The sequence below is a fragment of the Somniosus microcephalus genome, chromosome 4 (genome assembly GCF_052327205.1).
Source record: "Somniosus microcephalus isolate GS21.2 chromosome 4, FLI_Smic_1.0, whole genome shotgun sequence".
Classification (NCBI taxonomy): Eukaryota; Metazoa; Chordata; class Chondrichthyes; order Squaliformes; family Somniosidae; genus Somniosus; species Somniosus microcephalus.
Genome location: NC_140990.1, coordinates 144,382,821 through 144,526,999, shown reverse-complemented (window position 1 = coordinate 144,526,999; position 144,179 = coordinate 144,382,821). Strand labels below are relative to the sequence as shown.

The window sequence follows — 144,179 nt, the reverse complement described above, 5'->3', positions numbered from 1 at the left end:
TAATATAAACAGAGACAGGGCCTAGTTTAATATAAACAGAGAAAGGGTCTAGTGTAATATAAACAGAGACAGGGTCTAGTGTAATATAAACAGAGACAGGGCCTAGTGAAATATAAACAGAGTCAGGGTCTAGTGTAATATAAACAGAGGCAGGGTCAAGTATAATATAAACAGAGACAAGGTCGAGTGTAATATAAACTGAGAGAGGGTGTAGAGTAATATAAACAGAGAGAGGGCCTAGTTTAATATAAACAGAGAAAGGGTCTAGTGTAATATAAACAGAGACAGGGTCTAGTGTAATATAAACAGAGACAGGGCCTAGTGAAATATAAACAGAGTCAGGGTCTAGTGTAATATATACAGAGACAGGGTCGAGTGTAATATAAACAGAGACAGGGTCGAGTGTAATATAAACTGAGACAGGGTCTAATGTAATATAAACAGGGACAGGGTCTAGTGCAATATAAACAGAGAGAAGGTCTAGTGTAATATAAACAGAGACAGGGCCTAGTTTAACATAATCAGAGACAGGGCCTATTTTAATATAAACAGAGACAGGGCCTAGTTTAATATATACAGAGACAGAGCCTAGTTTAATATCAATAGAGACAGGGCCTAGTTTATAATAAACAGAGTGATGCGCTATCAATTACTCAAAAGACTGAGGTTAAGCGAGTAACTAACAGGCTTTTATTAACAAGAGAATGAAGGTGTGCCTCGAGTGGTCGACCAGTCCAGAATACAGATGGACTGTGGAGCAGTCACCTTTATACCTGGACTCGTGGGAGGAGTCAGCCGAGGCATGTACAGACATGTACACAGTGGAATACAAACACACACACAGGCAGGTATAACAGTGGTTTACCACATTCACCCCTTGTTTAAAAATGAGTCCGGCGGGGTGAAGTGTATTAAAAGTTTATGTATTGGAGTCTCTCCGGAGGTCTTGTCTGCCGCTGTGATCGATGTGGCGACGGCAGGAGTCGTGCAGCTTCCGGCGTCGAGTCCCACGTAGGCTGGGGCACTGGTGTGTAGTCCTCTTGGGTGTCGAGCGGGTCGCGGGGCCCAGGCGTACTGTCTGCTGGGGTTGGATATTGGATCGTGGGGGGGGTGGTAGTGGGTAGTGGGTTACTGGGGCCCCCGAGGGTGTGAGGTCTCGTATGGAGACTGTGTCCTCCCGCCCGTCCGGGTACGCAATGTAAGCATACTGGGGGTTGGCGTGGAGGAGGCCGACTCTCTCGACCAGGGGGTCCATTTTATGGGTCCTCACGTGTCTTCTCAGTAGGACCGGCCCTGGGGGCGTCAGCCATGGCGGTAGCGATGTCCCCGATGTGGACTTCCTTGGGAAGACAAACATTTTCTCATGAGGGGTGGCGTTAGTGGCAGTGCAGAGCAGTGACCAAATAGAGTGGAGCGCATCGGGGAGCACATCCTGCCAGTGGGAGGACAGAAGGCCCCTGGACTTTAAGGCTAGCAGGGCGGCCTTCCAAACTGTTGCATTCTCTCTTTCCACCTGTCCGTTCCCCCGGGGGTTGTAACTGGTGGTCCTGCTTGTGGCAATACCCGTAACGAGCAGGTACTGATGGAGTTCATCGCACATAAACGATGAGCCCCGGTCGCTACGGATATAGCTGGGGAAACCGAACAGGGTGAAGAGGTCGTTCAGACATTTAATGACCGTGGCACTGCTCATGTCCTGGCAGGGGATGGCGAACGGGAAACGGGAGTACTCATCAATAATGTTGAGGAAGTACACATTGCGGTCGGAGGAGGGGAGAGGCCCTTTAAAATCAACGCTCAGGCGATCGAAAGGGCGAGTGGTTTTTATCAGGTGAGCCCTGTCTGGTCTATAAAAGTGTGGTTTGCACTCAGCACAGACTTGGCAGTTCCTGGTCATGGTCCTGACCTCCTCAATGGAGTAAGGCAGGTTGCAGGCCTTGATGAAGTGGAAGAACCTGGTGACCCCCAGGTGGCAGAGGTCATTGTGGAGGGCCCGCAGTGTATCGATCTGCGCGCTGGCGCAGGTGCCACGTGATAGACCATCCGGGGGTTCATTGAGCTTCCCGGGCCGGTACAAGATCTCGTAGTTGTAGGTGGAAAGTTCGATTCTCCACCTCAAGATCTTGTCGTTTTTGATTTTGCCCCTCTGCTTGTTGTTAAACATAAAAGCAACTGAATGCTGGTCAGTGAGCAGGGTAAATCATTTTCCGGCCAGGTGGTGCCTCCAATGACGCACAGCCTCCACAATAGCCTGGGCCTCCTTCTCAACAGCGGAGTGTCTGGTCTCCGGGCCCTGGAGGGTTCGTGAAAAGAAGGCCACGGGTCTCCCCGCCTGATTAAAGGTAGCGGCCAGGGCAAAGTGGGACGCGTCGCTTTCCACCTGGAAGGGGATGGATTTGTCCACTGCGTGCATGGTGGCTTTGGCAATGTCTTCCTTGATACGGTGGAAGGCTCAGCGGGCCTCTGCCGTCAAGGGAAAAGAGGTGGACTTGATCGGCGGACGGGCCTTGTCCGCATAGTAGGGGACCCACTGGGCGTAATAGGAGAAAAACCCTAGGCACCTCTTCAGGGCCTTGAGGCAGTGGGGCAGTGGGAGTTCCATAAGGGGACGCATCCGGTCGGGGTCGGGACCGATGACTCCGTGTTCCACAACACAGCCAAGGATGGCGAGGTGGGTTGTGCGGAATATGCACTTCTCCTTGTCATACGTCAGGTTCAGGAGTTGGGCGGTGCAGAGGAATTTTTCGAGGTTTGCGTCATGGTCCTGCAAGTCATGGCCGCAGATGGTCACATTGTCCAGATATGGGAAAGTGGCCTGCAACGCATTTTGATCGACCATCCGGTCCATCTCCCTTTGGAAGACGGAGACCCCGTTGGTGACGCCAAAGGGAACCCTAAGGAAGTGGTAGAGGCGGCCGTTTGCCTCAAAGGCAGTATACTGGCGGTCCTCAGGGTGGATAGGGAGCTGGTGGTACGCTGATTTCAGGTCAGTGGTCGAGAAGACGCGGTACTGCGCGATCTGGTTGACCATATCAGCTATGCGGGGGAGTGGGTAAGCGTCCAGCAGGGTGTAGCGATTTATTGTCTGGCTGTAGTCGATGACCAGGCGCTGCTTCTCGCGGGTCTTAACGACCACAACCTGGGCTCGCCAGGGGCTGGTGCTGCCCTCAATAATCCCCTCCTTCAGGAGCCGCTCCACTTCGGTTTTAATGAAAACCCTGTCCCCGGCACTGTATCGCCTGCTCTTTGTGGCGATGGGCTAACATTCGGGGGTGAGGTTAGCAAACAGTGGGGGGGGGTGACTCTGAGTGTGGAGAGGTTGCACCTGGTGCGCGGCGGGCAATTTGGAAGCTGCTGGCTGCGGACTGTGAGTGGGGGGAGGGGTCCACCGTACGCCATCGTAACACTTTTAAGGTGGCACTGAAAATCTAACCCCAGTAGAACGGCAGCGCAGAGATGGGGCAGGACCAGAAGTTTAAAATTATCATACACAGTCCCGTCTACTAAGAGTGTCACCACGCAGTAGCCGCCAATGTCCACCGACTGGGACTCGGAGGCCATAGTAATCCGCTGGTGCGCAGGCAGGACTGGGAGAGAGCAACGCCGCACCATGTCGGGGTGGATGAAGCTCTCCGTGCTCCCAGAGTCAAAAAGGCAGTTTGTTTCGTGACCATTTACCTTAATGTCCATTGTGGACCGGGCCAGTTGGTGCGGTCTCGCTTGGTCCAGCGAAACGGAGGCCAGCGTAGGGGTCGGTGTGTCGCTGTGTGTATCAGATGAGGTGGTGTTGGGGGCCTGCTGCGTCCCGGCTGGTGTCCAAGATGGCGGCGTCCATGATCCCCATGTTGCTGGAGGCATCCAAAATGGCTGCTGTTCCGGTGGTTCGCACATGGCTGGGGAGGCCCAAGATGGTGGCCCGCACGGCCCACATGCGGCGCTGCTGGGGTTCAGGGTGGCTTTGGCCCTGCAGACGCTGGTGTAGTGTCCCTTCTTCCCGCAGCCCGAGCAGATCGCATTTTTCGCCGGGCAACGCGCTCTGGGGTGTTTGGCCTGGCCACAGAAGTAGCATTTCTGGCCTTGAGACACTGCTGCGGCTGTTGCTGGGATGTGGCTGGGGTGGCACGGCGCTATGAGACAGTCCTACCGTGTCCCAGGCTGTCGTTCCTCGCGGCATCCATGGTGCAAAGGAGTAGGCATCCATGCCCCGGTATGCTGCGTCCAATGATAGTGCAAGTTCAGAGGCCTTGTTGAGGTCGAGGTCACTCTGCTCCAACAGTCGCTGTCGGGTGTAATTGGACCTGTGGCCTGCAACAAAAGCGTCCCACATAAGTTCCTCTGTGTACACGGCGGCCTTTACATCCTTACAACCACAGGCCCAGCAAGCACAGACAGTGCTTGAAGGTATTCCTCGGTCGATTCCCCAGGTTGTTGTTTACGACTCCCCAGGAGGTGCCTGGCGTACACCTCGGTCACTGGGCGTGTGTACTGGTCATTGAGGAGCTTGAGAGCAGCCGTGTATGAGGTCGCGTCCTGGATGACCGAGTATGCTCGGTGGTTCACTTTGGAGGTCAGGACATCCAGTTTGTCCTCATCCGATTTGACCGTTGCAGCGGAGGCGATCAGGAATCTTTCAAAGCACTTAAGCCAGTGAGCAAACTTGGTGGATGTGTCCGCCTCCCGATGGTCTAAGTTCAGGCATGCTGGTGTGAGGATCTTCTCCATTACAAAAAATCTTGTTAATAAAATTGATGCGCTATCAATTACTCAAAAGACTGAGGTTAAACGAGTAACTAACAGGCTTTTATTAACAAGAGAATGAAGGTGTGCCTCGAGTGGTCGACCAGTCCAGAATACAGAGGGACTGTGGAGCAGTCACCTTTATACCTGGACTCGTGGGAGGAGTCAGCCGAGGCATGTACAGACATGTACACAGTGGAATACAAACGCACACACAGGCAGGTATAACAGTGGTTTACCACACAGAGACAGGGCCTAGTTTAATAAAAACAGAGACAGGGTCCAGTGTAATATAAACAGAGACAGGGCCTAGTTTAATATAAACAGAGACTGGGTCCAGTGTAATATAAACAGAGATGGAGACTAGTGTAACATAAACAGAGACGGATTCTAGTGTAATATAAACAGAGACGGGGTCTTGTGTAATATAAACAGAGACAGGGTCTACTGCAACAGAAACAGAGATGGAGTCCAGTGTAATATAAAAAGAGGCGGGATCTAGTGTAACATAAACAGAGACAGAGTCTAGTGTGATATAAAGAGAGACAGGGTCTCGTGTAATGTAAACAGAGACAGGGTCCAGTGTAATATAAAATGAGACAGGGTCTAATGTAACATAAACAGAGACAGGTTCAAGTGTAAATAAACAGAGACAAGGTCTATTGTAATATAAACAGAGACAGAGTCTAGTGCAATATAAACAGAGATAGCGTCCAGTGTAATATAAACTGAGACATGGTCCAGTGTAATATAAACTGAGACAAGGTCTCGAGTAATACAAACAGATACAGGATCAAGTGCAATATAAACAGAGACATGGTCTAGTGTAATAGAAACTGAGACAGTGTCAAGCGTAATACAAACAGAGACAGGGTCTAGTGCAGTATAAACAGAGACAGGGTCCAGTGTAATATAAAGTGAGACAGTGTCAAGTGTAATATAAACAGTGACAGGGTCCAATTTAATATAAACTGAGACAGGGTACAGTGTAATATAAACTGAAACAGGGTCTAGTGTAATATAGACAGAGACAGGGTCTAGTGTAATATAAACAGAGACAGGGACTGTATTGATTTATATATGGGTTCAATGACAACTCATTCATGAAAGAGAATGTCTTTTTATCTAAAGTTTGTTCAACTCAGTTAACAGCATTTACAGGAGACACCATGTTAGAGATTCATCTAAAGCGAAACCGAAACTAAACTAAAACTGCCTCTCTCACATGCCCTCTGCTGGTCAGGCATAAATAATCAATACATGCAATTGTGCTGGTAAGGCATCATAATCAATATCAGGCAAATACCATCACTATTTGCTGATATCATTACATCCCCCTTTCTTAAAACAAAAGTATTTTACTTTTATCTAACAACATGTTTTCTTTGTATTACTCTGCATTTTAACTGTAACACTTAATGCACTTACATTATAACATTACTTCCTTCTATAACAAGAGTCCTTAAATTTGCTCAATGAGTCTCTCAGGAGGCTTCATGTGTCTTGAGGATTTTCTGATTGATTGTCCTTGAATCTGAGTTGTTGCCTCCGATGATGGTTTCTCAGCTGTGTGATCAGGTTGTTCAACAGTATCAGTCTTTTGACCTGCTCTTTGATCAGGTTGTTCAAAAGTATCAGTCTTTTGACATGCTGTGGCTGGCCCCATGAGAAGATCTCGACGATTTCTTCACAGAACAGCACCCTCATCTGTCTGAATGGTGTATGATCTTGGTTGAACTTCACTCAGGACAGTTCCCTTCTGAGTCCATACGTTTGTTTTGTCTTTGAACCTTACTTGGTCACCAGTGTGGAGTTCAGGTAGGTTTTGTCATAGTAGTACTTTTGCTTTTCTTTCTGTTGTTCTTTGAACTTCCTCACTTTCTCCCCCTCTTTTGTTTTCAGGAGGTTCTCCGGGATGGGTCGGTTTGACCTTAGCCGACGTCCCATAAGGAGTTGGGCTGGTGACATACCACACTCGAGCGGTGTTGTGCGGTATACAAGCATGCTCTGGTAGAAGTCAGTTCCACTGTCTTTTGCCTTGTACATCAGTCTTTTCACTGTCTGGACCGATTTTTCCACTGGACCATTGGACTGTGGAAAGTGAGGACCTGACGTTGTGTGGACAAAGTCCCACTCTTTGGCAAAGTGTCGGGAACTTGCATTGTAAAACTTGGGTCCGTTGTCTGTGAAGACCTCGCTTGCCACGCCATGTCTGGAGAATATGGCTTTCATACATGTTATCACAGCATCTGCAGTGGTGGTGTACAGTCTACAAACCTCTGGATATAGGGAGTAATAGTCTGTGACTACAAGATAGTACTTCCCTTGACATACGAATAGGTCAGCGCCTACCTTCTGGTAAGGTCTGTCTGGCGCTGGGTGTGGCTTTAGTGGTTCTACCGGATTGCTTGCTCGATATTTCAGGCATATTGTGCAGTTTGACACCTCATTTGTCACATCTTGGTTGATTCGTGGCCAGTACATCACCTCTCACAGAATCACAGAAATCACAGAAACCCCACAGTGCAGATAGAGGCCATTTCGGCCCATCGAGCCTGCACTGACACATATCCCACCCGATCCCCGTAACCCCTACACCAACACATATCCCACCCTATCTCTGTAACCCCACACATTTTAATCCCCCTAACACTAAGGGTCAATTTATCATAGCCAATCAACCTAACCTGCACATCTTTGGACTGTGGGAGGAAACCGGAGCACCCGGAGGAAACCCACGCATACACGGGGAGAATGTGCAAACTCCACACAGACAGTCACCCGAGGCCGGATTCGAACCCGGGTCCCTGGCGCTGTGAGGCAACAGTGCTAACCACTATGCCACCGTGCTCTTTTCTTACACTTTTCGATTCCCAGATGTCCTCCATGGATCCTTTTTAGCATCTCTTTTCTCAGACTCTTTGGGATAACTATTTTACTTCCTTTTTAGATGATGTCTTCGACCACTGATAGTTCCGCCCTGCAGTTCCAGTACTCTGCCATGTCAGGTGAGCAGTCATGCTTCATGTTGGGCCATCCATCCAAGATGCTTTTCCTCAGTCGTCTCATTGTTTCATCTTTGTTTGTCTCAGTCTTTATGAGCTCCATTTTTGCATCTGCTGTGGGCAGTGCACTTGTGATCATGTCCACGTAGGCGTTCACTTTTTCATCCATTTTGTTGTTTGCGGGCTCACTTGGGTCAACAGCTCTGGACAACGTGTCTGCTGTATACATCAGCTTACCCGGTGTGTACGCAACATTCAGTGTATAGCGTTGCAACCTGATCATCATTCTTTGTATTCTAAGCAGACAGCTATTTAGTGGCTTTTGGAACAATGCAATCAAGGGCTTATGGTCAGTCTCTACACTGATTGCTTGTCCTGCCACAAACTGGTGAAATCTTTCACAGGCGTATGTGATGCTGAGCAGGTCCTTTTCTATTTGAGCATATCGCGTCTCCGCGTCTGTCATTGAGTGCGATGCATTTGCAATAGTTTGCCAGTAGTCATATTTTTGCAGAAGAACGGCACCGAGCCGACTCTGTGATGCATCTGATGATATCTTAATGGGTCTCGCTGGGTGATAAAACCTCAGAACTGGTTCCTCTGTGAGCAGTTTCTTTAGATCGCTCCATGACTTCTCATGCTCATGATTCCATTCCCATTCTATGTTCTTTTCAGTTAGTCATCTCAGTGGCGCCATCTTTTCTGAGAGGTTGGATATGAATTTACCTATGTAGTTGATCATTCCATTAAACCTCTGCACCTCCTTTTTGCATTGTGGCTTTGGCATATTCTCAATGGCGGACACCTTTCTGGGATCTGGCCTGATGCCCTCACTGCTAAGGATATCTCCCACGAATGTCAGTTCTGTCACCCTGAGCTGGCATTTCTCTCTATTCAGCTTCAGGTTTGTTTTCCTTGTTGCTTCCAGCACTTTTTTCAGTCTCTCGTCATGCTCAGTTCTCGTGGTTCCACATACTATGATGTCATCTATTGATGTATCAACTCCCTCCAGGTGCTCATAGATCTTATGGATAGTTTTGTGATACACTTCAGGAGCTGAGGCAATGCCAAATGGTAACCTTAGGAATCGCTATCTGCCAAATGGACTGTTGAACGTGCACAGTCTTGAACTTGCTTCGTCCAGTTTCATCTGCCAAAATCCTGATGATTCACCTAACTTGCTGAAATACTTTGCATTTGCAAACTGTGACATGATTTCCTCACATGTAGGAAGCTTGAAGTGCTCTCTCTTTATTGCTCTGTTTAGATCTCTTGGATCCAGGCAAATTCTGAGCTTTCCATTCTTTTTGTCCACAATGACGAGGGAACTCACCCACTCAGTTGGCTCATCTATCTTCTGAATCACGTTCAGGCTTTCCATCCTGTCCAACTCTGCCTTCAGTTGCTTTTGAAGAGCAAACGGAACTTTTCTGCATGGATGTATGACCGGTGTCATACTTTTATCTACTATGATCGTGTGTTCTCCTGGCAGGCCGCCTAGACCCTTAAATAGGTCGTTGTACTCTTTCATGAGCTCATCATAGACTGTCTCTCCTTCGCTTTCCACAACGAGGACTCTCTCTAACAGGTTCAGTCTCTCACAGGCTTTTAAACCTAGTATGGCTTGCACATCCTTTGGCACCACGATTAATGCTAGCGTGTGCTCTCTGTCCTTGTGTGTTACTTTGACAATGCATCTTCCTTTCACTGGTATATCAGTACCTGAGTATCCTGTCACTTTCACTTTTATTCCATGTATCTTTGGTCTGGGTCTAATTTTCTTAAAATCAGTCTCTGATATCACATTAACTTGTGCTCCAGTATCCAATTTAAATGGAATGTGTATGTCATTCACTTTTAGTGTCAACATCCAGTCTCTTTCTTCTTTTTTGTTTTCAGACACAACATCCACATTGAACTCCTCTATCCCGCTTTCATCTACTGCATGGACCTTGCTTTGTTGCGCTTGGTTCTTACAGCAACGGGCATAATGGTTGTTTTTGTTGCAACTATTGTGTTTTACCATATGCTGGACACTTTTTTGGTGGATGCTGTGTACCGCATCGACTACATGACTTTCGATTGTCTCTTTCATTTTTGTTCGCTGGGCACGCCTCTTTTTTCACATTGGCGCCCATTTTGTTAAACGGTTTGTGTCCGTTCATTCTCACTGCATCCACGTTGCAGCTACTGTCACTGAACAGCTCCTTTGCCTGCGACTTCACAGTCTCTGTAGCCCTAAACAGTGCTATGGCTTTTCCCAAGTGTAGATCTTGCTCTCTTAGCAGTCTTTCCCTTAGACCATTATCTGGAATACTACACACCAGTCTGTCTTTTATCAGCGAGTCTGTCAGTCCCCCAAATTCACATGTTTTGCTTCGGTTTCTCAGTTCAGTCACATACTGATCAATAGTCTCACCCGTTTTCTGTACACATGTGAAAAATCTGTGCCTCTCAAACGTCACGTTACGTTTAGGTATGCAGTAGGCCTCAAACTGTTCCATTATTTTATCTAGCTTCATTTTGTCTCCATCAGCAGCAAATGTGAAGTTATTATACACCTCCAGCGCTTCATCACCCACGACATGTAAGAACAGTGACGCTTTCATTTTATCACCTTTCTCGTCAGCTCCGATTGCTGATAAATACAACCCCAAACGTTGTTTGAACCTCCTCCAATTTTCAGCCACATTACCTGTCAACTGAAGCGTCGCCGGTGGGTGTAAACCTTCCATTTTTTCACTTTGTTAGCTATTCTCCAATGGTAAGCAACGATGTTCTCTTTTGGCTTGCTAATTTGTGGAGAGCTGATTTAACTTCAGATTTTTTCTCTTCATCTCTTTCAATCACTTCAGACAACATGTTTTGATTTCTTTGTGGGTTCAATGACGAGACATTTATGAAAGAGAATTTCTTTTAATCTAAAGTCTGTTCAACTCTTTATACAGCATTTACAGGAGACATCATGCTAGTGATGCATCTAGAACGAAACTGAAACCAAACTAAACTGCCTTGTTTGTCTCTGTCACATGCCCTCTGCTGGTCAGGCACAAGCAATCAATACATGCAAACATGCTGCTAAGGCATCATAATCAAACAGGCAAATACCATCTCTATTTGCTGATATCATTACAAGTGTCAACTGTTATATAAACAGACAGGGACCAGTGTAATATAAACTGAGACAGGGTCTAGCGAAATATAAACAGAGACATGGTCCAGTGTAATATAAACTGAGACAGGGTCTAGTGTAATATAAACAGAGACAGGATCAAGTGCAATATAAACAGAGACAGGGTCCAGTGTAATATAAACAGAGATGGAGACTAGTGTAACATAAACAGAGAAAGGGTCTTGTGTAATATAAACAGAGACAGGGTCTACTGTAACGGAAACAGAGATGGAGTCTAGTGTAATATAAAAAGAGACGGCGTCTAGTGTAACATAAACAGTGGCAGAGTATAGTGTGATATAAACAGAGACAGGGTCTAGTGTAATATCAACAGAGAGAGGGTCTAGTGCAATATAAATAGAGACAGGGTCCAGTGTAATATAAACTGAGGCAGGGTCTAGTGTAATATTAAAAGAGACAGGGTCTAGTGTAATATAAACAGAGACAGCTTCAAGTGTAAATACACAGAGACAAGATCTAGTGTAATATAGACAGAGACAGAACCTAGTGTAATATAAACTGAGACAGGGTCGAGTGTAATATAAAGAGAGACAGGGTCTAGTGTAATATAAACAGAAACAGGGTCAACTGTAATATAAACAGGGACAGGGTCTAGTGTAATATAAACAGAGACACGGTCTACTGTAATATAAACAGAGACAGGGTCCAGTGTAATATAAACTGTGACAGGGTCTAGCGAAATATTAACAGAGACATGGTCCAGTATAATGGAAATTGAGACAGGGTTTAGTTTAATATAAACAGAGACAGGGTCCAGTGTAATATAAACAGAGATGGAGCCTAGTGTAACATAAACAGAGACGGAGTCTCGTGTAATATAAACAGAGACAGGGTCTAGTGTAACAGAAACAGAGACGGAGTCTAGTGTTAAATAACAGAGATAGGGTCGAGTGTAACAGAAACAGAGACGTGGTCCAGTGTAATATAAACAGAGACAGGGTCTAGTGTAATATAAACAGAGACAGGATCAAGTGCAATATAAACAGAGACATTGTCTGGCGTAATATAAAAAGGGACAGGATCTAGTGTAATATAAAGAGAGACAGGGTCTAGTGTAATATAAACAGAGACAAGGTCCAGTGTAATGTAAAATGAGACAGGATCTAGTGTAATATTAACAGAGACAGGTTCAAGTGTAAATAAACAGAGACAAGGTCTTGTGTAATATAAACAGAGACAGAGTTGAGTGCCCTATAAACAGAGACAGGGTCCAGTATAAATTAAACTGAGACAGGGTCTAGTGTAATATAAACAGAGACAGTGTCTAGGGTAATATAAACAGAAACAGGGTCTCGTGTAATATAAACAGGGACAGGGTCTAGTGTAATATAAACCGAGACAGTGTCTACTGTAATATAAACAGAGACAGTGTCCAGTGTAATATAAACTGAGACAAGGTCTAGCAAAATATTGACAGAGACATGGTCCAGTGTAATATAAATTGAGACAGGGTTTAGTGTAATATAAACAGAGACGGAGTCTAGTGTAATATAAACAGAGACAGGGTTTCGTGTAATAAAAACAGAGATGGAGTCTAGTGTAACAGAAACAGAGACGGGGTCGAGTGTAATATTAACAGAGACAGGGTCTAGTGTAATATAAACAGAGACAGGGCCTAGTTTAATATAAACAGAGAGAGGGCCTAGTTTAATATAAACAGAGACAGGATCTAGTGCAATATATACAGAGGCAGGGTCTAGTGTAATATAAACAGAGGCAGGGTCTAGGGTAATATAAACAGAATCAGGGACTAGTGTAATATAAACTGAGACAGTGTCTAGTTTAATACAAAGAACGACAGTGTCTAGAGTAATATAAACAGAAACAGCGTTGAATGTAATATAAACAGGGACAGGGTCTAGATTAATATAAACAGAGACAGTGTTTACTGTAATATAAACAGAGACAGGGTCCACTGCAGTATAAACTGAGACAGGGTCTAGCGAAATATAAACAGAGACATGGTCCAGTGTAATATAAACTGAGAAAGGGTCTAGTGTAATATAAACAGAGACAGGATCAAGTGCAATATAAACAGAGACAGGGTCTAGTGTAACATAAACAGAGACAGGTTCTAGTTTAATATAAACAGAGAGAAGGCCGAGTTTAATATAAACAGAGACAGGATCTAGTGCAATATAAACAGAGAGAGGATCTAGTGCAATATAAAAAGAGGCAGGGTCTCATGTAATATAAACAGAGACAGGGTCTAGTGTAATATAAACAGAGACAGGGGCGAGAGTAATATAATCAGAAACAGGGACTAGTGAAATATAAACGGAGACAGGGTCTAGTGCAATACAAACAGAGGCATGGTCTAGTGTAATATAAAGAGTGACAGGGTCTAGTGTAATATAAACAGAGACAGGGTCCAGTGTAATATAAACTGAGGCAGGCTCTAGTGTAATATAAACAGTGACAGGGTCTAGTGTAATATAAACTTAGATACGGTCTAGTCTAATATAAAGAGAGACAGGGTCTAGTGTAATATAAACAGAGACAGGGTCTAGTGTAATATAAACTTAGATACGGTCTAGTCTAATATAAAGAGAGACAGGGTCTAGTGTAATATAAACAGAGACAGGGTCTAGTGTAATATAAACTTAGATACGGTCTAGTCTAATATAAAGAGAGACAGGGTCTAGTGTAATATAAACAGAGACAGGGTCCAGTGTAATATAAACTTAGATACGGTCTAGTCTAATATAAAGAGAGACAGGGTCTAGTGTAATATAAACAGAGACAAGGTCCAGTGTAATATAAACTGAGACAGGGTCTAGTGTAATATAAACAGAGACAGGGTCAAGTGTAAATAAACAGAGACAGGGTCTAGTGTAATATAAACAGAGACAGGGTCCAGTGTAATATAAACAGAGACAGGGTCTAGTGTAATATAAACAGAGACAGGGCCTAGTTTAATAAAAACAGAGAAAGGGTCTAGTGTAATATAAACAGAGAAAGGGTCTAGTGTAATATAAACAGGGACAGGGTCCATTGTAATATAAACAGAGACAGGGCCTAGTGTAATATAAACTGAGACAGGGTCTAGTGTAATATAAACTGAGACAGTGTCTGATGTCATATAAACAGAGACAGGGTCCATTGTAATATAAACTGAGACAGGGTATAGTGTAATATAAACAGATGCAGGGCCTAGTTTAATATAAACAGAGACAGAGTCTAGTGCAATATAAACAGAGACAGTGCCTAGTGTAATATAAACAGTGACAGGGTCCAGTGTAATATAAACGGAGACTGCGGCTAGTGTAATATAAACACAGACAGGGTCGAATGTAATATAAACATAGACAGGGCCCAGTTTAATATAAACAGAGAGAGGGCCTAGTTTAATATAAACAGAGACAGGGTCCAGTGTAATATAAACTGAGACAGGGTCTAGTGTAATATAAACAGAGACAGGGTCTAGTGTAATATAAACAGAGACAGGGTCAAGTGTAAATAAACAGAGACAGCGTCCAGTGTAATATAAACTGAGACAGGGTCTAGTGTAATATAAACAGGGACAGGGTCTAGTGTAATATAAACAGAGACAGTGCCTACTATAATACAAACAGAGACAGGGTCCAGTGTAATATAAACTGAGACAGGGTTTAGGGTATTATAAACAGAGACAGGATGTAGTGCAATATAAACAGAGACAGTGTCTAGTATAATATAAACTGAGACAGGGTCTAGTGTAATATAAACAGAGACAGGATCAAGTGCAATATAAACAGAGACATTGTCTGGCGTAATATAAAAAGGGACAGGATCTAGTGTAATATAAAGAGAGACAGGGTCTAGTGTAATATAAACAGAGACAAGGTCCAGTGTAATGTAAAATGAGACAGGATCTAGTGTAATATTAACAGAGACAGGTTCAAGTGTAAATAAACAGAGACAAGGTCTTGTGTAATATAAACAGAGACAGAGTTGAGTGCCCTATAAACAGAGACAGGGTCCAGTATAAATTAAACTGAGACAGGGTCTAGTGTAATATAAACAGAGACAGTGTCTAGGGTAATATAAACAGAAACAGGGTCTCGTGTAATATAAACAGGGACAGGGTCTAGTGTAATATAAACCGAGACAGTGTCTACTGTAATATAAACAGAGACAGTGTCCAGTGTAATATAAACTGAGACAAGGTCTAGCAAAATATTGACAGAGACATGGTCCAGTGTAATATAAATTGAGACAGGGTTTAGTGTAATATAAACAGAGACGGAGTCTAGTGTAATATAAACAGAGACAGGGTTTCGTGTAATAAAAACAGAGATGGAGTCTAGTGTAACAGAAACAGAGACGGGGTCGAGTGTAATATTAACAGAGACAGGGTCTAGTGTAATATAAACAGAGACAGGGCCTAGTTTAATATAAACAGAGAGAGGGCCTAGTTTAATATAAACAGAGACAGGATCTAGTGCAATATATACAGAGGCAGGGTCTAGTGTAATATAAACAGAGGCAGGGTCTAGGGTAATATAAACAGAATCAGGGACTAGTGTAATATAAACTGAGACAGTGTCTAGTTTAATACAAAGAACGACAGTGTCTAGAGTAATATAAACAGAAACAGCGTTGAATGTAATATAAACAGGGACAGGGTCTAGATTAATATAAACAGAGACAGTGTTTACTGTAATATAAACAGAGACAGGGTCCACTGCAGTATAAACTGAGACAGGGTCTAGCGAAATATAAACAGAGACATGGTCCAGTGTAATATAAACTGAGAAAGGGTCTAGTGTAATATAAACAGAGACAGGATCAAGTGCAATATAAACAGAGACAGGGTCTAGTGTAACATAAACAGAGACAGGTTCTAGTTTAATATAAACAGAGAGAAGGCCGAGTTTAATATAAACAGAGACAGGATCTAGTGCAATATAAACAGAGAGAGGATCTAGTGCAATATAAAAAGAGGCAGGGTCTCATGTAATATAAACAGAGACAGGGTCTAGTGTAATATAAACAGAGACAGGGGCGAGAGTAATATAATCAGAAACAGGGACTAGTGAAATATAAACGGAGACAGGGTCTAGTGCAATACAAACAGAGGCATGGTCTAGTGTAATATAAAGAGTGACAGGGTCTAGTGTAATATAAACAGAGACAGGGTCCAGTGTAATATAAACTGAGGCAGGCTCTAGTGTAATATAAACAGTGACAGGGTCTAGTGTAATATAAACTTAGATACGGTCTAGTCTAATATAAAGAGAGACAGGGTCTAGTGTAATATAAACAGAGACAGGGTCTAGTGTAATATAAACTTAGATACGGTCTAGTCTAATATAAAGAGAGACAGGGTCTAGTGTAATATAAACAGAGACAGGGTCTAGTGTAATATAAACTTAGATACGGTCTAGTCTAATATAAAGAGAGACAGGGTCTAGTGTAATATAAACAGAGACAGGGTCCAGTGTAATATAAACTTAGATACGGTCTAGTCTAATATAAAGAGAGACAGGGTCTAGTGTAATATAAACAGAGACAAGGTCCAGTGTAATATAAACTGAGACAGGGTCTAGTGTAATATAAACAGAGACAGGGTCAAGTGTAAATAAACAGAGACAGGGTCTAGTGTAATATAAACAGAGACAGGGTCCAGTGTAATATAAACAGAGACAGGGTCTAGTGTAATATAAACAGAGACAGGGCCTAGTTTAATAAAAACAGAGAAAGGGTCTAGTGTAATATAAACAGAGAAAGGGTCTAGTGTAATATAAACAGGGACAGGGTCCATTGTAATATAAACAGAGACAGGGCCTAGTGTAATATAAACTGAGACAGGGTCTAGTGTAATATAAACTGAGACAGTGTCTGATGTCATATAAACAGAGACAGGGTCCATTGTAATATAAACTGAGACAGGGTATAGTGTAATATAAACAGATGCAGGGCCTAGTTTAATATAAACAGAGACAGAGTCTAGTGCAATATAAACAGAGACAGTGCCTAGTGTAATATAAACAGTGACAGGGTCCAGTGTAATATAAACGGAGACTGCGGCTAGTGTAATATAAACACAGACAGGGTCGAATGTAATATAAACAGAGACAGGGCCCAGTTTAATATAAACAGAGAGAGGGCCTAGTTTAATATAAACAGAGACAGGGTCCAGTGTAATATAAACTGAGACAGGGTCTAGTGTAATATAAACAGAGACAGGGTCTAGTGTAATATAAACAGAGACAGGGTCAAGTGTAAATAAACAGAGACAGCGTCCAGTGTAATATAAACTGAGACAGGGTCTAGTGTAATATAAACAGGGACAGGGTCTAGTGTAATATAAACAGAGACAGTGCCTACTATAATACAAACAGAGACAGGGTCCAGTGTAATATAAACTGAGACAGGGTTTAGGGTATTATAAACAGAGACAGGATGTAGTGCAATATAAACAGAGACAGTGTCTAGTATAATATAAACTGAGACAGGGTCTAGTGTAATATAAACAGAGACAGGATCAAGTGCAATATAAACAGAGACATTGTCTGGCGTAATATAAAAAGGGACAGGATCTAGTGTAATATAAAGAGAGACAGGGTCTAGTGTAATATAAACAGAGACAAGGTCCAGTGTAATGTAAAATGAGACAGGATCTAGTGTAATATTAACAGAGACAGGTTCAAGTGTAAATAAACAGAGACAAGGTCTTGTGTAATATAAACAGAGACAGAGTTGAGTGCCCTATAAACAGAGACAGGGTCCAGTATAAATTAAACTGAGACAGGGTCTAGTGTAATATAAACAGAGACAGTGTCTAGGGTAATATAAACAGAAACAGGGTCTCGTGTAATATAAACAGGGACAGGGTCTAGTGTAATATAAACCGAGACAGTGTCTACTGTAATATAAACAGAGACAGTGTCCAGTGTAATATAAACTGAGACAAGGTCTAGCAAAATATTGACAGAGACATGGTCCAGTGTAATATAAATTGAGACAGGGTTTAGTGTAATATAAACAGAGACGGAGTCTAGTGTAATATAAACAGAGACAGGGTTTCGTGTAATAAAAACAGAGATGGAGTCTAGTGTAACAGAAACAGAGACGGGGTCGAGTGTAATATTAACAGAGACAGGGTCTAGTGTAATATAAACAGAGACAGGGCCTAGTTTAATATAAACAGAGAGAGGGCCTAGTTTAATATAAACAGAGACAGGATCTAGTGCAATATATACAGAGGCAGGGTCTAGTGTAATATAAACAGAGGCAGGGTCTAGGGTAATATAAACAGAATCAGGGACTAGTGTAATATAAACTGAGACAGTGTCTAGTTTAATACAAAGAACGGCAGTGTCTAGAGTAATATAAACAGAAACAGCGTTGAATGTAATATAAACAGGGACAGGGTCTAGATTAATATAAACAGAGACAGTGTTTACTGTAATATAAACAGAGACAGGGTCCACTGCAGTATAAACTGAGACAGGGTCTAGCGAAATATAAACAGAGACATGGTCCAGTGTAATATAAACTGAGAAAGGGTCTAGTGTAATATAAACAGAGACAGGATCAAGTGCAATATAAACAGAGACAGGGTCTAGTGTAACATAAACAGAGACAGGTTCTAGTTTAATATAAACAGAGAGAAGGCCGAGTTTAATATAAACAGAGACAGGATCTAGTGCAATATAAACAGAGAGAGGATCTAGTGCAATATAAAAAGAGGCAGGGTCTCATGTAATATAAACAGAGACAGGGTCTAGTGTAATATAAACAGAGACAGGGGCGAGAGTAATATAATCAGAAACAGGGACTAGTGAAATATAAACGGAGACAGGGTCTAGTGCAATACAAACAGAGGCATGGTCTAGTGTAATATAAAGAGTGACAGGGTCTAGTGTAATATAAACAGAGACAGGGTCCAGTGTAATATAAACTGAGGCAGGCTCTAGTGTAATATAAACAGTGACAGGGTCTAGTGTAATATAAACTTAGATACGGTCTAGTCTAATATAAAGAGAGACAGGGTCTAGTGTAATATAAACAGAGACAGGGTCTAGTGTAATATAAACTTAGATACGGTCTAGTCTAATATAAAGAGAGACAGGGTCTAGTGTAATATAAACAGAGACAGGGTCTAGTGTAATATAAACTTAGATACGGTCTAGTCTAATATAAAGAGAGACAGGGTCTAGTGTAATATAAACAGAGACAGGGTCCAGTGTAATATAAACTTAGATACGGTCTAGTCTAATATAAAGAGAGACAGGGTCTAGTGTAATATAAACAGAGACAAGGTCCAGTGTAATATAAACTGAGACAGGGTCTAGTGTAATATAAACAGAGACAGGGTCAAGTGTAAATAAACAGAGACAGGGTCTAGTGTAATATAAACAGAGACAGGGTCCAGTGTAATATAAACAGAGACAGGGTCTAGTGTAATATAAACAGAGACAGGGCCTAGTTTAATAAAAACAGAGAAAGGGTCTAGTGTAATATAAACAGAGAAAGGGTCTAGTGTAATATAAACAGGGACAGGGTCCATTGTAATATAAACAGAGACAGGGCCTAGTGTAATATAAACTGAGACAGGGTCTAGTGTAATATAAACTGAGACAGTGTCTGATGTCATATAAACAGAGACAGGGTCCATTGTAATATAAACTGAGACAGGGTATAGTGTAATATAAACAGATGCAGGGCCTAGTTTAATATAAACAGAGACAGAGTCTAGTGCAATATAAACAGAGACAGTGCCTAGTGTAATATAAACAGTGACAGGGTCCAGTGTAATATAAACGGAGACTGCGGCTAGTGTAATATAAACACAGACAGGGTCGAATGTAATATAAACAGAGACAGGGCCCAGTTTAATATAAACAGAGAGAGGGCCTAGTTTAATATAAACAGAGACAGGGTCCAGTGTAATATAAACTGAGACAGGGTCTAGTGTAATATAAACAGAGACAGGGTCTAGTGTAATATAAACAGAGACAGGGTCAAGTGTAAATAAACAGAGACAGCGTCCAGTGTAATATAAACTGAGACAGGGTCTAGTGTAATATAAACAGGGACAGGGTCTAGTGTAATATAAACAGAGACAGTGCCTACTATAATACAAACAGAGACAGGGTCCAGTGTAATATAAACTGAGACAGGGTTTAGGGTATTATAAACAGAGACAGGATGTAGTGCAATATAAACAGAGACAGTGTCTAGTATAATATAAACTGAGACAGTGGCTAGTGTAATATAAACAGAGACAGGGTCTTGTGTAATATAAACAGAGACAGTGCCTAGTGTAATATAAACAGTGAGAGGGTCTAGTATAATATAAAGAGACAGCGGCTAGTGTAATATAAACACAGACAGGGTCGAGTGTAATATTAACAGAGACAGGGCCTAGTTTAATATAAACAGAGAAAGGGCTTAGTTTAATATAAACAAAGACAGGGTCCAGTGTAATATAAACTGAGACAGGGTCTATTGGAATATCAACAGAGACAGGATCTAGTGTAATTTCAACAGCGACAGGGTCTAGTGCAGTATAAACAGAGAGAAGGTCTAGTGTAATATAAACAGAGACAGGGCCTAGTTTAATATGAACAGAGACAGGGCCTAGTTTAATATAAACAGTGACAGGGTCCAGTGTTATATATACAGAGACAGGGTCTAGTGTAATATAAAAAGAGACAGGGCCGAGTTTAATATAAACAGAGAGAGGGCCTTGTTTAATATAAACAGAGACAGGGTCCAGTGTTGCAATGTATATGTACCTTAAGGGAGAGAACTACTTTTCACAGCTCCTGTATACTGTAGTACCGGCAGTGACCACACCTGTATATGAACCCTGAGTCGTGATCTGTACAGTTATTTCTAGAGTAACCCTCATTCAGTAAACACCTGTTGAATCGTTCCCTGCAGTCTTTTGTCTGATTATTGAAGGACACAACATTAAGATACACGGATCTAACATTGGCGACGAGGCAGATTCGAACCTACCTGCAACTCTGCCTCACCTCCCAGGGATTCGCTACTGGAGAACAGTGGAAGAAGGTCGAGTCCAGAAGCACGGGCGTCGACAACGGGCAACCGCCCAGTCATCCAGCGGAGATTTGAGCATCGCAGGGGAGGCTGTTGAGAGCCAGGCTTGGCTTTTCAGTCACGGTGGTCCAGCGAAACGGGCTGGCAACAGGTACTGCACAGACCCTTCCCGGACAGCGGCGGGCTAGAGCCTTACCGAGCGGCACAGAAAAAGGCCGAGCAGCGTCGATGGGGGAGAGAGAGAGGGCAGAGCGCACAGGGTGCAGCTGGTGTTCAGGACCGAGCCGCGTCAACGGGGGAGAGTGGCGAGAGAGAGCAGAGCGCAGCTGGTGTTCAAGGGCCGAGCAGCGTCAACGGGGGAGAGAGGCGCGGGCAGAGCGCACAGGGCACAGCCGGTGTTCAAGGGCCGAGCAGCATGAATGGGGGAGAGATGCGCGCAGGGAAACGCGAGGCGCTGCCATTGCCATGAGGACTGCAGAGAGCGGCATTGGCAGCAGTGCAGGAGCAGCGCATGAAACCCACAGGGCATCGCCATTTGCCAGGAGGACCGCCGAGAGCGGTGTTGGCAGCACCGGGGGAGACGCCATTTTAAGCCGCAGCGGGGAAGAAAGGAAAGCGTGGGAGACGCCATTTTAAGCCAGTCTAACCACTCCCAAAAATGCCGAAGAGTGGCAGTATCACAGCGTTCGACAATGAAGTCGAAGATTGGACGACATATGTCGAACGCATAGAAGTATACTGCAAGGCGAATTAAGTGCCAGATGACAAGAAAGCGCTGGTATTGTTGAATTCAATGGGTGCAAAAACGTATGGCTTACTACAAAACCTGGTAACCCCAGAGAAGCCAGTAGAAAATGATTTTGAAAACATAGTGTCAATCCTGCAGGGCCACTTAAACCCCAGACCGCTGCTGATAGCAGAAAGATTTAAGTTTCACAAAAGGAACCAGCATAAAGATGAAAGTAATGCTGAGTATTTAACAGAACTGCGCAAGCTATCGAAACACTGCCAGTTTGTAACGGGACTAGCAGATCCTTTAAGGGACAAGTTTGTGTGTGGGCTTCAAAGTGAAGGAACCCAGAAACGGCTTCTATCAGAAAAGGATCTTACGTTGGATAAGGCTATCAGCATTGCAGTATCACATGAAACAGCAGCACAGGGCGCTGCAGAGATACAACAGAGACCGCAAGAATATGGCACAAATGAAATGTCATACGGAACAGTGAGGTGCTATCGCTGTGGCAGAACAACACATGACCCTAATGATTGCTGGTTCAAGGACAAAGTGTGCAGACAGTGTGGAAAAGTAGGACACATAGCAAGAGTCTGCAGTTCGGGAAAGAAAACCAGCAGCAAGAAATCTCTACAGGAGAAGTACACGAAGGTACATAAGGTGACGGAGAGTAGTTCAGACGAACAGAAGAGTGATACAGACTCCGGAAGCAAGGAGCTGGGTTGTCTGAAACTACATAATGTGATCAAAATGGAGGATCACCAAACTATCTGGGTCACGCTCAAGTTAGCAGGAGTCCAAGTGAAAATGGAATTGGACACAGGATCAGCCCTAACAGTCATAAACCGAAGGGACTACAAGTGGCTATTCTCACATATACCCTTGAGAGATACAAAGATTGTCTTGAAGACGTACATGGGGCAAAAAGTCTACCCCAAAGGAAAAATAAGGGTGAACGTTATATATAATGGCAAGGAAACACCAAAAATGGACCTATATGTATTGCCAGGTGGAGGACCACCACTACTAGGACGTGAATGGATCCGGAAGATACAGCTAGATTGGCATTCCATAGAAGCATTGACTGTAGATGCCAAAAAGGATGACAACGTCACACCTGGACGACTGTCAAAAATGCTAACTGACGCACAAGGAGTGTTCCAGCAGGGACTCAGAACACTAAAAGGCATAACAGCGATGATCAAAACAGAGGAAAATGCAAGCCCAAAGTTTTTTAAGGCCAGACCGGTACTTTATGCGATCCGCCCAGCCATCGAAGCAGAGCTGGAAGGTTTGGAACGTTCAGGAGTACTGTCCAAAGTGGACTGGAGCGAGTCGGCTACACCCATTGTTCCTGTAATGAAGAGGTCGTTGAGTAATATGCCTGGGGAACCAAAGAAGGTTCGCATCTGTGGGGACTTTAAGATGACAGTGAACCCAATCCTTCACACTGTGCATGTTGTATCCGTGTGTTAATGGAGACACGGAATGCAGGAGTTGGTTTAACAGGTGTTTACTGGACAAAGTCTGGAGGAGAACTAAAAGATACAAGACGCTATACAGGCTTATATACCTGAGTGGTCACTACCGGTATTACAGTACACAGGGGCTCTTAAAGGTACATACACCACAATTCCTCCCCTCTTAGATAATCAGTACATAACATTTTAAGCAATCAGTAATTAACATGTTTACAAGAACAATAATTTACACATTTGCTGCAGTTAATCAATTATAAGTCAGTCTGTCTGGAGGCTTCCTGACTCGGTCCGGATAACGCCTCGGTGGTGTAGTAGTTTTTGGTGGTGTAGTAGGTTCTTTTGGCAAGGTCGATTCGGCTTGAATGCCAGTGTCGGGTTCATCTGGTTCCAGTATCACCGGATCGGAGGTAAATACTATGGGTATCTCTACTTCATCATTAGGCGTATAGAGTTGTGGTGTAGGTTGTCCCTTTTCGGAGGACTCTATGATCTGGTCAGCATGGCGCCTTATTATGCTTTCTCCAATGTCCACGGTATACATCAGCGGTACTAGTCGTGTGCAAATAGTTCCAGGCTGCCATTTCTCGGTATGGTAGTCCCGGGCCAAATCTTGTTGACCTATCTGGAAGGTTCAAGTTGGCCTTTCATTCATGCCTTGAAATTAGCGGTTCTCTATGTCCCTTCTGATGTTTGGCTTGGTCAAATCCAGCTGGCATCTTAGTCTTCTATTGAAAAACATCATGGCGGGAGTTTGGTTTGTAACCACATGTGTTGCATTCCTGTACGCAAACAAGAAGTTATCTACCTTATGTTGTAGATTTATGTCTTCATTACCCATGGCCTTTATGGCCTTCTTGAATGTCTGGACAAACCTTTCAGCCAATCCATTGGTGGCGGGATGGTATGGGGCGAACGTGTAGTGCTTAACCCCATTGTTTTTTAAGAACTTCCTGAATTCTTCGGACACAAATTGCGGTCCATTATCAGAACAGATCTGTTCAGGCAGCCCATTCCTGGCAAATATGGACCTTAATACTGTGATGGTTTTTTCCGTGGTGGTGGAGGACATCTTTATTACCTCCGGCCACTTGGAGTGTGCATCCACCACGATTAAGAACATTGAGTCCATAAATGGACCAGCAAAGTCGATATGTACCCTTTGCGATGGAGATGAGGGCCACTCCCATGGATGTAGAGGGGCCTGTGGTGGGGCGTTTTGGACCTTCTGGCATCCTAGACAGCTCTTGGTCATTTCTTTGATGTCTCCATCGATACCTGGCCACCACACAAACGCTCTGGCGAGGTTCTTCATTTTCACTCCACCCAGATGCCCCTCGTGAAGCTCCTTTAGCACTTTATCCTGGAGTTTGGGTGGAATCACCACTCTGGATCCACACATCAAGGTTCCTCGGCACACTGACAGCTGTTCTCTTCTTTGCGAGAATGCTGGCAACAGTGGTACGCCATGTGCTGGCCATCCCTTCACTGTTAAATCGTAGACCCGTGAGAGAGTAGGGTCATTTCTTGTCTCCCTTTCAATGGCAGAATTTGTCACCGGTAGACATTCCACTATGGTAGAGTGGAATATCTCTACTGGGTCTACTGTAGGTGCCTCTTCTATCGTTGGCAACGGTAGGCATGATAAACCGTCAGCATTCCCATGCTGTTTTGACCCTTTGTATTCAATGTTGTATTGGTGTGCTCCTAGAAAAAGGGACCACCTCTGTAGTCTTTGTGCCGTCATAATGGGGACACCTTTTTTAGGGTTGAATATGGAGATGAAGGGTTGATGGTCAGTCAGCAAGGTAAATTTTTGTCCGTGTAGGTAATGGTTGAATTTCTTCACTCCCCATACCAGGCTGAGTGCTTCCCTGTCTATCTGGGCATAGTTACGCTCAGCTGAGTTCAATGAGCGTGACGCAAAAGCTATCGGCCGTTCCGAGCCATCAGGGAATCTATGGGACAATACCGCTCCTATGCCGTAAGGGGATGCATCGCACGCCAGTCTGATTGGTAGTGATGGGTTGTAATGAGCCAAAATTATCTCGGATGTGATTAAGTCTTTACATTTATGGAAGGCACGTTTACAGTCTTCGTTCCATTTCCAAATCACTCCTGTCTGTAGAAGATCTTTAAGAGGGTGTAGAATAGTTGATAAGTTCGGTAAAAATTTATGATAGTAATTTATTAATCCCAGGAATGACCTTAATTGTGAAACATTTTCAGGTGCTGGGGCTTTTATAACTGCTTCAATTTTTTCAGGTGACTTATGCAACCCTTCCTTATTAATTATGTGGCCACAATATGATATCTGATTTTGGAAAAATTCGCACTTGGGGCGATTTGCTCATAGGCCCCGTTCTTTCAGCCTAGTGAGCACCTGCTCCAAATTGGCAAGGTGCTCGTTGTCGTTTTCTCCTGTTATAAGGATGTCGTCTAGGTAGCATTGAGTCCCCGGAATCCCTTGCAGGACTTGCTCCATAGCTCTTTGCCAGATAGCTGGAGCTGATGCTATTCCAAAAACCAGTCGATTGTACTGGTACAGGCCTTTGTGTGTGTTTATTGTGAGATACTTTTTAGAGGTCTCCTCAACCTCCATCTGTAGATATGCCTGTGCGAAGTCAATTTTTGTGAAACGTTTCCCTCCGGATAGTGAGGCGAAAATATCTTCAATCCTCGGAAGAGGATACTGTACCGTGTGAAGGATCGGGTTTACAGTCACCTTAAAGTCCCCACAGATGCGAATTTTTTTCTGTTCCTCAGAGTTATTTTTCAATGTTTTTTTCATGACTGGAACGATGGGTGTTGCCCATTCGCTCCAATCTATTTTGGATAATACGCCTGCCTTTTCCAAATTCTTCAGCTCTGCCTCAACTGCCGGACGTATTGCGTATGACACCGGTCTTGCCTTAAAAATTTTTGGAATTGCTGTATCTTCCACTTTTATTGAGGCGGTGATGCCTTTCAAGGTTCCTAGTTTCTCTTGAAACACTTCTTTGGCGTTGGCCAAGATGTCTTTTAATCGTTCAGGTATGATGTCATCATTGTTTTTTTCCTTACTGGTCACCGTCAGTGCCTGAATGGAGTGCCAGTCTAAACGTATCTTCCTTATCCATTCACGTCCCAACAACGGTGGACCACCATCTTGTAGAATGTATAAATACAACTTTTGTATTTCATTGCCGTTGTATACCACAGGCACCCTTATTTTTCCTTTGGGGTAGACTTTCTGCCCCGTATATGTTTTTAAGATAATGGATGTGTCTTTTAGAGGTATATGCGAAAATAGCCTCTCGTAATCTCGTCGATTTATTACGGTTAGAGCTGATCCTGTATCTAGCTCCATTTTAACTGGGGACCCTGCTATTGTGAGGGTAACCCAAATGGTTTGGTAATGCTCTTTGGCAAGTACATTATGTAATTTGAGACAGCTTAGTCTCTTGTTTCCGGAGTCGCTATCGCTATTCTGGTCTTCGGAGCTACTGTCCGCCATCATTTGTACCTTCCTGTACTTTCCTTTATTGATTTTTTGTTTTCTGTCAGTGGATTTATTTTGTCCAGATTGGCATACCCGTGCAATGTGTCCAATCTTACCACATTGCCTGCATGCTTTCCCTTGAACCAGCAGTCCTTCTGGTTATGGGTGGATCTTCCGCAGCGATAACATCTTCCGAACTCCTGTGTCATTTTATGGGTGCCGAAGTACTGTGTCTCTTGTTGTATCTCTGCAGCTCCTTTTGCTGCTGCTTCGTATGATACAGCCATACTGAAAGCTTTGTCCAATGTTAAACCTTTTTCAGAAAGCAGTCTTTTTTGTGTTCCTTCACTTAAGAGACCGCAAACAAATTTGTCTCGAAGATAATCCGATAGTCCTGCTCCGAATTGGCAGTACTTTGATAGCTTTCTTAATTCTGTTAGGTAATCAGCGTTACTTTCATTCTTGTGTTGATTTCTCTTGAAGAACTTGAATCGTTCCGCTACCAGCAGCGGTGTTGGGTTTAAATGCTCCTGCAGGGTATCAACAATTTCTTTAAAAGTCTTGTCCTTTGGTTTGGCTGGAGTGATTAAATTTCGTAACAGCCCGTATGTCTTCGCGCCCATTAAGTTCAGCAGTACTGAAGCTTTTTTTTCATCTGTTATTCCATTTGCAGTGCAATAAACCTCTACTCTTTCCACGTATGTGGTCCAATCTTCTATTTCGCCATCAAAAGCCTCAATATTACCAGATTTAGGCATTTCAGAAAAGATATGGTGCTTCCCGCGCTTTTTTTTTTCTGTAGCAACGATATGGCGCTTCCCGCACTTTCCCGCCGCTGCTACCGATAACAACGCTGTTTTACTGTGGTTTCCGTTTATTCACTGTTGGAGACTCGTTCCCGACGGAGGTCTAAATGCTGACCTGCTTGCTGCGCCGGCTGTCTGTCGAGTGCACCCTCCCAGTCCGTTATTGCTTGCCTCCGATTTCGCTGCCTGTCTCAGCTGTAGAGCCCGCCGCTGGAGCTTCAGCCTGATGCCCAGGAAGGATTAGCGCAGTACCTGTCACCAGCTTGGCCAGCTGGTGAAACCACAGTTTCTCTTACTTCCTTGAGTCTTCTGGACGCTGGAGGAATCGATGTCCTTGAGGTGCTGCCGAATTGCAGGTAAGTCCGTTTCCACTTCGTCGCCACTGTAGTGTCCGTGTGTAGATAAATACACTGAAGACAGGAGTTGGTTCATAGGTATTTACTAAGCAAGTCTGGGGGGTGGGGGGGTTTCTAAAGGATATACACAATACACAGGCTTATATAGCCCAAGTGGCAATTACCGGCATTACGCACACCTGGGGCTCTTAAAGGCACATACACCATAATTGCTCTTAAAGGCACATACACCACACTCGGCATACTGACAGCTGTTCTCTTCTTTGCGAGAATGCTGGCAACAGTGGTTCGCCATGTGCTGGCCATCCCTTCACCGTTAAATCGTGGACTCGTGAGAGAGTTGGGTCATTTCTCGTTTCCTTTTCAATGGTCGAATTTGTTACTGGTAGACATTCCACTATGGTTGAGTGGAACATCTCCACTGGGTCCACTGTAGGTGCCTCTTCAACCGTTGGCAACGGTAGGCACGATAAACCGTCAGCATTCCCATGCTGTTTTGATCCTTTGAATTCTATGTCATATTGGTGTGCCCCTAGGAAAAGGGACCACTTCTGTAGCCTTTGCGCTGTCATAATGAGAACGCCCTTTTTAGGGTTGAATATGGAGATGAGGGGTTGATGGTCAGTCAACAAGGTAAATTTTTGTCTGTGCAGGTAATGGTTGAATTTCTTCACTCCCCACACCAGGCTGAGTGCTTCCCTGTCGATCTGGGCAAAGTTACGCTCAGCTGAGTTCAATGAGCGTGACGCAAAAGCTATCGGCCGCTCCGAGCCATCAGGGAATCTATGCGATAATACCGCTCCTACGCCATAAGGGGATGCATCGCACGCCAGTCTGATTGGCAGTGATGGTTTGTAATGAGCCAACACTTCCTTGGACATGATCAAGCCTTTGCATTTATGGAAGGCATGTTTACAGTCTTCGCTCCACTTCCAAATTACTCCCGTTTGTAGCAGTTCGTTAAGAGGGTGCAGAACAGTTGACAAGCTCGGTAAAAATTTATGATAGTAATTTATCAATCCCAGGAACGACCTTAATTGTGAGACATTTTCAGGTGCTGGGGCTTTTATGACCACTTCAATTTTTTCAGGTGACTTATGCAACCCTTCTTTGTTAATTATATGGCCACAATATGATATTTGTTTCTGGAAAAATTCACACTTGGGGCGATTTGCTCGTAGGCCCCGTTCTCTCAGCCTAGTGAGCACCTGCTCCAAATTGGCAAGGTGCTCATTGTCGTTTTCTCCTGTTACAAGGATGTCGCCTAGGTAGCGTTGAGTCTCCGGAATTCCTTGCAGGACTTGTTCCATAGCTCTTTGCCAGATAGCTGGAGCTGATGCTACTCCGAAAACCAGTCGATTGTACTGGTGCATGCCTTTGTGTGTGTTTATCGTGAGATACTTTTTAGAGGCCTCCTCAACCTCCATCTGTAGATATGCCTGTGCCAATCAATTTTGTTGAAACGTTTCCCTCTGGACAGTGAGGCAAAAATATCTTCTATCCTCGGAATAGGATACTGTACCATGTGAAGGATCGGGTTGACAGTCACCTTGAAGTCTCCACAGATGCGAATTTATCTCTGTTCTTCAGATTTATCATTATTCAACATTTTCTTCTTGACCGGGATGATGGGTGTTGCCCACTCGCTCCAATCTACCTTGGATAACACGCCTGCCTTTTCCAAATTCTCCAGCTCTGCCTCGACTGCTGGACGAATTGCGTATGGCACCGGCCTTGCCTTAAAAAACTTGGGAATTGCCGCATCTTCCACTTTTATTGAGGCGGTGACGCCTTTCAAGGTTCCTAGTTCCTGTTGAAACACTTCTTCGGCGTTGGCCAAGATGTCTTTTAATCGTTCAGGTATGACGTCATCATCATTTTTTTTCTTACTGGTCACCGTCAGTGCCTTAATGGAGTGCCAGTCTAAACGTATCTTCCTGATCCATTCACGTCCCAACAGCGGTGGACCACCATCTTGCAGAACATATAAATACAACTGTATTTCCTTGCCGTTGAATACAACAGGCACCCTTATTTTCCCTCTGGGGTATACTTTCTGCCCCGTATATGTCTTCAAGATAATGGATGTTTCTTTCAAAGGTATATGCGGAAATAGCCGTTCGTAATCCCGTCGACTTATGACGGTCAGAGCTGATCCTGTATCTAGCTCCATTTTAACTGGGGACCCCGCTATCATGAGGGTAACCCAAATGGTCTGGTAATCTTCTTTGGCAATTACATTATGTAATTTGAGACAGCTTAGTCTCTTGTTTCCGGAGTCGCTATCGCTCTTCTGGTTTTCAGAGCTACTGTCCATCATCATTTGTACCTTTCTGTACTTTTCCTTATTGATTTTTTTTTCTGTCAGTGGATTTTTTGTTTCCAGATCGGCATACACGTGCAATGGGTCCCTTCTTTCCACATTGCCTGCATGCTTTGTCCTTGAACCAGCAGTCCCTCTGGTCATGGGTGGATCTGCCGCAGTGATAACATCTCTCCAAACCCCGTGTCATTTCATGGGTGCCGAAGTCCTGTGGCTTTTGCTGTATCTCTGCAGCTCCTCTTGCTGCTGCTTCGTATGATACAGCCACACTGAAAGCCTTGTCCAGTGTCAAATCTTTCTCAGAAAGTAGCCTTTTCTGTGTTCCTTCACTTAGCAGACCGCAGACGAATTTGTCTCGTAGAGAATCTGCCAGTCCTGCCCCGAATTGGCAGTGCTTTGACAGTTTTCTTAATTCGGTGAGGTAATCAGCGTTACTTTCATTCATGTGCTGATTCCTCCTGAAGAATTTGAATCGTTCCACTATCAGCAGCGGTGTTGGGTTTAAGTGCTCCTGTAGGGTATCAACAATCTCCTTAAAATTCTTGTCCATCGGTTTGGCTGGAGTGATTAAGTTTTGTAACAGCCCGTATGTCCTTGCGCCCACCAGATTTAGAAGTACCGATGCCTTTTTATCATCCTCTACTTCATTCGCTGTGCAATATACCTCCACTCTTTCCACATATCACAGAAATCACAGAAACCCCACAGTGCAGATAGAGGCCATTTCGGCCCATCGAGCCTGCACCGACACATATCCCACCCGATCCCCGTAACCCCTACACCAACACATATCCCACCCTATCCCCGTAACCCCACGTATTTAATCCCCCTAACACTAAGGGTCAATTTATCATAGCCAATCAACCTAACCCGCACATCTTTGGACTGTGGGAGGAAACCGGAGCACCCGGAGGAAACCCACGCAAACACGGGGAGAATGTGCAAACTCCACACAGACAGTCACCCGAGGCCGGATTCGAAACCCGGGTCCCTGGCGCTGTGAGGCAACAGTGCTAACCACTATGCCACCGTGCTGTCCATATGTGGTCCAATCCTCTATATCACTATCGAAAGCAGTAATATTGCCAGTCTTAGGCATCCTGAAAATCAAAAATGGCGCCTCCCGCGCTTTCCTTTCTTCCCTGCCGAGAAAAAATGGCGCCTCCCTCGCTTTCCCACCGCTGCCGCTGCTGACAACGCTGTTCTCCGTGGTTTTTATTTACACAGATATTTTTAATAGTTGGAGACTCGTTCCTGCCGGACTCTCTGGGACTTTTCCCTCCCTCTTCTTGGTCCGAACGCCGACCTGCTTTGCAGCGCCGGCCATCTCCCGAGTTCTCCACCCTCCGTCTCTGTTTGCCTCCGCCTTCTGACTCACTGCTCGGCCCCGCTGCAGAGCTACCCGATCGAGCCCCAGCCCACCGCCCAGGAAGGATTAGTGCAGTACCTGCCACCAGCCCGGCTAGCTGGTGAAATCACAGGTTTTTTTTTTTCTCTTCGACCTTCGTCTGAGGAATCGATCTCCTTGAGGTGCTGCTGAATTGCAGGTAAGTCCGTTTCCAATTCATCGCCACTGTTGTATCCGTGTGTTAATGGAGACACGGAATGCAGGAGTTGGTTTAACAGGTGTTTACTGGACAAAGTCTGGAGGTGAACTAAAAGATACAAGATGCTATACAGGCTTATATACCTGAGTGGTCACTACCGGTATTACAGTACACAGGGGCTCTTAAAGGTACATACACCACAGTACAATATCCGCTTCCGCGGATTGAAGATATTTTCGCCTCGCTATCTGGAGGGAAACTCTTCACTAAGATTGATCTGGCCCAGGCGTACCTGCAAATGGAGGTGGAAGAAGCCTCGAAACAGTACGTCACGATCAACACTCATAAAGGTCTCTACCAATACAACCAGCTGGTGTTTGGGGTAGTGTCATCTCCGGCTATTTGGCAAAGGGCAATGGAACAAGTCCTGCAAGGGATTCCAGGGACCCAGTGTTATTTGGATAACGTCCTGGTCACGGGCGAAAATGACAGTGATCACCTCGCCAACCTGGAGCAGGTGCTCACTAGATTGAAGGAATATGGGCTCCGAGCAAATCGCCACAAATGCGTTTTTCCTGAAGCAGATCTTGTATTGTGGCCACGTTATTGATAAAGAGGGGTTACATAAGTCCCCTGAAAAGATTGAGGCAGTAGTCAAGGCTCCAGCACCAGAAAATGTGTCACAACTGAGGTCGTTCCTCGGGCTGGTGAACTACTACCATAAGTTCTTGCCGAATTTGTCTACCGTACTACACCCACTGAACACCCTACTGCAAACGGGGGTACCATGGAAGTGGAGTGACGAATGTAAACGAGCTTTCCAGAAGAGCAAAGCATTGATCACATCAAAAGAGGTGTTGGCTCATTTCAACCCAGCACTACCAATGCGGTTGGCGTGTGATGCATCACCCTATGGCATTGGAGCGGTGCTGTCGCACAAATTCCCAGATGGCTCGGAGAGGCCAGTAGACTTTGCGTCTCCGTCACTAACCTCAGCCGAGCGTAACTTCGCCCAGAGTGACAGGGAGGCCCTCAGCCTAGTGTGGGGAGTGAAAAAGTTCAATCACTATCTGCACGGGCAGAAGTTCACCTTGCTAACTGACCACCAACCACTTGTCTCCATCTTTAATCCAAAGAAGGGCGTTCCGGTGATGACTGCGCAACGGCTAGAAAGATGGTCCCTTTTTCTAGGAGCACACCAATATGAAATCGAGTATAAGGGCACGAAACAGCATGGAAACGCTGATGGGCTGTCATGCCTGCCACTGCCTACTGCGGAGGAAGCACCAGCAGTGGATCCTGTCGAAATATTTCATTCGACTATAATTGAATGCTTGCCAGTAACTAACGCTGGTATAGAGAAGGAGACCCGAAATGACCCGACACTGTCTCGGGTATATGATTTGACGGTGAAGGGATGGTCAGCACATGGCGACTCACTGTTGCCAGCATTCTCATCCAGAAGAGAACAGCTGTCAGTATACCAGGGGACCTTGATGTGTGGATCCCGAGTGGTAATTCCACCCAAGTTAAGGGAGAGAGTGCTCAATGAGCTTCACGAAGGTCATCTGGGAGGGGTGAAAATGAAAAGCCTTGCTAGGGCTTATGTGTGGTGGCCGGGGATCGATCAGCAAATCGAGGACCTGACAAAGAGCTGCTCAGGATGCCAGAAGGTCCAAAATGCTCCACCACATGCCCCTCTACACCCATGGGAGTGGTCCTCATCTCCATGGCAACAGTGCATATTAATTTTGCTGGTCCATTCATGGACTCAATGGCCTAGAAATTCAGTTGGTAGCACCAGCGATTAGCGCCTAAAGAGCCCGAGAATTGGGGCATTACCCAATCTTCGGGCGTGTGCTGTGAATATAGCGCCACCTCCCATATTTATAATGATTTTAGCACCGGCGCTAACTCTTTGCGCGCGCCCGCAGGCGCAGGCAGATCATGACATCATTTCAGTGTGCAACGCCATTTTTGCACCCCGGACCGGATCTTCGGTGGTGCCCGCAACCTTTCCTCCTGGCGCTATTAGTGACAGTTGGATGGAGCGTTCCCAGGCCCTTCTCGGACTCGGGGGGTGCTATTTAAAGGGGACAGCACTAGTATAAATGCTGCAGCCATTTGGGCTGGCCATCCTGATTGTTGCTGGAGAGAGTTGCTGACCTTCTGTTGGACAGTAATTTTCTCATTGAGCCTTCGGAGGCACTGGCACTGGCAGCTTGAGGGCCCGGCTCCCGTGCTGGTGATGCAGCATCTGAAAGCAGGGAGGTGGAAGAGTGGCTTTAGCAAAAGGACAGGTTTGCAGCAAGGGATGCCAGAGTGTGGCAAGGCTATGACATGGGTCCACAGTGAGAAAGCATGCTGGCGGGGGGAACAAGTAGAAGGAGACAGTTGTAAGAGGGGAGAACTTTACCATCGCTGTCGACAATGGGGTCGGTAGCTGCAGTGGTTACAGGACCACTCAGACATCCTCCAAGAATCTGGCGGACTCTCTCCTCGAGATCCGTGAGAGTGACCACTTGTGGAGGTCTTCCACCGGTGCGAAGCTGGTCTTTGCCAATCCTCGCCATCATGGACTGCAGGGGAAAGGAGGGGAAGTTATGTTACCTGATGCCCTGAGTGATCATCTCATGCCCCCCATGGTGCAAGAGTCCTTACATGACGCCCTGAGTCAAATGTGCATGTGTGTGCCCAGAAAGGGCCATGGGTGCTTGCTGGCAGATGGCCAATGGGGCACAGGCCACCCTGTAGCCATAAAGTCAGGTGCAAATGAAGGGATGCAGAAGGTTGCAGGAACAACACCCACCCTGCTCACGACCCGAGTGAGTTCATTGAATTTCTTTCTGCATTCGACAGGGCTTCTGGTCACCATGCTGCTGGAGTTGACCCTCTGGCATACATCCCTCCAAGCTCGTCAGTAGTCCTTATGATTCGGCCTCCTGCCATTGTCTGGGTAGAGAACATCTCGCCGGGGCTCCACTGCGGCCACCAATTGCTCCAGAGCCTCATTGATGAAGCGCTCTGCTCTCTGTCTCACCTTCTCCATCTGGTCCAAGTTTTTATCGCCAGAGAAGGGCCTGCGCCGATTTTGAGGCCTGCAAGGCTGAAGCTGACTGATCCACCCCTTTAAGAGCTAGCCAGTGCCTGGATGTCTCGTGGTCATCGGTAATTGAGAGCACCTGCGCTGAGCCCGTCCGCTCCGACATTGGATTGCCCCGGAAGTTTAGCACCTTAGGAGTCCCGTGTAGAGCCTGAATTCGCGCCTCAATCACCTTTAGGGGCAATGCAACCCAATATCGTGCCAGGCAGCGATAAGTTTTGTCTGGCTATAAACTTTGCGCAGCGCCAGTTCTAACACCTCAAGCCGGGCTATAACCAATTTCTAGGCCAATGTTTTTAATAGCCGTGGAAGCATACTCGAAATGGCCTGAGGTGATCAAAGTATCCTCCACCACCACGGAGAAAACTGTTGCAGTCCTACGGACCATTTTTGACAGGAACGGCTTGCCAGAGCAGATTTGCTCTGATAACGGACCACAGTTTGTGTTCGAAGAGTTTCGAAGATTTATGAAAAGGAATGGGGTAAGGCATTACACATCCGCCCCGTATCATCCAGCCACAAAAGGATTGGCTGATAGGTTCGTACAAACCTTTAAAAAAGCAGTAAAGGATATATGCGATGACGACATTCCACTGCAGCATAAGGTGGACAATTTCCTGTTAGCCTACAGAAATGCGACACATGCAGTCACCAACCAGGCCCCGGCCATGATGTTCTTTAACCAAAGGTTGAGATCTCATCTGGATTTGCTCAGACCAAATGTACGAAGAGATGTTGAGAGTAAGCAATTCCAGCAGATCAATGAGAAGCCGACAAGGAGCTTCAATGGAGGGCAACCAGTCTTGGTCCGCGACTACCGAACAGAGAAATGGCAACCAGGAACGATATGCACACGGCAGGGGCCACTAATGTACACAGTGGATGTTGGGGAGAACATTGTGAGACGCCATGCTGACCAGATCCTAGAGTCACAGGAACGAGTCAACCCCATGTCTCGGCCATACGTACCTGGTGAGGAACCCGACGTACAGGTCGCATCTACCTCAGAAACAATAGCATTGGAAGCTGATGAATCAACTGACGACAGGGTGCTAGAATCGCCTCCGCACCAAGAGCGAGACACTCGGGAAAGGTGTTATCCAAAAAGAATCAGGAAGCCTCCCCAGAGACTGAATATATGAATGGACTATTTTCATATAACATTGTATATTAAAAATTTTAATTGTTAAATGAGTATTATGGTACTGTTAATCTAAAAGGGGAGGAATTGTAATGTATGTACCTTAAGGGAGAGAACTACTTTTTACAGCTCCTGTATACTGTAGTACCAGCAGTGGCCACACCTGTATATAAACCCTGAGTAGTGATCTGTACAGTTAGTTCTAGAGTAACCCTCATTCAGTAAACAAATGTTGAATCGTTCCCTGCAGTCTGTTGTCTGATTATTGAAGGACACAACATTAAGATACACGGAAATAACACTCTCCACTTGCCTGGATGAGTGCAGCTCCAACAACACTCAAGAAGCTCGACACTATTCAGGATAAAGCAGCCCGCTTGATTGGCACTCCATCCACCACCTTCAACTTTCACTCCCTCCACCACCGGTGCACTGTGGCTGCAGTGTGTACCATCTACAAGATGCACTGCAGCAACTCGCCAAAGCTCCTTCAACAGCACCTTCCAAACCCGCGACCTCTACCACTTAGAAGGACAAGGGCAGCAGACGCATGGGAACATCACCACCTACAAGTTCCCCTCCAAGCCACACACCATCCTGACTTGGACCTGTATCACCGTTCCTTCACTGTCATTGGGCCAAAATCCTGGAACTCCCTTCCTAACGGTATTGTGGGTGTACCTACACCATATGGACTGCAGCGGTTCAAGAAGGTGGCTCACCACCATCTTCTCAAGGGCAATCAGGGATGGGCACTGAATGCAGGTCTAGCCAGCCAGCGATGCCCACATCCTATCAATGAATAAAAATATATATATATAAACAGAGACAGGGTCTAGTGTAATATAAACAGAGACAGGGTTTAGTGTAATATAAACAGAGACAGGGTCTAGTGTAATATAAACAGAGACAGGGACTAGTGTAATAAAAACAGAGACTGGGTCTAGAGTAATATAAACAGAGACAGGGTCTAGTGTAATATAAACAGAGACAGGGTCTAGTGTAATATAAACAGAGACAGGGTCCAGTGTAATATAAACAGAGACAGGGACTAGTGTAATATAAACAGAGACAGGGTCTAGTGTAATATAAACAGAGACAGGGTCTAGTGCAATATAAACAGAGACAGGGTCTCGTGTAATATAAACAGAGACAGGGTCTCGTGTAATATAAACAGAGACAGGGCCTAGTGTAATATAAACAGAGACAGGGTCTAGTGTAATATAAACTGAGACAGGGTCTTGTGTAATATAAACAGAGACAGGGTCTAGTGTAATATAAGAAATCACACAACACCGGGTTATAGTCCAACAGCTTTATTTGAAATCACAAGCTTTCGGAGCGCTGCTCCTTCTTCAGGTGAAGTGGAGAAATGCATAAAGACACAGCTTATATAGTCAGACAATCATGTCAGATGTTTGCAGGTAACCTTTCCAACTGCCATTTATCGCACCTCGGCAGAGAGATAATCACAGCAGTCAAAGGTGTGAATGGTGTCCAAACAGGTCAGTGTAATATAAACAGAGACAGGGTCTAGTGTAATATAAACAGAGACAGGGTCTAGTGTAGTATAAACAGAGACAGGGTCTAGTGTAGTATAAACAGAGACAGGGTTTAGTGTAATATAAACAGAGAGAGGGCCTTGTTTAATATAAATAGAGACAGGGTCTAATGTAATATAAAGTGAGACAGGGTCTAGTGTAATATAAAGAGAGACAGGGTCGAGTGTAATATAAACAGAGACAGGGTCTAGTGTAATATAAAGAGAGACAGGGTCTAGTGTAATATAAACAGAGACAGGGTCTAGTGTAATAAAAACAGAAACTGGGTCTGGAGTAATATAAACAGAGACTGGGTCTCGAGTAATATAAAAAGAGACCGGGTCTAGTGTAATATAAACAGAGACAGGGTCTAGTGTAATATAAACAGAGACAGGGTCTAGTGTAATATAAACAGAGACAGGGTCTCGAGTAATATAAACAGAGACATGGTCGAGTGTAATATAAACAGAGACAGTGTCTAGTGTAATATAAACATAGACAGGGTCTAGTGTAATGTAAACAGAGACAGGGTCTAGTGTAATATAAACAGAGACGGTTGAGTGTAATATAAACAGAGACAGGGTCGAGTGTAATATAAACAGAGACAGGGTCTACTGCAACTTAAATAGAGACAGGGGCTAGTGTAATATAAAGAGAGACAGGGGCTAGTGTAATATAAACAGAGACAGGGTCACGTGTAATATAATCAGAGACAGGGTCTAGTGCAATATAAACAGAGACAGAGGCCGAGAAATTCAGTCTAGCCACTTTTGGGGCGGTAAAGTCGGGCGGGCGGTAAGGTTAGCGCCCGCCGGAAAGTGGAGGCCACTTCGCCGAAATTCAGTAGCTTTGGCCAAGGAGTTTGGGCGAGCGCTGAAACTGGCGTTGCACTCCTATCTTTAGGCGCTAAGCCGGTGGTGAGGACTGATAACGCCGAGGCCGGGCGCAGCGCAGGTGCGGTCATGTTTTGATTGACAGCAGACACCCTGACGCCGGCCTGCTCTTAAAGGGGGAAGGGTCGACTTTGTCTGCTGCCACGCCCTGGATAGTGGAGCCCTGCAGCTAGACCTGAACACTGCTGGTGGACCCAAATAGCGCCTGAAGCCATGCAGAAGGCCCGTGAACGAGCGCAGCGCTTCTCAGAGCATGCTTTGAGGGTGCTGCTTAGGGGTTTGGAAAAGAACAGAGAGATCTTGCGCCCGGACAGTGGCAAGAAGGCTCCCAGGAGGCAGTACAGGAGAGCCTGGAGGGAAATCGGCCTGAGGGTGTCAGCCAACAGCGATGTCCCCAGGACTGGTGACCAATGCCGCAAGAAGTACAACGACCTCACTCGGTTGGTCAGGGTGAGTACCCTTTCCAGTGTCCTCCTCATCCTTGCATGTGCACCTCACATTATGGGCAAAGGGACCTCAAAGGCCTAATGGGCAGCCCTCCTCCCGCAGCTATGGCACTGGCATGATCATCAATAGCACTTTCTGCACTTCACACACTGGCCAAGCTATTCGACCATGGGAGGCAGTGCACACAACAACAGGGCACCACACTGGCCAAGCTATTCGACCACGAGAGGCAGTGCACACACCAACAGGGCACCACGCTCCACTTAGAGGCCATCCTTTCTCTTGCAGGCCAAGCTGGCGCAGAATCTGAGGAGCCGGACTGTCACAGGGGGAGGCCGTGCCCAGTTCCAGGAGCTCAGTGACCAGGAGTAGCGCGTGGCTCGACTCATGCGTGCCCGGGTGGTTGGCCCCGTTGCTATTGGAGATGCCGACCCTGTGCTGGGCCCCAATGGTAAGGACATGACCGTTTGCACCTCTTTCGTTCCCCTTGCGCTTCAGATCTACATCCTTTGCCACTGTCCCACCAATGCGCATAATGCCACCAATCATGCCTCCCTCGCTGACGCCCTGTCCTCACTCTAAAGCTACTCTTGTGCCTTCCTGCTTTCAGCTGGTGAGGAGGAGGTCCCTGAAGCTGAGAGTGCCAGTCCCTCGGAAGAGGAGGACGATGAGGACCAAGGGGAAGGCGGCACATCGGGGGAACCCTCATCCACGCCAGGGGATGGCAATGGAGGGGACACGTCTTGCCTGGAGGAGAGCCAGGGGGAAGTGTTGCAGGGGGGTGTAGCTCCTGGGCCCAGTGGCGTCCAGGCACGCGGGAAGGGTCGGGCAGCACGGCTGCCTTCTCCCCAGAGGGGGGAAGTGTTGCAGGGGGGTGTAGTTGCTGGGCCCAGTGGCGTCTAGGCACGCGGGAAGGGTCGGGCAGCACGGCTGCCTTCTCAGCAGAGGGGGGAAGTGTTGCAGGGGGGTGTAGTTGCTGGGCCCAGTGGCGTCCAGGCACGTGGGAAGGGTCGGGCAGCACGGCGGCCTTCTCCCCAGAGGGGGGAAGTGTTGCAGGGGAGGGCAGTTGCTGGGCCCAGTGGCGTCCAGGCACGCGGGAAGGGTCGGGCAGCTCGGCGGCCTTCTCCCCAGAGGGAGAGTCCGGCCTCCAGTCTGGAGACGGTCCTCACCCAGGAGGTGCGCCTCCTTGATGAAATGTCCACGGTCTCGGAGCGGCGCCACAACGAGTTCATGGGGGTTGTGGGACAGTTGCCTCAGGCCATTGAGTCCCTGGCTCATAGTGTGGCCGATTTCGGGGACTCACAGGCCAGGGGTGTCTACCAACTCGCGGCAGCACAGGACGCGAGTCGAGAATTCATGAGTGGTGCCGTGCAGACACTGGCTGATCTGATGCGGGCACAGACCAGGGCAGTTCGGGCACTCACTTCTGCCGCACTCGCTGTGTCACGGAAGCATCGCCAGGGCACCCGCCGCCCTGCTGCAGCACAGCGGTCTGGCCTTCACCAGATTGCTGCGCTTGCTGCAGTGCCAGCCCGGCCGAGTGCCAGAGTCTCTGGTGACCAGCGAGCGCCTGGCATCAGCCAGCTTGCCCCCATTGATGCAGCCGTCACTGCCACTCCCCCAGCCAAGCTGCGACGAGCTGCTGGAGAGACTGATGCTGCCCAGCCACAGCTGCAGCAGTCAGCAGCCGGCCCCTCCAGGGCCGGACCTCGTCTAGGCCGACCCCCAAGGGCATCTGCCGTCACGCATTGTGCCCCTCAGGAGCCTTCCCCCAGCCTTGCAACACCCACAGGGCCCAGGTTGAGGCGGAGCAACAGGTCGGGCAGGGGCCGGAGAAGCCTGCACAAGGACTCGCCCTGTCGGCACACCAAGTAGAGTGTGTTGCCAACTGTTTTTTTATATGGGGGTGTTTGTGTTCTGTATGGGGGGGGGCTTATTTTGCTAACGCCGAAGTTGAGGGCAACTGTTTTTTTATATGGGGGTGTTTGTGTTCTGTATGGGGGGGTTTGTCTTGGTTAGGCCGAGGATGAAGGCCAATTGGATGGACAAGTTTTGTTATTCCTCCCCAGGTTGTGGGAGTGAAATATGTTTTTGACTGTTTTTTGGGGGTGTTGTCTGTTTTTCTGTTTCATGTGGGAAGGGCCCTGAGTTTGTTAAATAAAGCTTTTTATTTATTCAGCTTGTCCAGGTGTCATGTTTCAAGTGGTTGTTGCGTTAACCGGCTGAGGGCTTGCGGAGCGGCTGCATTCAGGTGCGTTCATTGCCACAAGCCATTCCCTGACAGGGGGCCTAGAAGTGTCGTTCAATAAGCCGCCGGCGGACGGCCCTTGGACCTTGTGGCTCCCTCCTGGGCTGGTACTCCTCCTCCTCCTCCTCCTCCTCATGGTCCTCCTGCTCGTCCTCCTGAGGTGGTGGTCCAACGTGAGGTGGCAGTGCCTGAGTCCTGCGGATAGCCAGGTTGTGCAGCATGCAGCAAACGACGACGAACTGGGAGACTCTATCCGGCGAATACTGTAGAGATCCGCCGGATCGATCCAGGCAGCGGAACCGTTGCTTGAGGACGCCAATTGTTTGCTCTATGATGTTCCTTGTGGCTTGATGGCTTTCGTTGTATGCCTCCTCCGCAGGGGTCCTGGGCGCGCGGAGCGGGGTCATGAGCCATGTACACAAAGGGTAGCCTTTGTCCCCAATAAGCCATCCCCTTGGTGGAGGCTGTGCCTCGAACATGTCAGCCACAGTAGTCTGGCGCAGGATAAATGCATCGTGGCTGCTTCCTGGAAAGCGGGCATTGACAGCTAGGATGCGCTGCCTGTGGTCACACACCAGCTGTACATTGAGGGAATGGTAGCCCTTCCGGTTGCGGTAATCCTCGGCATTGTCGATAGGTGCCCGCATAGCCGCATGCGTGCAATCAATGGTGCCCTGCACCATGGGGAAGTCGGCGATCCTGGCAAATCCGACTGCACGCTGCTCCTGCCTCTCTAGGGTCATGGGGAAGGAGATGAATTGGTGTCTCCTTGCGAAAAGGGCATCGGTGACCTGCCGGATGCAGCGATGCACGGCAAACTGGGAAATGTTCGCTGTGTCGCCAGCAGCGGCTTGGAATGAGCCGCTTGCATAAAAGTTCAGAGCCACCGTGACCTTCACTTCCACCGACAGAGACGTCCTGCACATCAGCTGTGGACGCAGATCTCTGTGAAGCAGCTGGCAGATCTCTGCAACCACCTCCCTTCTGAAGCGCAGCCTCTTAACACAATGTGCGGCAGTCATGGTGAGATAGGACACCTGCTGCCGGTATTCCCTGAGTGGGTAATGCCTACGTTGCCGACGCCTGATGGCCCCTCTGCGTCTAGGCATGGCTGGCCCTCTCACACAGCGTCTGCGAGCCCTTCGCGCATAATGCTGGAACTGAGGGTTGGAACCACATGCAGCCCCCATAATAAACTTGCAAACAGTAAAATCACAATGAGTGAAATTTCCAAGCTCTGGCCAGAAGCCAAAAATACCTCTCCTATGTTGTCCCAAATCAGGAAGGTCTGTTCCTTGGTCTCTGTCCAGAAATCCAAAGCACTAAAGTCATTGCAGCAAAATGGCTGGCCTTTATAGTTCAGTCTAAGTGCCCTTTAATTAGTGCTCCCCGAGGCCCGCAGGGCCTCTGCTGCGTTCCACTTCACAGTTCTTAACAGCGCCATGCCCACATTGGGCGGGCACCACTGAATTTCCGGTTTGGGGCGCACAAACAGCGTTGCACGACGAAATGACGTCATAAGCTGCGCGCGCAGCTGAGCGGGCGCAAATTCCTTGCGCTGGCGCTAAATGTCAACTGAAGTTGGGCGTAGGCACAGATCGGCATGCGCCCGGGCACTAAGGCGTAGAAATTCACTAGCCTTAGCGCCGCTTTTGAGGCGCTAGAGGGACTAGCGCCAGAGTTATGGCCAGTTCAAAAAATCCCTGGGGTCCTAAAGCGGCGTTGCACCGGTAGCGCTGCGCCGGCACCGATGACGTCATCGGTGTGCACAGCGTATCGGTTGCCATGCCGACGGGCCCCAGCGCCGAAATTCAGTTGCGGCCGCCTCGCCCGTGGCAGCCGCAACTAAGACTCTGGCAACAGAGTCCAACATGTGTTTGCGCCGGCGCATTAAAGGCTCCGCGGCGGCCGGCCGCTTTCCCGCCGGCCGCCTGCCCGCAGCTCCCTCCCCGGACTTCCACCCCCCCCCCACCCCGGAACAGATGCAAGCCCGGCACTTGTCCGAGGTGCCGGGCTCATTTTTGAAGAGATTTGCGCGGGCCGCGGCCGGGTGCAGGCAGCTCCTCCTTAACGGAAGGAGGAGGCCTGCACTTCCCGAGCCTGCCGCACGGCAGCGGCCGCCGCAGCGCCGGAATAGCGCCGCAATGCGGCGCGTTGCGCCAGTTTTCAGGCGCTAAAACCCTTCAGTAGCGCCGGCAGCCGTTTGGGCTCGGCGCTACTGAATTTTTGGCGCACGCAAAGGGACTTAGCGCCGGCGCTAACTTCCGGCGCTAAAGCCCTGGCGCAGCGCAAACTCAATTTCTAGGCCTAAGTGCCTAGCGCTGGAAAACTACCCCTCTTATGGCGCTAACGGCTGGCAGACGCAACTGAATTTCTAGGCCAGGGTCTTGTGCAATATAAATAGAGACAGGGTCTAGTGTAATGTAAACAGAGACAGGGACTAGTGTAATATAAACAGAGGCCGGGACTAGTGTAATTTAAACTGAGACAGGCTCTCGTGTAATGTAAACAGAGACAGGGTCCAGTGTAATATAAACTGAGACAAGGTCTAGTGTAATATAAACAGAGACAGGGTGTGGTGTAGTATAAACAGAGACAGAGTCTAGAGTAATATAAACAGAGACCGGGTCTAGTGTAATATAAACAGAGAGTGGGCCTTGTTTAATATAAACAGAGACAGGGTCTCGTGTAATATAAAGGGAGACAGGGTCTTGTGTAATCTTAAGAGAGACAGGGTCCAGTGTCATCTAAAAAGAGACAGGGCCTTGAGAAATACAAAAACAGACAGGGTCTTGTGTAATATAAACACAGACAGGGTCTTTCGTAATATAAACAGTGACAGGGTCTAGTGTAATATAAACAGAGACAGGGTCTAGTGACGTGAAGGCAGCATTTGATCGAGTGTGGCATCAAGGAGCCCTAGCAAAACTGATGTCAATGGGAATCAAGGGAAAACTCTCCATTGGTTGGAATCATACCGAGCACAAAGGAAGTTGGCTGTGGTTGTTGGAGGTCATTCATCTCAATCACATGACATCACTGCAGGAGTTCCTCAGGGCAGTGTCCTAGGCCCAACCATCTTCAGCTGTTTCATCAATGACCTTCCCTCCAACATAAGGTCAGAAGTGGGGATGTTCGCTGATGATTGCACACTGTTCAGCACCATTCGAGACTCGTCAGATACTGATGCAGTCCGTGTCCATATGCAGCAAGACCTGGACAACATTCAGACTTGGGCTGACAAATGGCAATTAACATTCGCACCACACAAGTGTCAGGCAATGACCATCTCCGACAAGCGAGACTCTAACCATCTCCCCTTGACATTCAATGGCATTAGCTTCGCTGAATCCCCAACTATCAACATCCTGGGGGTTACCATTGATCAGAAACTGAACTGGACCAGCCATATAAATACTGTGGCTACAAGAGCAGGCCAGGGGCTGGGAATTCTGTGGCGAGTGTCTCACCTCCTAACTCCCGAAAGCCTTTCCACCATCTACAAGGCACAAGTCAGGAGTGTGATGGAATACTCTCCACTTGTCTGGATGAGTGTAGCTCCAACAACACTCAAGAAGCTCGACACCATTCAGGATAAAGCAGCCCGCTTGATTGGCACTCCATCCACCACCTTCAACATTCACTCCCTCCACCACCGGTGCACTGTGGCTGCAGTGTGTACCATCTACAAGATGCACTGCAGCAAGTCGCCAAAGCTCCTTCAACAGCACCTTCCAAACCCGCGACCTCTACCACTTAGAAGGACAAGGGCAGCAGACGCATGGGAACATCACCACTTACAAGTTCCCCTACAAGCCACACACCATCCTGACTTGGACCTGTATCACCGTTCCTTCACTGTCGCTGGGCCAAAATCCTGGAACTCCCTTCCTAACAGCATTGTGGGTATACCTACACCATATGGACTGCAGCGGTTCAAGAAGGTGGCTCACCACCATCTTCTCAAGGGCAATTAGGGATCCATCATCCTAACCTACACCAAGTCACTTTCACCCATCATCCTAACTCATACCAAGACCCATTCACGCATAATTCTAAATCTCTCCAATCCCCATTCACCCATCTTCCTAACTCGCACCAACCCTCATTCAATCATCATCCTAACTCACACCAAGGTCCATTCAACTATCAGCCTAATTACAACATGCCACACTCACGCATCATCCTAGCTCGCACTAAAAGCAATTCATTCAGCATCCTCGCTCGTAGCAATCCACATTCACACATCATCATAAATCGATGCAAGCCCCAGTCACCCATCATCCTATCTCACACCAACATCCATTCACACATTTTCCTAACTAAAACCAAGAATCATTCACTAATCATCCTAACTCACACCAAGACCCATTCACCCATCATCCTAACTCACACCAAGCCCCATTCACCCATCATATTAACTCACACCAAGGTCCATTCACCCAACAACCTAACCCACACCAAGCCAAATTCACTCTTCATCCTAAATCAAGCCAAGCATCATTCACCCATCATCCCAGCTTACACCAAGACCCATACGCATTTCATCCTACCCCACACCAAGCCTCATTCAAGCATCGTACTAACTTACACCAAGCACCATTCATACATCATCCTAACACACATCAAGACACATTCACCCATCATCCAAACTCACACCAAGCCCCTTTTACACATCATCTTAACTCACACAAAGGCGCATTCACACATCATCCTAACTCACACAAAGAACCATTCACCCAACATCACAACTCACACCGAGACCAATTCACGCATCATTCTAAATCACTCCAAGCCCCATTCACCCTTCCTCCTAACTCACACCAAGCCCCTTTCACCCATCACCCTAACTCACGCCAAGCCCCATTCAAAGAGATTCCAATCTCACACCAAGCCCCATTTACCCATCATCCTAACTAGCACCAAGCCCCATTCACCCATCATCCAAAATCACAGCAAATCAATTCAATCATCATCCTAACTCAATCGAAGCCCCATTCACCGATCATCCTAACTCACACCAAGATCCATTCACCCATCATCCTAAGTTACACCGGGCCCCATTCACCCATCATCCTAACTCACACAAAGACCCATTCACCCATCATCCAAACTAACACCAAGACACATTCAAACATCATCCTAACTCACACCAATCCCCATTCACACATCATTCTAACCCGCCCCAAGACATATTCAACCATCGTCCTAACTCACACCAAGCCCCATTCACCCACCATCCTAATCAGACCAAGCCCCATTGACACATCATCCTAACATATACGAAGACAGATTCACCCATCATCCAAACTCACATCAAGACTCGCACCCAGCCCCATTCAACCATCATCCTAACTCCACCAAGACCCAAACACCCATCATCTTAATTCAAACCTAGACCCATTCACCCATCATCCTAACTCACACACAGACCCATTCACCCAGCACCCTAACTCACACCAAGCTCCATTCACACATCATTCTAACTCAAACCAAGACACATTCACCAATCATCCTAACTCAAACCAAGACCCATTCACCCGTCATTCTAACTCACACCAAGCCACATTCACCCATCATCCTAAGTCACAGACAATTCACCCATCGTCCTAACTCAAACCAGGACTGTAGTGAATGTGCCTTTAAGAGCCCCCTGTGTACTGTAATGCCAGTAATGGCCACTCGGGCTATATAAGCCTGTATATTGTGTTGTATCAGTTAGTTGACCTCCAGACTTTGTTCAGTAAACACCTGTGAAACGAACTCCTGCCTTCAGTGTCTCTATTAACACATGGATACAACAGTGGTGACGAATTAGAAACGGCCTTACCTGCAATTCGGCAGCACCTCAAGGACATCGATTTCTCAGACGTCCAAAGTCGAAGAAAAGCAAGAAAAAAAAGCTGTGGTTTCACCAGCTAGCCGAACTGGTGGCAGGTACTGCCATAATCCTTCCTGGGTGGCGGGCTGGGGCTCCATCGGCTGGCTCTGCAGCGAGGCCAAGCAGCGAAGGCGGAGGCAAACAGAAACTGAGGGGGGGAGCACTCGGGAGACGACCAGCGCTGCAAATCAGGTCAGCGTTCGGACCAAGCAGAGGTGTGGAAAAGTCCCAGAGAGTCCGGCAGGAATGAGTCTCCACCTGTAAATAAAAAATCCACGGAAAACAGCGTTTTCAGCAGCAGCAGCGGCCGGAAAGCGCAGGAAGCGTCATTTTTTTTTCTGCAGGGAAGAAAGGAAAACACGGGAAGCGCCATTTTTTTTTCCAGGATGCCTAAGTCTGGCAATTTTGATGCTTTCGATAACGATATAGAGGATTGGACCACATATGTGGAAAGAGTGGAGGTAAATTGCACAGCAAATGGAATAGAAAATGATAAAATGCGTCAGTACATCTAAATCTAATGGGCGCAAAGACATACGGGCTGTTATGAAACATAATCACTGCAGCTAAACCAAAGGACAAGAATTTTAAGGAAATTGTTGATACCCTACAGGAGCACTTAAACCCAACACCACTGCTGATAGCGGAACGATTCAAATTCTTCAAGAGGAATCAGCACAAGAATGAATGTAACGCTGATTACCTCACCGAATTAAGAAAGCTATCAAAGCACTGCCAATTCGGGGCAGGACGGGCAGATTCTTTTCGAGACAAATTCGTCTGCGGTCTCCTAAGTGAAGGAACACAGAAAAGGCTGCTATCTGAGAAAGATTTGACACTGGACAAGGCTTTCAGTATTGCTGTATCATACGAAGCAGCCGCAAGAGGAGCTGCAGAGATACAGCAAAAGCCAAAGCAATACGGCACCCATGAAATGACACGGGAATTTGAAAGATGTTATCGCTGCGGCAGAACAACCCATGACCAGAAGGACTGCTGGTTCAAGGACAAAGCATGCAGGCAATGCGGAAAGATTGGACACATTGCACGTGTATGCCGATCTGGACAAAAAAAATCCATGGACAGGAAAAAAATCAATAAGGAAAAGTACAGGAAAGTACAAATGACGACGGACAGTAGCTCTGAAGACCAGAAGGGTGATAGCGACTCTGGAAACAAGAGACTAAGCTGTCTCGAATTACATAATGTAATTGCCAAAGAAGATTACCAGACCATTTGGGTTACCTTCACGATAGCGGGGTCCCCAGTTCAAATGGAGCTAGATACAGGATCAGCTCTGACCATCATAAATCGACGGGATTACGAGCGGCTATTTCCGCATATATCTTTAAAAGACACATCCATTATCTTGAAAACATATACGGGACAGAAAGTATACCCCAAAGGAAAAATAAGAGTGCCTGTTGTATACAACGGCAAGGAAATACAGAAGTTGTATTTATACGTTCTACAAGATGGTGGTCCACCGCTGTTGGGACGTGAATGGATCAGGAAGATTCGTTTAGACTGGCACTCCATTCAGGCACAGACGGTGACCAGTAAGAAAAAAATGATGATGACGTCATACCTGAACGATTAAAAGACATCTTGGCCAACGCCAAATAAGTGTTTCAAGAGAAACTAGGAACCTTGAAAGGCATCACCGCCTCAATAAAAGTGGAAGATGCAGCAATTCCCAAGTTTTTTAAGGCAAGGCCGGTGCCATACGCAATTCGTCCAGCAGTCGAGGCAGAGCTGGAGTATTATCCAAGATAGATTGGAGTGAGTGGGCAACACCCATCATCCCGGTCATGAAGAAAACATTGAATAATGATATATCTGAAGAACAGAGAAAAATTCGCATCTGTGGAGACTTCAAGGTGACTGTAAACCCGGTCCTTCACACGGTACAGTATCCTCTTCCGAGGATAGAAGATATTTTCGCCTCACTATCCGGAGGGAGACGTTTCACCAAAATTGACTTGGCACAGGCATATCTACAGATGGAGGTTGAAGAGGCCTCTAAAAAGTATCTCACGATAAATACACACAAAGGCCTGTACCAGTACAATCGACTGGTTTTCGGAGTAGCATCAGCTCCAGCTATCTGGCAAAGAGCTATGGAGCAAGTCCTCCAAGGGATTCTGGGGACTCAATGCTACCTAGACGACATCCTTGTAACAGGAGAAAATGACAACAAGCACTTTGCCAATTTGGAGCAGGTGCTCACTAGGATGAGAGAACGGGGCCTACGAGGAAATCGCCCCAAGTGCGAATTTTTCCAGAAACAAATATCATATTGTGGGCACATAATTAACAAGGAAGGGTTGCATAAATCACCTGAAAAAATTGAAGCGGTCATAGAAGCCCCAGCACCTAAAAATGTCTCACAATTAAGGTCGTTCCTGGGATTGATAAATCACTATCATAAATTTTTACCGAACTTATCAACTCTTCTGCTCCCTCTTAATGAACTGCTACAAACAGGAGTAATTTGGAAATGGAGCGAAGACTGTAAACGTGCCTTCCATAAATGCAAAGACTTAATCACGTCCAAGGAAATTTTGGCTCATTACAACCCATCACTGCCAATCAGACTGGCGTGCGATGCATCCCCTTACGACGTAGGAGCGGTATTATCGCATAGATCCCCTGATGGCTCTGAGCGGCCGATAGCTTTTGCGTCACGCTCATTGAACTCAGCTGAGCGTAACTATGCCCAGATCGACAGGGAAGCACTCAACCTGGTATGGGGAGTGAAGAAATTCAACCATTACCTACACGGACAAAAATTTACCTTGTTGACTGACCATCAACCCCTCGTCTCCATATTCAACCCTAAAAAGTGTGTTCCCATTATGACAGTGCAAAGGCTACAGAGGTGTTCCCTTTTTCTAGGGGCACACCAATATGACATAGAATACAAAGGATCAAAATAGCATGGGAATACTGATGGTTTATCATGCCTACCGTTGCCAATGGTAGAAGAGGCACCTACAGTAGACCCAGTGGAGATGTTCCACTCTACCATAGTGGAATGTCTACCAGTAACAAATTATGCCATTGAAACGGAAGCGAGAAATGACCTGACTCTCTCACGAGTCTACGATTTAACAGTGAAGGGATGGCCAGCACATGGCGAACCACTGTTGCCAGCATTCTCGCAAAGAAGAGAACAGATGTCAGTGTGCCAAGGAACCTTGATGTGTGGATCCAGAGTGGTGATTCCACACAAACTCCAGGATAAAGTGCTAAAGGAGCTTCACGAGGGGCATCTGGGTGAAGTGAAAATGAAGAACCTAGCCAGGGCATTTGTATGGTGGCCAGGTATCGATGGAGACATCGAAGAAATGACCAAGAGTGGCCTAGGATGCCAGAAGGTCCAAAACGCTCCACCACAAGCCCCTCTACATCCATGGGAGTGGCCCTCATCTCCATGGCAAAGGGTACACATCGACTTTGCTGGTCCATTTATGGACTCAATGTTCTTAATCGCGGATGATGCACACTTCAAGTGGCTGGAGGTAATAAAGATGTCCTTCACCACCACGGAAAAAACCATCACAGTATTAAGGACCATATTTGCCAGGAATGGGCTGCCTGAACAGATCTGTTCTGATAATGGACCGCAATTTGTGTCCGAAGAATTCAGGAAGTTCTTAAATAACAATGGGGTTAAGCACTACACGTCCGCCCCATACCATCCCGCCACCAATGAATTGGCTGAAAGGTTTGTCCAGACCTTCAAGAAGGCCACAAAGGCCATGGGTAATGAAGACAGAAAACTTCAGCATAAGGAAGATAACTTCTTGTTTGCATACAGGAATGCAACACATATGGTTACAAACCAAACTCCTGCCATGATGTTCTTCAATAGAAGCCTAAGATTCCGGCTGGATTTGATCAAGCCAAACATCAGAAGGGACGTGGAGAACCGGCAATTTCAAGGCATGAATGAAAGGCCAACTAGAACCTTCCAGATAGGTCAACAAGTTTTGGCCCGGGACTACCGTACCGAGAAATGGCAGCCTGGAACTATTTGCACACGACTAGGACCGCTGATGTATAACGTGGACATTGGAGAAAGCATAATAAGGCGCCATGCTGACCAGATCATAGACTCATCCGAAAAGGGACAACCTACACCACAACTCTATATGCCTAATGATGAAGTAGAGATACCCATAGTATCTACCTCCGATCCGTTGATACTGGAACCAGATGAAACCGACACTGGCATTCAAGCCGAATCAGCCTTGCCAAAAGAACCTACTACACCACCAGAAACTACTACACCACTGAGTCGTTATCCGGACCGAGTCAGGAAGCCTCCAGAGAGACTGACTTATAATTGATTAACTGCAGCAATGTGTAGGTTATTGTTCTTGTAACATGTAATTAATGGTTACTTAAAATATTATGTACTGATGGCTAAAAGGGGAGGAATTGTAGTGTATGTGCCTTTCAGAGCCCCCTGCGTACTGTAATGCCGGTAATGGCCACTCGGGTTATATAAGCCTGTATATTGTGTTGTATCAGTTAGTTGACCTCCAGACTTTGTTCAGTAAACACCTGTGAAACCAACTCCTGCCTTCTGTGTCTCTATTAACACATGGTTACATAAAAGACACATTAACCCATCATCCTAAGTCTCATCAAGCCCGATCCACTCATCATCCTAACTCAAACCAAGACACATTCACCAATCATCCTAACTCACACCAAGACATATTCAATCATCGTCCTAACTCACACCAAGCCCCATTCACCCATCATCCTAACTCACACAAAGACCCATTCACTCATCACCCTAACACACACCAAGACACATTCACACATCATTCTAATTCACACTAAGCCCCATTCACCCATCATCCTAACTCACACCAAGAAACATTCACCCACAATCCTAACTAAAACCAAGGCACATTCACGCATCATCCTAAATCACTCCAAACGACATTCACCCATCATCCTAACTCGCACCTACACCCATTCAATTATCATCCTAACTCACACCAACCCCATTCACCAATCATCTTAATTCACACCAAGGCCCATTCAACTATCAGCCTAACTAACACCATGCTACATTCACGCATGATCCTAACTCACACTAAGAGCCAATCATTCATCATCCTAGCTCGTAGCAAGCCACATTCACCCATCATCATAAATCGCCGCTATCCCCATTAACCCATCATCCTATCTCACACCAAGATCAGTTCACCCATCATTCTTACTCAACCCAAGACACATTCACCCATCATCCTAACTCAAACCAAGACACATTGACACATCATCCTAACTCACACCAAGCCCCATTCACTCATCATCCTAACTCAGACCAAGGCCCATTCACCCATCATCTTAACTCACACAATGACCAATTCACACATCATCCTAACTCACACGAAGCCCCATTCACACATCATCATAACTCGCACGAAGACCCATTCAGCCCTCCTGCTAACTCAAACCAAGATACATTCACACATCATCCTAAGTCACACCGAGCCCCATTCACCCATCATCCAACTCAAACCAAGACACATTTACCAATCATCCTAAATCACACCAAGACCCATTCACCCATCATCCTAATCAGACCAAGCCCCATTCACACATCATCCTAACATATACGAAGACACATGCACCCATCATCCAAACTCACATCAAGACACATTCACCCATCATCCTAACACGCAACCAGCCCCATTCAACCATCATCCTAACTCACACCAAGACCCAACCACCCATCATCCTAATTCAAACCAAGACCCATTCACCCATCATCCTAACTCACACACAGACCCATTCACCCATCACCCTAACTCACACCAAGCCACATTCACCCATCATCCTAAGTCACAGACAATTCACCCATCGTCCTAATTCAAACCAAGACACATTCACCCATCATCCTAAGTCACACCAAGCCCCATACACCCATCATCTTAACTCAAACCAAAACACTTTCACCCATCATCCTAAGTCACACAAAGCCACATTCGCGCATCATCCTAATCACAGACAATTCACCCATCGTCCTAACTCAAACCAAGACACATTCACCCATCATCCTAAGTCACACCAAGCCCCAATGACCCATCATCCTAATTCAAACCAAGACCCATTCACCCATCATCCTAACTCACACACAGACCCATTCACCCATCACCCTAACTCACACCAAGCCACATTCACCCATCATCCTAAGTCACAGACAATTCACCCATCGTCCTAACTCAAACCAATACACTTTCACCCATAATCCTAAGTCACACAAAGCCCCATTCACCCATCATCCTAATCACAGACAATTCACCCATCATCCTAACTCAAACCAAGACATATTCACCCATCATCCTAACTCACACCAGGACCCATTCACCCATCATCCTAACTCGCACGAAGATATATTCATCCATCGTCCTAACTCACACCACGCCCCATTCACCCATCATCCTAACTCCCACAAAGACCCATTCAGTCATCATCCTAACACACACCAAAACACATTCACACATCATTCTAACTCACACCAAGCCCCATTCACCCATCATCCTAACACACACCAAGAAACATTCACCCACAATCCTAACTAAAACCAAGGCACATTCACGCATCATCCTAAATCACTCCAAGCCCCATTCACTCTTCATCCTAACTCAGACCATGCCCCATTCACCAATCATCCTAACTTCCACCAAGCCCCATTCACCCATCATCCAAAATCACAGCAAACCAATTCAATCATCATCCTAACTCTCTACCAGCCCCATTCACCCATCATCCTAACTCACACCAACATCCATTCACACATCAACCTAACCCACACAAAACCCCATTAACCCATCATCCTAACTTACACCAAGCCCCTTTCGCACATCATTCTAACTCACACCAAGCCACATTCTTCCATCATTCTAAATCACACCAAGCCCCATTTACACATCTTCTTAATTTACACCCAGCGAAATTCTCTCATCTTCCTAAATCAATCCAAGCACCATTCACCCATCATCCTAGCTTACACCAAGCCCCATTCATATCTCATCCTACCCCACACCAAGACTCATTCAAACAACATACTAACTAACACCAAGCCCCTTTCACCCATCTTTCCAACTCACACTGAGGCCCATTCACCCATCATCCTAACCCACACCAAGCTTCATTCAAGCATCATACTAACTTACACCAAGACCCATTCACACATCATCCTAACTCACAACAAGGCACATTCACCCATCACACAAACTCACACCAAGCCCCATTCACCCATCATCCAAACTTAAACCAAGCCCCATTCACTCACCATCCTAGGTCACAGCAAGGCCAATTCAAACATCATCCTAACTCACACAAATACACATTCACCCATCATCCTCACGCACATAATTACCCATTCACCCATCATCCTAACTTACAACAAGCCCCATTCACACATCATCCAAACTCACACCGAGACCCATTCACCCTTCATCCTAACTCACACCAAGCCCCATTCACCCATCATCCTAACTCACACAAAGACCCATTCACCCATCATCCTAACTCATGTCAATACCCATTCACCCATCATCCAAACTCACACCAAGACCCATTCACCCTTCATCCTAACTCAAGCCAAGCCCCATTCACCCATCATCCTAACTTAAAGGATTAATTAGCAATCTTGTTGGGTCGGAGCAATCATAAATGATCGAATTCTTCATTAAGATGGAGAATGAAGTAGTTGACTCAGAGACTAGTGTACTAAATTTAAAAAAAGGACACTACGATGGTCTGAGGAGCGAGTTGGGTAGGATTGACTGGGGAATGTCACTGAAAGGGTTGATGGTGGATAGGCAATGGCAAACATTCAATGACTGAATGGCTGAACTACCGAAATTGTTCATCCCAGTTTGGCATAAAAATAAAACAAAAAATGTGACTCAACCTTGGTTAACAAGTGAAATTAGGGATAGCATAAGATCCAAGGAGAGGACATATAAATTGGCCAGAAAAAGCAATTATCCTAAGGATTGGGAGCAGTTTAGGATTCAACAAAGGAGGACAAAGGGATGAATTAAGAAGGGGAAAATAGAAAATGAGAGTAAGCTTGCAGGGAACATAAAAACTGACCGTAAAAGCTTTTATAGATATGTGAAGAGAAAAAGATTGGTGAAGTCAGGCATAGGTCCCTTGCAGTCAGAATCAGGGGAATTTATAATGGGGAACAAAGAAATGGCGGACCAACTAAATACAAATTTTGGTTCTGTCTTCACAAAGGAGGACACAAATAAACTCCCAGAGATGCAGGGGAACATAGGATCTGATGAAAGGGTGGAACTGAAAGAAATCAGTATTTGTAGGGAAATGGTGTAAGGAAAATTGATGGGACGGAAGGCCGATAAATCCCCAGGGCCTGATAATCTACATCCTAGGGTACTTAAGGAAGTGGCCCTAGAAATAGTAGATGCATTGCTGGTCATCTTCCAGAACTCAATAGACTCTGGAACAATACCCATGGATTGGAGGGTAGCTAATGTTACCCCACAATTCATAAAAGGTGGTAGAGAAAAAGTGGGGAATTATAGACCGGTAAGCCTGACATTGGTAGTGGGGAAAATGCTAGAGTCCATTATAAAAGATGTAAAAGCAGAGCACTTGGAAAGCAGTGACGGGATTGAACAAAGTCAACATGGATTTACAAAAGGTAAATCGTGCTTGACTAAACTACACCAGGTTATAGTCCAACAGTTTTATTTGAAATCACAAGCTTTCGGAGCGCTGCTACTTCGTCAGGTGAAGTGGAGAGATGCATAAAGACACAACTTATATAGTTAGAGAATAATGCCAGATGTTTAAAGGTAATCTTTCTAACTGCCATTTATCACACCTCGGCAGAGAGATAATCACAGCAATCAAAGTTGTGAATGGTGTCCAAACAGGTCAGTCAGGAAAACATTACATCAAAGAACAATGAGGTGGGGTCACAAGGGGTCAAATGTTGCAGATGCTGGGGTCTGTATGAAAAAAAAAAATTTTTTTTGCTGGAAATCACAGCAGGTCCGGCTGCATCTGTGTAGAGAGAACAAATCAACATGGATTTACAAAAGGTAAATCATGCTTGACTAAACTACACCAGGTTATAGTCCAACAGTTTTATTTGAAATCACAAGCTTTCAGAGCGCTGCTACTTCGTCAGGTGAAGTGGAGAGATGCATAAAGACACAACTTATATAGTTAGGTGGGGTTACATGTAGCGTGACATGAACCCAAGATCCCTGTTGAGGCCATCCTCATGAGTGCGGAAACTTGGCTATCAGTTTCTGCTCTACGATTTTGCATTGTCGTGTGTCTTGAAGGCCGCCTTGGAGAATGCTTACCCGAAGATCGGAGGCTGAATGTCCTTGACTGCTGAAGTGTTCCCCGACTGTGAGGGAACACTCCTGCCTGGCGATTGTTGCACCGTGTCTGTTCATCCATTGTCGCAGTGTCTGCATGGCCTCGCCGATGTACCATGCTCTGGGGCATCTTTTCCTGCAACGTATGAGGTAGACAACGTTGGCTGAGTCACATGAGTATGTGCCATGTACCTGGTGGGTGGTGTCGTCACGTGTGATGATGTTATCTGTGTTGATGATCTGGCATGTTTTGCAGAAGTTGCCGTGGCAGTGTTATATGGTGTCGTGGTCGCTGTTCTCCTGAAAGCTGGGTAATTTGCTGTGAACAATGGTCTGTTTGAGGTTAGGCGGCTGTTTGAAGGCGAGTAGTGGAGGTGTGGGGATGGCCTTAGCGAGGTGTTCATCATCATTGATGACATGTTGAAGGCTGCAAAGAACATGGCGTAGTTTCTCCGCTCTGGGGAAGTAGTGGACGATGAAGTCTGTTGGTTGTGTCCCGTGTTTGTCTTTTGAGGCGGTCTATGCGATTTTTTGCTGTGGCCCGGCGGAACTGTCGATCGACGAGTCGAGCGTCATATCCCGTTCTTACGAGGGCGTCTTTCAGCGTCTGTAGGTGTCCATCGCGTTCCTCCTCGTCTGAGCAGATCCTATGTATTTGCAGGGCTTGTCCACAGGAGATGGCTTCTTTAACGTGGTTAGGATGGAAGCTGGAGAAGTCGAGCATCCTGAGGTTGTCCGTGGGCTTGCGGTAGAGTTAAGTGCTGAGGTGTCCGTCTTTGATGGAGATTCATGTGTTCAAGAATGCAACCGATTTTGAGGAGTAGTCCATGGTGAGTTTGATGGTGGGATGGAACTTGTTGATGTTATTGTGTAGTCTTTTCAGTGATTCTTCGCCGTGGATGCATAGGAAGAAAATGTCGTCGATGTATCTGGTGTATAGCATTGGTTGGAGGTCCTGTGCAGCGAAGAAGTCTGGCTCGAACTTGTGCATGAAGATGTTGGCGTATTGGGGTGCGAATTTGATCCCCATGGCTGTTCCGTGTGTTTGGGTAAAGAACTGGTTGTCGAAGGTGAAGACATTGTGGTCAAGGATAAAGCAGATGAGTTGTAGGATGGCGTCTGAAGATTGGCTGTTGTTGGTGTTGAGTACTGAGGCTGCTGCAGCGATGCCGTCATCGTGGGGGATACTGGTGTAGAGTGCTGAGACATCCATCGTGGCGAGGAGCTTTCCTGGTTCAACTTGTCTGTGGATGCTGAGTTCCTGTAAGAAGTCTGTTGTGTCACGACAGAAGCTGGAGGTTCCCTGTACGATGGGTTTCAGGATGCCCTCGACGTATCCAGAGAGGTTCTCACACAGGGTTCCATTGCCTGATACGATAGGACATCCGGGTGTGTTGGCTTTGTGTATCTTTGGGAGGCAGTAGACGTCTCCCACGTGGGGAGAACGTGGGATGAGAGCGCGTCGGATGCTTTGAAGGGTTGGATCAAAGGTCTTGATCAGTTTGTTGAGTTGGTGGGTGTGTTATTTGGTCGGATCTGCGGGTAACTGTATGTAGTGTTCCTGGTTGTCCCGTTCTCGTTATGCTTCTTTGCAATAGTCCGTTCTGTTCTGTATGATGATGGCTCCTCCTTTGTCTCCTGGTTTGATGACGATGTTGCGGTTGGTCTTGAGAGTGTGGATGGCATTGTGTTGTGCTCGGGTGACATTCTGGACTGTATTGTAAGTGCGGCTGATGAATCTGCCGTTGATACTTCTCCTGACAGCTTGAGCATACATGTCAAGCTTAGGGCACTGACCCTCCGGAGGGGCCCAATTTGATTCTTTCTTCTTCAGTTGCTGCACTGCGGATCCCTCTGTCTCCTGTTCCGGATCATTGGTTATCTCATTGGGTTCGCTGCTGACATCTTGGGATTTGTGGAAGAATTCGCGGAGCCTCATTCTCCTGATAAATTCCTCTGTGTCTGCCGCGAGACCGATGGGGACCATTTTGGTGGTGGGGCAGAAATTGAGCCCTCGGCTGAGAACTTCAATTTCATCTGGTTGAAGGGTGTGGTCGGAGAAGTTGGCGATGGACTTCCCTGTGGTTTCAACCGTGGTACTGTGACAGGCTTGCTTGCTGCTGGTGGTGTAGAAGTGCATCAGCATATAGATATATATATCCACACATATTAGTATAAAATAAGCACACATACTCTCTTATATTAAAATGGAGTCTGGAACTGTTTCAACAGGCCAAAATGGCTTCACACAGTATAACATAAGGGGAAGCGGGCAGGCCCATATTAGGAAACGGTTTAAGGAAGAGGATGTGACTCCTTTGTAGCTTGCAGGCTAGACAGTTCCATAAACAAGATAAGCTTAACAGAACAAAAGCATGATAAACCAAAGGACATGTACTGTAAACATTCGTATGAATGTCCAGAACCAAAGTGAGAGACAAACCGTCTCCATTGTATAAAATTAATTAACTTTATCTAAAGGTATTCCTGCATCATGACTTTTGATTATCTATGGGCTAATCTTATCTTAAGACACCGAGGCTCTGCTGACCCTTTAGTCATCTTCTTGTTGACCTTAAACATTTCTTACTCATCTCTTCCTTAATGTTATTTAGTTGTGTCTCAATACCATACCATGTGATAAAAGGTTTTGCTCTTTGTGTATAAAAAGAGGTGTTTTTGTCCATGCATTCGGAGAAGTCACGATAGCCATTGCCTACGTGAAGCTCCCCTTGCTAGCAAGTAGTTAAATAAAGTTTGCCTTTGACGATCACTTTGTTTCACAGAGTCTTATTGAACAGTCGAAACTTCGACAGTTTCTTGGAGGTCCCACCGAGATCGCTTGCTGCCTTTCGGTAAGTCACGGATGAGGACACCATACTTTGCTAACGACAAATCCTGAATGGCCATAAGTGAGGTTTTCTCACAGAAAAGGATTTCTCTTCAGATACATAGTTGGTGTAGTCTGTCACTTCCGACGGGAGCAATGCGATCTGTTAAGACTCATGTGTGTTTGGAACTTGAGTTAACTTATGTAACCTTTTGCTTCTTTTATCTTGACATTAAAAGGAGGAGGAGATTGCCGGTTCAGGTTTCAAAACTGTCGGACAAAGGGAGACAGCAGAAAGGTCGCGACCAGGTTGAGTTCTGGAATATATGTGAGTGTGCTGTGAAGGGATTAGCCTGAAGGATAGACACAGAAAGAAAGAAATAAGGGTACCAGAGGGCCTGTGAAGAGACTAGCTCGAAGGATAGGCAGAGAGTGCACAGTGATGTAATCTGTGAAGGGACTACCTAGTAATCCCGAAGGATAGATAGGCAGTTAGAGTAAGGATAAGTATGGAATAAGGATTCAGAAATAAAACACAACTGTTTTGTAAAGTAACGCTTATATGCATATGTAAAGTTTGTAAAGATTTAAAAGAAAACTGTTGGTGACTGAGTTGATCGACTAGGACAAGGAAGTGCCTGTCTCAAACGCGCAGCCTTAGACCGGTTGTTAAGAGGGGAAATCCCCCACGCGAAGGTCAGGACCCTGAAGTGGGTGGAGAGGCATAAAGGCACTTAGGATCGTGATACTCAGTCATTAGTTGTCAAAAGCTTGTAAAATAAGGCCTCGATCTGTAGAGCGTACCACGCAGATCGAGAAAACTGTCGGATTGTAATTTAGCTTTTGTAGAAAGCCTGCATAACTGTACCTACGTTATTTCATGTCTGAGTTCTTTTGTGTATCTGTTTGGACCTTCAAGTTATTCCTTAGTATTTTCTTGATTGTTATTATTGTATGTTATTGTTCATCGCTGTTAGCACTTTGGTCATCCTGCAGGGGTCGTAAGAGGGTTGAGGGTAAAACTTGTGACCCAGAACAAGTGCAGCTAGTGGAAATTGAGAACTAACTAGGATGGGAGCTGCACAAAGCAAGGTCCCCGAAAGGGGAACCCCAGCTTTCCATATTTTTCAAAATTGTGGCCGATCATCCACAAATGATTTACCTAAATGGTCTAATTGGACCAAGAATGACAAATACCCATTCCCTATAGACGGAACCTTTAATTTAGACAGAATAACATGTCTAGAGAATTGCCTCGTAACTAGAGACCCGCAGAGAAAAGGAAAAAAAAAGTAAATTGGTCAGCCTTCTCAGATTGGAAAAAGGAAGCAGAGAGGCGACGCGAACGAAGTATAGAAGTTAGTAAACATAATAAAAAGAGGGATGAGATTAATCAGGAACAGAATAAACAACAAAAAGTTAAACAAATCAAGGTTGGCAGGGTCCACAAAATTTATCCGGAAACAGAAATACCCAAGCCCAGGTTTACACTCGTCCACAGACTAATTGGACAACTAGCAATCCCTGGGGAAATCAAAGTGGCCCAAACGAAGAGTTTGGACAAAATCCAAATTGTTTAGCATGACGTTACTTAGAGCCCACCCCAGACATTGCCCAGGAACAACAGGCTGTGGTACAATTGCCTGCAGTATCATTAAATTCTAAAGAAGAGCCATTTATAAATTTAAATATGAATGGAACACAAGTTCCATTTTTTGGTAGACACTGGAGCAACTAATTCGGTCTTGACTAAACAATATGCAGTAGGAGCACCTTGTATCAGAGTGTCAAGTGTGTAGGCCTTTCAGGAACAACCCAGACTATGGTATGGCCCACTCCATTGGATGTACAGATGAAAGACTTTCATGAACAGCATGCATTCTTATTATCTGAAGACGTTCCCATCAACTTATTAGGAAGAGTTTTGTTGTGTAAAATGAAAGCAGTGATATCATGTATGAAAAAAGGACTGAAGGTATATGTTCCAACTGACAGATGTGGGATGTGCCCATTGCAGGTCCACAATTCTCCTATTTTGTATTGTTGGACTAATCATGATGACAACCTCAGTAAACAATTACTGATGGCTGTGGGAGCATTGCAGTATGCCACAAGATCAGTATCAGAATACCAGAAGCAGTTTAATTTGGGACATTGGCATGATAAATTGCACTGTATAGCCTATTATGACAAAACGGGAGAAGATCTAGAAGTGGCAATTAATTACAAGCCCTTTCTGCATCAGAAATATTCACTTAAAATCCGAAGAATTTTAATTGGGCAAGAAGGAATAGCGTCACCAATCTTGTTGACCCAAACAGCATGGGAATTATTCAGGGTAAAAGACTCTAAGCCACACTGTACACTAGCAGTGGCGTATGAATTCAAATCTTCTGATCTAGGACAGATGGTCCTACGCCTATCAAAAGCTGCAGTTCAACAGGAGTGGAGAATAAGTCAGGGTTGGTTCAAGACCTAAGAGCAGTTAACGAGTCTGTTCTCCCTGCCTACCCGGTGGTCCCAAACCCAGCCACCATTCTGACCAGTATACCTCCTAATTCAAGGTATTATACGGTCATTGATCTCTGCTCAGCCTTCTTCAGCATTCCTATTCACCAAGATTCCCAGTTCCTGTTTGCCTTCACGTTCAAAGGAACTCAATACACATGGACCAGGCTGCCACAAGGCTATACAGAAAGCTCAACTCTCTTTTCGCAGTGCCTCAAACATGATTTACAGAACATTGTCTTAACCGATGGGTTAACCCTCATACAGTAAGTAGACGACCTGCTAATTGCATCACCTACCCAAGAGGCATTGTGAATCAGTGACTCAGCTTATCACTAAGCCTCGTATAGACATTGTAGAAACTCCTCTGGACAATAGCGATTTTATATTTTATGTGGATGGATCAGCCCTCAGAGATGAAAAGGGCTCGCAAAAAAAGTGCATATGCCATTTCCGATGATCATTCAATTATCCAAGTATGCTGACCACCATCTTTCTTTTCAGCACAACAAGCAGAACTGTTTGCCGTTACAAGAGTATGTATTTTAGCTACAGGAAAATCAGTGAATATTTATATTGACTCTTGGTATGCATTTGGAGTCACTCATAATTATGGTCCAATTTGGAAACTTAGAGGATTCCTGACTTCATCGGGATCTACAGTTAAAAATGCTGAACAAATTGATAACCTTTTAAAGGCTCTCCAGTGTCCTAAAATAAAATTGCTGTTATTAAATGCAAAGCAGATACAAGCAATCAAGACCAGGCTTCTTTGGGCAATGATAAGGTGGATCGAGCAGCTAAGGCTGCTGCTCTTTCTGATACAGGGTCACAAGTGTCTGCATATGTTCTTAGAAATCAAGATCCAGACAATCCCCCACCCACAACTGATGACGTTTTGGCCTATCAATTACAGGCCAGTCCGGACGAAGTGTTAGCTTGGGTGAATGATTCTTGTTTTAAAACACCTGAAGGAGTATGGGTCTACCATGACGGCTGCATTGTGGCTACCAAGTCAATACTCCCATGGATTGCCTGATGTGTCCAAATGTTCACATGCAGGCAAAGGGGGGATGGCAGACTATATCACACAAACTTGGTATTCACCAGGCAGTGACAATTACAAAACAAATTAGTGAACAATGCATTACCTGCCAAACAATGAACCCAGGTAAAACGGAAAAGGTACAGGCTGCCTCCCACCCAAATCCAACAGGACCCTTTGTACATTTACAGATGGATTTTATTGAATTACCGGTATGTTTAGGATTTAAGAATGTATTAGTTATTGTACATGTGTTTTCACGATGGACTGAAGCCTTTCCATGTAAAAAAAATGATGCAGTTACTGTTGCAAAATGTTTGTTAAAAGAAATTGTACCACGATTTGGTATACCTGCACAACTTTCAAGTGACAATGGACTTCTACTGCAGCTATCATCCACAGTCAGCGGGACTGGTAGAAAAATATAATGGTATGCTGAAGAATAAACTTTCTAAACTTTGCAATGAAACTGGACTTAAATGGGTCGAACTATTACCCCTAGTATTGATGATAATGCGAGCAGCAACTAACAGGACAACCGGACTATCGCCACAAGAGATTGTTATGGGATGACCCCTAAGACTGCCATTTTCAGCGCCACTTACGGTTAAGCAAATGGACATCCATAAAATGGATGAGAACATGTTAAACTATTGTATTGCATTAACTAGATGTATTTCCAGCTTTCACCAGCAGGTAAAAGAGGCGCAAACGGAACCAGCGGAAGGAAGGTGCCATAACTTGGAACCAGGAGATAACGTATATGTAAAGGTCTTCAAAAGAAAGAACGGACTACAGCCACGCTTTGAAGGTCCATACCAAGTACTCCTGACAACAAACACAGCTGTTAAAATCAAGGAAACACCGACTTGGATACACGCATCCCATTGTAAGAAGGCACCAGACGGGGACATTTAAAAAAAAAAGGGACTTGAAACGATGAAATTATTGTTTACGCTGTATGTAATCATCGAGATGGTATGCGTAAGCTGTCAGAGAGATAACGAAGAACACCGAAAGAAACGAGGACCGACAAAAGGGACTGAAATAATTAATGTGGGCTATATTGTCCTAGGAAGGACAAAATGGGGGAATGTAGAAGTGCATCAGCATATAGATATATATATCCACACATATTAGTATAAAATAAGCACACATACTCTCTTATATTAAAATGGAGTCTGGAACTGTTTCAACAGGCCAAAATGGCTTCACACAGTATAACATAAGGGGAAACGGGCAGGCCCATATTAGGAAACGGTTTAAGGAAGAGGATGTGACTCCTTTGTAGCTTGCAGGCTAGACAGTTCCATAAACAAGATAAGCTTAACAGAACAAAAGCATGATAAACCAAAGGACATGTACTGTAAACATTCGTATGAATGTCCAGAACCAAAGTGAGAGACAAACCGTCTCCATTGTATAAAATTAATTAACTTTATCTAAAGGTATTCCTGCATCATGACTTTTGATTATCTATGGGCTAACCTTATCTTAAGACACCGAGGCTCTGCTGACCCTTTAGTCATTTTCTTGTTGACCTTAAACATTTCTTACTCATCTCTTCCTTAATGTTATTTAGTTGTGTCTCAATACCATACCATGTGATAAAAGGTTTTGCTCTTTGTGTATAAAAAGAGGTGTTTTTGTCCATGTATTCGGAGAAGTCACGATAGCCATTGCCTACGTGAAGCTCCCCTTGCTAGCAAGTAGTTAAATAAAGTCTGCCTTTGACGATCACTTTGTTTCACAGAGTCTTATTGAACAGTCGAAACTTCGACAGTGGTGATGCCGAGTTTCTCAAGCTTCCTGTTCTTGGTGTGCATGTAGGCAGTTTAGTTCCGTTGCCTCATCTGTTTGGCGGTGTCTCGTAGCTGGTCTGTTATGTCTTGAGCACAGGCTGAGAACATGGACTCTCTCTCCATTTCGAGGTAGCGGCGTCTGCTGTAGAGCTGGTGTACGAGATGGTTGAGGAGTGTGCGAGAGGTACGACAGCAGAGTCTCTTAGCGTAGTCTGTGTTGTAGGTCGACTTGAGTGGGTTCATGATCTATGGTCCACCCCAGTCCAACACCGGCATCTCCATACGATAGAAAGCGAAGAGTTGGAATAAACGGGTCATTTTCCAAGTGGCAGGCAATGACTAGTGGGGTACCGCAAGGATTGGTCCTTGGACCCCAGCTGTTCACAATATATATTAATGAACTGGACGAGGGAATTGGATGTAATATCACGAAATTTGCACACGACACAAAGCTGGGTGGGAGGGTATGCTGTGAGGAGGATGTCGTGAAATTCCAGTATGATTTGGACAGGTTGGGTGATTGGGCAGAAACATGGCAAATGCACAATAATGTGGATAAATGTGAGTTTATCCACTTTGGTGGCAAAAACAGGAAGGCAGACTTTTACTTGAATGGCAATAGATTGGGAGAAGGGGAAGTGCAAAGAGACCTGGGTGTTCTTGTGCACCAGTCGCTGAAGGTAAGCATGCAGGTGCAGCAGCCAGGTAAGAAGGCAAATGGTATGTTGGCCTTCGTAGCAAGAGGGTTCGAGTACAGGAACAAGGATGTCTTGCTGCAGTTGTACAGGGCCCAGGTGAGACCGCATCTTGAGTATTGTGTGCAGTTTTGGTCGCCTTATCTGAGGAAGGACTTTATTGCCATGGAGGGAGGGCAGCGAAGATTCACCAGGCTGATACCTGGGATGGCAGGAATGACGTATGAGGAGAGATTGTGTCGATATACTTACTGGAGTTTAGAAGATTGAGAGGGGTTCTCGTCGAAACCTATAAAATTCTGTCAGGCCTGGATAGACTAGATGCAGGAAGGATGTTTCCGATGGTCGGGGAGTCCAGAACCAGGGGTCATAGTCTAAGGCTAAGGGGTAAACCATTTAGGATTGAAATGAGGAGGAATTTCTTCATCAAGAGATTGGTGAACCTGTGGAATTCTCTGCCACAGAGGGCGGTGGAGGCCAGTTCATTAAATATATTCAACAAGTTGTTGAATATATTTCTTAAGGCTAAAGGGATCAAGGGATATGGGGAGAAGGCAGGGACAGGGTACTGAATTTGGATGATCAGCCATGATCTCATTGAATGCCGGAGCAGGCTCGAGGGGCCGAATGGCCTACTCCTGCTCCTATCTTCTATGTTTCTATGTTTAAATCAAGCCCCATTCACCAACCATCCTAAATCACAGCAAGACCAATTCAAACATCACCCTATCTCACGTAAAGCCCCATTCACACATCATCCTAACTCACACCAAGACCCATTGACCCATCATCCGAACTCACACCAATCCCCATTCACCCATCATCCTAATCAGACCAAGCCCCATTCACCCATCATCCTAACTCACACAAAGACCCATTAACCCATCAACCTAACTCACAGCAAGACACATTCTAACTCACACAAATAAACATTCACCCATCATCATAACACACATGAAGACACATTCACCCATCATCCTAACATATACGAAGACGCATTCACCCATCAACCAAACTCACACCAAGCCACACTCACCCATCATCCTAACTCACACCAAGACTTAATCACCCATGATCCAAACTCACATAAAGAAACTTTCACGCCTCACCCTAACTCACACCAAGCCCATTCACATATCATCCTATCTCACACCAAGCCCCATTCACCAATCATCTTAACTCACAGAAAGATCCATTCACCCATCATCCTAACTCACATGATGCCCCATTCACAATCATCATAACTCACACGAAGACTCTTTCACGCATCGTCCTAACTCACATGAAGACACATTCACCCATCATCCTAACTCACACCAAGACACATTCACCCATCTTGCTAATTCACACCAAGCCCCATTCACCAACTCACCCTAACTCACCAAGACCCATTCACCCATCATCCTAACTCACAGGAAGACACAATCATCCATCATCCTTTCCTACACTAAGATCCTTTCAGCCATTATACTAACTCAAACCAAGACCCATTCACGCATCATCCTAATTCACTCCAAGCCCCATTCACCCATATTCCTAACTCGCACCAACCTCCATTCAATCATCATCCTAACTCACACCAAGCCCCATTCACCAATCACCTTAACTCACACCAAGGCCCATTCAACTATCAGCGTAACTTACACCATGCCACATCCATGCATCATCCTAACTTGCACTAAAACCCATTCATTCATCATCCTAGCTTGTAGCAAGCAACATTCACCCAACATCATAACTCGCAGCTAGCCCCATTCACCCATCATCCTATCTCACACCAAGGCCATTCCTGCATCATCATAACTCACACCAAGCCCAATTCACCCATCATCCTAACTTTCACCATGCCGCATTCACACATCATTCTAATTCAAACCAAAACACATTCACTCATCACCCTAACTCACACCAAGACACATTCATCCCTCTTCCAAACTCACAACAACACCCATTCACCATAAATCCTAGATCAAACGAAAAACCAATCAACCATCATCCTAGCTTACACCAAGCCCCATTCACAGCTCATCCTACCACACACCAAGCCACATTCAAGCATCATACTAACTAACACCGAGCTCCATTCAACCACCTTTCTAACTCACACTAAGACCCATTCACCCATCTTCCTAATCCAGACCAAGCCTCATTCAAGCATCATACTTACTTACACCAAGCCCCATTCACACATCATCCTAACTCACACCAAGACCCATTCAACCATCATCCTGATTCACACCAAGCCCCATCTACACATCATTCTAACTCACACAAAGCCCCATTTACCCATCATCCTAATCGCACAAAGACACATTCACCTATCATCCAAACTCACACCAAGGCCCATTCACACATGATCCTAACTCACACGAAGAACCATTCACCCCCCATCGCAACTCACACCGAGACACTTTCACGCATCATCCGAAATCACTCCATGCCCAATGCACCCTTCACCCTTACTCACACCAAGCCCCATTCACCCATCATCCTAACTCACATCAAGCCCCATTCAAACATCACCCAAACTCAGACCAAGCCCCATTCACCCATCATCCTAACTTACACCAAGCCCCATTCACACATCATCCTAAATCGCAGCAAGGCCAATTCAATCATCATTCAAACTCATGCCAAGCCCCATTCACCCATCATTCTAACTCACGCCAAGACCCATTCACCAATCAACCTAACCCACACAAATCCCCATTCACCCATCATCCTAACTTACCCCAAGCCCCATTCACACATCATCCTAATCAGACCAAGCCCCATTCACCCGTCATCCTAACTCACACATAGGCCCATTCACCCATCATCCTAACTCACACCAAGACACATTCACCCAACATCCTAACTCACACCAATCCCCATTCACACATCATCCTAACTCACACAAAGTCGCATTCACCCATCATCATAACTCAAACGAAGACACATTCATGCATCATCCTAACTCACACCCAGCCCAATTCACACATCATCCAGCTCACACAAAGACGCATTCACCCATCATCCTAACTCACACGAAGACACATTCACACATCATCATAACACATCCTAACACCTACGAAGATGCATTCACCCATCATCCTAACTCACAACAAGAGACACTCACCCATCCTCCTAGCTCACACCAAGACACAATCATCCATCATCCTAACCTACACCAAGACCCTTTCACCCATCATCCTAACATACACCAAAACCCTTTCCCCCTTCATCCTAACTCACACCAAGACACAATCATCCATCATCATAGCCTACATTCAACCATCATCCTAACATATACGAAGACCAATTCACGAATCATCCTAAACCACTCCAAGCCCCATTCACCCATCTTCCTAACTTGCACCAACCCCCATTCAATCATCATCCTAAACCACACCAAGCCCCATTCACCAATCTTCTTTACTAACAACAAGGCCCATTCAACTCTCAGCCTAACTAACACCATGCCATATTCACACATCATCCTGACTCGCACGAAAACACATTCATTCATCATCCTAGCTCGTAGCAAGCCACATTCAACCATCATCATAACTCGCAGCTAACCCCATTTACACATCATCCTATCTCACACCAAGCCCCATTCACTCATTTTCGCAACTCACACCAAGGCCATTCCCGCATCATCACAACTCCCAACAAGCCCAATTCACCCATCATCCTAACTCAAACCAAGACACATTCGCCCATCATCCTAACTCACACCAAGACATATTCCCCCATCATCCTAACTCACACCAGGAAAATTCACACATCATCATACCACATACACTAAGACCCATTCATCCATCATCCTATCTCACAACTAGGTCCATTCAACAATCATACTAACTCACACCAAACCCATTCACCCATCACCCTAACTCACACCAAGCCCCATTCACACAAAATCCTAAATCACTCCAAGCCCCATTCACCCATTATCCTAACGTATACCAAGCCCAATTCACCCATCATCCTAATTCACACAAAGCCCCATTCCCCCATCATCCTAACGTACACCAAGCCCCGTTCACACATTATCCTAATTCACACCAAGCCCCATTCACACATCATGCTAACTCACACCAATCCCCATTCACCCCTCATCCTAGCTTACACCAAGCCCCATTCACACATCATCCTAACTCACACAAGGAAAATTCACCCATCATCCTAAATCACACCCAACCCCATTCACATACCATTTTAACTCACACCAAAACCCAATCACCCATCAACATAACTCAAACCAAGTCCCATACTCCCATCATCCTAACTCACAACAAGACACATTGGCCTAGAAATTCAGTCGCGTTTGCGCCCACTTATTGGCTATAGAGTGGTTGATGCCAGAAGTTTTTTAGCGCCCGAAATTCAGTTGGTCCCTAACATCGGCGTTAGCCGGTAGCGCTGCACCGGCACCAATGACGTCATTGGTGTGCACAGCGCCCCGGTTCCAATGCGATTCCGTGCCGACCGCCAAATTCAGTTGCGGCCGCCTCGCCCGTGGCAGCCGCAAACAGCATTTGAAAAACGGGGCCTTGCAGCTCCGAAAGGCCGGCGCATAAAGGTGGAGGGGCGGCCGGCCGCTTTCCCGGCGGTCGCCTGGCCGCACCTCTCTCCCCGGACTCCTGCACCACCCCCCCGCGGCATTGGTGTCTGACTCCCGCGAGCCCGGCACTTCTCCGTGGTGCCGGGCTCATTTGCCGGGAGTATCCAGCGGCGATCTCACGGCTGCAGGCAGCTCCTCCTTAAGAGAAGGAGGAGGCCTGCAGTACCCCAGCCTGCAGCAGCGCATCGGGTGCTGCAGCGGCAGCTGGACGCCTGAAACTGACTGTCATCACCCCAAGCGAGGCGGCCAAACCCTGCAATAGCGCCTGCCTCCGTCTTGGGCCGTCGCAACTGAATTTCAGGCGGGCACTACGGGAATCCGGGCGAGCGCAAAATTTCGGGCGCTAAAGACCTGGCGCGGCGATACTGAATTTCTAGGCCATTAAACCATCATCCTAAGTCACACCAAGAACTAATCGCCCATCATCATAACTCACAACGTGACCCAAATACCCATCATCCTAACACACACAAAGACATATTCACCCATCATCCTGACTCACACCAAGTCCCATTCACCAATTATCAGAACTCACACTAAGACCCAATCACCCATCATCCTAACTCCCACCAAGACACTTTCATCCTTCATCCTAACGCACACTAAAAGCCATTCATCCATCATCCTAACTCACAGCAAGCCCCATTCACCAATCATCCTAACGAACAGCAATCCCGATTCACCCATCATCCTAACACTCCAAGCCCCATTCACCCATCAGCCTACCACACACCAAGACCCATTCACAATTCACCCTAACTCACACCAAGACCCATTCACCCACCATCCTAAATCACACCAAGCCCCTTTCAGGCATCATCCTAAGTTACACCAAGGCACATTCACACATCATCCAAAATCACACCAAGACACATTCACACATCATCCTAACTCACACCAAGTCCAATTCACCCATCATCCTAACTCACACACTGCAGGAGTTCATCAGGGCAGTGTCCTTGGCCCAATCATCTTCAGCTGTTTCATCAATGACCTTCCGTCCATCATAAGTTCAGAAGTGGGGATGTTCGCTGATGATTGCACTGTTCAGCACCATTCGAGACTCGTCAGATACTGACGCAGTCTGTGTCCATATGCAACAAGACCTGGACATCATTCAGACTTGGGCTGACAAGTAGCAAGTAACATTCGCACCACACAAGTGCCAGGCAATGACCATCTCCAACAAGCGAGACTCTAACCACCTCCACTTGACAATCAATGGCATTACCATCGCTGAATCCCCAACTATCAACATCCTGGGTGGTTACCATTGATCAGAAACTGAAGTGGACCAGCCATATAAATACTGTCGCTACAAGAGCAGGCCAGAGGCTGGGAATTCTGCGGTGGGTTTCTCACCTCCTGACTCCCCTAAACCTTTCCACCATCTACAAGGGACAAGTCAGGAGTGTGATGGAATACTCTCCAATTGCCTGGATGAGTGCAGCTCCAACAACACTCAAGAAGCTCGACACCATTCAGGATAAAGCAGCCTGCTTGATTGGCACTCCATCCACCACCTTCTACATTCACTCCCTCCACCACCGGCGCACTGTGGCTGCAGTGTGTACCATCGACAAGATGCACTGCAGCAACTCGCCAAAGCTCCTTCAACAGCATCTTCCAAACCCGCGACCTCTACCACTTAGAAGGACAAGGGCAGCAGACGCATGGGAACATCACCACCTACAATTTCCCCTCCAAGCCACACACCATCCTGACTTGGACCTGTATCGCCGTTCCTTCACTGTCGCTGGGTCAAAATCCTGGAACTCCCTTCCTAACAGCCTTTTGGGTGTACCTACATCATATGAACTGCAGCGGTTCATGAAGGGAGCTCACCACCATCTTCTCAAGATGGGCACTAAATGCAGGCCTAGCCAGCGACGCCCACAACCCATCACTTAATTTGAAAAAACACCAAGAAACATTCACACATCTTCCTAACTCACACCAAGACCCTTTCACTCATCATCCTAAATCACATCAAGACACATTCATGCATCATCCTAACTCCGACCAAGGCCCATTCACCCATCATCTTAACACACACCGAGCCCCATTCACCCATCTTCGTAACTCACAACAACACCCATTCACCCATCATCCTAAGTCACACAAAGACCCATTCACTCATCATCCCAACTCACACCAAGCCACAAACACCCATCATCCTAACTCATAGCAAGGCCATTCACGCATCATCCTAAACCAGTCCAAGCCCCAATCACCCATCTTCCAAACATGCACCAACACCCATTCAATCATCATCCTAACTCACACCTAGCCCCATTCACTAATCATCTTAACTCACAACAAGGCCCATTCAACTCGCAGCCTAACTTACACCTTGCAATATTCACACATCATCCTGACTCGCACTAAAACACGTTAATTCATCATCCTAGCTCGTAGCAAGCCACATTCACCCATCATCATAACTCGCAGCTAGCCCCATTTACATATGATCCTAGCTCACACCAAGCCCCATTCACCCATCTTCGTAGCTCACACCAAGGCCATTCCCGCATCTTCATAACTCCCACCAATTCCAATTCTCCCATCATCCTAACACACACGAATCCCCATTCACCCATCCTTGTAACTCACACCAGGCACAATTCACCCATCATCCTAACTCACATTTTGTCCCATTCACCCATCATCCTAACTCACATCATGTCCCATTCATCCATCATCCTAACTCAAACCAAGACACATTCACCCATCATGCTAGCTCACACCAAGACACATTCCCCCATCAACCTTAATCACACAAGACAAATTCACACATCATCTTATCACACACACCAAGACACATTCATCCATCATCCTAACACACAACAAACCCATTCAACCATCATACTAACTCACACCAAACCCATTCACTCAAAATCCTAGCCCAAACAAAGAACCATTCAAAAATCATCCTAAAACACTCCAAGCCCCATTCACCCATCATCCTAACGTACACCAAGCCCCATTCACCAATCATCCTAACTCACACAAAGCCCCATTCCCCCATCATTCTAACGTACACCAAGCCCCATTCACACATCAGCCCAATTCACACCAAGCCCCATTCACACATCATCCAAACTCACAAAAAGACCCATTCTTCCATCATCCTAACTCACACCTAGCCCCATTCACATATCATTCTAACTCACATCAAGCCCCATTCACCCATCATCCTAACTCACTCCAAGCACCATTCACCCATCTTCCTAACTCGCACCAAGCCCCATTCAATCATCATCCTAACTCACACCAAGCCCCATTCACCAATCATCTTAACTCACAACAAGGCGCATTCAACTCTCATCCTAACTTACACGATGCCACATTCACGCGTCATCGTAACTCGCAATAAAACACATTCATTCATCATCCTAGCTCGTAGCAAGCCACATTCACCCATCATCATAGCTCGCAGTTATCCCCATTCACCCATCATCCTATCTCACACCAAGCCCCATTCACCCATCCTCGTAGCTCACACCAATGCCATTCCCGCATCATCATAACTCCCACCAAGCCCAATTCTCCCATCATCCTAACACACACGAAGCCCCATTCACCCATCCTCGTAACTCACACCAGGCCCAGTTCACCCATCATCCTAACTCACATTTTGTCCCATTCAGCCATCAGCCTAACTCTCACCATGCCCCATTCACCCAACATCCTAACTCACAAGCCCCTTTCACCCATCATCCTAACTCATATCATGTCCCATTCACCGATCATCCTAACTCAAACCAAGACACAATCACCCATCATGCTAACTCATACCAAGACACATTCCCCCATCAACCTAACTCACACAAGACAAATTCACACTTCATCTTACCACACACACCAAGACCCATTCATCCATCACCCTAACTCACAACAAGACCCATTCAACCATCATACTAACTTACACCAAACCTATTCACCCGTCATCCTAACTCACACCAAGCTCCATTCACCCGAAATCCTAACCCAAACCAAGAACTGTTCACCCATCATCCTAAAACACACCAAGCCCCATTCACCCATCACCCTAACGTACACCAAGCCCCATTCACCCATCATACTAAATCACACAAAGACCCATTCCCCCATCATCCTAACGTACACCAACCCCATTCACACATCCTCCTAATTCACACCAAGCCCCATTCACATATCATCCTAACTCACACCAAATCACATTCACTCTTCATCCTAACTTACACCAAGCCCCAATTCACCCATTATCCTAACTCACACAATGACCAATTCCCCCATCGTCCTAACTCACGCCAAGCCCCATTCACATATCATTCTAACTCACATCAAGCCCCATTCACCCATCATCCTAACTCACTCCAAGCCTCATTCACCCATCTTCCTAACTCGCACCAAGCCCCATTCAATCATCATCCGAACTCACACCAAGCCCCATTCACCAATCATAATAACTCACACCAAGCCCCATTCACGCATCACCCTAAATCACACCAAGCCCCATTCACCAATCATCTTAACTCACAACAAGGCGCATTCAACTCTCATCCTAACTTACACAATGCCACATTCACGCGTCATCCTAACTCGCAATAAAACACATTCATTCATCATCCTAGCTCGTAGCAAGCCACATTCACCCAACATCATAACTCGCAGCTAGCCCCATTTACATATGATCCTAGTTCACACCAAGCCCCATTCACTCATCTTCGTAGCTCACACCAAGGCCATTCCCGCATCTTCATAACTCCCACCAAGTCCAATTCTCCCATTATCCTAACACACACGAATCCCCATTCACCCATCCTTGTAACTCACACCAGGCACAATTCACCCATCATCCTAACTCACATTTTGTCCCATTCACCCATCATCCAAACTCACATCATGTCCCATTCATCCATCATCCTAACTCAAACCAAGACACATTCACCCATCATGCTAGCTCACACCAAGACACATTCCCCCATCAACCTTAATCACACAAGACAAATTCACACATCATCTTATCACACACACCAAGACACATTCATCCATCATCCTAACACACAACAAACCCATTCAACCATCATACTAACTCACACCAAACCCATTCACCCAAAATCCTAGCCCAAACAAAGAACCATTCAAAAATCATCCTAAAACACTCAAAGCCCCATTCACCCATCATCCTAACGTACACCAAGCCCCATTCACCAATCATCCTAACTCACACAAAGCCCCATTCCCCCATCATTCTAACGTACACCAAGCCCCATTCACACATCAGCCCAATTCACACCAAGCCCCATTCACACATCATCCAAACTCACAAAAAGACCCATTCTCCCATCATCCTAACTCACACCTAGCCCCATTCACATATCATTCTAACTCACATCAAGCCCCATTCACCCATCATCCTAACTCACTCCAAGCACCATTCACCCATCTTCCTAACTCGCACCAAGCCCCATTCAATCATCATCCTAACTCACACCAAGCCCCATTCATCAATCATCTTAACTCACAACAAGGCGCATTCAACTCTCATCCTAACTTACACGATGCCACATTCATGCGTCATCCTAACTCGCAATAAAACACATTCATTCATCATCCTAGCTCGTAGCAAGCCACATTCACCCATCATCATAGCTCGCAGTTATCCCCATTCACCCATCATCCAATCTCACACCAAGCCCCATTCATCCATCTTCGTAGCTCACACCAATGCCATTCCCGCATCATCATAACTCCCACCAAGCCCAATTCTCCCATCATCCTAACACACACGAAGCCCCATTCACCCATCCTCGTAACTCACACCAGGCCCAGTTCACCCATCATCCTAACTCACATTTTGTCCCATTCAGCCATCAGCCTAACTCTCACCATGCCCATTCACCCAACATCCTAACTCACAAGCCCCTTTCACCCATCATCCTAACTCATATCATGTCCCATTCACCGATCATCCTAACTCAAACCAAGACACACTCACCCATCATGCTAACTCACACCAAGACACATTCCCCCATCAACCTAACTCACACAAGACAAATTCACACTTCATCTTACCACACACACCAAGACCCATTCATCCATCACTCTAACTCACAGCAAGACCCATTCAACCATCATACTAACTTACACCAAACCTATTCACCCGTCATCCTAACTCACACCAAGCTCCATTCACCCGAAATCCTAACCCAAACCAAGAACTGTTCACCCATCATCCTAAAACACACCAAGCCCCATTCACCCATTACCCTAACGTACACCAAGCCCCATTCACCCATCATACTAAATCACACAAAGACCCATTCCCCCATCATCCTAACGTACACCAACCCCATTCACACATCCTCCTAATTCACACCAAGCCCCTTTCACATATCATCCTAACTCACACCAAATCACATTCACTCTTCATCCTAACTTACACCAAGCCCCAATTCACCCATTATCCTAACTCACACAATGACCAATTCCCCCATCATCCTAACTCACGCCAAGCCCCATTCACATATCATTCTAACTCACATCAAGCCCCATTCACCCATCATCCTAATTCACTCCAAGCCTCATTCACCCATCTTCCTAACTCGCACCAAGCCCCATTCAATCATCATCCGAACTCACACCAAGCCCCATTCACCAATCATAATAACTCACACCAAGCCCCATTCACACATCATTCTAATTACACCATGCCCCATTCACCCATCAGCGTAACGCACACTAAAAGCATTCATCCATGATCCTAGCTCACAGCAAGCCCCATTCACCAATCATCCTAACTCATAGCAAACCCCATTCACCCATCTCCGTATCTCCCAAAAGGCCATTCCCCCATCAACCTAACTCACACCAAGAGACAATCACCCATCATTATAACGCACACAAAGCCAATTTCTCCCATCATCCTATGTCACACAAAGCCCCATTCACCCATCATCCTAATTTACACCAAGCCCCATTCACACATCATCCTAACTCACACCAATACCCATTCACCCGTCATCCTAACTCACATCAAGACCCATTCACCCACCTTCCAAATCACACCAAGCCCCTTTCAGCCATCATCCTAAGTTACACCTAGCCCCATTCACACATCATCGTAACTCACATCAAGCCCCATTCACCCATCATCTAATTCACACCAAGACCCATTCACCCATCATCCTATCTCACACAAAGACCCATTCACCCTTCATCCTAACTCACACGAAGACTCATTCACCCATCCTCCTAACTCACACCAAGAAACATTCACACATTGTCCTAACTCACATCAAGGCCCATTCACCAATTATCCTAACTCATACCAAAACCCAATCACCCATCATCCTAACGCACACAAAGAGCCATTCTTCCATCATCCTAACTCACAGCAAGCCCCATTCACACATCATCCGAAATAACAGCAAGCCCCATTCACCACTCATCCGAACTAACAGCAAGCCCCATTGACCAATCATTCGAACTAACAGCAAGCCCCATTTACACATCATCCAAACTCACACCAAGCCAAATTCACTCATCACCCGAACTCAAACCAAAACCCATTCATGCATTCTCCTAAATCACTCCAAGCCTCATTCACCCATCTTCCTAACTCGCACCAACTGCCATTCAATCATCATCCTAACTCACACCAAGCCCCATTCACCAATCATCCGAAATAACAGCAAGCCCCATTCACCCATCATCCAAACTCACACCAAGCCCAATTCATCCATCATCCTAACTCACACCAAGCCCCACCCACCAACCAACTTAACTCACAACAAGGCGCATTCAACTTTCAGCCTAACTTACACCATGCCTTTCACCCATCATCCTAACTCAAACCAAGACCCATTTACGCATCATTCTAACTCACACCAAGACCCTTTCACCCACCTTCCTAAATCACACCAAGACCAATTCACCCATCATCCTACACACACGAAGCCCCATTCACACATGCTCATAATTCACACCAGGCCCCATTCACCCAACATCCTAACTCACACCAAGCCCCTTTCACCCATCCTCCTAATTCACATCATGTCACATTCACCCATCATCCTAACTCAAACCAAGACACATTCACCCATCATCCTAACTCACACAAAGATACATTCCCCCATCATCATAACTCACACAAAGACACATTCCCCCATCATCATAAGTCACACAAAGACACATTCCCCCATCATCTCAACTCACACAAGATAAATTCATACATCATCTTACCACACACACCAAAACCCATTCATCCATCATCCTAACTCACAACAAGACCCATTCAAGCATCATACTAACTCACACCAAACCCCATTCACTCAAAATCCTAGCACAAACCAAGATTCATTCACCCATCATCCTAAATCACTCAAAGCCCCGTTCACCTATCATCCTAACGTACACCAAGCCCCATTCACCCATCATCTTAACTCACACAAAGCCCCATTCCCCCATCATCCTAACGTACACCAAGCCGCATTCACCCAGCATCCTAACTCACACAACGACCCATTCCCCCATCATCCTTAGTCACAGCAAGACCCATTCTCACATCATTCTAATTCACACCAAGCCCCATTCACCCATAATCCTAACTCACACCAAGAAACATTCACCCATCATCCTAACTCACACCAAGCCCCATTCACACATCATTCTAACTCACACCAAGCCCCATTCACCCATCCTCCTAACTCACACCAAGCCCCATTCACACATCATCCTAACTCAGACCAAGGCCCATTCACCCACCATCCTAACACACACCGAGCTCAGTTCACACATCATCGTAACTCACAACAACACCCATTCACTCATCATGCTAAATCACATCAAGACCCATTCAATCATCATTCTAAATCACACCAAGGCTCATTCACCCATCATCCTAACACACACCGACCCCCATTCACCCATCATCCAAACTCAAATGAACACCCATTCCTCCACCATCCTGAGTCAGAGCAAGACCCATTCACCCACCACCCGAACTTACAATAAGCACCATTCACCCATCATCCTCACTCACACCAAGCCCGATTCACACATTATCTTAACACACACAACAAGACCCATTCATCCATCATCCTAACTCACACCAAGACCCATTCATCCATCATCCTAAAGCACGCCAAACCCCATTCTCCCATAATCCTAACTCACACCAAACCCCATCAACCTAAATTACACCAAGCTCCATTGAAACATCATCCTAACTCACACCAAGACCTATTGACCCATCATCGTAACTCACACCAAGACACATTGACACATCATCCTAAATCACTCCAAGCCCTATTCACCCATCATCCTAACTCACTCCATGCCCCATTCACCAATCAGCATAACTCACACCAAGACCCATTCACGATAATCCTAACTCAATCCAGGAACATTCACCCATTATCCTAACTCAGACCAAGCCCCATTGACACAGCATCGTAACTCACAGCAAGCCCCTTTCACCCATCATCCTAACTCGCACCAAGCCCCAATCACTCATCTTCCTAAACCACACCAAGACCTGTTCGACCATCATCCTAACTCACACAAAGCCCCATTCACATATCATCGTTACTCACAACAAAATTAATTCGCCCATCATCCTAAATCACACCAAGACCCATTCATCCATCACATTAACTCACACCAAGCTCCATTCCCTCATCATCCTAACTCACACCTAGACCTGTTCAACCATCATCATAACTCACACCAAGCCCCATTCAAACATCATCCTAACTCAGAACAAATCCAGTTCGCCCATCATCCTAAATCACACCAAGCCCCATTCACCAACCATCCTAACTCACACCAAGATCCATGCACCCACCATCCTAACTCACACCATGCTCTATTCAGCCATCATCCTAACGCACACAAAGAGCCATTCCTCCGTCATCCTAACTCACAGCAAGCCCCATACACCCATCATCCAACTCACACCAAGCCCCCTTCATCCATCTTCGTAAATCACACCAAGGCCATTCCCCCATCATCTTTACTCACACCAAGCCCCATTCCCCCATCTTACTTACTCCCACCAAGCCCCATTCACCCATCATCCAAACTCACACCAAGCCCCATTCACCCATCATCTTAACTCACACCAAGGCACATGCACCCATCATCCTTACTCCCACCACGCCCCATTCACCCATCATCCTAACTCACACCAAGACACATTCATCCATCATCCTGACTCACATCAAGACACATTCACCCATCACCCTAACTCAGACTAAGACCCATTCACGCATCTTCCTAACTCGCACCAAGCCCCATTCAATCATCATCCTAACTCACACCAACCACTTTCACCAATCATCATAAGTCACACCAATCCCCATTCACCCATCATTCCAAATCACACCAAGCCCCATTCACCTATCATCCTAACTTACATCATGCCCCATTCACACATCATCGTAACGCACACTAAGAGCCATTCACCCATCATTCTAAATCACACGAAGCCCCATTCACGAATCATCCAACTCACACCAAGAATCATTCACCCATCAACCTAACTCACACCAAGAAAAAATTAACACATCTTCCTAACTCACGCCAAGGCCCATTCACCAATTATCATAACTCATACCAAGCCCCATTCACCCATCAGCCTAACTCACACCAAGACCCATTAAAACATTAGCTTAACACACACCAAGTCCCATTCACCCACCATTCTAAATCACACCAAGCCCCTTTCAGTCATCATCCTAAGTTACACCAAACTCCATTCACGCATCTTCCTAACTCAGCTCAAGAAACATTCACACATCTTCCAAACACACACAGTGCCCAATTCACACATCATCATAACTCACAACTACAACCATTGAACAATCGTCCTTACTCACACCAGAGCCCATTCACCCATCATCCTAACTCACACCAAGACCCATTGTTCCAACATCCTAAATCACTCCAATCCCCATTCACCCATAATCCTAACTCACACAAAGCCCCATTATCCTAAATTACACCAAGCTCCATTGACCCATCACCCTAACTCACACCAAGCCCCATTCACACATCATCCTAACTCACACCAAGGTGATTCACGCATCATCCTGACTCACAGAAAGACACATTCACCCATCATCCTAACTCAGACTAAGACCCATTCACGCATCATCCTAAATCACTCCAAGCGCCATTCACCTATCTTCCTAACTCGCACCAAGCCCCATTCAATCATCATCCTAACTCACACCAAGCCCCATTCGCCAATCATCATAACTCACACCAAGCCCCATTCACCCATCATCCTAAATCATTCCAAGTCCCACTCACCCATCATCCTAACTCACAACAAGCACCATTAACACACCATCCTAACTCACACCATGGCCATTCCCCCATCATCCTTATTCACACCGTGCCCCATTCACCCATCATCCTAACACATCCGAAGATGCATTCACCCATAATCATAACACACACCAATCCGCATTCACACATCATCCTAACTCATACCAAGACCATTTGTCCCATCATCCTAACTCAAACCAAGACCAATTCACCCATCATCCTAAATCACTCAAAGCCCCATTCACCCTCCATCCTAACTTAAACCAAGCCGTAATCACACATCATCCTAACTCACACCAAAATCATTTCGCCCATCATCCTAAATCTTATCAAGCCCAATTCACCAATCATCCTAACTCACACCAAGATCGATTCACCCACCATCCTAACTCACACCAATCATCATTCACCCATCATCCTAACTCAAAACAAGACCCATTCAACCATCATCCTAACTCACAGCAAGCCCCATTCACACACCATCCTAATACACACCAAGAACCATTCACCCATCATGCTATCTCGCACTAATACTCATTCACACATCATCCTAACTCACAGCAAGCCCCATTCATACATCATTCTAACTCACACCAAGCCCTATTCATCCATCATCCTAACTAACAACAAGACCCATTCAACCATCATCCTAACTCACACCATGACCCATTCACCCATCATCCTAACTCAGAGCAAGCCCCACTCACACTTCATCCTAACGTAAATCAAGCGCCATTCACACATCATCCTAACTCACGCCAAAATACATTCTCGCCTCATCCTAACTCACACCAAGACCCATTAACCAATCATCCTATCTCACAACAAGCCCATTCAAACATCATCCTAACACATACCAGGAACTATGCACCCATCATCCTAACTCAGACCAAGCCCCATTCACACATCATGCAAACTTACACCAAGCCCCATTCACCCATCATCCTAACTCACACCGAGCCCCATTCACCCATCATCATAACTCACACCAAGCCCCATTCATTCATCATCCTAACTCACACCAAGACCCATTCACCCATAATTCTAAATGTCACCAAGACCCATTTACCCTTCATCCTATCTCACACCAAGCCACATTCACCCATCACCCTAACTCACACCAAGACCTCTCACCCATGTTCCTAACTCACACCAAAACCAATTCACCCATCATCTTAAACCACTCCAAGTCCCATTCACCCATAAGCCTAACTCACACCAAACCCCATCAACCTAAATTACACCAAGCTCCATTGAAACATCATCCTAACTCACACCAAGACCCTTTCACTCATCATCCTAACTCACAGCAATACACATTCACCCAACATCCTAAATCACACCAAGCCCCTTTCATCAATCATCCTAAATTACACCAAGCCCCATTCGCACATCATCCTATCTCACACAAAAATCCATGCACCCATCATCCTACGTCAGACCAAGCCCATTTACACATTATCCGAAATCAGTCCAAGCCCCATTCACGCATTATCCCACCATACACCAAGCCCCATCATCCTAACTCACACTAAGACACATTCACCCATCATCCTAACTCAAACCTATCCCCATTCACCCATCATTCTAATTTATAACAAGCCACATTCACACATCATCCTAATGCACACCAAGACTCATTCACCCATCATCCTAGCTCGCACTAAAACCCATTCACACATCATCCTAACTCACAGAAAGCCCCATTCACTCATCATCCTAACTAATACCAAGCCCCTTTCACCCATCATACTAACTCACAACAAGACCCAATCACCCATCATCATAACTCACATGAAGACCCATTCAACCATCATCCTAACTCGCATCAAACTCATTCACCCGGGTTCCTAACACACACCAAGACCAATACACCCATCATCTTAAATCACTCCACGCCCCATTCACCCAAATGCCTAACTAACACGAAGCCCCAACTTCCTAAATTACACCAAGCTCCATTGACCCATAATGTTAACTCACACCAATACCCATTCACCCACTATCCTAAATCACACCAAGCCCCTTTCAACAATCATCCTAACTTACAGGAAGCCCCATTCACACATCATCCTATCTCACACGAAGACCCAAGCACACATCATCCTAACTCACACCAAGCTCCACTCACCCATCATCGTAAATTAGTCCAAGCCCAATTCACACATCATCCTTCCTTACACCAAGCCCCATCATCGTAACTAACACCAAGACACATTCACCAATCATCCTAACTCAGACCTAGCCCCATTCACCCATCCTCCTAATTTATTCCAAGCCCCATTCACACATCATCCTATTACACACCAAGACCCATTCACCCATCATCCTATCTCGCACAAAGACCCATTCACCCATCATCCTATCTCGCACTAAGACCCATTCAAACATCATCCTAACTCACCCAAAATCCATTCGCCCATCATCCTACCTCACACACAGCCCCATTCACCCATCATCCTAACTCACACCAAGACCCATTGAACCATCATCCTAACTCATGCCAAGCCCCATTCACCTATTATCCTAGATAACAGCAAGCCCAATTCACCCTTCATCCTTACGTACACCAATCCCAATTCACACATCAGACATTCATTCACACATCATCCTTACGCCCACGAAGACCCATGCACCGATCATCCTAACTCACACCAAGCCACGTTCACCCATCATCCTAAATCAGTCCAAGCCATATTCACCCATCATCTTAACTTACAACAAGGCCCATCATCCTAACTCACACCAAAACCCATTCAGCCATCATCCTAACTCACAGCAAGCCCCATTCACTCATCATCCTAACTCACACAAAGCTACTTTCACCAATTATCCTAACTTACAGCAAGCCCATGTCACACATCATCCTAACTCACACCAAGCCCCATTCACACATCCTCCTAACATAAACCAACCACATTCACCCATCATCCTAAGTCTAACCAAGCCCCATTCACCCATCACTCTAAATCACTCCAAGCCGCATTAACCCTCATCATAACTCCCAGCAAGCCCCATTCACACATCATCCTAACTCACACCTAGCACCATTCACCCATCATGCTAATATACACCAAGCGCCATTGACCAATCATCCTAACTCACACCATGCCCAATTCACACATCATCCTAACTCAAACAAAGACACATTCAACCATCATCCTAAATCACACCAAGTTTCATTCACCCATCATCCTAACGCACACCAAGTCCCATTCACCCATCATCCTAACCCACACCAAGCCGCATTCACATATTTTCCTAACACACACCAAGCCACATTCACCCATCATCCTAACTCACACCAAGTCCATTCACACATTATCCTAACTCACACAAAGATGAATTCACCCATCAACCTAACTCAAACCACGTTCCATTCACTCATCATCCTGTCTCACACCAAGACACATTCACTCAATCCTAACTCACGCCAAGCCCAAATAATCCATCATCATAAGTCACAGCAAGTCCCATTCACACAGCATCCACCTAACACGAAGACCAATTCACACATTATGCTAACGCATCCGAAGACGCATCACCCATCATCCTAACTCACACCAAGACACATTCACACAACATCTTAACTCACACCAAGCCCCATTCATCCATCATCCTAACTCACACCTGTAGTGTATGCACCCATCTACCTTTAAGGAAACTATTGTATGTAACCGTTCACCTTTAAGAGAACTACTTTAGGTGTGGCACTATTTGTTTGGCTTCTGTATACTGTAATACCGATAGTGACCACACCAGTATATAAGTGTTGTGGCAGGATTGCTGGGGCAGATTTGCCCTGACCGTCGAATAGTAAAGACCTGTTTGTTTGTTACTTCTGAAGTCTGTGTATTTATTAACTGCACAACCCAGAGACTTTACAGTGGCGACGAGTCCGATCGTACCCTGCGGCAAGACTACCAAAGCAACGAAGAGCGTCGAAGAGAGTCAACCGCCCTCGGCGTGCTGCTGAAAGAAAACACGAGGCTGCAGCAGGAGGAAGGAGGAAGACTTTAGCAACAAAAGCTTCCATCTGCAACAGGCACTGACTACCCATCTACCACGGTGCGGTGTGAGCCGATCAGCTGGAAACAAGGCGGCCGCAGAGACTGTGAGTAGGGGAAGGTGTAGAGAATATCCGGAGGATAAGGGCTGTGCACTCGACCACGGTTGAGGGGGGAACGGAGCCAGTCAGAAAGTCGGGTCCGACGGCGTCGTGAGACAGTCGGACCTCGATCGGCGGGGGAAAGCCGGGCAGCGACTGCAGCCACGAAGCGCTGAGACTGGGAGTAGGCACGGGAAGAGAAACCCAGCCGCAGCCGGGGAGGGAAACACCGGTCTGCGAGAGGGCTGGGAGGCGAACAGGAACGTGCGGGAGAGAGAGCAACAGAGCCGGGTACGGAGAGAGAGACTGCGCGAGAGCCAGTCCAGTGGCTGAACTGCCCTCCGTTAACGGGGTGTACCCAGCGCCGGTAGAGCCATGCGGGCGGGAGGAAAAGACAGAGCCGAGTAAGGGGAGCTGTGCGGAAGGCAGCCAGCGGCTGAACCTGTCCGCTGTGGGGGAAGCGTACCCCTTCCACCGGGAAGAAACGCGGGAGGCCGCCATTAGGCGGAGAAGACGACAGAAGGGGGGAACCGCCATTGAAGTGGGAGGGGCGAGAAGGAAAGAGCGGGAAACCGCCATTTTCGCGGGAAAACCGCCATCTTAGAAATAAACAAATAAATAAGAATATTTAAAGAAATACTTGTGTTGTACCCAAGGAAAGGAAGATGCCTAAGTGGGCGGACATCAACGAGTTCAATCCGGAGATAGAAGACTGGGCCACGTACGTAGAACGTATTGAGATACATTGTAAGGCTAATAAAATAGCTAAGGATGAAAAAGCTTTAACCTTACTTAACATGATGGGTGCGAAAACATTCGGGTTGTTGAAGCATCTTCTCTCACCAGCTAAACCAGCAGATCAGACTTTCGATGATGTGGTAGCAGTGCTGAAGGATCACTTGAACCCCACACCGTTGATGCTGGCTGAACGATTCAAATTCTACGCAAGAACGCAGAGGAAAGATGAAAGCAATGCAGAATACTTGGTCGAACTGCGTAGGCTAGCGAAATATTACCAGTTCGGAGGGAATCTGACAGAGGCACTGCGTGACAAGTTCGTATGCGGATTGTCCAAAGAAGGAATGCAGAAGCGACTACTGGAAGAAAATGACCTCACACTGGACAGGGCTGTCCTCATAGCTGCATCGCACGAAGCCGCAGTGAAAGGAACGGCGGAAATGCAGCTAAAGGCGGCAGCACTAGGGGTGGACCAAATTACTTTGAGCACAAGAAAATGCTACCATTGTGGGAAGGCAACACACGACCAGAATCAATGCTGGTTTAAAAACCAAGAATGCAGGAAATGTGGCAAGATCGGGCACATAGCTAAGGTATGCCGGTCAGGAGCAACGTACAACAATAAGGAGTCATCACAAAAATGGCACGGAAAGGTGCAAGAGGTGACCAAGAAGAGTCTGAGGGAACAGAAGTCGGTCTCACACTCCAAATGCAAAGGACTGGACAGTCTGAGAATTCACAACGTGAGCAATGAAGCTGACCGACAAACTATCTGGATAACGCTACAGATTGCAAAGGTTCAAGTAAAAATGGAAGTGGACACCGGATCGGCGTTGACGGTCAAGAATAAGCATGACTACAAGAAATTTTTCAAGCATCTTCCACTACGGGATACGGAACTAGTATTACAGACATACACGGGGCACAAAGTAGTCCCCATCGGAAAGATAGAAGTCAAGGTGAGATACAAGGATAAAGATCATCACCGGTTGGACCTGTATGTATTGCCTGAGGGAGGACCACCACTTCTGGGGCGGGAGTGGATCCGAAAAATAAAGTTGGACTGGCAGTCACTAAACACCATGACGGTGGATTCCGAAAAAGAGGATGTCAAACCTGAACGGTTGTCCAGAATATTGGACGAAGCTAAGGAGGTATTCCAGCAAGGACTGGGAACACTGCGAGGAATTAAAGCAAAGGTTAAGATTGCAGAGAATGCAAGCCCAAAGTTTTTTAAGGCCAGATCGGTACCTTACGCAATACGACCAGCTGTGGAGGCAGAACTGGAAGAACTTGAACGATCAGGGGTTCTGTCAAAAGTGGACTGGAGTGAGTGGGCCACGCCCATTGTTCCCGTCATGAAGTCCTCACCAAGTAATAAGCCAGGGGGACCGGGGAAGGTCCGTATCTGCGGAGATTTCAAGATTACTGTGAATCCGGTGCTTCACATGGTACAATACCCGCTCCCGCGGATTGAAGATATCTTTGCTTCGTTGGCTGGAGGGAAGCATTTCACGAAAATAGATCTGGCTCAAGCATATCTACAGATGGGGGTCGAGGAAGATTCACGCCAGTACCTTACCATCAACACTCACAGAGGCTTGTATCGCTACAATAGACTGGTCTTTGGGGTAGCTTTGGCACCAGCAATTTGGCAGAGGGCCATGGAGCAGGTGTTACAAGGAATTCCAAGCACGCAGTGCTACTTAGATGACATTTTAATCACGGGAAAAGATGAGGAAGATCACCTCACGAATTTGAAACTGGTACTCACCAGGTTGAAGGAGTATGGCCTTCGGGTTAATCGCAAGAAGTGTGAGTTCTTCCAAAAACGGATCACATACTGCGGTCATGTCATTGACTGAGAGGGACTGCATAAGTCACCTGAATGTGAAGGCTCCCGCTCCAGGAAACGTATCACAGTTAAGATCATTCTTGGGGTTGATTAATTACTATCACAAGTTTCTGCCAAATTTATCCACGGTGCTGCATCCGCTGAATGACCTGTTGCGGAAAGAAACACCATGGAAGTGGAGTGAAGAATGCAAAAAGGCTTTTCGCAGAAGCAAGGAGTTGATTACCTCTGAAGAAGTGCTGGCTCATTTCAACCCAGCATTACCCCTTCGTCTAGCTTGCGATGCTTCCCCGTACGGAATTGGGGCAGTACTCTCGCACAGGCTACCAAATGGCCCGGAAAGGCCAGTGGCTTTCGCGTCCCGATCATTGACACCCGCGGAGCGAAATTACGCCCAAATAGATAGGGAGGCCCTCAGTCTTGTGTGGGGCGTGAAGAAATTCAACCATTACCTACAATGTAAGAAGTTCACATTACTGACAGACCACCAGCCGTTGGTGTCCATATTCAACCCAAATAAGGCCGTTTCCACCATGACAGCACAAAGGTTACAAAGGTGGTCCGTGTTACTTGGGGCACACCAATACGAAATTGAGTACAAAGGGTCTAAACAGCATGGAAATGCTGATGGGTTGTCACGCTTGCCATTGCCGATGGTAGAAGAAGCGAGTATAGTGGACCCAGTAGAGTTGTTCCACTCATCCATAGTGGAGTGTCTACCGATAACAAACTCAATGATTGAGAATGAGACAAGGAATGACCCGACTCTTTCACGAGTCTATGATGTAACGGTGGAGGGATGGCCAGCACAGAGCGAACCAACACTGCAAGCATTTGCACAGAGGAAAGAACAACTGTCAGTGTGTCGAGGAACCCTGATGTGTGGATCTAGAGTGGTGATTCCACCCAAACTCCAAATGAAAGTGCTAGAGGAGCTGCACGAAGGACATCTGGGTGGAGTAAAGATGAAGAATCTAGCAAGAGCGTTTGTGTGGTGGCCAGGCATTGATGGAGACATAGAGGAGATCACGAAGAACTGCCTAGGATGTCAGAGGGTTCAGAACGCGCCACCCCAGGCTCCTCTGCATCCATGGGAGTGGCCCTCATCGCCTTGGCAAAGAGTACACATCGACTTTGCTGGTCCATTTATGGACTCGATGTTTCTGATAGCGGTGGATGCCCACTCCAAGTGGCTGGAAGTAATTAAGATGACCACCACCACGACGGAAAAAACCATTACCGTATTAAGGACTATGTTTGCTCGGAATGGCCTGCCAGAACAGATCTGTTCTGATAATGGACCACAATTTGTGTCCGAAGAATTCAAGAAATTCTTAAAGAGCAATGGGGTTAAACATTACACGTCAGCCCCATACCATCCCGCCTCCGATGGATTGGCTGAAAGGTTTGTCCAGACCATCAAGAAGGCCGTAAAGGCCATGAGTAATGAAAACATAAGTCTACAACATAAGGTGGATAGCTTTTTGTTGGCATACCGAAATGCAACACATGCGGTCACAAATCAAACTCCCGCAATGATGTTTTGTAATAGATGCCTAACATGCCGGCTGGATTTACTAAAACCGAACGTCAGAAGAGACGTAGAGAACCGACAATTCCAGGGCATGAACGACAGGGTCACTAGATCTTTCCAGATCGGTCAACGAGTTTTGGCCCAGGACTACCGTACTGAGAAATGGCAGCCTGGAACTATTGGGAAACGGCTGGGGCCGTTGATGTACACCGTGGACATTGGAGACAATATAATAAGGCGCCATGTTGACCAAATCATAGGGTCCGCCACAAATGGGCAACCGACTTCACCACCTTATCCGGGTAAGGTCGAGACTGAGATACACAGAACACCTACTTCTGATCTAATAATAATGGAGTCAGCTGAACCTGACACGGCTTTTCAAGCCGAATCGACCTTGCCAGAAGCACCTCCTAGCCCGCCTGAAATGACGACACCACTGCGGCGTTATCCGGACAGAATCCGGAAACCCCCAGAAAGACTGAATCTATGAACTGTCCTACATAAACCTGTATATATGTTAGAATGTATGTTCACTATGGACTTAGTATGTTGAAAGCTAAAAAGGGAGGATTGTAGTGTAAGTACCCGTCTACCTTTAAGGAAACTATTGTATGTAACCGTTCACCTTTAAGAGAACTACTTTAGGTGTGGCACTATTTGTTTGGCTTCTGTATACTGTAATACCGATAGTGACCACACCAGTATATAAGTGTTGTGGCAGGATTGCTGGGGCAGATTCGCCCTGACCTTCGAATAGTAAAGACCTGTTTGTTTGTTACTTCTGAAGTCTGTGTATTTATTAACTGCACAAACCACAGGCTTTACAACACCAAGACCCATTCACACAGCATCCATCTCACAGAATGACACATTCACACAACACCCATCTCTCAGGAAGACCCATTCACACACCAGGCTAACACATCCGAAGAAGCATTCACCCATCATGCTAATTCACACGAAGACCCATTCACTCATCATAATAACTCAAACCAAGAAACATTCACGCATCATCCTAAATGACTCAAAGCCCCATTCACCCATCTTCAAAAATCGCACCAAGCCCCATTCAAACATCATCCTAACTCACACCAAGCCCCATTCAGCAAACATCCTAATTACACCAACCCCCATTCATCCATCATCCTATGTCACCACAAGCCCCATAAACCCATCATCCTAAATCACTCCAAGAAACATTCTCCCTTCATCATAACTCCCACCAAGCCCCATTAACCCACAATCCTAACTCACACAAAGACTCATTCACACATCATCCTAACTCAGACCAATCCCCATTCACCCATCATCCTAACTAACACCAATCCCCATTCACACATCTTCACAACCCACGACAAGGACAGTCCTCCATCATCCTAACTCACACAAAGCACCATTCAACAATCATCCATAAACACACAAAGCGCCATCACACACCATCGTAACTCAAACCAAGCCCCATTCACCCATTATCCTAACTGGCACCAAGAGCCATTTCCCCATAATCCTAACTCCGACCAAGACCAATTCACCCGTCATCTTAACTCACATGAAGACCCATCCACACATCATCCTAACTCATTCGAAGACGCATTCACCCATCATCCTTACTCACACCAAGACACATTCAACCATCATCCTAATTCACATCAAGCCCCATTCAGCCATCATACTAACTCACTCGAAGACCCAATCACTCATCATCCTAATTCACACCAAGAAAAATTCATCCATCATTCTAAATTGGACCAAGCTCAATTGACCCATCATCCTATCTCACGCCAAGTTCCATTGACCCATCACTCGAGCGCACAACAAGCCCCATTCACCCATCATCCTAAATCACTCCAATCCCTATTCACCCATCATCCTGACTCACACCAGGAACCATTCACCCTTCACCCTCAGTGACACTAAGATCCAATCACCCATCATCCTAACACACATCAGGACCCATTCACCCTTCATCCTATGTCACACCAAGACTCATTCACACATCATCCTAACACATCCGAGGAGGCATTCACCCATCATCCTAAGTCACATCAAGACACATTCACCCATCATCCTAACTCACACCAAGACACATTCACTCATCATCCAAACTCACTCGAAGTCCCATTCACCCATCATCCTAGCTCAAACCAAGACCATTTCACGCATCTTCCTAAATCACTCCAAGACCCATTCACCCACGTTCCTTACTTGCACCAAGCCCCATTCACACATCAACCTACCTCACACAAACCCCCATTCACCCAACATCCTAACTCAACTAAGAAACATTCCCCCATCTTCTTAACGCACACCAACACCTATGCACCCATCATCCTAACTCAGGCAAGCCCCATTCACCCATCATCCTAACACACACTAAGAGGAATTCATCCATCATCCTAAATCACAGCAATCCCCATTCACCCATCATCCTAACTCCCACTAAACCTCATTCACCCATTATCCTAACTGACATCAGCCCCATTCACCCATCATCCTAACACATCCAAAGACAGATTCACACATCATCCTAACTCACACCAAGACATATTAACCCATCATCCTAATTCACACCACGCCTCATTCACCCATCATCCTAAATCATTCCTAGCCCCATTCACTCATTAATCTAATGCACACCAAGCTCCGTCATCATGAATTACACCAAGCCCCATTCACCCATCATCCTAACTCACTCCATGACCCATCCACTCATCATCCTAACTCACACCAATATCCTTTCACCAATCATCCTAACTCACACCAAGACGCATTCACCCATCATTCTAAATTATATCAAGCTCCATTGAGCCATCATCCTTTCTCACACCAAAACCCATTCGCCCATTGTAATAATAATAAATAACTTCCGGATGAAGTTATGTGCACATCACTTCCTGTGAACTGTGAACTGTGAACGCTGTGCAAACATCACTTCCTGTGCATGCGTCACTTCCTGTGTTTGGACTAGTATAAATACTGAACTGCTCAGTATCGTAAAAGGGCTTCTCCTAGAGGCATGGTGAAGACCGCTCTTGTATATAGTATAATTATAAGTTGCTTAAAGCTTACTTTAAAGTTCCGTGATGTGTGAGACTCCTTTTTACATCAATTTAAGCAACTTAGTATTTACACTCACAAATACTAGACCTTCGGACAAACTCGGAGTTAAGGATCCAGGGAACCACCCACGATGGTAAACATCCTTAAACCTACTCGTCTGGACTTGGACCCAAACGCACCAGCAGCTGGCAGGGTATGGAAGAATTGGTACCGTACTTTTGAGAATTTTCTTGATGAATGTAAAGCAAATGCTTCTACTAAACTGAGGATACTTATCAACTATGTGACCCCCAACAGTGTTTGAATATGTTGATGAATGGGATAATTACGATGAGGTGATCCGGGCACTTAAAAAACTATATGCCAAGACCGCAAATGAGGTCTATGCTAGACATCTACTGGCCACAGCCCGACAAGGGCCAGGGGAATCGATTAACGAATTCCTTCAAGAACTTCGCAGGCTCAGCATAGATTGTAACTTTCAGGCAGCCTCGGCTGAGCTGTACTGCGAAGAAATGATTCGTGATGCTTTCATCTGCGGGATTGCCTCTCCATTTATACGCCAGCGTCTACTAGAAAGTAAAACACTTGAGCTACAAAAGGCTTTTGACCTGGCTTGTTCTCTGGATTTGGCAAAGAAAAATGCAGACCTCTATCAGCTGCCCAGATCTCGATCTGCTGCTGTAACTGCAACCAGATGATTCAAGTGGCCTCAGGTGAACCCTATCATGGAGGAATCTAATCCTGATGATAATTCTGATGAAGAAGAGGAGGATGACCCCACTTTAGCAGCCTCTTGGCAATCTAGGAAGGAATGATTCTTTTGTGGAGATTCTTTTCACCCTAGGAAATTCTGCCCTGCTCCCAATGCGATCTGCAGTCATTGCGATAAAAAGGGACACTTTGCAAAAGTTTGCCAATCAAGAGCCTCTACGAGGGCCTATCCAGCTAATGCCTACCGAACTGCCCCAATTAGGGCCTATCAAGATGCTCCGTCTAGGACCTATCAAGCTTCCTCTCGAGCTCTCTCCCGAAGAAGCACACCTAGAGTTTCAGCCACTCTCTGTGCAACCACACCAATTACAGCTGCTTGCCCACAGAACCTGTTTCATGCAGCTACAAAAGTTTCAATTAATGGGCATACCTTAGATGCCTTAATTGACTCAGGAAGTACTGATAGCTTCATTAGAGAACAGATTGTTGCGAAATTGAAACTACATATCTTCCCATCGGACCAGGCAATTGCGATGGCTCAGTCATCACTTAATACCAGAATCTCGGGCTTTTGTATTATTGATATGACACTTAATGGTCGCATGTATCCCTCCACCTGACTTTCGGTGCTCAAGGACTTATGTAGTGATCTCATTTTAGGGCTGGATTTTCAAAAACAGCATAAGAACTCACCATTGAGTTCGGCGGATCCAAGCCTGGGCTTACTATTTCTAATATTCTAAATTACCGTTTTGTGCATTATCAGCAGCTTCACTTGATGAACCCTCATTATTTCCAGTACTCCTCCTCGATGCAAACCAATAATAACGAAATCGTGGCACTTTAGTCAGGAAGACCAATCTTTTATTGAGGCTGAAATCTCTCGACTTTTAGCAGAGGATATCATCAAACCATGTTCGTCGCCCTGGCGGGCTCAAGTCATCATCGTCAAGAACCCTCTAAAACCTCACAAACAACGACTATGCATTGATTATTCGCAAACCATCAATCAATATACTGACTTGGACGCCTACCCATTGCCACGCATTGATGATATGGTTAATAAACTGGCCGAATACAAAGTGTTCTCAACTTACGATTTAAAAAGTGCCTATCATCAGGTACCCTTGAAGGTCTCAGATAAGCAGTACACGGCCTTTGAGGCTAATGGACGGCTGTAACAATTTCGTCGCCTCCCATTCGGGGTTACTAATGGAGTGGCTGTCTTCCAACGGGCAATGGATGGCCTGGTTAAGCAGGAAAACTTAAGGGACACTTTTCCCTATCTTGATAACATTACTATTGCAGGTCACGATCAACAGGAACATGACGCCAACCTCCAAAAACTTTGGGATGCCCTCCATCACCGTAACTTAACTTTGAATGAATCTAAATCTGTTGAGTTGCAACCGACCATCAACACCCTTGGCTACTGCGTAGGCAATGGTATCATTAAGCCAGACCCAGAAAGACTTCGCCCGCTCCAAGAGCTACCGCCACCTAAGAATCCGGCTTCTTTATGTCGGGCTCTCGGTCTGTTTGCATACTACGCTAAATGGATTCCTCATTTTTCAGACAAAATCCAACCCTTGCTGCATGCTAGATCATTTCCATTGGAAACAGTGGCTGTTGCGGCCTTTAACCTTCTCAAAAAACAGTTGCAGAAAGCGGCTCTTCACTCCATCGATGAGAATCTCCATTTCATTGTCGAATGTGATGCCTCGGAGGTGGCGATCTCGGCTACTCTAAATCAGGAAGGTCGTCCTGTAGCATTTATGTCCAGGACCTTACAAGGTGCCGAGCTACATTATCCTCCGGTTGAGAAGGAAGCCACAGCCATCATAGAGGCGGTACGGAAGTGGAACCATTTCCTAGCTCGCCAGCACTTTACATTAATCACGGACCAGCGCTCAGTCGCCTTCATGCTCGATAATCGAAAACGAACCAAAATTAAGAATAATAAAATACAGCTTTGGAGGATGGAACTGGCCTCTTTTGGTTACACCATTCACTATCGACCTGGCAAGGAGAATGTGGCCCCGGATACACTCGCACGAGCATTCTGCTCCACTATGTCATCCTCTACTCTCATAGATGTCCATAATGGATTGTGTCATCCTGGCGTTACGCACATGCTACATTTCGTACGATCACGGAATCTCCCTTTTTCTACTGGAGATGTAAAGAAAATGTGCTCAGAATGCCGGCTTTGTGCAGAATTAAAACCTCAATTCTTCCGCCCCTCAGATGGTATGCTCCTACACGCAACCCAACCGATGCAACGACTTAGCATCGATTTTAAGGGCCCAGTGCCCTCTTCAACTCGGAACACATATTTGCTCACCATGATTGATGAAAATTCACGTTTTCCATTTGCCTTCCCCTACTCCAATATGCTGGCGTCCACAGTAATCTGCTGCCTTGAGCAGGTATTTTCTCTCTGTGGCATGGTGGCTTACATTCACTCGGATCGGGGTCCATCCTTTATGTCAAGGGAACTCAAGGACTACCTCTCAGAACGGGGAACTGCTACAAGCAAAACGACGCCATATCATCCCATCGGAAATGGGCAGGTAGAGAGGTATAATGGTATCATCTGGAATTCCGTACATCTTGCTTTAAGATCTCGGGGCCTACCAAACCAGCAATGGGAAGCAGTGCTTCCGGATGCATTGCACTCTATACGGTCCCTTCTTTCTACAGCCACAAATACTACACCTCATGAGCGGTTCTTTGGATTCCAGCGTCGCTCATGTTATGGGACATCCCTCCCGTCATGGCTAATTACTCCTGGACCTGTACTACTCTGAAGATACGTTCGGACGTCTAAAAATGACCCTCTCGTAGACGAGGTCGAACTAACCGATGCCAACCCCACCTATGCATACATACGATATCCCGACAGCCGAGAACCTACCGCATCATTACGGGATCTGGCTCCCTGCCCACCAGGACCTAGTGGGACATCGAGTGATGGTATTTTACCAGGAGCCTCTTGGAACCTACCGGGTACCCCTCTCCAGGATCCTGATCTGACACCAACTAGCTTGGTGCCGGTAGAACCCCGTACTCAAAGTTGCGACCCTCCCAGTGCCGCGCACCAAAGTACTGATCCGCCACAGACCAGCTCTGCACCTCCCTCTGAACAGAGACAGACCAACTCTGCACCTATTGGAGGTCGTACACGAAGCTATGATCTCCCCGACCCTTCACAGGGTAAACCAGGCCACACAGACTCTGGCCAATGGCCAACAGCATGTAAGCGGACCAGAGACCCTCTATGACGGGAACCCAAATGGGTGCGACTCTTCCTCTTTCGGCGGCTGCGGAATAAAAGGAAGACCACAGCCTTCTAATCTCGCAGGAGGGAAGAATGTGAAGTTATGTGCACATCACTTCTTGTGAACTGTGAACTGTGAACTCTGTGTATACATCACTTCCTGTGCATACGTCACTTCCTGTGTTTGAACTAGTATAAATACTGAACTGCTCAGTATGGTAAAAGGGCTTCTCCTAGAGGCATGGTGAAGACCGCTCTTGTATATAGTATATAATTATAAGTTGCTTAAAGCTTACTTTAAAGTTCCTTGATGTGTGAGACTCCTTTTTACATCACCCATCATCCTAAATCACTCCAAGCCCCATTCACTCATTATCCTAACTCACACCAAGCCCCATCATCATAAATTAAACGAAGACCCAATCACAGATCATCCTTACTCACACCAAGACCCATTCACCCATCATTCTAATTTAAACCAAGTAACAATCACCCATCAGCATAACGCACACCAAGACACATTCACCCACCATCCTAAATCAAACCAAGCCCCAATCACACACCATCCTAACTCACACCTAGAGATATTCACACATCATTCTAACTCACACCAAGCCAAATTCACCCATCATCATTACTCACACCAAGTCCCATTCAATCATCATCCTAACTCACACAAAGCCCCATTCACCAATCATCCTAACACACACCAAGACATGTTCACACATCATCCTAACTCACATCAAGCCCATTCACACATCATCCTAACTCACACCAAGCCCCATTCGCACATCGTCCTATCTTACACCAAACCCCATTCACCCATCATCCGAAGTCACACCAAGACCCATTCACCCATCATCCTAAATCACTCCAAGCCTCATTCACCCTTCATTATAACTCCCAACAAGCGCCATTCACCCACCATCCTAAATCACACCAAGACTCATACACATCATGCTTACACACACCAAGACCTGTGCACCCATCATCCCAACTCAGGCCAATTCCCATTCACCCATCATCCTAACTTACACCATGCCCCATTCACCCATCATCCTAACGCACACTAAGAGCCATTCATCCATCATCCTTACTCACTGCATGCCGCATTCACCCATCAACCTAACTCACAGCAAGACCCATTCACCCATCATCCTAACTTACACCATGCCCCATTCACCCATCATCATAACTCACACCAAGCCCCATTCACATATCTTCATAACCCACACCAAGGACAGTCCTCCAGCATCCTAACTCACAGAAAGCACCATTCAACCATCATCCATACACACAAAACCCCATTCACACATCATCGTAACTCAAACCAAGCCCCATTCAACCATCATCCTAACTGACACTAAAAGCCATTTCCCCATCATCCTAACTCCGATCAAGCCCCATTCACCCGTCATCCTAACTCAAACAAAGACACATCCACTCCTCATCCTAACACATTCGAAGACGCATTCACCCATCATCCTAGCTAACACAAAGACATATTCAACCATCATCCTAATTCACATCAAGCCTCATTCAGCCATCATACTAACTCACTCCAAGACTCAATCACTCATCATCGTAACTCACACCAAGACACATTCATCCATCATTCTAAATTGGACCAAGCTCAATTGACCCATCATCCTATCTCGCACCAAGACCCATTGACCCATCACTCCAACGCACAACAAGCCCCATTCACCCATCATCCTAAATCACTCCAAGCCCTATTTACCCATCATCCTGACTCACACCAGGACCCATTCACCCTTCATCCTAAGTGATACTAAGACACAATCACCCATCATCCTAACTCACACTAGGACCCATTCACCCTTCATCCTATGTCACTCCAAGACCAATTCACACATCAGCCTAACACATCCGAAGAGGCATTCACCCATCATCCTAACTCATACGAAGACCCATTCACCCATCAGCCTAACTCAAACCAAGACCATTTCACGCATCATCCTAAATCACTCCAAGACCCTTTCACCCACCTTCCTTACTCGCCCCAAGCCCCATTCAATCATCATCCTAACTTACACCAAGCCCCATTCACACATCAACCTACCTCACACCAACCCACATTCACCAATCATCCTAACTCATCTAACAACCATTCCCCCATCTTCCTAACGCACACCAACACCAATGCACCCAACATCCTATTTCAGACCAAGCCCCATTCACCCATCGTTCTAACGCACGCTAAGTGCAATTCATCCATCATCCTAAATCACAGCAAGCCCCTTTCACCCATCAACCTAACTGCCACTAAATTCCATGCACTCATTATCCTAACTGTCATCAGACACATTCACTCCTCATCCTAACTCACACCAAGACCCCTTCACCCACCATCCTAAATCAAACCAAGCCCCATTCACCTATCATCCTAACTCACATCAAGCCCCATTCACCCATCATCTTAACTCAATGTAAGCACCATTCACCCATCATCCTGACTCACACCAAGCCCCATTCACCAATCATCTTAACACAAACCAAGCCCCATTCGCCCATCAACGTAACACTCACCAGCCCCATTCACCCATCATCATAAGTCACACCAAGCAACATTCACCCATCATCCTAACTCACAATAAGTTCCATTCGCCCATCATCCTAACTCACTCCAAGCCCCATTCAATCATCATCGAAATTCACACGAAGACCCATTCACCAACCATCCTAAATCAAACCATGCCCCTTTCACCATCATCCTCAGTTAAACCAAGCCCCATTCACCCAAAATCCTAACTCAGACCAAGACCCATTCAACCATCATCCTAACTCAGACCAAGACCCATTCACCCATCATCCTAACTCAGACCAAGTCCAATTCACCCATCATCTTAACTCACACCAAGACCCATTCACTCATCATCCTCACTTAGATCAAGACCCATTCACACAGCATCCTAACTCACGCCAAGAAACATTCACTCATCATCCTAACTCACACGAAGACCGATTCACCCATCATATTGACTCACACCAGGACCCATTCACACCATCCTAAATTACAGCAAGCCCCATTCACACATCATCCTAACACACACGAAGACCTATTCATCCATCTTCCTAAATCACACCAAACGCATTCATTTGTCATCCTAACTCACACCAAGGCACATTCACCCATCATCCTAAAGCACTCCAAGCCACATTCCTCCATAATCCTAACGCACACCAAGCCCTATCATCCTAAGTTACACCAAGCTGAATTGACCCATCATCCTATCTCACACCAAGACAAATTGATCCATCATGGTGAATCTGTCCAAGCCCCATTCACCCATCTTCCTCACTTACACCAAGCCCCATCATTCTAACTCACACCAAGACCCATTCATAAATCATTCTAACTCAAACCAAGCCCCATTCACCCATCATCCTAAATCAGTCCAAGCCCCATTCACCAATCTTCCTAACTTACAAAATGCCCAATCATCCTAACTCACTCCAAGACCCATTCAAACATCATCCTAACTCACAGCTAGCCCCATTCACCCATCTTTCTAACTTAAAACAAGCCCAATCATCCTATCTCACACCAAGACCCATTCACCCATCATCCTCTAAAACTAGCCCAATCATCCTATCTCACACCAAGACCCATTCACCCATCATCCTCACTTAGACCAAGACCCATTCACACAGCATCCTAACTCACGCCAAGAAACATTCGCTCATCATCCTAACTCACACGAAGACCGATTCACCCACCATATTGACTCGCACCAGGACCCATTCACACACCATCCTAAATTACAGCAAGCCCCATTCACACATTATCCTAACACACACGAAGACCTATTCATCCATCTTCCTAAATCACACCAAACACATTCATCCGTCATCCTAACTCACACCAAGGCACATTCACCCATCATCCTAAATCACTCCAAGCCACATTCCTCCATAATCCCTACGCACACCAAGCCCTATCATCCTAAATTACACCAAGCTCGATTGACCCAGCATCCTATCTCACACCAAGACACATTGACTCATCATGCTAAATCAGTCCAAGCCCCATTCACCAATCTTCCTAACTTACAACATGCCCAATCATCCTATCACACACCAAGACCCATTCACCCATCATCCTAACTCACATCTAGCCCCATTCACCCATCTTCCTAACTTAAAACAAGCCCAATCATCCTATCTCACACCAAGACCCATTCACCCATCATCCTAACTCACAAAAGCACCGTTCAGCATTCTTTGTAACACACACCAAGGCCATTCCCCCATCATCCTAAATCCCACCAAGCCCCATTCACACATGATCAAAACTCACACCAAGCACAATTCACCGATCATCATAACTCACACAGAGCCACATTCACGCAACATACTAACACATCTGAAGATGCATCATCCTAACTCGCACCAAGACCAATTAACCAATCATTCTAAGTCACACCAAGACCCATTCACTCATCAACCTAACTCAAACCAAGCCCCATTCACCAATCATTCTAACTTGCACCAAGCCCCATTCACGCATCATTCTTACTCACACCAAGCCTCATTCACACAGCATCCTAACTCACACCAAGGCCATTCCCCGATCATCCTAACTCCCACCAAGCCCCATTCACCCATCATTGAAACTCACACCAAGCCACATTAAGCCATCTTCTTAACTCACACCAATGCCATTCCCCCATCATCCTAACTCCCAGCAAGCCTCATTCACACATCATCCTAACTCACACCAAGACTCATTCAACCATCATCCTAAGTCACACCAAGATGCAATCGCCCATCATCCTAACTCGCACAAATACCCATTCATGCATCATCCTTACTCACACCAAGCCCCATACACACATAATCCTAACACACACGAAGACCTAATCACATCTCATCCTAACTCACAACAACAGCCATTCACCCACCATCCGAACTCACACCAATTCATTCACCCGTCATCCGAACTCACAACAAGTCCCATTCACCCATCACCTTAACTCACACCAAGCCACATCATCGTAAATTACACCAAGCTCCATTGATGCAACACCCTAACTCACAACAAGCCCCATTCACCCATCATCCCAACTCATACCAAGCCCTTTCAAACTAAATTACACCAAGCCCCATTCATCCATCATCCTGACACACACCAAGACTCATTCACCGATCATCCTAACTCACACCAAGCCGCATTCACCAATCATATTAAATCCGTCCAATCCCCATTCACCCATCATCATAACTTTCACCAAGCCCCATCATCCTAAATCACACCAAGACCCATTCAATCATCATCCTAACTCACACCAGCCCCATTCACCCATCATCCTAATTTACACAAATCCCCATTCACACATCATCTTAACTCACACCAAACCCAATTCACCCATCATCCTAACACACACCCAGACCTATGCACACATCATCCTAACTCAGAACAAACCCCATTCACCCATCATCCTAACTCACACTAATCCCCATTCACCCATTATCCTAAATTACATCAATCCCCATTCACCCATCATCCTAACTTACACCAAGACCAAATTATCCATCATCCTAAATTACACCAAGGCCCATTCACCCATCATCCTAACTCACACGAAGAACCATCCACCCATCATCCTAACTCAGAACAAGACACAATCAAACCTCATCATGATGCACACCAAGCCTCATTCACCCATCGTCCTAACTGACACCAAGCTCCATTTACACCAATCCCCATTCACACATCATCGCAACGCACACCAAGACCCATTCACCCATCATCCTATCTCACACCAAGAAACATCCACACATCATTCTAACTCGCACCAAGCCCCTTTCAACCATCATCCTAACTCACACCAGGTGCTTTTAACATCATCCTAACACACACCAAGACCTATGCACCCATCATCCTAACTCAGACCAAACCCCATTTACCCATCATCCTTTCTCACACTAATCCCCATTCAACCTTCATCGTAATTTACACCAAACACCATTCACCCATCATCCTAACTCACACTAATCCCCATTCACCCATCATCCTAAATTACACCAAGGCAAATACACCCATCATCCTAACTCACACCAAGAACCATCCACCCATCATCCTAACTCAGAGCAAGCACCATTCCCCTAATATCCTAAATCACACTAAGACCCATCCACCCATCATGATATCTCAGACGAAGATACAATCACACCTCACCCTAAATCACACCAAGCCCCATTCATCAAACACCCTAACTCACACCAAGCCCCATTCACCCATCATCATAACTCACACCAAGCCCCATTCTCCCATCTTCCTAACTCACACCAAGCCCCATTCATCCATCACCCTAACTCACAGCAAGTACCATTCACCCAACATCCTAACACACACCAAGAACCATTCACCCATCACCCTAACTCAGACCAAGCCCCATTCACCCATCATCTTAACTGACACCAAGACCCATCCACACAGCTTCCTAACTCACACCATTCCAATTCACACATCATCCTATCCTACACCAAGCACCATTCACCCATCATCCTACCTTACACCAAACCGCATTCACACATCAACATAACACACACGAAGACCCATTCACACTTCATCCTAATTCACAACAACAGCCATTCACTCATCGTCCTAACTCACACCAAGACCCATTCACCCACCATCCTGACTCACTCCAAGACACCATCACCCCTCATTATAACGCACACCAAGTCCCAGTCACCCTTCATCCGAAATAACTCCATGGCCCATTCACGCATAATACTAACTCACACCAAGCCACATCACCCTAAATTACTCCAAGCTCCATTGACACATCATCCTAACTAACACCAAGACACATTCAGCCATCATCCTATCTCACACCAAGAAGCATTCAGCCATCATCCTAAATTACACAAAGCCCCATTCACCCATCATCCTAACTCACACCAAGCCCTATTCACACATCATGCTAACTCACACCAAGCCTCATTCACATATCATCCTAACCCACTCGAAGCCTCATTCACCCATCATCCGAACCCACATCAATCCCCATTCGCCCATCACCCTAACTCACAGCAAGCACCATTCACCCAACATTCTAACTCACACCAAGACGCATTCACCCATTTTCCTAGCACACACCAAGACCCATTGACACATCATCCTATCTCACACCAAGCCTCATTCACCCATCATCTTAACTGACACCAAGAAACATCCACACAGCTTCCTAACTCACATCAAGCCCCATTCACACATCATCCTAACCCACACCAAGCCCCATTCACCCATCATCCTTACTCGCACCAAGCCCCATTCACCCATCTTCGTAACACAAACCAAGGCCCATTCACACATTATTCTATCTCACACCAAGCCCCATTCATCTGTAATCCTAATTACCCCAAGACTTATTCACCCATCATCCTAACTCACACCAAGTCCCATTCACCCATCATCCTAACTCACAACAAGCGTCATTCACCCTTCATGCTAACTCACACCAAGGCCCGTTTATCATCATCCAACACAGAGGAGGACCCACTCACCCATCATTCTAACTCTCAGCAAAACCCATTCACCCATCGTCCTAACTCACAGCAAGCATCATTCACGCAAAAAAATGACTCACACCAAGACACATTCACCGATCCTAACATACACCAAGCCCCATTCACCCATCGTCCTATCTTACACCAAGCCCCATTCATCCATCATTCAAGTTTACACCAGGCCCCATTCAAACATCATCCTAACACACAAGAAACCCATTCACACATCATCCTAACTCACACCAAGAACCATTGACCAATCGTTCTAACTCACACTTTGTCCCATTCCCCCATCATCCCAACTCACAACAAGCGTCATTCACCCTTCATCCTAACTCACACCAAGGCCCGTTCATCATCATCCAACACAGAGGAGGACCCACTCACCCATCATCCCAACTCTCAGCAAAACCCATTCACCCATCGTCCTAACTCACAGCAAGCATCATTCAGGCAAAATCCTGACTCACACCAAGACACATTCAACGATCCTAACATACACCAAGCCCCATTCAGCCATCGTCCTATCTTACACCAAGCCCCGTTCATCCATCATTCAAATTTACAGGAGGCCTCATTCACACATCATCCTAACACACACGAAACCCATTCACCCATCAACCTAACTCACACCAAGCCTCGTCATCCTAAATTACACCAAGCCCTATTCACCCATCATCCTGACTCACACCAAGACTCATTCACCCATCATCCTCACTCACAACAAGCCCCATTCACTTATTATTCTAACACAGTCCAAACCCAATTCACCCATCACTCTAACTTACACCAAGCCCCATCATCCTAACTCATACTATACCGCATTCAAACATCATCCTAACGTACACCAAGTCCCTTTCATCCACCATTCATACACCCATCAACCTAAATCACAGCAAGCATCATTCATGCAACATCCTATCTCACACCAAGACCCAGTCACCCATCATCCTAGCACACACCAAGCCCCATTCACACATCATTCTAACTCTCACCAAGCCCCATTCACACATCATTGTAACCAACGCCAAAACCCATCGATACAGCTTCCTAACTCACACCAAACATGGGAAGCACGGTGGCATAGTGGTTAGCACTGTTGCCTCACAGTGCCAGTGACCCGGGTTCGAATCCGGCCTCGGGTGACTGTCTGTGTGGAGTTTGCACATTTTCCCCGTGTTTGCGTGGGTTTCCTCCGGGTGCTCCGGTTTCCTCCCACAATCCAAAGATGTGCGGGTTAGGTTGATTGGCTATGATAAATTGACCCTTAGTGTTAGGGGGGGATTAAATACGTGGGGTTACGGGGGTAGGGTGTGATATGTGTAGGGGTTACGGGGATCGGGTGGGATATGTGTCGGTGCAGGCTCGATGGGCCGAAATGGCCTCTATCTGCACTGTGCGGTTTCTGTGATTCTCTTCTCTCTGATAAACCCCATTCACAGATCATCCTAACCCACACCAAGCACCATTCACACATCATCCAAACTCACACCAAGCCCCATTAACCCATCATTCTAAGTCACACCAAAGCCCAATCACCAATCATCCTAACTCATACAAAGACACATTAACTCATCATTATAACACATCCGAAGACGCATTCACCCATCATCCAAACTCACAGCAAGACATATTCACACATTATCCTAACTCACACCAAGACACATTCACACGTTATTCCAACTCACAAGAAGACCCATTCAACCATCATCCTAACTGAAACCAAGACCCATTCATGCATCATCCTAAAGCGCTCCAAGCTCCATTCAACCACCTTCCTAATTCGCACCAAGCCCAATTCGAACATCATCCTAAATCACACCAAGCCCCATTCACCAATCATCCTAACTCACACCAAGACGCATTCACCCATCATCCGAACACACACCAAGAGCCATTCATCCATCATCCTAACTCACTGCAAGCCCCATTCACACATCATCCTAACTCACATCAAGCCCCATTCACCCATCATCGTAACTCACACCAAGTCCCATTCACCCATTATCCTAAATCACATAGGGAACCATTCAGTCAACATCCTAACTCACACCAAGACCCGTTCATCCTCATCCTAACTCACACGAAGACCCATTTACATGTCATCCGACATCACAACAACACCCAATCACCCATCGTCCTAAATCACACCAAGACCCATTCAGACACCATCCTGACTCAAACCAAGACACTTGCACCCATCATCCTAACTTACACCAAGCCTCGTTCACACATCATCCGAACACACATGGGGACCCATTCATACATCATCCCAACTCACCCCTGTACCCATTCAACCATCATCCTAACTCACACCAAACCCATTCACCCGTCATCCTAACTCACACCAAGACCCATTCACCCAACATCCTAAACCAATCCAACCCCATTCACCCATAATGCTAACTCACACAAAGCCCCATCATCATACATTGCACCAAGGTCCATTGACCCATCATACTAATTCACACCAAGACCAATGAACCCATCATCCTAAATCACACCAAGCCCCATTCACCCATCATCCTGACTCACACCAAGACTCATTCACTCTTCATCCTAACTCACACCAAGCCCCGTCAACCTAACTCACACCAAGACACATTCAATCATCCTCCTAACTCACACCTAGCCCCATTCACCCATCATTCTAATTGGCACCAAGCCCCATTCACACATCATCCTAACACATACGAAGATCCATTCAAACATCACCTAACTCACACCAAGAGTTATTTGCCCATCATCCTAACACACACCAAGCCGCATTCACCCACCATCCTAACTAACACCAATCCCCATTCACCAACCATCATAATTCACTCCAAGCCCCATTCTCCCATCATCACAACTCACACCAAGACCCAATCGCCCATCATCATAACTCACATGAAGCCACATTCACCCGTCATCATAACTCAGAACAAGCCCCGTTCGCCCATCATCCTAACTCACACCAAGACACATTCACACATCATTCTAACTCACACCAAGACCCTTTTAATCATTATTCCAACTGTCAAGGAGACCCATTCACCCATCATCCTAACTCACACCAAGACCCATTTGCCCATCAGTCTAACTCACACGAAGCCGCATTCACCCATCATCCTAACTCACACCAATCCCCATTCACCAACCATCATAATTCACTCCAAGCCCCATTCACCCATTATCATAAAGCACACCAAGCCACATTCACACTTCATCATAACTCAGAACAACCCCCATTCACCCATCATCTTATCTCACACCAAGACCCACTCACCCATCAGCCTAACTCACATCAAGACCCATTCACCCATCATCCTAACTCACACCAAGCCCATTCACCCATCACCCTTACTCACACCAAGACAAATTCACCCATCTTCCTAATTCACACCAAGCCCCATTCGTCTATTATCCTAACTCACACCAAGTCCCGTTCACACTTCATCCGATCTCACAACAAGACTCATTCACCCATCATCCAAACACACACCAAGGCCTATTCACCCATCATCCTATCTCACACCAAGCACCATACACCCATCATCCTTACTCACACCAAGACTCATCCACCCATCATCCTAACTCACACCAAAACCCAGACACCCATCATCCTAACGTACACCAATTCCCATTAAGCCTATCTTCTATGTTTCTATGTTTCTAACCATCATCCTAACACATATCAAGGCCTATTCACTCATCATCCTAACTTACAACAATGCTCATTCATCCCAAATCCTAACTCACACCAAGGCCCATTCAACAATCGTCCAAACGTACACCAAGTCCCAATCACGAATCATCCTAACTCACACCAAGACCCATTCACCCATAACCCTAACTTATACCAGACCTATTCACCCATCATCCTAACTCACACCAAGACACAGTCACCCATCATCATAACGCACACCAAGCCCCATTCACCCATCAACCTTAGTCATACCAAGCCTCATTCACCCATCATTCTAACTCACACCAAGACGCATTCAAACATCATCCTAACAGACACCAAATCCCATTCACCCACAATCCTAAATCACAACAAGCCCCTTTCACCCATCATCGTAACTTACACCAAGACCCATTCACAAATCATCCTAACTAACAACAAGAAACATTGACCCATCATGCTAACTCAAAAAAGCCCCATTCATGCATCATACTCAATCACATCAAGACCCATTGAATCATTATCAAAGCTCACACCAAGGTCCGTTCATCATCATCCTAACTCACACGAAGTCCCAGTTACCCATCATCCTAACTCACAACAACACACATTCACCCATCGTCCTAACTCACACCAAGACCCATTCTCCCATTATTCCAACTCACAAGGAGACACAATCACCCATCATCCTAACTGAAACCAAGACCCATTCAAGCATCATCCTAAAGCGCCCCAAGCTCCATTCACCCATCTTCCTAACTCGTATCAAGCCCCATTCAAACATCATCCTAACTCACACCAAGCCCCATTCACCAATTATACTAACTCACAGCAAGCCCCATTCACTCATCATCCTAAATCACTCCACGCCCCATTCACACATCGTCCTAACTCACACCAAGACGCATTCACCCATCATCCTAACACACAACAAGACCTATGCACCCATCATCCTAACTCATACCAAGCCCAATTCACACATCATCCTATCTTACACCATGCCCCATTCACCCATCATCCTAACGCACACAAAGAACCATTCATCCATCAATCTAACTCACAGCAAGCCCCATTCATCCGTCATCCTAACTCACACCTAATCCCTTTCAGCCATCTTCGTAACTCACACCAAGGCCGTTCTCCCATCATCCGAACTCGCACCAAGCCCCATTCACCCATCATCATAACTCACACCAAGTCCCATTCACCCATCATCCGAAATCACATCAAAACCATTCACTCATTATCCTAACTCACACCAAGGCACGTTCATCATCATCCTAACTCACACGAAGACACATTTAAACATCATCCTAACTCACAACAACACCCATTCACCCATCGTCCTATCTCACACAAAGACCCATTCAGACACCATCCTGACTCAAACCAAAACACATTCACCAAACATCCTAACTTAAACTAAGCCCCATTCAACCATCATCCTAACTTACACCAAGCTGCATTCACACATCATCCTAACACACAAGAGGGCCCATTCATACATGATCCTAACTCACAGAAAACCCATTCACCCGTCACCTTAACTCACACCAAGACCCATTTAACCATCATCCTTAACCACTCCAAGCCCCATTCATCCATAATGCTAACTCGCACCAAGCCCCATCATTCTACATTACACCAAGCTCCATTGACACATCATCCTAATTCACACCAAGACTCATAAACCCATAATCCTAGCTCACACCAAGGCCCATTCACCCATCATCCTAAATCACTCCAAGCCCCATTCACCCAACATCCTGACTCACACCAAACTCATTCACCCATCATCCTAACTCACACCAAGCCCCATCATCCTAACTCACACCAAGACCCATTCAATCAACCTCCTAATTCACACATAGCCCCATTCACCCATCATTCTAATTTGCACCAAGCCCCATTCACACATCCTCCTAACACATACGAAGACCCATTCACCCATCATCCTAACTCACACCAAGAGCCATTTGCCCATCAGCCTAACTCACACCAAGCCGCATTCACCCATCATCCTAATTCACACCAATCCCCATTCACACATCCTCCTAACACATACGAAGACCCATTCACCCATCATCCTAACTCACACCAAGAGCCATTTGCCCATCAGCCTAACTCACACCAAGCCGCATTCACCCATCATCCTAATTCACACCAATCCCCATTCATCAACCATCACAATGCACTCCAAGCCCCATTCACCCATCATCAAAAAGCACACCAAGACCCATTCGCCCATCATCATAACTCACATCAAGCCACATTCACCCATCATCATAACTCAGAACAACCCCCATTCATCCATCATCCTAACTCAACCAAGACCCTCTCACCCATCATCGTAATTCACATCAAGACCCATTCCCATCATCATAACTTACACCAAGCCCCATTCACCAATCATCCTTACTCACACCAATACCAATTCACCCATCATCCTAATTCACGCCAAGCTACATTCACCTATCATCCTATCTCACACCAAGCCCCATACACCCATCATCCTAACTCAGACCAAGGCCTATTCACCCATCATCGTAACTTGCACCAAGGCACATTCACCCATCATCCTCACTCACACCAAGAAACATTGACCCATCATGCTAACTCAAAAAAGCCCCATTCATGCATCATCCTCAATCACATCAAGACCCATTAAATCATCATCAAATCTCACACCAAGACCCGTTCACCATCATCGTAACACACACGAAGTCCCATTTACCCATCATCTTAACTCATAGCAACACCCATTCACCCATCGTCCTAACTCACACCAAGACAAATTCACCCAACATCGTAACTTAAACTAAGCCCCATTCACCCATCATCCTAACTTACACCAAGCCCGATTCACACATCATCCTAACACACATGAAGACCCATTCATACATCATCCTAACTCACACCAAGACCCATTCAATCATCATCCTAACTCACACCAAGCCCATCATCCTAAATTACACCAAGCGTTATTCACCCAGCATCCTAAATCACACCAAGCCCCATTCACCCATAATCATAAATCAGTCCTAGCCCCATTCACCAATCATCCTAACTTACTCCAAGCCCCATTCACCCATAATCATATATCAGTCCAAGCCCCATTCATCAATCATCCTAACTTACACCAAGCCACATCATCATAATTCACACAAAGACCCATTCACCCATCGTTCTGTCTCACAACAAGACACATCCACCCATCATCCTAACTTACACCAAGCCCCATTCACCCATCATCCAAACTTACACCAAGACCCATTCACCCATCATCCTAACTCTCACCAAGCCCCACTCACTCATCATCCTAACTCACACCAAGGACTATCCACATATCTCCCTAATCTCACACCAAGCCCCACTCACCCATCATCCTAACTCACACCAAGACCCATTCACCCATCATCCTAACTCACACCAAGCCCCATTCACCCATCATCCAAACTCATACCAAGACCCATTCACACATCATGCTAAATCACTCCAAGCCCCATTCACACATAATCCTAAATCACACCAAGCCACATCATCCTAAATTATACTAAGCTCCATTGACCCATCACCCTAACTCACAATCGATTGCAAGCTGTTCATTGTTTCAGAAGAAAATGGCTGGGAATGTTTGCCATTGCATACCTGCCTTCATATATTTTAATCTAATTTCCCAATGTACCTCAGCCAACTCTCCCCTCATACCTCCGTAATTGGCACTGTATAAACTTAACACCCTAATTTGGGACTTAAGCACAGCACTCTCAAACTTAATATGGAATTCTCTCATAATTTGATAAAATCTATATATTTTAAAGTTTGTTTATGATATTTCAGCTTATATCTTAATCCCATGAGTATGCCCCATTTTTTTTACTCACTGTAAAATGATTAAAAATGAATGACAATCAGTGCTTTTAACTTCCTGGTTTGCTGTCTGTAAGAAGTATTCAATGTGATTGGCTGCTTAGACTGCTTGATGATATTTCTGTTGCTGAACTTTGGAGATCCCCTATAGGTAACGCCAGAATGAAATTAATGTCGGGAATGGTGAGATCCAGGCCGCAGAGATTGCTTGTTGTTTGTGTACAGTTTTCTTTGAGGTCGGCTGCGAGCGCCGTCACTTGGCTGCTGACCACAAAATCCGATCCTCTTCCTTTAACCTATCTTTCTTTCCCTCTCTTTATTTGGTTTACTGTACATGATTTGGCTTTGAATTAACTATTCTAACTCACACTTATTGGTTCAAAATCTGCATGTCTAAGTTAGGATTTTTTCAGGCTGGTTGTTTAATGAGACACAGTTACTTGCGCTGTTCACACCAGTCCCAGATACCACACTCCTTTCTAATGACAGCAAGTTCCAGTGCAAAAACCCATGTGAATTCTGTGGGCAAGTGTAAGTGTAATGAATGACTGGAGCCGATCGTTGACCACTGACCAAAATTAACCAATCAGATTGAAAAATCCACGTCTGAACCAGGAATTTTAAGTTACAATTCTTTAATCAAAACCAAATCATGTACAGGAAGCGAAATAAAGTGAAGGAAAGAAATGTAGGATAAAGGGAGAAAGAAAAAAGAGAGAGAAATAAACATTTTTATCATTTACATTAAAAAAACTTCTCCAACAATAATTAAAACCTGAAGCAATGAGACTCCACACTTGTGAAACATAATTTCCAGTGCCAGAGAGGTTGTTCGCAGAAATTAAGACTTATCACGCCATTAAATAATCATTATCACTTCAATGTACAAGCCCGAAGTGATTCCTGTGTGTTAAGTGGGTAACTGTCACTTAACTATCCGAACTTCACTCCCTTCCATGTATTTGAATGCTGAGTCTCTAGACGAGATACCGGTTTAACGAAGCTCCAGAAGGAGCAGGGCATCTCGGACAGCAACTTTCTGATTTTAGCATTTAACTGTGCATGTGATGACGCCGGAAGTTGCGGTCAGAGTTATTCTTGAATTCAAAGCCTCACTTTGACATTTTCTGCAAAATCCAGGCCTAACGTTATTAAACAATGGGGCAGAATTTTGGGTCTCCACGGGTGCGTATGCACGGGGTACTCACCCGTAGGCCCAATGGAAGTGCCGGTTTCCTGCATGCACTGCACATGCGCGGGGAACCGGCACTTCCGTTCCTCTGAACGAAGGGGTTCAGAGGTCGAATGCGTGCGCGGGAGAGGCTGTGCGTGCGCATCGAACTTCGTTTTTTTTTACGGGTTTTCCCGCGAGGGTAAGCATGCAGAAGTTAGAAATGTAAAAAGCAGGCGTAAGGCCTACTTTTTACAAGGTAAGTGGTAAATTAATTAAAATTAAAACATTTTTCCCACAGGTTTATTATTTTTTAATACTTTAAAGCAAGGTAAGATTATTTTTAGCCCCGTTAGAAAATAAAATTATTTTTTTTTAAATTTAAATTATTGTTTATTGTATATTTCATGTAATTTATAGTTTATTTAAAAAATGTGATTTTATAAATATATTTGAAGATTTAGTGATATTTTGGGGCCATAATATTTATAAGTCTTGACAGCACCTCCTGTCAGGCTTATGAATGGAGTATTCCCTGCTCCGATTGGCTCCCCATGGCCCACGTGATCCCAGGTGACGCATCAAACTAACTGCGCCCCTGGGATATACAAGCACTGTGCACTGGCAGCTGGACCAGGCCCCGGGTCGGAATTCCACAGGGCCCCAGAGCACAACGGCCAGGCAAGGTAAGTGCACATCGGGGGCTTACACCCACAGGAAGCGCCTGACTCGAATTTCTGGGCCATTATGTCAGGGCACTGATCAGGAATAGACATGTTGGCACGGATTTTGCTGTAGAACTAACGGCGAGGCTATCAGTGCTTTGCGCATTAACAGGAACCAGCGTGGCTTAAGATAAGAGACTGCAAATCGGCTGTGAAGGAGAATAATCCTGAATCAGTTGTGTGTGTGTGAGTGACTCTCAAATTAAATTTTAGTTTCAAAAAATCAAAGAACAGAAATCTGCGATGCAATATTTTCTGAAATTATCTTTTAAAAATGAGGTGAATCGCTGGGAAACACCACGAGACAATTATAACTTAAATCCAGCAAGTCAGCGATTTTTATTTCGATAATAACTTAATACAATAGCTTACCTGGGATTCCGAGAGCTGCAAGAACGATATAATAAATGGTATAAATCAGGCCCTTTGGTGGTGCATGCATTTTCCCTGAGAAGCGATAGTATCTGAGCTCTGAGCCATTCTCTGTGACCCGTTTAAAGGTCCCACTTTTTATATCTGGTGTTACTCTCCCGAGAGACAATTAGCTCACATCGTAAATTTATATTATTTAGTCATTTAAACAGATAGCTTTCCAATTATTTTCACCGATGAGAATTTATCTTCATTGCGGTCCCTGGAACAAACAGATATGAGTCACTTTTACTCGAATGACTTAGATGCAATAGAACAGATTAAAATAGACATTATACTGTTTAAAAACGAAATATTTAAACACTACGATAGCAATCCGATGGCATATTTTCAGGAGATCCTATGAAAAGCTTGTTGTGCAGTTGCCATGGTGAAACTAAGACCCAAGCACGAAAAAATTGTCACTGTTGAGCCTTGTTTAAAATTATTTGACAGAGTGAAGGAAACCAGGTTGAAGTATCTGAGAGGGCAACAAGGTGCTAACTGAATTATGGACGACAAATAAAGAGTAGTCTTGAAATAGAAGGGGTCAGACAGAAGTTGCTGTCAGTTTCACAGGGTAATGACAGCGAAAGCTGACAGTTTCGCCATCACTGCAACCGAAAAATCTGGGCCATTACATCTACTGCATTAGCCTAATCTACCCTTAATGTTACCTCCTCAAATAATTCAATGCGCTTGGTCAGGCATGACCTTTCCTTTTGGAATCTACGCTGACTATTCTTTATTATATTTTCAGTTTCGGGATGTTTTTATATTACATCTCTTAGTAAGTATTGAGTAAGTAGCAATAAATATAAAACCCAATTGTAATAGCTCCTACACGTATGTAAAATGGAAGAGAGTAACTAAAGTAAGCCTTGGCTCCTTACAGGCTGAGACAGGTGAAATTATGATGGGGAATAATGAAATGGCATAGACGTTAAAGGAATATTTTGTATCCGTCTTCAGAGTAGTAGACACAGAAACATTCCAAAAATAATGGGGAACGAAGGGTTTAATAAGAGTGCGGAACTTAAAGTAATTATTAGCAGTAGAGAAAAACTCCTTGAGAAACGAACAGGACTAAAAGTCTACAAATCCCCTGAATCTGATGGCCTACATCCTAGGGTTCTAATCGAAGTGGGTTCAGAAATATTGGATGCATTGGTTGTGATCTTCCAAAATTTCTTAGATTCTAGAACGGTAGTTGCGGATTGGGAGGTAGCACATGTAACATTGCTATTCAAGAAAGGAGGGAGCGACAAAAAAGGGAACTACAGGCCAGCTAGCCTGATATCAGTCGTCGGGAAAATGCTCAAATACATTATTAAGGAAGTGGTAATAGGGCACTTAGAAAATCATATCTCCAATAAGTTTGTTATACATGATTTCCATTTCATAAAACCATGTTGACTCTGCCTTATCATTTTATTAAAGGGAAATCGTGATGATCTAATTTATTAGAGACTAGCTGGAGTGCCCGGCGGTGCCGAGGTTTTTTTGAGGGGATGTTGTTGTTGGAAGAGAGCGAGAAAGCGACTGGGGGGAAGAGAGAGAGCTTCTGGGGGGAAGAGAGAGAGCGACTGGGGGGAAGAGAGAGAGCGACTGGGGGTAAGAGAGAGAGTGACTTGGGGGAAATGAGAGAGCAAATGGGGGGGAAGAGAGAGTTCGACTGGGGAGAAGAGAGAGAGCGACTGGGATGAAGAGAGAGAGTGACTGGGGTGCAAGTGAGAGAGCGACTGGGGGGAAGAGAGAGAGAGAGTGGGGTTAAGAGAGAGAGCGACTGGGGGTAAGAGAGAGAGCGACTGGGGGGAAGGGGGTGTAGAGGGATGGGGAGGGGGAGGGTAGGGGGAGGGGGGAGTGTAGGGGGAGGGGAGGATGCGGGGGGAAGGGGAGGGGGAGGGGGCAGGAGGAGTGGGTAGGGGGGAGTGGGAGGGGGGAGAGGGGAGGGGGGAGAGGGGGAGGGGAGGGGTGGGGGGGAGGGGGTAAGGGGGAGGGGAAGGGGGAAGGGGTGCAGGGGGAGGGGGAAGGGGGAGGGAAGGGGGAAGAGGGGGAGGGGTGGAGGGAGAGGGGGGAGGGGAAGGGGTGAGGGGAGAGGGGGCGGTGGGGTGTAGGGGGAGGGGGGAAGGGGGCGTGGAGGGGGGAATGGGGTTGGTGTAGGGGGAGGGCGGGTGGGGTGGGTGGAGGGGCAGGGGGGTGTGGGGGGCGGGGGAAGGAGGGGGAGGGGGGAAGGTTAAAAGGGAAGGGGGAGAAAGGGAGGGGGGGAGCCAGCAGACCCTCTCCCCTCTGCCGGCGATGGCTCCGCGGAGCTCCGTGCCGCCCCACGCACTGACATGGCCCAGCCGAGTGCAGCGCCCTGGTAAGCCCGAGCCCTGAGCCCCGCCCCACGCCCTCCCAGGCCCCGGCTTCTCGGCCGCCAATTGCGGCTGGGCCTGCGCTGGAGCAAAGCCGCGGGAACGGGCGTGGGCCGGCTTGAGGCTATGAGAGAGGGCTGGGCGCGGTTGCCTGGGTAACGCTTCCCCCCTTCCCACACTCCCGAGCACCAGCCTCCCGAGCCTCACCCTTCGGAGCCCCGGCCCCCCTCCCGAGACCCGGGCCCCCGCCCGAGCTGCGGCCCCCCACCCGAGCCGTGGGGGGGAAGGAGAGAGAGAGCCGCCGGTCCTCCGGTCGATGTGTTGTGGGCCGACCCCTGATGAGCGCCCGATCAGCTGAGCCCGAGCCCTGCGGTGACCGCAACTGACCTCCCGCTAGGCTCCCTCCCGCCCCGCCAGCCTTTACCAAAATGGCGGCGATGGCTACACTCGGCCCAGTCCCACGCCGCCAGCCTTTACAAAGATGGCAGCGATCACGGGGCGGGCCCAGCGGGAGGGGCGGTGCCTAGCTCAGGCGTGGCTTGGCAACAGAGGCCCAGGCTTCCAGGCCTGCAAAAACGGTGAAAGGTAGGAAAACTATAGAGGTTAGAGAAAAGATTTAAAATTAATTAACATTTTTAGAAACAATTTGTGTTTTAAAAGCAACATTTTTTTTTGATGGAAATCTAGATTTGAAAGAAACACACAGAAAGTGGGAAAAAATATAAACTTACGAATCAAGATGGCTGACACTCACCTCAGTTCAGAATGATAAGGCCCGCCCACATACGCACAGATTGGTCAACCGTCAGGTCACTGAACTGTAGGATTGGTCAATCATCACGTCACTCAACTCTAGGAGGGCCCGCCTGCACACACAATGAACCCGCCCCCACTTGATGCTAATGAGCGGATAATGAGCAGAATTTTGAACATTTTTTGGATACCGTCAGCACAATTGTTGTCCGACCAATAAGTAAATATGCCTACAAGAGCCCCCTAATGATGAGCTTTCTTTTGATGTAACATATGTGTAGGTACGCTCTGTACCTTTTGATTGTATAGCCGGACAGACAGACAGACAGAGAGACAGAGAGACAGACAGAGAGAGATACTGTTTTATATATATAGATTTTTGAGGATGTAACTAGCAGAGTGGATATAGGGGAACCAGTGGATGTAGTTTATTTGATATTCCAAATGGCATTTGATAAGGTCCCACATAAAAGGTTGCTATGCAAGATAAGGCCTAATGGATTTGGGTGTAATATATTAGCTTGGATAGAGGATTGGTTAACGGCCTGAAAAGAGAGAGTAGGAATAAATGGCTCATTTTCTGTTTAGTAGTCTGTTACTAGGACGGTGCCACAAGGATCATTGCTTGGGCCTGAGCTATTTACAATCTATATTAATGACATAGATGAGGGGACCGAGTGTAATGTATCCAAATTTAGTCAGGATACAAAGCTAGGTGGGGAAGTAAGCTGTGAGGAAGAAACAAAGTGCTGGCAAAAGGCTATAGACAGGTTAAGGGATTGAGCAATGAGGTGGCAGATGGAGTATAATGTGGGGAAATGTGAGGTTATTTACCTTGATAGGATGAATAGAGCAACAACACATTTTTAAATGGTGAGAAGCTATTAAATGTTGGTGCTCAGAGAGATTTAGGTGTCCACGTACCGGAAACACAGAAAGCTCACATGAAGGTACAGCAAGAAATTAAGAAGGCAAATGGCATTTTGTTGTTTATTGCAAGGGAGTTGGAGTACAATAGTAAGGAAGAATTTGGATTTGGTGGGACTACTCCTGGAGTACTATGTACAGTTTTGATCTCCTTATCTGAGAAAGGAAGTACATGCCTTAGAGGTGGTGTAACAAAGCTTCACTAGATTGATTCCTGGACTGAGAGGGTTATTCTATAAGGAGAGATTGAGTAGATTGGGACTATGCTCTTTGGAGTTTATAAGAATGAGAGGTGATCTGATTGAAACATATAAGATTCCGAGGGAGATTGACAGGGTAGATGCTGAGAGTTTGTTTTCTCTGGCTGGAGAGTCTAGAACTAGGAGACATAGCCTCAGGCTAAGGGGTCGGCCATTTAATACGGAGATTCTGAGGAATTTCTTCACTCAGAGCGTTGTGAATCTTTGAAATTATCTACCAGAGAGAGCTGCGAATGATGACTCGTTTTCCATATGTATCCTCCAAAGTGCATCACTTCTCACTTCTTCGCATTGAACTCCATGTGCCATGCTTCTGCACATTTCAGTAATCCTGAAATCACCAACTACAAATTTGCCAAGTTTCATATCATTTGCAAACTTTAAATTGCTGCTCCCTAAACACAAGTCTTGGTCATTTATAAACAAATGAAAAGGGTAATGCATTCAAAACTGACCCTTGGGGAACAGGACTGCAAAACACCTCCCTGTCTGAAAAACATCCATCTATCACCCTTTGCTTCCTATTACTGAGCCAATTTCGTATTCATACCGCCACTTTTCCCTTAATTCCATCTTCTTAACAAGCCTCCTGTAATGCACTTTATCAAATGCCTTCCGAAAGTCCATATATACAGCATGTAGCTTGATTCAATAAGGAAGTGCATGTCATGATTGATATCTATTGTTTCTTCTGCAGAGGGAACAATGAACCAGAAATAAATGATATTATACAGGCATGTTGAAGGGAGAAAATTGACGGGCGTAATTTAGTGCAAGACACAATACACTAATGCACTCACCTATTAACCATACATTTTTATGGTTAATATGTATACCTATCATGAAAGGATGAGCAGGTTGGGGAGAAGGCTGAGGGGTGACGTGATAAAGGTATTTAAAATTATGAAAGGTTTTTGATAGAGTAGCTACATAGAGAGTGCTTCCACTTGTGGGGAAGAGCAAAACTAGAGGCCATCCATATGAGATAGTCACCAAGAAATACATTAGGGAATTCAGAGGAAAGTTCCTTACCCAAAGAGTGATGAGAATGTGGAACTGGCTACCACATGGAGTGGTTGCAGTGAATAATATGGATGCATTTAAGTGGCAGTTAGATAAACATATGAGGGAGAAGGGTATAGAGGGTTATGCTGATAGAGTTAGATGAGGAAAGACGGGAAGCGGCTCGAGTGGAGCATAAACGCCAGCATGGAATGGTTGGGCTGAATAGCCTGTTTCTGTGACGTATATCCTATGTAGATTGGCTGCCACGTTTCCTACATTACAACAGAGAATACACTTCAATACGCCATTGGCTGTAAATTGCTTCGGGACTTCTGGTTTTTGTGAAAAGAGCTAAATAAATGCTAGTCTTTCTTTTACGTCCTGCATTAAATCAGTCAGGCGGCATTAGGGGGCGCTCCAGTGAGACAGAGCATTCTGTGTTTGGTGGTAAATCACGCAGAGGGCATCAGGGGTGCTCCACTTAGACAGGGCGCTCCTAGTCCTGTGGTAATTCACTCAGAGCAGCAGGGGGCACTCCACTTGGGCATTTACCACAGGACGAGTGCCACACTGTCTAATTGGAACGCCCCGTACTGCTCTCTGGCTGATTCACCACAGGATGAGGGATGCTCTGCCTGACAGCAGTAGGCGGCGCTCCATTTAGACAGTGCACCCCTTGTACCATTGTAAATCAGTGAGAGCATGGTAGGGGGAGCTACACTTAGGCAGGGTGCCCATCGTAAATCGGTCAGTGAGCAAGAGGACATGGTAAAATTAGACAGAGATTAATTAGAGGGCATTAGGGGGCTCTGTACATAGGCAGAGCGTCCATCTTCCTGTAGGAAATCAGCCGGAGCACAGTAGGTTGCGTTATAATTAGAAAAGGCATCCCTCGTGCTGTGGTAAATCAGTCAGAGGACCATAGGGGGCGCTACATTTAGTAAGTGTCTCCCTCCTGGCTCAGTAGGTAGCACCCTCTGCTCTGATTCAGAGGTTGTGTTTTCAATTCGCATTCCAGAGACGGGAGCACAAAAAAATCTAGCATGACACTCTAGTGCAGGGCTAAGGACATGCTGCACTGTCGGAGGTGCAGACCTTCGAATGAGACATTGAACTGATGTCCCAACTGTACCCTCAGGTGGAGGTAAAAGATCCTATGGAACTATTTCGCAAAAGAACAGGGGAGCTATTCCCGGTGTACTGACCAGTATTTAGCCCTCAATCAAGATCATAAAAAAACAGATTATCAAGTCATGATGACATTGCTGTCTGCAGCGCTTCCTGTGCATAAATTGGCTGTTGTGTTTCCTACATTACAACTGAGACTACTCTTCAAAAAGTACGTTATTGGCTGTAAAGTGCATGGGTCACCCAGTGGTCGTGAAAAGAGCTATATGCATGTTTCTTTATTTTTCGTCCTGTGATAAATCAATCAATCAGCAGTAGGGGTGCTACACTTAGACAGAGCCTCTCTCATCCTGTGGTAAATAAGTCAGAGGGCAGCAGGGGACACTACACTTAGACAGAGCCTCTCTCATCCTGTGGTAAATAAGTCAGAGGGCAGTAGGGGGCGCTGCACTTAGACAGAGCCTCTCTCATCCTGTGGTAAATCAGTCAGAGGGTGGTAGGGGGCGCTACAATTAGACAGAGCCTCTCTCATCCTGTGGTAAATCAGTCAGAGGGCAGTAGGGGGCGATACAATTAGACAGAGTCTCTCCCATCCTGTGGTAAATCAGTCAGAGGGCAGTAGGGGGCGCTGCACTTAGACAGAGCCACTCTCATCCTGTGGTAAATCAGTCAGAGGGTGGTAGGGGGCGCTACAAATAGACAGAGCCTGTCTCATACTGTGGTAACTCAGTCAGAGGGCAGTAGGGGGTGCTCCACTTAGAAAGAGCCTCTCTCATCCTGTGGTAAATCAGCCAGAGGGCGGTAAGGTGCGTTACATTTAGGCAGATGTGGTAAAAGAAAGTAAATGGGTCATAGGATGCGCTCCAATTAGACAGAACGTGCCTCATGCTGTATTAAATCAGAACAGTAGGGGACGCCACATTTGCAAGGAGCATCCCTCGTCCTGTGGTGAATAAGTCAGAGGGCAGTAAGGGGCGTTCCAATTTGAAAGCACCCCTCGTCCTGTAGTAAATCAGTCAGAGAGAAGTAGGGTGCGTCACCTTTATACAGCACATCAATTTCCCTTTGATAAATCGATCAGAGATCAGCAGGGGGTGCTTCAATTAGACAAACACACATCGTGTCAGCTGTGGATCAGTTGGTAGCACTGTCAGCTCCAGTCAAGTGGTTGTGGGTTCAGTTCCCTCTCTAGCGACTTGAGCGCAAATGCAATTATAGGCTGAAACTCCAGTGCAGTACACAGTGAGTGAGAGCTCCAGTCCTTCAGATGGGACAATAAACCATGTCTCTGTTTGCCCTCGCATTTGGACGTCAAAGATCCTATGTCACTTTATTTAAGAAGAGCAGGAGAGTTATCCCCGGTGTGCTGCCCAATATTACTCCCTCGATCAACATCACAAAAAAAAATATGGGGTCATTATCACAATGCTGTTTGTGTCAGCTTGCTGCGCATAAATTTGCTGCTACATTTCCTGCGTTACCAACAGTGACTACATTTCAAAATGTACGTCATTGGCTGTAAAGCACTTTGGGACATCCGGTGGCCCTGAAAAGTTATTTGTTTCTGCAAGCCTTTTTTTTTCTCCCTGCGGTAAATCAGTCAGCGCTTGGTAGAGGGCGCTACACTTGGACAGAGAGACCCTGGTCCTTTGGTAAATCAGTCAGAGGGCAGTAGCGGGTGCTCCACCTTGACTGATTTAACACAGGACTAGCAAGCGGAGCCCGGCGTTGCCAGGGCAATTTTGGGGCGCGCGGTCTCCCTGCCCCTGTCTGCCCCCTCTGTCTCTCCCTCTCCCTCCGTCCTGTCCATCCCCCTCTCTCTGTCCCTCCCTCCCTTCTCACTGCATAGTGCCTCAGTGCTGGTACGGTTGTGATACCGGCCGTGTGGGACCTAGCGCTTGAGGCCCGGCCGGGCTTTGGAGCCGAGACAGACCCCAGCTGAGCTCCCCCACGGGTGGCACAGTTGACGGCCGGCCACTGCCGATGACCCGCCCACTGCGTGTAAACTCACCTGCCGCTCCCGGAGTCACAATGCGGGGGTTTGTTTGGCTGGTGCTGTCCCTTTGGGGATGAAAAAAATGGCGGCAAAGTTTAGGGAGACTGGAGGATTAGGTCCCACCCGTGATGCACCATTTGGTCATCCATCAGGTTTCTGAACTGTAGTCTTGGTCAAGCAGCACGCCACTCAATGCTAATGAGAGGTAGGGTTGGTCAACCGCTAATGAGTGGATTTTTGATGATTTTTGAACGTTTTTTGTATACTGTCCGAACCATTTTTGCCTGACCAAAAAGTAAATATGCCTAGTAGAGTCCCCGAATGATAAGCTTTATTTTGATATAACAAATGTGTAGGTGCGCTCTATAACTTTTGATTGTGTAGCCGGACAGACAGATGGAAAGAGAGACGGAGCGACGGAAAGACAGACGGAAAGACAGACGGACCGTTTTATATATATAGACTAGCTGGAGTGCCCGGCGGTGCCGAGGGAACTCAAGAATGCTGTGCCATGTTTATAAAACTGTTTATAAAGCTGTTGGGATGGAAGAACTCTTCCTAAGCACCCAGGAGTGATATAACATTATTCACAATGTTTCAGTGTATGAGTTGAATAGGGAAATAAAAGATACTATCTCAGTCATTTAGAGGTCAGTTTAGAAATCAACAGTGAACATTTATGCCAATAATAATGTAGAACAATAGAACATTTTACAATATGGTGGAGTTACAACCAAAGACTGAGTGAGTACTCGTTCTGGTAAAGGTTTGCAAACCCAATGGGTTTGGTATTGTACAGAGTGATTTTATAATCAATAAAAATGTATTCAACATTACACTGTTAAATCTGTTATCTTGTAGTAGGTATGCAGCCTCTCAGATCTTGTAGAGTGCTGTTGAGTTCTTCAAGTGCCCTCTTGTGGGTCTTTGTAAACTCATCCCACACAATGAGTTTAGACTTTGGAAGCAGCTCAGCAGTTGCTGTGGTAATGTTACACACTGGGTGTTGTTGTCTATTCAGATCCAGAGGGAGAGGAAATGATGAGTGGGCAGTGCGACCTCCTTAGAGAAGAGTTGCAGCGATTCCTGATGAGGCAACAGCCAGTGCAATGGATCCCTTAGAGCGTAGGATGGCCACAAATAGATGTCGTAGCCTTTTGGGGGAGTAAGACAGAGCAGCTTCTGTCATCGTTGGATGGCAACGAATGTGATCCTGAAGGAGTCCTCTGTTGCTGCAAGCTTTTACAAAGGAGGCACAGAGATGGCCAGTGAGAGTTATGAGGTAATTAAATGAGGTTGGGCAAGCAACCTCATGGAGGAGTAGATGAAGGTGAGAGCACTCTGCGTTATTGAAGAGCCCGTTGATAGACAACCTTTTCTGTTTTTCCTGACAGTGTTAAAATGAATAGATTCCTGGATGCAGCAACTCTTGAACATGCCACCTACAACTGGCCATGTGAAAAACAGAGCGTGAGTAAGTTGATGCCAGCAACCTTCAAAATCTGCCCCTGGGCCATGTTGATTGACATAGCAAAAGAAATTCTCAGAGGTAACTGTTGCCTTCTGAATTGAAAGTGTAAGTCAGTTGGTATCATAGGAATTCACGGAATGAGAACATCCTCCCCTCTAGCACAGCCTGAGATGATGGTAGCCTCAATGAGATTTTGCATGAGCTTTTTGACTGCCAGTCTGGTTCCATTGCACAACTTTGGGGGAGATATGTTTCTTAGGAGCATAATGGGGGTGCCTCCTTCAGTACCAGTTGGTGAGGAGGCGTTCCTGAAGGCTGCAATGAGTTGAGGAACTCAATGGGGTAATGTACCACATCAGCACTGTCACAAACAGTATCAAGGCTTTTGTAAATGTGCTCTTGGCCAGGGAGCTTTTGAAGAAGGAGCATGTTTATGTGTTTGACAGTATAATTCCTGGGTGCAAGTATTGACCGTTCACACAGCCAGTTGTGATCTTTGAAGTGATTGAGTAGGTTTGGATACACGTTTGAGATCAAGTCATCAAATGTTTTTACTGGACTGCCAAAGTCTGGAGGAATTGTGATTTGTTGACTGCTGTCAATGGGCAACTTTCCTTCTCCCAATTGTAGTAAAAGTCGCGCAAAGGATTCTGACATCTCGTCACCATGCATATGAACACACATGTTTGTCGTCAAATGGACTATTTGCACATGTGGCCACAGATGGGATGCCTTGAGAAATGCATTGAGTTCATCCACTGGTGTTCCTCTGGGGACACCTGGCAGGATTTGGCGGAAATCACCTGCCAGCAACAGGATCATGCCACCCATCAGCATATCGTTGCCTCTCAGATCTTGAAGAGTTCTGTTGAGTGCTTCAAGTGCCCTCTTATGGGCCATTGTACACTCATCCCACACAATGAATCGAGACTTTTGAAGCATCTCAGCAGCACCAGTTCCTTTGCTAATGTTACACACTGGTTGTTCTTGTCTTGTCAGATCCAGAGGGAGAGCAAAGGTTGTGTGGGCAGTGCGACCTCCTTGCAGAAGAGTTGCAGCGATTCCTGATGAGGCAACAGCCAGTGCAATGAATCCCTTAGAGCGAACAGTGGCCAGCAAAAGATTGATCAGGAATGTATTTCCTGTTCCACCAGGGGCATCGAGGAAGATAATGCCAGCAGTGTTGTTTTCCACCATGTCGAGAACCAACCTGTAAGTCTGTTTCTGCTCTGGAAGCAATTTCGGCTCAGTGACTGTGACAAAGGAGGTCAGCTCCTCAACATTGTAGGTGGTTTCTCTGAGGACCTCTCTGCTGTGACCTGGAGAATCATTCCTATTCGGAGATGGAAGTTTCAACTGAGTCAGGGACTTGCCAGCCAATTCCAAAGTCTTGTCCTCCAAAAGGATCAATGCCTGATTGCACATCACATCAGTGAAGTTGAGTGCCATTGTGGGGTTGGCTCTGGTGAGTTAGCATAAGATGTCGTCTGTGAGGCTGTCTTTGTGATCTTACCACAATTGCATCGGGTTGGAAGGTCTGCAGAGGGCAATTATAGTGGCAAAGGGTTTTTGTAGCCTATTGGGGGAGTAAGAGAGAGCAGCTTCTGTCATCGTTGCATGCCAATGACTGTCATCATCAATGAGTCCTCTCCTGCGGCAAGCTTCTTGAAAAGACTCACAGAGATGGCCAGTGACAGTCTTGAGGTCATTAAATGATGTGGGGCCAGCAACCTCATGGAGGAGTAGACGAAGCTGAAAGCACTCTGTGTTGTTTGGATGGACCGTGTAGACTCTGCCAAGTGCATCTGATGAGTACACCCCTGTATGACCAGGAATTTCCTTCTGACCTGCTCCAGGGCGCCGAGCCCGCCATGTCTTGTTTGGCTGCAAGGTGTAGTACTTGGGCACCTGATTATAGAAAAGTGTCTTGGCAACGTCATTAGTTTGGCACAACTCAAAGAATGCTGTAAGTTTTGTCTTTGGAGGTTCCTCAGCACGTTGGCTGGCATTTGCAGGTCAGAATAAAACCCTTTGTCCATTTTCCAAGTGAACATAAAATTTAGTGACAGTGGGGTAACGGTTGTGGATGTCAAATCCAAAAGTTCGCCAGGCTGCCTCATTGCTGCAGATCTAACGGCCCATCAGATGTGTGGTGATCTCATCATTTTGATTCTGCTGTCCAGCCGCTTCAAGGTCAAAGACAGCTTGGTCACTGCCCTTATGGAGCTACTTGCACACATATTTGATAGACTTAACTGAGTGGCAGTACTCCACATTGATGTGACATTTGAAGAGCCTGGATAGGAGTGGACAGTAAGGAACAACCCAACGGTTGTCAACTTCAAATGTCTGTCTTTGCTGTGTTGTCTCAGTTGATAGACCAGGTTGATTCGAATGGCTAGATTTTTTAGTTTGCATTCTTATCTCAGTGCTGAAACCTCCACTCTCTTTGCCCCTTTTCCTGTACAAAGGATAGCCATCATCCCCATGCTGAGATTCTTCGCGGAGTGGCTTTGGGTACCCTTTTGCACATGCATTGTTTTTCATGCAGGGAGAAGAAGGGTTGTGTCGCGCACAAGGACCATGAATCATATTTTTTACAACAACATCAAAGAGGATTGGATCCTGGTCCTTATCGGGTAGCTCTGCAGAGATGAAGGAATCAAATTCATTGGGGCGAATCTTTGCCTGAAGCCAGAGTAACAGATGAACATGAGGAAGTCCTCTCTTCTGCCACTCAATGCTGTACATGTAGCAATTGTGTGCACCAAAAAGTTTGCCCACAGTCAGAAGTTTGAGCAGTTTTTTAACTTTGAGGTTGAAGACCCGTGCTATGAGCTCATGCCTTTCAGTACCAGCTTTGCGTGGGGACTCCCGCCATTGGGGATTGCAAGTCATGGTGATGAAGAGGTCAGGTCTGTCATAGTTTCTGACATAGGTCATGGCAACTTGCGTGTGCTCATGCATGTACCTAGGACCTCCAACAAAGGTGGATGGTAGGATGACCAGTTGACCAATGTCCTCAGTGTTGCCATCATTGGCCATAGCATCTCGTAAGTGTATATAGTCTGTGACTCTCAAATGATTTTGGTTATTCCGGAACCAATTAAGCCGCTCTCCTTCTATTTTCACGTACATGTCAGTGAGGAACTGGTGGAGAAGTCGTCCAGAGTGAAGCAGGTGGTTTGAAGCAGTTTGTTGTTTCATCAGCATGTATGAATAGAATTCCATGGAAGAAACCATCTTTTGCCTTTGGGCTGTAGGTGGCACACCAGTTTTGGGTCAACATGTGGGATCTTGTTATAGGCATCGTATCCATCTTCCCCATGGCAAAACGTGGTGTGGAGATGCCGGAGTTGGACTGGGGTGGACAAATGTAAGAAATCACACAACACCAGGTTATAGTCCAACAGCTTTATTTGAAATCACAAGCTTTCGGAGCGCTGCTCCTTCTTCAGGTGAAGTGGAGAAATGCATAAAGACACAGCTTATATAGTCAGAGAATCATGTCAGATGTTTACAGGTAACCTTTCCAACTGCCATTTATCGCACCTCGGCAGAGAGATAATCACAGCAGTCAAAGGTGTGAATGGTGTCCAAACAGGTCAGTCAGGGAAACATTACATCAAAGAACAAAAGCGGGTATTGCAGAGGATCATATGACCTGTGAAGCTCAGAAATTCTTTTGTGTTGACCACCTCTGATATGCAAGACAATGTCCCATTGTTCAAATTCTTGGCCCACAATGACAATGGCTACCTCCTTGTTGGTCGGAGCATTGAAGCGTCGCTCATGTTCACCTGCAGGAGTCTTGTCAGCTTTGATGACAAATTTGAGGTCTTCAATTGTTGTTTTTTCGATGGCTGTTTTGAAAGTCTTAACATATGGGTTTTGGTAATGAAGCATCTGCTGTAACTCAATCAAAGTTTTTTGCTTGATTTGGTGTTGTTGTGCGGGGAGAACAGCAGCTTCCCTGCGGCGATTGGCTTGCTCTTCGTTATCACCCAAGAAGTAGATTTGCAGAAACTGAGGTCTTTCATTTGGGAGAGGAAGTAGTGAGCCAGCTGTATGGTACACCTGTCCATGAACTTTAAAAGTTGTGCAAAATCCTGATTCACGCACTCTGTTTGCACCAAAAGAGGTCATTGCAAAGCAGTTGTTGTACTTTCTGAGGAGAGACAGGGGGGGAGGGGGGGTGGAGAGGGGCAGGGGGGAGGAGAGGGGAGAGGGAGGGGTGAATACAGAGGGTAGGGAGGGGGGAGTACAGGAGTGGAGGAGAGAGAGATGGGGGGGAGTACATGGTCGGGGAAAGACCGCTTCTCGGTGAAGCTAATGGCCAACACAGAGAGCGTGCGATGCTGTCCGTGCCCGGGGGGGGGGACCGAGCGGGTCGGGGAAAGACCACTTCTCAGTGAAGCTAATGGCCAGCACGGAGAGCGCGCGATGCAGTCCGTGCCCAGGGGGGGAGCGAGCGGGTCGTGGAAAGACCGCTTCTCGGTGAAGCTAATGGCCAGCACAGAGAGCGCGCGATGCTGTCTGTGCCGGGGGGAGAGGGGGGGAGCGAGCGGGTTGGGGAAAGAACGAAATATGTTTTTTTTTAAAGTGGTGTGAAGAACGGCGGACGCAATTTTCAGCATTGTACTTAACAGCAGTTTAAATAAAAATAATGTGTTGATAACTATTCCCCGAAATGTCTTTATTTTTTTAAAAAGCGCTCCTAATTACAACACCCGAAATTTGTTCTTTTTAAAAAAGTGGGTAAAGTGCTCCTACAACAACCGAAATTTCTTTGTTTTTTTTTAAAGTGCTTAAAGTGCTCCCAGAACACCCGAAATTTCTTTTTTTTTAAAAGAAGCGCCCCTAACAAAACACCAGAAATTTCAGTCACTTCTCAATCCTGCTTGAACTGGCTCACATGTACTCACTCCAGTGTCCGTCTCTTTGTTGAGCAAAGAAGGCTAAACTAATTTATTTATAGTCTCTGAAGGATTAGGCCCCACTCAGACAATAAACACACAGAAAGTGGGAATGAAGATGGCGGCCACTCACCTGAGCTCAGAATGATTAGTCCCGCCCACAGACACAATGAAATGGCCCCCGTGATGCACCGATTGGTCAACCATCAGGTCACTCAACGCTATCCCCTGTAGGATTGGTCCACCAGCACGTCACTCAACGCTAATGAGAGGTAGGATTGGTCAACCGCCAATGAGCGGATTTTTGAGTATTTTTGAAAGTTTTTTGTATAGTGTCCAAACAATTTTTGTCTGACCAAAAAGTAAATATGCCTATTAGACTCCCCTAATGATAAGCTTTCTTTTGATATAACATGTGTGTAGGTACGCTCTAAACTTTTGATTGTGTAGCCTGACAGACAGACAAACAGACAAACAGACAGAAAGACAGACATACCGTTTTGTATATATAGATGAGGGACTTTCTGTCTTAGTACGGCGCCTCCTACTGCTCGCTTACTGATTTACCAAATGATGAGGGGCGCTCCGTCTAAATGCTGCGACGCCTACTGGAGGGCATTGACTGAGCGGCACGCTTTTTCTCCCTCATTAGTTTATTTTCTTGTATAGTTTTATACCTTTTCGTTCCTTTGTGGCCAACTCAGTGAAACTGTAGGAATCAGATGTGATGGAAAGGAAATCTGACCTGATGCTTCGCTTTGTGAGGGACAAGTGCTGCAAAAAACAGCAACCAACACTGTATATAAAGACTCTAATCACTCTTTGGTCATCTATATAGGGCAGAGTGTTGAGCAAGTCTGACATTTGTTGGTGTCCAATCCTACAGTACAATGTCCCTACATTACAACAGCTTAACATTAAAAGAATTACTTCATTGGCTTTAAAGGGCTTTTGGAAGTCCAGAGGCTGTTAACAGTGCATTAAGTGCAAAAATTTGTTTTGTTTCTGTTCAATGTAAAAGTTCGAAGTCGCATGTAGGACGAGAATGTTGAAAACCCGAAGGCACCAAAAAGGACAAAGAGATTCGTGGGACACAAGGATGAGAAGTATAAGCAATTATATCGTCAGTGCAGCAGAAATGCCAAGAAGAGCCGAAGGTACAAATGGATGGTTTCGCTTCATTAGCTCAAAAACTACTGCACGCAATCAGTTGAAATCCAGCGGAGCAGACACGGGAAATGTAACATCAGCCCAATAATCCCCACAGCCTGACCCTCACAGTGAGCTAGTCTGTGGACAGAGTTCTCTGGAGAGTCAGGCCAAGTGTCTGTGAGCAGCCGTTCTGAGGGGCTTTCTGTCTGTTGGAGGGCTGGTAACTGTCTTCCCCAGAGCGCAGGAAAAGGGAAGTGTAAAGAGACAACAAGAGGGGTTTCATCCTGTGAGATGTGTCTGTCTCTGCACCATTTTAAAGTTGGGCCTCTCTAATTGGCACCAAGTGCTTCATTAGAAACGTTCAGTATCACAGAGACCCAGACCGCTTCCTAGAGACATCATTCAAAGCAAAGCTCTACCTTGACGAATTAACAGAAAGAGTAGAAAAGGGTCATCTAGTGGATGTTGTGTACTTGGATTTTCAAATGGCCTTCGATAAAGTACCGCACAGTAGACTCATGACTAAGATCAGACCATGTGGAGTCAGGGGGCAAGTTCCCAAATTGATAGCAAGCTGGCTGCACAACAGAAAGTGATATTAGGGTTAAGGGTATATACTGAGTCTGGCAGAAGGTGGGAAGTGGTGTTCCACAGTGATCGGTGTTCGGACCACTGTTCTTCACAATTTAGATAAACGATTTGAACTCAGGAATCAGAAGTGCATTTTCCAAATATGCGGTTGACACCAAATTGGAGGTACAGTTAATACTGAGCAAGACTGCGACAAAATACAGTAAGGCATTAATAAACTTGCAGAATGGGCGTGTTATTGGCAAATTAATTTCAACATAGATCAATGTTTACATTTGTGTTTACACAGATAATTGTTACATTCTGGTAGGAAGAATAAGAAGGACACAAACTGCTTGGACAATAAGAGTCTAAAGTGTCTAGAGGTGCAAAGGGGTCATGGGGCACAGCTACACAAACCTCTGAGAGGCCATCATAAGGCGAGGAAGAAGAAACACAGCACTGGGGTTAATTTATAGAGAGATAGAATTGAGAAGCAGATAATTAATTTTAAACATGTTTCCAACCTTGGTTCGACTACACTTGGAGTATTGTTTACAGTTATGGTCTCCACATTGTACAAAATATATAGAGACGCTGGAGAAGATGCAGAAAAGATTCATAAGGATTGTGCCCGAGCTGCGAGTTTTTCCCTATTACAAAGTCTGCACAGGCTGGGGCTCTTTTTTCGTGAAAAGTGAAGGCTGGGGATGAGACCTTTAAAATTATGAAATGGTTTGATAGGGTCGGCAGCGATAAGATGTTTACACGTGCGGAGAGGACCAATTCAAGGGGCCATTAATTTAAGAAAGTCACCAAAAAATCCAATAGGCGATTCAGGAGAAACATCTTTACCCAAATAGTGGTAAGAATGTGGAAATCGCTACCACACTGCGTAGTTACATTGATCTACATAGAATAAACAGCACAGAACCAGGCCATTCAGCCCAACCAGTCCATGCTGGCGTTTATGTTCCAGTCGAGCCTCCTCCCATCTTTCCTTATCTAAATCTATCAGTATAACCCTCTATTCCCTCATCCCTGCTATGCTTATCTCACCTCCCCTTAAATGCATCGATACTATTTGCTGAAACCACTCGCTGTGGTAGTGGGGTCCACATTCTCACCACTCTCTGGGTAAAGAAGTTTCTCCTGAATTCCCTATTTGATTTATTATTGACTATCTTATATTTCACGGCCCATCCCCACAAGTCAAAACACTCTCTCTGTCGACTCAATCAAAATGTTTCATAATTTTAAAGACCTAATGCCTGCTTTTACCAGCATAAGAATATTTAAAAATACAAAAATAAAATGTGATCACTCATTTATACATTAAAAACCCTGTGCAATAAGGTAAGTTTATTTTTAGCACCGTTAAAATATATAATATATTTTTCAAAATGTAAAATTTTCGTTTAAAATATTTCATTAAATGGCCTTTGAATTAATTTTAAATATGTAGGCCTAGAAATTGAGTTTGCGCTGCGCCAGGGCTTTAGCGCCGGAAGTTAGCGCTGGCGCTAAGTCCCTTTGCGCATGCCAAAAATTCAGTAGCGCCGCGCCCAAACGGCTGCCGGCGCTACTGAAGGGTCTTAGCGCCTGAAAACTGGCGCAACGCGCCGCATTGCGGCGCTATTCCGGCGCTGCGGCGCCCGCTGCGCTGCGGCAGGCTCGGGAAGTGCAGGCCTCCTCCTTCCGTTAAGGAGGAGCTGCCTGCACCCGGCCGCGGCCCGCGCAAATCTCGTCAAAAATGAGCCCGGCACCTCGGACAAGTGCCGGGCTTGCATCTGTTCCGGGGGGGGGGAGAAGTCCGGGGAGGGAGCTGCGGGCAGGCGGCCGGCGGGAAAGCGGCCGGCCGCCGCGCCTCCTTAAAGCGCCGGCGCAGACTCCGGCAACACTCGTTTGCCGGAGTCTTAGTTGCGGCTGCCACTGGCGAGGCGGCCGCAACTGAATTTCGGCTTGGGGCCGGGTTACCATGGCAACCGGGACGCTGCGCACACCGATGACGTCATCGGTGCCGGCGCAGCGCTACCAGTCTACCGCCGCGGAAGGGCCCCAGGCAATTTAGGAACCGGCGCCAATTGCAGCGCTAGGCCCTCTAGCGTCGCAAAATCGGTGCTAAGGGCACTGAATTTCTAGGCCGTAGGCCTAGAAATTGAGTTTTGGCGCAGCCAGGGCTTTAGCACTGGAAGTTAGTGCCGGAGGGAAGTCGCGCTGGTCGGGCCCAAAATTCACCAATTCTGCGCCCAAACGGCTGCCGGCGCTGCTGAGAGCTGTTTGCGCCTGAAAACTGCCGCTACGCGCTGAATATCGGCGCTATTCCGGCGCTGCGGCGCCCGCTGCGGTGCGGCAGGTTCGGGAAGTGCAGGCCTCCTCCTTCCCTTAAGGAGGAGCTGACTGCACCCGGCCGCGGCCCGCGAAAATCTTTTTAAAAATGAGCCCGGCACCTCGGACAAGTGCCGGGCTTGCTTCTGTTCCGGGGGCGGGGGGGGGGGGATGTCCGGGGAGGGAGCTGCGGCCAGGCGGCCGGCGGGAAAGCGTCCGGCCGCCGCGGTGCCTTTAATGCGCCGGCGCAAAGTCATGTAAGAATCTATTGCCAGAGTCTTAGTTGCGGCTGCCACGGGCGAGGCGGCCGCAACTGAATTTCGGCGCTGGGGCCCGTCGGCATGGCAACCGGGACGCTGCGCACACCGATGACGTCATCGGTGCCGGCGCAGCGCTACCGGTCTACCGCGGCGGAAGGGCCCCAGGCAATTTCGGCGCCGGCGCCAATTGCAGCGCTAGGCCCTCTCGCGCCGCAAAATCGGCGCTAAGGGCACTGAATTTCTAGGCCGTAATGTTTTAACAGTTTATTGCACCGTTTCGTCTATTATTTAATGGATCCGTATTCCCTTCTTTTATTGGTTGAGCCAGCTCATGTGATCCCAGGGGCCGTGTGCTACCCTTCGCCCCTACTCTCTGCTCTCTGTCTTGAAGACAACTAGCTGTCCATTTTGCTACTGGTCCCCTAACTCCACATGCTCTGACATTACGAATCTATTACGAGGCAACTTACCAAAGGACTTTTGTAAATCTAGATAAATTACATCTACTACATTACCCTACTCTACACGCTCTGCTACCACCTCAAAAAAATCAATGAGTTTGATCAATGAAATGTTTTCTTTTGAAATCCATGTTGACGATTCCTTATTATATTTTTGGTTTCGAATTTTTTTTAATTTTATCCTTTAGTAGGGATTCCATTATTGTTCCTACCACCAATGTTAAGCTGACTGTTCTATAGTTGCCTAGTTGAGGCGAATATCACCGACACATTTAAGGGAAAGCTAGATAAGAGCATAGAGGGAAAAGGAAGAGAAGGATAAGTTGATACAGTGAACGCTGCTATTACCTGGTGCACCGAAAGGGGGCACGGTGGAGAAGGTCGCTCTATCAGTATACAGTCCAGGACCAGAGAGATAGCTGAGTCCCAGCATCCCCAGGGAAACCTCAGCGAAACGGTCTCGGACCAACCTGCAGCCGCAGAGCACCGAATGGTCTGTTTCGCTGCTGCAGAATCTCTATAACTCTATGTAAGTTGATGTGCACAGGAGAAGGGCTGTTTGAAAGGCTGATTCTCAGTCAACCACAGACCAGGGCGTGCTCTGCAGGGCAGGTCTGTGATGTCACAATACACAGACACAGCGCCATGGACGTGTCACCACTTTATGACATCACTGATACTGCAATACCTTGCAACCAACCTCGTGACCAGCCTCCCTGGAAACTGCTTATTTTGGGCTGTGTTTAGCTCGGGGATTTTCCAGAAAGTGAAGAGTAGCTGGTTTCAATGTGTGTGGAGGGTGTGCGGGGATGACTTTACCCTGGACATCACTGCATTGTTCAGACAGTATATCATCAAGACATGATAAATGACTATGACAACTTGATTCTCCGCTCCACACACTATATGTTCAGGGTGATCTGGGCATAGGTCATGATTCCTCCTCCACAAACGCAGTATTCAAAGGACATTTTATTTGGAGAATTTCCCGTTTACACAAGAACCGTTAATCCCAACGGCAGATAAACGGAGTCAGGGACATTTCCCTGTCACCTAGCCCGGGGGCTGCACAGCTTGGAAGCCCATCGGACAACTACACCGAGTGGTTTATAAAAGGCTGACCTTTGAGACTTCTAAAGCCTTCCTCCCCGGCTGCAGGTTTGTCCCAGGCCAGTTGCCCTGAGTTTCCCTGGGGGTGCTGGGGACTGAGCGGCCCGTCCACCTGTGGACTGTAAACTGACAGAGCGACCTTCCCCGCGCCGCCCCCTTTAGGTAAATACAGGAAACTCGAGGCGGGCGGTCCGGAGCTTCATAAACCCGCTCCAGGCCGCTCCAGAGGACTTTGCGTGGCTAAAAACCAGCAGGAATCCAGCGGGACTGATCTCCACGGCCTTCGCCACCTCTACCGTTCCTGTCAGTCGCTGAATCCAAGCGGTGAAAGATGAAAACAGGCCTCACTGTGTGTATCACCAAGATGAGGGGATTGGGCAGAACACTAGACCAACACGTTGTGATGGTGCAAACTCTTCTCAATATTTAATGAATTTAGCAATTACAGTAAAGGGATATTTCACCACATTCTTCAACTCCTCTCTGAATTTAGTCTGGGTCACGGCATAAATAAACGTGTTGGTGCAGGAACCCAGCAGCTGAAGCATAAATCCCAGTTCCTGTACATATTGAGGTAGATGCACAGGCATCAAGTCTAACTTATACAATCGGCTACACACAGAATACAACAGAAACACTGCCCATAACAGAATAAAATTCCCAGATATAACAAACAGTAATATGATGGATTTTCTTCGCTTCACCATCTCTGGGTCACTGGGACTCTGCCCACTGCTGTGGGCCCGGAGTCTCCTGCGGACTCTGCTCGACACTAATACGTGTCTGACGGTTAAAGCATTGACCAGCATAATCAGAACAAATGGAACAAATGGGGTTAAAATATAATGAAGTAATTCAATTACACCCCATACTGGTGAATGAATAACTTCCAATCCTACATCACAAAACCAGGGATTATTATCAAACGTATGTCCACCTCCATACATAAAGTACCAGAAAGTGTTCTTTACACAGAACAGCACACTCACTGTTCCAAGAACCACAGCCGCCGTTTTCTCAGTGCAATATTTTATTTTCATCTTCTGACAACAAATGGCCACAAATCGATCAAAGGTGAAAGTGACTGTGAACCAGACAGAACAGTCTGTGACTGAGTAAAGCAGGATGGCATGGATATTACACACTTTAATCTTCCAAATGAACTGAAACTGAGCCCAATAACGAATAGGAATCTGCCTGAATATGAGATCAGTGATGACGACCAGTAGGTCCGCCGCTGCCATGGACACCAGGTAACAGGTGACACATTTGGAGAGACCGCACCTTCCCCGAGACAGAATCACAATCGTCACTAAGTTCACTGTAAGGAAGAGAAAAACAGGGAAATTATTCTTCAGACTGAGAGCAACAGCAGCAATGATCGAATTCAGGGTGAAATGTGCAGCGTTATTATTGAATCCAGGGACACACTCTAATGACTTTACCAGTGTCAGTACGTTCTGCTGGAGAAAGGGTTTATAGTAAAACACCGCCCTGGTGTAGCAGGAAACGAGCTCCAATTCCCCGCCTGGATGGTGCTGGCAGTTGGAATCTACAATGGCCTCAATGACCTTGTGTTAGGAACGACAATAACCCAGGGTTTCTAGTCCTCATTACTCTCCAGTGACCCTGCTGGAAACTGCGAATGTGTGCACCTTGGAGAAGAATGTTTAGGCTGGGCTGTGATTCGCTCCAAAGGGAACTGGTTCACTTTTTTTAAAGTTCACTTCGGTGGAAAATCAGAGGCCAGTTTTCGAAAAAAACAACGAAAGTCTTGTTTCTCAAAGCGTTTTACATCTAATGAATGATTTTTGAAGTGTGGCACTTACTGTATCCTAGTAACAGATGGCATCCCTATTAGATGCTAGGGAAATTCAATAATGAATTTAAAAAACATGTAAACAAACAGTGAATCCGAGCGGGACACGGGGCGATAGCCAGGAGCACTAGAGAGTGCGCAGTGCCCCCAGTGGCAGTCTGGCAAGCAGCGGGACAATGAATCAGTGGATGGGACGTGTGGGTGTTGGGTCAGGACTGAATGATCCAGAGGATGGGACGTGTGGGTGTTGGGTCAGGACTGAATGAACCAGTTGATGGGACGTGTTGGTATTGGGTCAGGACTGAATGAACCAGTTGATGGGACATGTTGGTATTGGGTCAGGACTGAATGAACCAATAGCTGGGACGTGTGTTTGTTGGGTCATGGACTGAATGAACCAGTGGATGGGACTTGTGTGTGTTGGGTCAGGGTTGAATGAACCAGTCGATGGGATGTGTGGGTGTTGGATGAAGACTGAGTTAACCACTGGGAGGGATGTGTCGGTGTTAGGTGAAGATTGAATGAACCAGTGGTGGCAATATTTTAAGTAAACCAAGACTGAAAATAATTGTTAACAAAAAATGATTCAGTCCGTAATTAATTTCACAGCAATTTGCAATAGAAAAGTAAAAGCCCTTTGGATCCAATGGAAAATGGCAAGTGGGATACAAAATTGGCTCAGTGGCATGAAGCAAAGGGCAATGGTCGACGGATATTTTTGTGAGTGGAAGGCTGTTTCGAGTGGGTTTCCAGTACTCGGTCCCTTCCTATTTGTGGTAAATATCAATGATTTAGACTTCAATGTAGGGGGCATGATAAAGAAGTTTGCAGACGAGACATAAATTGGCCGTGTGATTGATAGCAAGGAATCTATCTGTTGACTGCAGGAAGGTAGGAATGGAGTGGTCAGGTAGGGAGAAGAGTGACAAATGGAATTCAGTCCAGAGAAGTATCAGGTAATGCATTTGGGGAGGGCTAACAAGGCAAGGGAATTCACAATAAATGGTAGGTTACTGAGAAGTGTAGAGGAACAGCGGGACATTGGAGTGCATGTCCACAGATCGCTGAAGGTAGCAGGACAGTTGGGTAAGGTGGTTAAGAAGGCTTACGGGATACTTTCCTTTATTAGCCGAGGTATTTTAGCCGAGGTATAGAATCTAAGAACAGGGAGGTTGTGCTGGAACTGTATAAAACACTAGTTATGTCACAGCTAGAGTACTGCGTACAGTTCTGGTCACCACATTACAGGAAGGATGTGATAACACCAGAGAAGGTGCAGGGGAGGTTTACGAGGATGTTGCCAGGACTGGAGAATTTTGCCTATGAGGAAAGATTGGATAGGCTGGGGTTGTTTTCTATGGAAGAGAGGAGATTGAGGGGAGACTTCATTGAGGTGTATAATATAATGCACGGCCTAGATTCAGTGGATAGGAAGCACCTATTTACCATAGCAGTGAGGTCAATAAGCATGGAGCAAAGATTTAAAGTAATTTGTAGGAGGATTCGAGGCGAGCTGAGCTGAACTTTTTTCACCCAGAGGGTGGCAGGGGCTTGGAACTCGCTGCATGAAAGGGTGTTAGAGGTAAAAACGCTCATCTCATTTAAAAATTACAACAGCAAAATGCTGCAGACGCTGGAAATCTGAAATAAAAACAGAAATTGCTGGCAATACTCAGCAGGTCAGGCAGCATCTGTTGAGAGAGAAACAGAGTTAGCATTTCAGGTCGATGGCCCTTCGTCAGAACTGGTTGGTTCTGACGAAGGGTCATCGACCTGAAAAGTTAACTCTGTTTCTCTCTCAACAGATGCTGCCTCACGTTTAAAATGTACTTGGATATGCACTTGAAGTAACGTAACCTAAATGGATTAAGAGCTGGAAAGTGCAATTCGGCTGGATAGCTCATTTTCGGTTTGCACAATCATGATGGGCCATATGGCCTCCTTCAGTCCCATAATTTCTATGGTTCTATACTTCTATGCTTATAGAGCGGCTTTAATAAGGGGAAAACACATAAACGAGAATTGAATGCTAAGCCGAAGATAGAGAGATTAGGTCGAGTGACCAAAAACCTAGGTTTTATGAAGGGCCTTAACAGAAGAGAGGCAGGAGGAGGGAAAGAAGGATTTAGGCAGCAAATGACTGAACATGAGCTCTGGGCGGCTGAATTCTTGGCCGCTGCTAGTGGAGCGAAGAGAGAGGAGGGTGGGCAAGAGGTCTGGGGTCAGGGGCAGACCATTGGAGTGGGAGGAGAGTTTGAATGGAGTTACAGGAATGCAGAGTTCGTGGTGGGCAGGGCAGCTGTATGGCTGGATGAAGTTACAGAGAGAAGGATCGGCAAGACCATTAAAGCATTTAAACAGAAGGATGAGGAGATTTAATATGAGGATTTGGGGCACCAGGTGCCAATGATCCGCGTTGGCGGTGAGGGGGGTGCGGGACTTGGTGTGGTGATGGGGCAGTTATATACTGCCGGGTGGGAATCCCTTGGGAATCCAAAGCATCGGCTCTGGAGCTCATGACATCTCAAGGTTTCAGGTCAAAGAAACCTGCTACCGATGAACTGATAAAATTCACTTGGAAGACTCTCTCAGGGAAGCAAGTTCCCAGAATGCACCCTGGGTGCGGGTTTCCAAGCCCAACCCTAAGAGTGACCTGGAGTACCACCGCTGGCTGAGCTGGGGGAGTCCTGAAGGTAACAGCTTCCAGACTGGGCCTGTGTTAGTTGGTGAGGGAACCACCACAAGGGAGTAACCTACTTGACCTGATCTTCTACAAACTACAAGTCACAGAATGACTGTCCACGATAAAATTAGTAGAAGAAATGGCTGCACAGTCCTTGTGAAAACAGCATCCCATCTCCATCGTGTGGAGCTCCTCCATCAAGTAGTGAGGTGGAACATCCAATGTCAGAGGGATGGATCAGTTACCCCCACAATGGGCCTGCACCAGGGTCAGTGGGACGGATCAGTGACCCCAGAATGGGTCTCCACTGGGCGCTGTGGATCACAAGCAGCAGATTAGTAAACCACCACAATCTGCAACCTAATGGCCTGACACATCCCTCACTCCATTATGACATTCATGCCATGAAATCAAAAATAAAAACAAAAAATGCTGGAAACGCTCAGCAGGTCAGGCAGCATCTGTGGAGAGAGAATGATAAAGTTAACAATGCAGGTCGATGACCTTTCCTCAGAACTGAGCCATGAGATCAATCGTAATTCAGTGTACAGGGAGGTGCCGGGAGCAGAACCAGGCACACCTTAGATTGAGATACAAACCTAATGAAGGTATCACACAGTGCTATCTGCACACTAAAGACCAAAGGGATCAGGCTACCTGCAGAGTTATGTGGTCCCACAAGAGGGGATCAGAGCAAAACTCTACAGTTCAATCATACCCAGTGAAGATTGGCGGTGGACAATTATGTAACTGACAGAAGGAGAAAGCTGCATAAACATCACCACCCTCAAACATAGGGAAAACCTGCACTGATAGCACGAATGGAGTTCGATGTGATTGAATGTCTTTTCTGTCAAATATGCTGAATGGATGGGCCAGGTTACTCCTCCTGAGATCTCCCCATCACAGAGAACAGCACCCAGCTAATGCTTTTCAGTCCACGTGATGTTCAGAAGCAGCTGAATGAACTGGACACAGTGAAGGTTGTTGACCCTGACAACATCCCGGGTGTAGTGCTGAAGACCTGCACAACAGAGTTCGCCGCTCTCTTCGCCAGCTGTTCCGGTGATGTCACTGACAACAACAACAAAAGCAACAAAGCACCTTTAACGTAATTAAACGTCCCAAGGTGCTTCACAGGAGTGTTAACAAATAAAAATTGTCACCGAGCTAAGTAAGGAGGTAATAGGACAGATGACCAAAGGCTTGGCCAAAGAGATAGGTTTTTAGGAGCGTCTTAAAGGAGGAGAGACTTTAGATGGGGATTTCTAGAGCTATGGCCTGGGCAGCTGAAGCCACGGCCATCAAGTGTGGAGTGATTAAAATCGGGGACTGCAAGAGGACAGAATTGGAGGAGCGCAGGGATCGTGAAGTCTTGGAGAGCTGGAGCAGGTTACGGAGATAGGGAAGGGCAAGGCCACGGTGGGATTTGAAAACAAGGAAAATAATTTTTAAATGGAGGCATTGCCTGGCCGGGAGCCAATGTAGGTCAGTGAGCACAGGGGTGATGAGTTAACAGAACTTGTTGTGAGTTTGTTTATGGGCAGCAGAGTTTTGGATGAGCTCAAGGATATGTAGGGTGCAAGATGAGGGGCCAGCCAGGAGAGCATTGCAATAGTCAAGTCTAGAGGTACCAAAGGCATTCATGAGAGTTTCAGCAGCAGATGAGCTGAGGCAGTGGCAGTGTCGGGTCGTAGAGGTGGAAGTAAGCTGTCTTAGTGATGGTGCAGATATGTGGTCAGAAGCACAACTCGGGGTTAAATATGAAACCAAGTTTGCGAATAATCTGATTCATTCTCAGACAGTTGCCATGGACAGGGACAGAATTGGTGGCTCGGGAATGGAGTTTTTGGCGGGTACCGAAGACAATGGCTTTGGTCTTCTACGTATTTATTTGGAGGAAGTTTCTGATCATCCAGTACTGAATGTCAGAGAAGCAGTGAGACCAATCAGAGATAAGTCATTGAGGGACTCCAGAGTTAACGGTGAGGGAGCGGGAAGAGAAGCCATTACTGGAGATTCTTTGGCTATGACTGGATAGATAAGAATTGAACCAGGCGAGTGCAGTCCCACCCAGCTGGCCGACGGTAGAGAGGCGTTGGAGGAGGATGGCGGGGTCAACAGTGCCAAAGGCTGCAGACAGGTTGAGAAGGATCAGGAGGGTTGGTTACCACAGCCGCAGTCACATTGGGGTTCCATTTGTGACTTTTATAAGTGCCCCTTCAGTACAGTGACAGGGGTGAAAAACTCATTGGAGGAATTCAAATATGGATTTGCAGGAAAGATGGACATGGATTTGGGAGGCAACAACATGTTCTATGATTTTGGATTGGAAAATTTGAGATGGGGCAGTAGTTTATAGGGACAGAGGAGATAAGGGTTGGTAGTTTGATGCGGGGGTGTGATGACGGCAGATGCGTGGGGTAGGGGACAGTACTCGAGGACTGGAAATGGTTAACAATACTGGATAACATGGGGGCCAGGTAGGGAAGTTGGGCAGTCAGTGGTTAGGTGGAAATAGGATCGAGGGAGCAGGAGGTGGGTCTCACGGACAAGATGAGTTCGGCAGGGGCTGAGGCGAATGAGGGGAGAAACTGGAACAATATGCGTGTTCAGGGCTATGGCGGGTGTACTTTCAGGGAGGTTTGGCCCAGTGGGCTAGGGAAAGGGAGGGAAGTGTCAGAGGCAGCTGAACGGATGGTCTCAATCTTTGTGACAAAGAAGTTCATGAGGTCCTCACACTTGTTGTTGGAGGTGAAGCTGAGGACCCGATAGTGCTTTATGTGATCCAACCAGATCAGGCGATGAATGGTTAAGCTACTTGACTGCCATAGTCATTCATGTATGTGTCGCTTGGGCTTAAGGAAGTGGAGGTGAGGACCATACCAGGGGGAATGATCAGAGAGAGTCAAGGTTTAATGGTGACAGGGACATCAAAGGTGGAGGTGAGTGCGTGATGGAGCAGATCGCTAGCTGCAGAGAAGTCGTGGTAAATGGAGCGCCAAAGACTGTAAAATTGGAATTTGAAATTCAGCGTGAGGCATGTCCCTCACCTAGTTTTCCGGTTATGATACTGATATCTGCCAGACAAAGTGAAAGATTGCCGAGGTGTATCCTATAAACAAAGTTGTGGCAAATATGAAGAGATCAATTACTGCCCTTCATTTTTCTATGAATTATCAGTAAAGTGATTGAGGAGTCATAAGTAGTGCCATGAACTCACATCGACCCAGTAATACCCGGCTCACTGATACTCAGTTTGGGTCCTGCCAGAGGCAACCGAATGCAAACCTCATCACAGCCTTTATACAGACATTGTTTCAATGGGGGTCTAAGGGGGGAATTCTTCAATGGCTGAGGTCATATCTGCTGCAAGGAAAGTGGTCGTTGTTGTCATACCTCAGGGAAGTGTCCTCAGAGCAACTACCTCCAGCTCCCTCATCAATGACGTTCTGCCATCATAAGGTCAGGGGTGGGTCCACTCACTGATGATTCTGCCGTTTTTCAGCGCCATTTACAAAAGCTCCAACAGCAGGATCGGCATAACATCCAGGCTTGGGCTGATATGCGGCATGTAACAAGCCAGAGGCATAAGTATTAGTTATATTGATCAACACAAAGATCACCCACCTCCCCTTGAAAGTCACCGAGTCCCAAATCATAAACACTTGGTGATCACTATTGACCAGAAGCTGAACAGGACAAACCATATCAACACTGTGACTGCAAGAGCTGGGCAGGGGCTGGGCAGGGGCTGGCCAGTGGATGGGCAGGGGATGGGCAGGGGATGGGTAGATCATGGGCACTCTGCGACGAAATGCAGGTTAATAGATTGGAGAAATGCTGATTTTGAGGGGCTGAGAATAGAAATTGGGATAAAATGGGCAATAATATTGGCAAATAACGATATAGAAGAGAAATGGGAACCATTTAAAACGGTGTTCAACAGAGTGCAGGAAAAATATATTCCGCTAAAAGGAAAGAACAAACTAAACAATCTTGAGACTCCGTGGATGATTAAAGCGATAAGGGGACAGATGAGGGTAAGGAAGGAGGCACACATTAAGTACATAGACAGCAGGGGAGTGTATGATAAAGGAGAATAGGAAAATATTAGGAGAAAAGTTTAAAAAATCAATTAGGGAGGCAAAGAGGAACCCTGATATTAAATTATCAAGGAACATATAACAAAATAGTAAAATATTTTACAGGCACATCAATGAAAAGGAAGGTTGGGATGGAAATATGGCCATTAAGGGATAGTCGGGATAATACCACAAGTAGCAATAGAGAGATGGCAGAAATATTAAATAATTATTTTGCTCCTGTATTCACCAGGATGGTAGAACAGGTGGACATGACATTGGATGATGAGATTAGTAATGAGATAAATGCTTTCAAATTAACAAAGGGGGTATTATTTAATAAACTAATCAAACTCAAAGATGGTAAAACCCATGGTCCAGATGGATTGCATCTAGGCATTTTAAAAGAATCTAGGGAAGAGGTAGCAGAGGCATTACTATGCATATTTAATAATTCGTTAGAAAATGGTATAGTGCCAGAGGACTGGCAGGTAGCTAACATAACCCCGACATTTAAGAAGGGGGATAGAACATGTCCAGGGAATTATAGATCAGTCAGCTTAACATCAGTGGCAGGAAAAAAATGGAATCCCAACTAAAGGAGAAAAAAGAAGAATGTCTAAAAACCAAAAATATAATAATGATTAGTCAGCATGGATTTCAAAAGGGTAAGTATTGACCAGCTTTATTGATTTTTCTGAAGGATAACAGAGAGAATAGACAATGGTAATGCAGTAGATGTAATTTAACTGAATTTTCAAAAGACCTGATGAGTAAGGTCAGAGAATACGGTGTCAGGGGACAGGTGGCAGAATGGATTGCTAGCTGGCTTCAAGACAGAAAGCAGAGAGTAGGAGTAAAGGCTAGCTTTTCACAGTGGCAGAAGGTGTGTCGTGGTGTTCCTCAAGGATCAGTACTGAGGCTACTGCTGTTCACAATTTACATTAACGATTTAGACTCTGGAATCAATTGTTAAATTCGAGGATGAAACCACATTGGGGGGGGTAGTCAATGCTGAGGAGGACTGCAGCACATTACAGGAGGGCATTAATAAACTTGCAGAATGTGCATATAATTTGCAAATGAAGTTCAACACGGATAAATATAACAT

The 144,179-nt window shown here is 46.1% G+C and overlaps 1 protein-coding gene and 1 pseudogene across 1 annotated transcript in view; both read right to left on the bottom strand.

The window, feature by feature from the left end:
• Positions 1 to 57,183: 57,183 nt before the first annotated feature.
• LOC147119881 (uncharacterized) lies at positions 57,184 to 113,818 on the bottom strand (annotated as a pseudogene).
• Positions 113,819 to 134,893: 21,075 nt separating this feature from the next.
• Positions 134,894 to 144,179, bottom strand: part of LOC147119880 (putative G protein-coupled receptor 139) — a 15,730-nt gene continuing 6,444 nt past the window's right edge. Inside the window, exon 2 of the mRNA XM_085983789.1 lies at positions 134,894 to 135,802. Within this exon, the coding sequence (XP_085839915.1) occupies positions 134,901 to 135,802 (902 nt within the window). The 3' untranslated portion in view covers positions 134,894 to 134,900. The remainder of the gene's footprint in view (positions 135,803 to 144,179) is intronic.